Below are 144179 nucleotides of genomic sequence, written 5' to 3'. Positions count from 1 at the left end.
CAGGATTTTCTCTTTATAGAACAGTTGCAAACTCATTATCTCAGGTGACCCTCATAACAATCCTGTGACGTAGGCCAAATGTTATCTACATTTGACATGTGGGAAACTGAGGCTCAGAGAGGTGGAGTCACACTGGCCAAGATCAGATTGCCAGTAAGTGATAAAACCAGGATGGGGAAAACAGAGGGCTTATTTGGGGGGGGGGGGGTCTTGAGCTGGCTGACTCCTGTCTGTGAGCTGTAAGCTCTGCGGCTTGGAGACATCCCCCCAGAGAAACCTTCTACCCTCACTGCCAAGGTCCTAGGCCGGGAAGACAGGGGAGTCTCTCAGGCTCCCAGGCCTCTTCCCAGACTCCCTTACGGTACCACCCTCTGCCTTGGTTGATGACTATTTGAGCCAAAGCTGCCCTCAGAATCCTGGTGCCTCCGTCCTGGCCCCAAGGGCTAGTCTGTACCCCTTGCCCATATCCTAAGACCCTGAGAAAAAAACCTTAGCCATCTGTCTGGGTCCCCTCCCTGTAGGTCAGTGCTCCCCCCGCTGTGGACAGGCTCCTGTGATGATGGATCACTGGCCCCAACGCACATATTATTATGAAATGGGTTTATTACACTCTAAATCTCTCACTAATGTGCCGCTTTTTAATCCCTTCATCCACTCTCGGTCTCTCAGGCTCGGCCAGAGCTCTCTCCACCCAGGACTAGGTCTGAATGGCTTATTGGATGATTTCTGACTTGGGGGGACTCGGGCGGGGGCTGTTTAGAGGAGGGGGGGGAGGAAAGGGAGCCGTGCAGCCCTTGAGAGAAGTCCAGAGGCTTGTCTGGAGCCTTCTAACACGGGGCCTCCTTGGGCCCGAGTTCACCAAGGAACCCCGGCTGTCTGTCTGTCCACTGCTCATCTCCTCGATCTCTGTCTCTCTGACTCTCAGTGGCCGGCTGCCTCACTCCACCTCTGCCTCTTGGCTCTCATCACTTTCTCACGTCCTCTCAGCTCTCAGGCTCTCTGACTGTCTTGTTTTGTCTCTCTGTTTCCCCTGGAAGCCAGACTGCGGTCAGGGTGCTGGCGTCTAGTTCCCCCTGGGTGAGGAGGGCAACGATCCCCAAGTGTTCCATCCCCCTGCAGTCCCCCCCTTTCTGGAAATTCCTTTAAATCTGCTGGGTTTCTGTTCTCTTGAGTCACTTCTTCAGCCCAGCCCCACTTTCCAGCCACCGTCTTCTGATGTCCCCCTCTGGCTTTTCCCCTTGTATCCGGACTCCTCGTAGGCCCGGCTCTCAGGGCCACGCCCAAGTCCCTGCTGACACCCGCAGCCTCCTCCGCCTCCCCACCATGGCTGACACCTCAGCTCCCAGGCCTCCCCTTCCCTCCTCACTGTCGCTCTGGCCACCTCCCCGCTGGCCTTCTCCCTCCCTCGGTCTCTGTCTCTGTCTCTCCCAGTGTCTCTCCCTGAGCAGTCCCTCCCCGCTCTGACACACCAGCCGGTAAGGCAGCCAAGGCTTCCTGCTGTCAGCTGGGGAATAGATAAAGATAAATGATATTATGTTAAATTCCACTTAATGACAAATTTTTAATTTTCTGAACATGGTCATTTTCTGGCTAGTGAATCAAGTGGAGGGAGCTAATTACATGAAGATCTGAACAAAAATAACTCCTAATTTTCAAGGATAATGGAAGAGAAATGTTGGAGATTAATGGCACTATTTATCTTTTTTAAATTTCTATCTTTCTCTGTGATAGCCGTGCTCCCCAAGGAAAATATTCATAAAATGAAATTGAAGTCGTAACTTAATAGGTTATTAAAATTTTTGAGTGCATATCACTTTCCTTCCGCAGCACTGTAAATTTAAATTGAAGTTTGCGGCTCCCCGAGTCACCAGCGGAGTTTTTTTTATGATGGCACAATAGAGAGAAACATGCATCTTTGTCAGGAGGTATTTGCTAGTCTAATTTTATGGCAGGCCGGATTATCAGGCGGGAATGGCAGCGCCGGGGGAAGCTGACAGGCCCGCAGCCGGCAGCCATGTGTTTCCATTAGCGCCCCGAGCCGTCCGGGGCTTCTCTGGACTCTCATTTTCCACTTCAGTCTTTTATCTTGATTTAAAGTGAGGGCGCCCAATATTCAGGGCCTGTCATTTTTCTCTCTCACACACTCTCACGCGCTCTTCCTCTCGTCTCCCCTCCCACTTCCTCTGCCCCAGGGCCTGCTCCCTTTTCATCTCCGGCTCCCGCGAGGGCTCTGCGCCCCCCACCCGTCCTCAGCCGACCCTCTGGGCTGCACCCTGGGAGGAAGAGGAGAGAGGAGGCAGGCGAGGCCGGCGGGGCAGTTGTAAATTTGAGCGAAGCCTTCTCCCCGTGGGCCCATCAGAGGGACCCTCGAATGGGGACTGTGCGCGCGCGAGGCAGGGAGGGGGGCTCTCCGGGGCCGGCGCCCATCAGGCCTTCTAATTGAGTGTTAATGGAGTTGCGACGGGGAGGGGCGCAGCTGTTGGCTCCGGGGACCGAGGGCAGTGAGAACTGCGGCCAGCCCTGTCTCTGTTCCCAGGCCGGTCTCCGCCCTGACTTTGTCTCAGAACCATGCGCCCAGAGAGAGGGAAACTTACAAGGAGCTTGGATCAACTCACACATTTTAGAGATGGACAAACTGAGGCCCCGACACGGGGAGTGTCTTGTCCAAGCTCATTACGGCCGAGACAGAACAAAACCTTGGAGATCACAGACGCCCGATGAACACACTTCCTGCTGAACCGCGCCACGTCACCGCAGCCTCTTTCTGCTTTGTTGGATGGAAACCGACATCTCTGTGTCTGGAGCGCCCACCTGGCATTGTCCACTTTGTTACTGGCACCAGTTCCCCAAAGCGCGGGCCTTGAACCCCAAGGTCATTTACTCCTGTCCTCTCCTCAGCCCCACACCCGGGTCACTTACCAAGTCTTCTATCTCTTTCCTTGTACCTGTCCCCTCCCCTCCTCTTCACTTGGGTTCACCAGGTCTATTTGTTTTTGTGTCCCATAGTGACCTTCCCCGAAGACCCCCAGTCCCCAAATCTGCTCCTGCCCTTGCTCAGAAACCCACTGTGTCCTCCACCCTGTGCCTACAGGATTGAGTTCCACCTTCTCCTGCAAGCCTCCTAGCCCTGCATGACCATGGACTACTATTTCCCTTCCTTCTGTCCTCCCTCCCCCTTGCCCACCGTCTACCCACATAGGGGTGGCTCCAGCCAGGATGACACCTCTGCACCCTTTGTTCTTGGTGTCCCCGCTGGGGAAATCCTCTACTCTCCCAGCTCCATGCACTGTTCATGACCCACCTCAAGCCGCTCCCTTGCTGGGCTCCCCCAGGCCACACTGATCTCCCCTCTTCTCTGGCCTCCTTTAGCCTCACCATCCAGGATGGTCCACTGGGCATTTACCACCTGCTCACGCCCTGCTTGAAACTCACTGCACTTGCTTTGACATGTGCCCTGCCGGGCCAGGGACCCAAAATTCACTTCACCTACCTTAGTCCATAAATGCTGTCCTGGTTCACACATCCTATCCCATATGTCCTGAGGAGAGCAGCCAAGACCCCTGGATAAAACCTCAGACGGGAAGTCTACCTGCAGAAATTATGGCATATTGGAGCTGGAAGACACCAGAGACTCCAACGCTCTCATTTTATTGTTGGGGAAACTGAGGCGCAGCCAGAGGGGTGATGATGCCCAATGTTCTGCCATGAGTTCAGAAGAGAGTTGAGACACACATCCAGACTCACATGAGTCTCTGGGCTCATGTGTCAGTGCTCTTTCTACCTCGCCATTCTGCCTCTAGGGTTCAGATCATCACTGTTACTCAGTTATAAATTGGCAACAGTTCTTTATTCTCAGGGCCTTGGTTTCTCTATAGTGTAGAAAGGCAGGCCTAGACCATGGTGCCTTCCTCAGGGTGGGATCAGAGATGACTGGAGAACCCTGTGGCAATGGTAGGGCTTTTTTTTTTTTTTTTGATGTTTATTGATTTGTTTTTGAGAGAGAGAGAGAGAGCAAGTCGGTGAGGGGCAGGGAGAGAGAGAGAGAGAGGGAGAATCCCAAGCAGGCTCCACACTGTCAGCACAGAGCCCGATGCGGGGCTTGAACCCACAAACCGTGAGATTGTGACCTGAGCTGAACTCAAGAGTTGGATGCTACACCAGCTGAGCCACCCAGGCGCCCCAATGGCAGGACTTCTCAATGCCAGCATCTTCTTGCCCCTTCCGCCCTCCCCCACATCCCAAATTGCTCGGTTCCTGCCCCAGCCTCCCTGGCCTGACCACTTTCTGGACTGTGATCCCTCCTCCCCCCTCCCGCACCCCTGGCCCTCCATCGGGCTACCCACCATTGTACCCCATGTCACAGGCATGTTGCAGGCATGTTCAGGCATGTTTCGGGCATGGCCATTTCCACTTGGCTGCCTGTGCCACACAGGTCAGGTGGCGAGTGGCCCAGGCTGCCCCCACGCCGTGTTTAGCAGTGGAGCTGAGCGGAGGCGGTGCCTGGTTCCCCAGCCACAGTCTCTCGTTAGAAAGAAATTAAAAGCCACTCAATTTTGGCTAATATCCCTCTGAAGGCCTTTAACTCCACCTGTGACTAACCCATTCATAATCGCTCCGTTTTAGTGGCTCAGGCTGATGTAGCCTCAATTAATTTGGGAGGAGAGATAAACGGCCATTCCTCTTTGTCTCCCATCCCTTCCTCCCTTCCTGCCCTCTCTCCCGTCTCCCCCACAGCCTCTCTGTCTCTCTGCCTCCGGCTCAGTTTTTCTTTCTCCCTCTCTCCACTTCACCTCTCTCACCCGGATTGTGTGGGTCTGTGTCTGTCTTTCGAAATGTCTGTCTCTCCAACTCTTTTTGTGTCTCTTTCAAAGTCTGTCTTAGTTTTTTTTCTCTGTCTCTAGTTCCTTCTGTCTCTCACTCTTCCGGTCTCTTTCTTTTCCTTCATGCATTTCTTACTCTGTTTGGGCCTCTGCTCTTTTGTCTCTGTCCCTCTCTCCTGTGTGTTTTGGTCCCCTGCTTTAAGTCACTTAGACCCTTACTCACTCATCTTCGGAGTTACTCTCCTTGCCCACTAGGGTGTAGGTGTTTCTGGTGATGGGTTTTTTTTGGGGGGCGGGCTCTCCCCCCCACCCCAGCTCCGTCTCTGTTCTCTTCTGTCTCTTTGTCTCACCTGCTCTGTCTCCCGATCTCCTGTCTTTGGTTTCCTTTCATTCCCCACCCCCAGCCCCTCCTGTTTTATCCCTTGTAGAGCTTCCCTTCTTTCTCCCTGAGCCCCCCCCCTTGCTTCCTTTCCTGCCTTTTCTTTTATTCTGCTTCTGTCTCTTCATTTGTCCATTTCTGCTGTATCTCCCTGAGTTTTTCTCTCTTCCCTTCCTTTTTCTGTCACAGAAAGGACTCTTCTCTCACTCCCTCCCCCACGGCTCAAGCACCTTTTCTCCTGGTGCCTCAAACCCCCCTAGCCCAGGAGTCCTTTTGTCTTCCCCTCCCCTCTCGATTATTATTAATGATAAAAGCTCAAACATCACATCAGTAATTTCTGAGTGAGTTTTGCAGTGAAACTGGGGCCTTCGCAGCCCCTCCCGAGTCCCACAAATTTTACTTTTGTAATTTCACGCCTCTGGTTATCACCACGCTGCTCCGTCCCTCTCTGCCTCTCAGCTCCCCTCCCCTCCCCCCACCCCCCCGGAGAGAGCACTTAAACTTGTTTTCATTCCCTTATTCTTTATTTTTTTAATGTCCACTCTCTCCGGAGTCAGTAATGTTCTTCCTCTCTTTCCTCTCCCATTTTCTGTTAATTCTGCGCCATCTGCCTTAGCATCTGTTAAAAATAAAATTTCCCTCACACAATGAGAAGCTTCCCTGCTCCTCCCTCCCCCCCTGCAGCCCCCCAGGTTTGGTGCTGGGGCCGTCAGATGCCACTTCCTCTCCTGGGATCTCCCCCCCTCCCCCTAGTCCCTAGTCTGGTTTTCAGAGAAGAGACACAGCACTGGGTGAGCAGGCGGCGGGGAGGGAGGGGACTGCCCAGGGGGCCTGGAGCTGGAGGGGGCAGCTGCGAGGGAGCTAGAACTGGGGGGTGCAGAAGGTGGAACCAGGCTCCACCCACTTGCCTTCGGGACCTTGCCCAGGCTGGAGCTCTGAGCTGCTGAGACAGTGCACCTGCGCAGGTAGGTGACAACAGGTGGGGGAGAGGTTGGAGGAGAGAGCCCTTGCTCCCCAGGATAGGAGGTTGCTGATGAATCCATTTGCCTTTTCCAAAAGCTAATGCTGGGGTAAGAGGCTGGGCTGGTACTGGGAGTGAATATGGGAGATGGGAGAACAGCCCTTAAGTCCCAGGGGCTGGCCCCAGCTTGGACTGGACATGGTGTTAGATAAGGTGTCCTCAAGACTGGCCGTCAAGGGTCCCCTCCCCATGTCTGCTGGGGAACCGTGTCCCTGCTGCTCCGGGCTCAGCTGGGAGAAGATGGGGGAAGGGCGTCAATTGACCCCATGCCCTGAACACTTCAGGAGGCAGGAAACTCTTGGGTTGGAGCCAGCTTCCCAGTGGGTTTAAGAAGAGATTTAGTGTGTATATGTTTGTGAGCGCGCACTCACGTGTGTGTGTGTGTGTGTGTGTGTATGTGTGTGTATGCCTGCGAGATTATGGCTCCTTGTCTCCATTGATCTGTGTATGTGTGTCTAGGGAGTGTGAGTATATGCATTGGGTTTTGAGACAGATTTGTTTTTCTGGCTATATCTCTCAAGTGTGGGTGTATTCTATATGTTACTTTGAATGTGTAGCTATACTTCTGTACTTCTCTATGAGATGGTGTGTGATCGTGTGTGGTAGGGGGTGTGTTGTAACTGTGTATCTCTATGAATATTTGTGTAAATGGTGTCTTGCAAAAAAACTATCCTATCTATGTGACAGTGGTGTAACTGTTCATGTCTTATTACCTTGGTTTCTTTGTATGTGAAAGTTGTATGTGAAATACACATACTATGTGTATTTGTACATTAATATATCTCTCCTGTGAACTTAGGTATAACTGTTTCTGATTATGTATATGTAACCGTACGTGCTTATCCCCTTTCCCTTGTGACGAGGTGCTCTGGATGTGACCAATGGCTGGTAGGCACCTGTGTGCAGGCTGTATGCACATGTATGGCTGTCTCTGGTGATGTATGTGTGTGTGTGTGTGTGTGTGTGTGCTCATGGCGCTTCCTTTTCCTTAGTGCCATGCAACCATAGTAAGTGCCTGAGGTGGGCGTGGTTGTGCCAGACAGGGTGGGGCAAGGTATGCAGTTATGTTGGTGGGTCGAGTGAGGTCACCTGAGTTGAGGTCACAGGCAGGAATCTAAAGCGGCTCAGCAGCAGGAGAGTAAAAAGGCACAGGCTTTACTACTGAACTGTCCTGAGTTCAATTCCTAGATCTTCCCCTGATCAGAACGAGCTACTTAAACTCTGAGTCTCAGTTTCCACATCTGTAAAATGGGCATAATCATATCTATGGCACACAGTTGTTTTATGGATTAGGGACAAAAGATAAGCAACTGGCCTGGCACATGATACTAATAAAATAGTAGAAGTAATCGTCATCATAATAATAATAAACCACTCAGTGCTTACTATTCAGTATTTACTTTCTTTACTCTTCACATTAACTCTGTAAGGGTCCTTGGTGTTTCAGAGATGAGTAAACTGAAGCAGAGTATGAATAACCAAGATCAGACAGCTGGTAAAGGTGCCGTTTCTGCTCGCAAATGATAGTTTTATTTGGAAAGCAGGTGCTTCCTGCAACTACTGATAATATTATTCCTTAAATACGGAGGCGTATTAGACCGGGAGCACTTTGTTCCCCTTTACAGGGGCCCCCTTCTCAAGTCATCGTCCCCTTTCCTCCCCACTCCTCCGTTCCTCGCCCTGCAACCCAGCGGAGCTGATGGCTCCTGGGACTGTTTTGGGGGACTGGACAAAAGAGGCTGAGGAGGAGGAAATGCCCCACGCTCCTGGCGCCTCTTGCCAGCCTTGATCGACACCAAAGATTCCGTAATCTCTCTCTGCCCCGAGGGGAGCGGCAGCGTTTGCGAAACAGATTTTTACAAAATGTTTTGACCCTGCTCTCCCCTCCCTCCGCATCCCTGCCTGGCACAGTGTCACCTAATTAAATCAGCCTTCGCGGGCGTCTCCGTTCCCCGCTAATTGTGCCCTGGGCCGGCTTCAGGAGGCCGCTCTCCCCGCCCCCCACAACCTCCCCCCCCACCTTCCCCCCCCTCCGGCTACTACCAAAAACGGCGGGGGTTGGGGTAGGTGCCTGCTGGGGGCTGTGTCAGGGGCAGAGGTTCCCTAGGGGCCTCCCGTGGCGATTTCTGTGGTCCTCCCCCCTGGTTATTCTGCAACCCAGGAGACTGAGGCACCCTCTCTAGCCCCCACCCGGCCCGGCTTCCTGCTCAAGGACGGGGGCGCAGGTCTGAAATGACCCAGGGCCTGGGGGAGGCCAGCCCGAGCGTATCCGGTAATTGTCTCCGCCAGACGCGTTGCCGAAGCAGGCGGCTCGGAAAATCCCAGATTTCTTTCCCCTTCACCGGCTGCGCTGGGCCCGCCGGAAGCCGGGCGGCTTTATTTACAGATCCTCCCGCGAGCGCCGGCGGAGGCCTGGCTGGGAGGGCGCGCGGCCGCCACCTCTGTCCAAGGTGCTGAATGCGCACAGGGCTGGGCGGCTCTTCTGTGTTTGCCAGGATAATAACAATGACTAAAAATCATTACCAGGAGACTTTTAAGGTCAAGGGAGACCTTTGTTTTATCTGTCATGTCTGTTTTCTTCACTTTCCTTCTTTTTTAAACTTTTTCTTCTTGTAAAAATACAAGAATACATTCATGTATTACTTGTGCATTACTAAGTTTTTAATAATGTGATTTTTTTTCTTGATTTGGGACATTCTTCAGGACAAATGACCAAGGTTTTTCAAAGAGAATGCAGATTCATACATTTTAAAAAGAAAGAGAGAAGGAAATAACAAATACATTGTTGGGCAGGCCTTGTTTGTTTCTTTATTTGAATTAGCCAAATGTTAAAAAAAAAAGGTGGAAAATTTTAATATTGACTGGATATTTGATGATATTAGGGAATTATTGCCAATTTTTTTAGGTGTGATAATAACATTGTGATTAAATTTCTCTTAAAATTTTTTAATGTTTATTTATCATTTTTGAGAGAGAGACAGAGCTCGAGTGGGGGAGAGCAGAGAGAGAGGGACACACAGATTTTGAAGCAGGCTCCCGGCTCTGAGCTGTCAGCACACACCCCGATGCAGGGCTCGAACCCACGAACCGTGAGATCATGGCCTGAGCTGAAGTTGGATGCCCAACCGACTGAGCCACCCAGGTGCCCTATGATTACATTTCTAAAAAGTCTTTAGGGGCATCCGGGTAGCTCAGTCGGTTGGGCATCCAACTTCAGCTCAGGCCATGATCTCACGGTTTGTGAGTTCGAGCCCTTGTGGGGCTCTGTGCTGACAGCTCAGAGCCTGGAGCCTGCTTCAGATTCTGTGTGTCCTTCTCTGCCCCTCCCCTGCTCACACTCTGTCTCTCTCTCTCTCTCTCTCTCTCTCTCTCAGAAATAAATTTTTAAAAATATACAAAAAGTCTTTAACTTGTTTTTCTTAAAAAGAGCTGTTAAGTGACTTGCCCAAAGTTACTTGAAAGCCCCTTCTCTCAACCACTCTGATAGCCCATCCCTAGCAGATCTGAGCGTGTCTGTAGTTTGGTGTATTGATATGGCCTGCCTGCAAGTTTGTGTGTCTATCTGTGCTTGGGTTGATATGAGTGATGATATTGTAACTCTATGTGTGAGATTGTGAATGGCAAATTTTGAGTGCGCACTTTATACCAGATTTTCTATAATGATATCTTGCAGCATTTAAAATAACTCACAATATCCTGGGAGGGAGTAATTGTTATTCCAGTATTTCAGATGCAGGAACTAAGGCAGAGAAAATAATTTTCCTGTGGTCTTACAGTTAGTAAGGGATAGAACTGGAACCCAAGTATTTTGAAACTACTCCCCAATGTTCTTGGCAACTGCTTAAACCAGAGTGGCCTTTTTAGTGTGTGTAAGACTTGTGCCTGAACGTGACTTCATCTGATGAGTATGTACATAGCCACAGCAGGGCTCCTTTCGTGGGGTGGGAGGTGCAGGGAATTACAGATCAGGGAGGAAGGGAGGTCATTTTGAAATGAACTAATCAATGGGAATGGTCAGTCAGGTCTGCTGAAGATTTACAGGATGTGAAGAATTTACCTGGTGACAAAATAGATCTAAATTTGATTTTGAAATTAGAATCTTCCTCTTTATGATAAACCACCCATTGAGCATCTACCAAGTCCCAGTCTCTTTGTCTGTAAAGATGCTATATATTAAAACTATGTATATATAGTGCAGTGTCTGGGGCAGAGTAAGGATTTAATACAGAATAACCTTTGTTAAAAAGGAAAGAAGCGCAATATAGTGCATGGAGCCCAGAGTTGGAGTCAGAGCAGGGTACAATCTTGGTTCCAAAATCCACTACCTGAGTGATCTTAGGTAAGAAACTTAACCTCTCTGGGCCTCACTTCCTTCTTCTGTGATAGGGAGATGATCATAGTTAAAGAGATTGTAAAATTTAAATGAGATAATATAGAAAGTACTTGGCGTAGTAAGCACCCAGTTAGTTTGCACCAGGTGCTTTACATACATTCTCTCTGAAGCTTGTCACTACCCTACAAAGTACTTGACATTGCAACTCAGACTCTTTTATATTCCAAATTCATACCTGTTCCATTCCTCTGGCTGCCTGCCTCTTTAAGAGCTGTCTGTTTTATTTGAGGGTTTCTGAGAGTCAATAAAGGGGATTGGCATAGGAGACTGGAAGGGAGACTAAGAGGGAAGGACTTTGGCATAGAAGAGAGAGCACTAGTGTGGGAGTCATGAGATTGGAGTTGACACCTTAGATTTGCCATTAACTAATTGTGTGAACTTGGTCAAGTCACATTTTTCCTCTCAGGGTCTCAATTATCCTAGCAAAATAACGAAAGTAAATTGGATGCACTATGACATTATAAGATTCTCTCGGTAACTGTATGTGTTCAAGAGACTTGAGTAAGATGTGAAAGTATGACTGTGAATTCTGTGAGGCTCTAAGAGTGTATGAAAGGAAAGTGTTGGTGGGGGTGTAGGGTATGGAGTTGGGGCTGCAACAACATAAATGACAATGACTGGGAGGGACTTGTGACTACACTTCCTTCGGACAAAGTATGACAGTGTGAGATTGTGTAGGAGTGATTATTGGGTGACTGGGTGTGTTTATGTAAGTGGGTGCATGTAAGCATCAAATTCTATGAATGTATTGTATGCAAGGATGTGGGTGTAATGGTATGAAAATTATTATAGTCAAATTATGTGAGAATGTAAGTGTGATTGTAAGGGAATTATATGGGTTGTGGATTATATGTGAATGTGTGGATGCAGAAGTGATATACGTGAAAGAGAGAGAGACTGACCGTGGGCTGATAAGCAGAGAGGAGTGGCAGAGGGATCCATAAAATAGGCGCCACATGCAGGAAGGAGCGAGACTCATCACCCTCCCCACTTTCTTACCCTTCTAGAGCTCTCTGGAGTGATCTATGGCCAACTCAGACTTATTGATTTGGGATGATCTGTTCACTATTTCTACCACACAGAGATGCAGACACACAGTCTTTTCTCCTCAGCTCTGATGTCAGGAGCACCTTCTGAGGAGAGACTGGATTAACACTTGAAGTCCCACTATGGGCAAACCCTCTCCCTAACAAGCCCGGCCAGGAGATTTTAGAGATGGTGGCAAGATTGACAATGGGTGAATATCCTTGGTGGCAGGAAGGTTGAAGCATGCTTCATCCTTGTACTGAGGTGGCAGGAGAGAATTTGGTAGGAGGATAATCCTTTCTCAAGAATTTTCACGCTTCAGCTTATGAAGTAGAAAGCACATAGAGAATACACATAGACATACAGTCACACTTGTATGCAAGGCTTACCTAGACTTCATAATCCCACGCTCACCCTCCTACGCACACACAGTTTAGAAACTGGTCTAAAGAATCAGGGTTTTTGTTCTTGTTCTATCTTTGAAAAAAAGAGCTCGTTTATTTAAGTGAAGGGTAAAGGACTGATAATACCTTTTTTAGATGGGAATACAGAGTGGTACGACCTATTAAGAAGGCAGTTTGACAATGTGTGCCCAAATGTAAAATGTGTATTTTTTTAACCCAATACTTCTATTTCTAAGAATTTACCCCAAGGAGATAAGTGTGTAAGTGTGAATAGATGTGTCCACAAATATGTTCATCTCAGGGTGTCTAAAATAGTGCAAAACTGGAAACAATATAAATGCTTATCAATAGAAGACTGGCTTAGTACATAACACAGTGGAATATAATGCAACTATTACAACAATAGCTCTACATTAATTGAAACAGGATAGTATCTATGAGATTTTTAAAAAAGGAAAATGGCAGCTTACAGCATACGATACAGGGGTTGATTCCTGTTTATATCAAATTACACACCTGTGTCTGTGTTTATTTAGAGGCAGAAAGAATTGTCTGGTAGGATGGTCACTAAAATAACATCAGGGGTTGTTTCGCCTATGTGGGGGCTTTATTTTTGGCTTGCTTCTTTGTATTTTCTGTATAGTTCACAATTTTTTACAGTGGACATGTATCTTTTTTTAAGACAGAAAGGAAGGAAGGAAAGAAGGAAGGAGTGAAGGAAGGAAAGAAAGAAAGAAAAATGCTTTCTGTATGCCTTCTCTGTACAGCCTCTGTACTTAGTACAGAGGACACAGCAATGAATGAGGCACCGATCCCTTAAGGGACTGGCTAGGATTAAACCTCCATACATACCTTACATCTATGAACCCTGTCATCTTCCTCCATATGTCTGCTCCTTGCTTGATCTGTGTTCATTTGGGGGGAGCACAATGAGAAGATGTGGATTCCCTGGAGAGCCTGTGGGCTTGGCAGTAGAAGAAGGGAGATCACTGGACAACGCTGGAATAACTGTGGAGACACGTTTTGGAAAAGAGAGCCTGGGGCAGCCTCTGTCCTCGGTGTTCTCCCCTTAATAAGGGATCCTTATGTCCAGCCTGGATTTTTTTTTTCTTTCTTTGTCAAAATAATCCTGAAAGTGTCTGAAATCATTAAACTCTGGGGATGAACTTCTTGAGCCTTGGAGCTGCAAATAATTCTAGAGGCCAAGGATTTCACCACTTCCTACAATGGTCCCATTTCAGGGAGCTTCTGCTTAAACACCTCCAGAGCAAGAGATTCTCTCCCGCTTGAGGTAGGTTCTTCCATTTCCTGCAGCTTTAATGATTAGAAAGTTCCCTCTTAAGGAAAGAGCTCAAATCTGCCTCCTGGAAGGTATCTGTCCTTTGCCCCTGCAAAGGAGATATTCTTCACAAATTGTGGTGAAAGACAAAGTAGTGTCCACTGAGCGCCCTCGGGTCCAAGTGAGATGTGAGCCAGGATAGTGCAAAGAAACAAGTTGAAACCAACCCAGCCACTATGATTGTGCCCCCAGCTGTCACCATGCCAATATGTGGGCTCAGAAATTCCCACTGTGGGAAAAAAAAACTAAGCAAATCCCAGCAGTACTGGAGAGACAGTGTAACAGCAAAAGTTAATGGTGTCAAATCCCAGTGAAATAATTTATGAAGAAAGATGACATTGAGTTGGTCACCCATTGGGCTGGTCACCCATGGGGCTGGAGGCCCATACTAAAACAAAACAAAACAAAACAAAAGACAAACAAAAAGCCTTCCTAATTTCTAGAAGATATTGAAAGAGCCCTTTAAATTTGAAATCCTGTATAAAAGAAGGAGAAATACCTTATTTGACCTGATTTTACTCCACAAAAATAATAACAACCATGGACTGAGTTCAAGCCCCTTCCTTGGCATGTCCAGTAGACATGGTATAACCTGGGTCCTGGCAAACCTCTTGGGCCTCCCTTCTCGACCTCCCCCATCTTCCTCAAAGGCCATACACCAGAAGGTCATGTCCTCTCTCATCTCTGCTCTTCTGTACTTGCTGCCTTCTTTGCTTGGAATTCTATGTCCTACCTCCCTAAACTCGTCCTTTTGCCCAGACTCAATTCTTTTTGTTTTCTTTTTTCTTTTTGTAATTAACTAATTACTTAATTTTTAAATTTACATCAAAGTTAGCATATAGTGCAATAATGATTTCAGGAGTTCCAGTGATTCAGCCCCTGTGTACAACACCCAGTGCTCATCCAAATAAGTGTCTTCCTTAATGCCCCGTACCCATTAAGCTGATCCCTCCCACCCACGACCCCTCCAGCAACCCTCTGTTTGTTTTCTATATTTAAGGATCTCTTATGTTTTGTACCCCTCCCTGTTTTTATATGATTTTTCTTTCCTTCCCTTATGTTCATCTGTTTTGTATCTTAAAGCCCTCATATGACTGAAGTCATATGATATTTGTCTTTCTCTGACTAATTTCGCTTAGCAAAATACTGTCCAGTTCCATCCACGTAGTTGCAAATGGCGAGATTTCATTCTTTTTGATTGCCGAGTAATACTCCATTGTGTATATATACCACATCTTCTTTATCCATTCATCTATCGATGGACATTTGGGCTCTTTCCATGCTTTGGCTATTGTCGATAGCGCTGCTGTAAACATTGGGGTTCATATGCTCCTTTGAAACAGCACACCTGTACTCCTTGGATAAACACCTAGTAGTGCAATTGCTTGTTTGTAGGGTAGTTCTATTTTTAACTTTTTGAGGAACCTCCATCCTGTTTTCCAGAGTGGCTGTGCCAGTTTGCATTCCCACCAGCAGGGCAAAAGGCTTCCTCTTTCTCCACATCCTCACCAACATGTATTGTTGCCTGAGCTGTTAATTTTAACCATTCTAACTGGTGTGAGGTGGCCCAGACTCAATTCTTTCTGAAGCAAGCCTGTATCTGAGTTTGACTCCTTCCCGTTGGCCCAGACCATCTTAGGCTTTTCAGACTTGCATCCTGCACATGGCTTTGTGTTGATCAACTCATAGATCTTCCTCCTTCACTAGAACTGTGAGTTACTGAGGGTTGGGCCTATATCTTATTTTTTGTACCCCAAGCACCATCCCAATGCTGATACCTAGCAGATATGTAGAAAACAGTTGAATGAATGAAGAAATGTTTAAAAAGCGGGGGGGGGGGGGGTGGGGGGGGGTGGTGGTATACGACCTTTGTCAAAGGCAAATTCAGGCTCTTTTCAAAGAGAATGAATGATGGGATAGAGGGGGGAGGCATTCTACTTCATCCAGTCTCAATGCTAGGATGATTGTGTGGCCTCAGGCAGGTTACTGAATCCCTTTGAGCTTTGGCTTCCTTATTTGTGAAGTGGGGATACGTATCAGTATTGGCCCCCAGAGTTGTTAAGATAAATCAAAGGTAGCAGTTCGTGTGAAGTGCCTGATACGGTGCCTGCCACAGATTGAGTGCTATTACTATCCTTGTTATTTTTGCTGTTTGTAGCGGTCACAGGGGTAATTATCATTATTATGTAGTGGCTCATTTCTCCCACCTGGAAAACTCTGCCTTAAAGGCTCCAGATCAAATGTCACCTCCTTCAAGACACCTTCCCCAGGGTGCCTGGCTGGCTCAATCATTGGAGCATGCAACCCTCGATCTCATCTCTTGATCTCAGCATCATGAGTTCAAGCCCCATGTTGGGTGTGAAGCTTACTTAGAGGAAAGAAACCTTTCCTAAACACCCTGCAGAAGTAGATTCACTGCCTCCCCCTTGAACACGCAGCACTTTGTACATGTTTCTATTTCAGGACTCCTAGGGCACTGTCATCATTTGTAAATATCAGTCCCCTGACTGACCATGAGCTCCAGGGAGGCAAAGATAGTCTTGGTTTCCTTTGCCTCCAGCAGGTCTGACACGTGGGAGAGGGGTCAGAAATGCTGGGTGAATTTGGGGGAGAGCTCCTGGAAACCTGAAAATGTGTTGGAAATGAGTGGATACGTGGCCTTACTGATTACTCAAGGCTCTGCACCACAGATGGGGTTCTAAGGCCTAAAATACGATGCACTGGATGCTTACACCTCAATATGTTTACAGTTTTGTTTGTCTTAAGAAAGGAGGGAAGACACCGTCTGGAGATACCATTATCACAATGGGGAAAGGAGGTCCTCTCGGTCTTCTCCTCCCTCCTGCCCCCACACAGTCCCACCTCCATAGGACAGCGCTCAGTACTGCTAGTGCTCCGGCCCAGGCCTTCTCTAAGTCAAGTACACTTTTGCAGGGCCTGGCCTGAAGCCCTACTTCCACTTCCAGCCCAGCCCAGAGATGTTTATTTACCCAAGTGTGGCTTAACAGCGGTGAAATTAGGAGTGTTGGGAGAGAGGTGCCTCAAGTCACTGCGATTGGGGTCTGATTTCCCGTGCACTGGGGCATCCACTTGTGGCCTTGTGCGCAGGTATTTCCTTTACACACAGCAGGATGTAACTGTGTGTAAAGGATAACTAATGCAATAACTAACGCACAAGAGTAGCAGGGCTTCTTTCTTGTACTGCATTTAATGGTTTCTTAGATCACGTTTACATGGCCTCGTTGCTGCAACTAATCTTTAGGGAATGAGATGTGTGGGACAGATATTATTCCCATTTTACAAATGGGGAAACTGAGGCCAAGAGGACTTGCAGAGGGCCGTCCAGTTACTTGGTAGCAGATCTGAGAGGCACTGGGGCACTGCGCAAACCTCAGCGGTACAAGGGCACCCCCGCGGTTAAGCGTGCTGCCTGCGCACACCTGAGGGAGCTGTTCAGGAATGCACCTTGGCCCTCCAAGGAGGGACACCCGACTGTCTCAAGCCCTGCAATTCGTCTCTTTCTTATTACCCCGTGGGGCTGACCTCAGGCGGGTCTAGTAAGCCTGGGCCGGTCCGGCCAGCCGCGGGGCGGACGGGTGAGGGCAGGGAGAGAGGGATGGAGGCTTGCACCCACTCTCCCGGCCGCAAGACTGAGGCTCGGGCGGCGGGCGGCCGCCCCCTGCTGGACGGCGGGCGGCGGGCGCGGCACGGTCCGAGGGCCCGGCCCGGCCGCGGCGCGTCCTCGCTCCCAGGCCCGGCGGAGGCTCGGCGGCTCTCCCGGGCGCCCGCTCCCCCGCCGCCTCCCCCGCTCCCTCCACTTTGGGGATAATTTAACATGTTTCACACTAACTTTCCGTAATGGCCGCGGAGCCTTTAGAAATGCAGCCTCCCCGCTTTAGCAGCGGCCGCGCTAATGGTTATCTCGCAGCCGCGCCCCCGGCGATCCTGTCAGGAGTAAATAGAAGCTGACACAGTCATTTGCTTAAATCTTCTCCACACTTTTGCCGCATTTCCCTCCAGAGGATACCCCTGAAACAACAATTATTTGAAATGTCACGCGTTTCTGCCCCTGGGCTACCAACAAATGAACATTAAATCTATTAACAGCAAAAAAAATTAAATGTTTACTTTTCCGCGAAGGTGTGAGGGGCCGGAGTCAGGGAGCGGCCGAGGGAGAGGCAGCGACAGGGACAGAAACGCGGAGACCGAGACCGAGACCGAGGAGGAGCCGAGCGGTGAAACCGAGCACCGGGAGGAGGCCGGCCCAGAGACGCCGGGACGGACCGACCGAAAGTGCAGACAGACTCCGAGCAGGCAGAGGGGGACCCGCCGAAGGGAGGCTGCAGGGAGGGGGAGAAAGACGCCGAGCAGGACACGACACAGAGGTGGAGATAAAAAAAATACAGAGTCCAAGAGAGAAGGAAGGAGGGCCAAGACGGATGCCCATAAAATGAGAAATGAGAAAAAACAGAAAAGAAGCATCTCCCCCCCCCACCACGAGCCCCCAGTGCTGCCATCCTTCTATCTCTAAAAGCAAAATTAAAAAGCAGAACCCCCGGGGCCTTTCCCGGACGGGTGCAGGGGTGAGCAGGGGGTGCTCTGGGAACAGCACTTACTCTCTTGGGCCCTACCCTGCAGCCTGGTGTCCTCTGACTTTCAGGCAGCTTGCCTGGGCCTGGCCTCCGGGAGCAGGGCTCTGGCCTCCATTTTCCCCATCCCTGGTCCAGCAGAGGAACGGCTGGAAGCCTTGGAGGGCCTGCAGCTGGAGACCCTGGGGAGAGCAGGCACTGGGCAAAGCAGACAAGTCTCAGGGCCTGCTGCTGGTTTGACTCCCCGCAGAGACCCATGGCCTTCTGGGCCCATGCGGTGACTCCGTTTCCCTGCCCGTACAATGGGAAGCAGATTTCTAGACCTCCACTCCATAGGTCACCTGAGTGCCAGGCTGAAGTGTGCTAATGAGTGTAATGGCTCAGTTGTCTGCTGTGGGCCTGTGTGACGTTTGAGAGATGTCGTGCCTGGTCATGTGGAAGGATTTGGGGTGTGCGTGATCTTGTCTTTTGGCTCCCCCGAGGTCAGTGCCTCACTGTCGGAGACATCCGTGTCCACAGGGCACCTCCTGTGGGGAACAGCCCAAGGGAGGGGCAGGAAGCTGGTCATTGAGAACCACTCTTGCCTCTCCACCTCCAACCGGAGCCGGGGCTCCAGGAGGGCTAGTGAGGGCGGTAGGGGTCACACCGTATCCAGGCGGGTTGAGCAGTCCTTGGACAGGAAGGAGGACTGTTGGAGGAGTCAGTGGGACTGGGGGGGGGGGTGGAGGGTGGGGGAGGTGGGAATGCGGGAGGGGCTAGTGTGAGCCCTCTTCACCTCCTGATTCCCCCCAGCCTTGCATCTCCGGCCTTCCACAGAACGCGTGCCTGTGACATTTTCAGTGAAAATAAATGGGTCACATTTCATGGTGTGAGGTGAAGGCTCTCGGTTCTGGGCCGACTCAGCATGGCCAGGTACCTCTGGATTCTGGTTTCACCACTCTCCTGAGGACGCATGTCCAGACTGGGGCGGCACACCAGGGCCCTTCGTTAGCGTGTAACTAGGTGTGAACACCAGCTCCGCAATCATCTGCCTGCGCCAGTAACTCGTGCAGACACAGAAGCAAGGCTATGACTCTGCTCTCACACCGCTGCTTTCATTTGTACCTTTCTGGCCTCATATGAACCCACACCCTGAAATATACATTCAGGGCACACTCATGTGGACACACAGATGCTCACCTTCCATATTCAAACATAACCTTGCACACTCAGACACACATCCAAGGCGACTTCTTTCCCCTGTCCTCGACCCTGACAAAGTCCACCTCCAATCTTCTTACTCCAACGGAGAAAGGCAAAGGGTTTTGTCTGGCTAGGTCACTGAGGCTGTGTCCCTTGTCCAGATATAAAGTTGCGTATGTGGGCTTGTGTGTGTGAGTGACAAAGAAATTGTGCATGTATTTTTGTGTCTTTGAATGTGGACATGTTGCCGCATACAAGGAGACTCTGCGTGTGTGTGTGTGTGTGTGTGTGTCTGTTGGAGGGTTGTGTGCCCGCGTGGTTGTGTGTGACTGAAAGTGTGTGGTGGGGGGTGTGGGGGGGTGAGTGCTATTTAAATAAAAAAGAAAGGAAGTGAATCAGGGTCGTTTCCATTTTAATTGTAAAACAGATAAGCACTAAACACTTTGAAAAAGTAAATGACTTGAGAATAATTACTCTCTATTACCCAGCGTCCCAGGGGGGCAGTTGGAGGAGCCCAGATGGCTACAAAAATGGGATTTAGCAGAAAATTGAAGACATTATTCACCGTAACACATTATCAATTACCTTCATATCAATTACAATAACCTTACATTAGCGAGGGGCCCCGAGACCCTCAAGCCCTGAGACTGTGGAATCACTGCCGCCCCGTGGGGGAGGGGGTTGGGAGGAGGGGTAAGAGGATGGGAGGGACTGGGAGGGTCTTGCTTCCTTCTCTTTCCTAGAGATGCTGCCGGCTCAGGCCCTCACACCCCATTCCAGGTCTCCACTCCTAGAATTTTCCCCTGGTCCCAGCACACTGGGCTGGGGTGAATGGAAGATGATGAGTGGGAGCAGGAGGTGAGCTGAGGAGGTGAAGGGCTGAGAAGCTGCCAGGAGAGAGACACAGAGGCCAAGAGGTGGAGGTGATAAGAGGCTAAGGGGCGAGGGAAATAAAGGGATGGGGTGAAAATAGGGGGTGGTTGAGAAACCTGAGAGGCTCAGGAGATTGAAAATCGGAAGGGAAAAGGGGACCAAGGTGCTGAAAAGCCATCTAGACATTCCGCATTTATTCTGTGATCACTTCCTGGTCCATCCACCCCCGCCATCCCTTCCCCACTCCTCCTATGGATTTGGGGCTTTTCTAGGCTTTCTGTTCTCCCATCTCTCACTCCTGCCTCAGTTTCTGCATGCTTCCCTCCTTGCCCCAAAGTCTCTTAGATGAAGTGGGATGGGGACAGGGGCTGGGGGTGCTCAAGAGAATGGGGTTGTTGCACAAGGGATTCAAAACTCAAGGGAGGGGACACCTGGCTGGCTCGGTAGAGCATGCGACTCTTGATCTCAGGGTTGTGAATTCAAGCCCCAAGCTGGAAGTAGAGCTTACTTTTAAAAAAAAAAAGGGGGGTGCCTGGGTGGCTCAGTCGGTTAAGCGTCCAACTTCGGCTCAGGTCACGATCTCGCGGTATGTGAGTTCGAGCCCCGCGTCGGGCTCTGTGCTGACTGCTCAGAGCCTGGAGCCTGTTTCGGATTCTGTGTCTCCCTCTCTCTCTGACCCTCCCCCGGTTCATGCTCTGTCTCTCTCTGTCTCAAAAATAAATAAACGTTAAAAAAAATTAAAAAAAAAAAAAGCAAAACTGAAAGGAATGAGCCATAATCCCCCGCAGCAGGAAGCACACAAGTGAGACAAAGGGAAGAACTTTCTTGAGTAAGACTCAGTCTGAATCCAAGGGTCTCCACCAGCACTGTTGGGACCAAGGGTTGGGTATAGTCAGTGGGGAAAGAAAGGAGCCTAAAGACCCTACAAGGCCAGGGTCTGAGTCAGTCTGAGAATGAAGAGCACCACTGATTCCAGCCCTGACTTCTCCCTGCTCCTCCCACCTCTCCTTCACTGGCTTGGGGGGAACCAGCTAAGCCAAACTCTAGATCTGTCCTGCCCGGTATGGTAGCCACTAGCCACATATGGCCATTAAGCACTTGAAATGTGGCCAATCCCAATGGAGATGTGCTGTCGACAAACAATGTCCACCGATTTTTGGAGATTTAGTATTGAAAAATAATGTCAAGGGGCGCCTGGGTGGCTTGGTCGGTTAAGCGGCCGACTTCGGCTCAGGTCATGATCTCACGGTCTGTGAGTTCGAGCCCCGCGTCGGGCTCTGTGCTGACCGCTCAGAGCCTGGAGCCTGTTTCCGATTCTGTGTCTCCCTCTCTCTCTGCCCCTCCCCCGTTCATGCTCTGTCTCTCTCTGTCTCAAAAATAAATAAACGTTAAAAAAAAATAAAAAACAAAACAAAGAGAAAGTCTTTAAAAAAATAATGTCTAATGTCTCATTAACACTCTAAAAATACTGGCTACATGTTAAGACAATATTTTGGCTATATGGCTGTATAATACTATTAAATACTATAACACTATTAAATACTTATTTAAATGTTAAATGTTTAAATATCAATTTAAAATTTAATGAAATTAAAATGAAAATGAAGTCCATTGATTTCACCTGTTTCTTTTTACATTTAAAACATGTAGCCACTAGAAAATTTAAATTGCATTTGTGGTTCACATTATATTTCTATTGGACAGTGCTGGGCTAAAGCACCTGGGAAAGAAAGGGTTTGGGGAAGGGGAGAAAATTCTGGGTGTTCCTCCCCGGAATCACCTCATCCTCAGTAGGGTCCCTGTTTGTCCCAGAAGAAGGGGCCCCCTAAGGAACAGCCTGGAATTAGACACGGAATTAGAGCAGGAACTACAGGATCTGCCTTTTCCTTTTCATCTCCTGAAACCCACTCCCTCAACTCAGTCATCTGGACCCGGATACCTAAGAAAAGGAAGGCACATGAGGGGTCATGGTTTCCCTCATCCAGTCCATCTTCTCTAGTGCCTTTCCCGGTATGTGTACACATATCCTTTCTACCCTCACTGGCTCATTTATATGTTCACACATTCTCCCACAGCGTGTGCAAATATGCACATCTCTTACAAGCGCACACACACTCTCATTTGTACAATCTCGCATTTACACGGGATGCGTGCGTGCACTTGCACCCTCCCTGTGACATCTTCACGTGGGTACGCGTGCATTCACACACCTCACCCACGTAGACACGTGCAAGCCACTCCACACACACCGCAGGGCAAGGAGGGCAGGCTTGGGCAAAGTTGTCAACTTGATTCATGGTGTGTGTGTGTGGGGGGGTGTCCGGGGGAGTGAGAGCTAATACTGCCCCCCTCCCCCAGGCTGGACCCAGAGGACTAATTGCCAGTAATGAGCTAAAAGGAGCTCAGAGCTGGCCTCAGGCACCGGATGAAGATGTTTCCAGAGACCAGCCAGAATCTATCCTGCTGTTTTGTTGATAGAAAAATCCTTCTCCCCCGGTGTCCCCTCTCTGTCTCTGTCTCCCCTCCTGTGGCTCCCTCTGGTTCCCACAGTCTCTGAGGAGTCCAGCCATACCCCATCTCCTGGCTCTCCCACCGGCCTCTTCCCAAAGGTCCTATCCCATCAAGGCATTTGCCCTCTGTCCTGCTCTCTTGTCTACTACTTGATGGGGGCTTCCCAGAGTATCCACTGCTGAGCAGGAGGAAGATTCCCAGAGGCTCAGGAGGCTGGATCCAGGGTTGCAAGGAGGCTGATTGTAACTGGATCTAAGGAAAACCTTTCTCATAATAAGATCCGCCCAATAACGGGAGGGCCAGGGCTGTGCTCCCACCACTAGCACACTCAACAGTGCCACTGAGGGTGCTGTAGAAAAGGCTGCCCCACGGGAAGGGAAGTTGCACAGAATGACCCAGGAAGCCCTTCCTGGGATGAGCATCATAGTTGCTCGTGAATTATTAATACACTTATTCACCAGTATTAATTATTATAGCTACCATAGGTCAAGTGCCTATAAAATGCCAGGTACTTTACATTTTTAGCTATCTCCTCACAAACCCCCTGGACGGTAGACATTATCCTCATCTTACAGATGAGTAAACTGAGGCTCAAAGGGGTTAAGCCAGGTGCCAAGGTCACCTGGCTAGTCAGTTACAGCGCTGGGATTTGAATCAATTCCATCTGACTTTAACACCTACACGATTTCCACGAAAACTCATTCGTTCATTCTCTCAACAGGCATTCATTCACCAGAGATCCTATGATCTTGCAAGTAAAGACTAAAAGTAACAGTAGTCCTTAACTGAAAGGAACTGGGGGGAGCTGTGGTCATGGGGGCTAGTGTCTCTGTTTAGAAACAGACAGAAAAATCCTCACCGGAGACTCCTTCCACCATCCCCTGAGAGGTTGTTTGTGCCTGGTGTATACACCTGTGTAAGCAAGTCTGTGTGGGCAGGCGTTTCTTTTTTCTTTTTTAATTTTTTAATATTTATTTTTGAGAGAAAGACAGAGACAGAGACAGAGTGTGAGTTGGGGAGGGGCAGAGAGACAGGGAGACACGGAATCCAAAGCAGGCTCCAGGCTCTGAGCTGTCAGCACAGACCCCGATGCAGGTCTCGGACCCATGAACCACAAGATCATGACCTGGGCTGAAGCCGATGCTTAACCAACTGAGCCAACCAGGCGCCCTGTGAGCGGCATTTCTGTGTGTATATGAATCCTCCTGGGATGGCTCAAAGATGCGGCAGCGGCGGCGGGGCCCAGGGAGAGCTGGAGGGCACCATAGCCTGGTGCCACCCTTCAGAGAGAGTGGATAAGAATCTGTTTCTAGGGAAGCCCACTGGTGCTATTGGCCCAGCAGCGCCATTCAGTGAGGGCCAGGCCTGAGCCAGAGAGATCTGGGCAACAGCGGGATTTGAGGGCCCTTTATGCACACTTTGGCTCCCCTTTCTCCACGTCACTCCTACATTGGAACGGGGGCAGGGAGGCTGAGGGGAGGGAAGGAAGAAGAGACAAGGAGGGACAAGAGCTACGGTAGGACAGGGCAAGGGGGGCACCATGAGATCTGGAAGCAGTTTATGAGGCAAATATGTATAAAAGCTCTGCATTGCCTCCCTTGAGAAAGGAGCCTAAAATTGAAGTCTAATTATAACGAATGATTGTTAATGAGTTGTCTAAACATAATAGATGGAAAGAATTAAACGCCCAGAAGAAACAGGGCTTCATTAACACACAATAAAGAAACCACAAGTAGGGTGAACAGAGCCCTCCCTTGGTGTGAAAAACATCCCCTCTTTCCTCCATGGATGGGCCTTGGCAGGTGGGAGCAAGGCCGAGACCCCGTGCCTGGGAAGCTTGGAATCTTCAGGTGACCCCAAATGTAGAGGGAATGCATCTACAAAGGTGGACATTGCCTGGGCCCATGTCTGCTTGGGTATATACATGGATGTCCCCCGTAGTCCTGCTCATCTGCACCTCCGCCAGGAGTTTGGTCAAAGTAAGCTAGTGTGTGTGTTTCCAGGAGTGGACTCTGGCAGGTGGTTGCGTGTGGCAGCTCAGAAAGGCACACCCTTCCCAGTTGGGAGCAGCCTCTGGGCTTTGGTGGCCAGCCTCTTGCCCCTGCACCTCTTGTCTCCCAGGGAGGAAAGACAGCTGACAAAGGACACGTGCATCCAGGTACACACAGGTACAATCTGGAAGGTCGAGAGTCAGCCACACTCACCTGAGCTCAGAAGGCTGAAAGGAGGAAGGACATCAGAAATCATCTAGTCCAAACCAGGTTACCTAACACCGAGGGAAAGTGACAAGTCCAATGTAACACAGCCCAGAACTACATCTCCTCAAACTAGTCCGGGGTGCTCTAGCTCTTAGAACAGCCATCTTGTGAACGCATGGCTTGGAGCAAGGCCCTTCACACAATAAGAGAATGTTCTGCATACACACATATCACTGGGCCCCAGCCTCTTCTGGGTAAGGCCTGGAGGTTTAGGGTTTCCCGTGGAGGCAACAGGAGCTACATTTGTGTGGGGGAGAGGCCAGCCAATGCCAAGTGGCCCCAGGATGGCACAATGTGCAGGAGCTCACATGCATATGGGCTGTTGGAGGGCAAAGCATAAGAGCTGGAGAGAAGAGGGCTTTGATTGACAGGTTAATGAAGCGCTTTATGCTGGTGGTGTAACTGCTGAGGCAGGCTGTGAGCAGGCACGCGCACGCGTGCACACACACACACACGCACACACACATCCTGACACACAGGCAACACCCAGCCGGACAGGAGCAAGGCTGGCCAACCGCCAGTGTGGCCTCCCCACAACCAGAAGGATGCTCTCCCGGCACCTCTGCCCTTTACTTTACAGGGCTCTTGGAGGTTTGGTGCAGTCCTGCAGGCCATGCATGGATGAGGAGGTGGGGAAACCAGCGGGACCTGGGACCCCTAGTTCTCTGTGCTCAGTGTTGAGGTGACCTCACCCACAGACGGCGGAAGGGTAAGGCTAAGACTCCCTCCAGGACAGCCCAAACACCCAGGCAGTTTGCTTGGTGAGAGGGGGTTGGGATGGGCTTGGGACTTAAATTCTGGACGGACGTGCGGGTACTCAGCCTATCTTGCCTTGTCCCTCCCCAGACCAGCCTACCCTCCCCGCCACCTTCGCCCTTCCTTTGACCCCGCCCCCCTTGGAGCCAGCACTGATTGGCTGCCATGCAGGCAGTACCGGCCAACCAGCCCCCGCAGCGCCAAGAAAAGTTAATTTGGAGTTCTGGTCTCCTCCCAGGATGCATTTGGGCGGCCGCCCGTAATGAGATGCATAATTGCGGAGGCCTGCCAACAAAAGCAGGCTGGATTTAATTGAGTCAACGCATGGCCATTAATAATCTGACGGCAGTCGTCCCCCACCCCCACCCCTCCCCCACCCGCCATCATCCAGTGCTCTGCAGCCCCCACTGGGCTCACTGGGCTCCCATCCCGGGCTGGTCTGTTGGGGGGAAGCAGGTCTGACCATTCTCTAGCCTGCCCCAGTGCCGCAGAGGCTGAAGGGAGAACCCAAGCTCTCCTAGAATATCTCATGATAAATCTACCCACCCCTCCTCCAGCGTGACAACATACCTTGGACAACACCTGTCCCCCACCAGGCTCTCTCCCCATTTAGTCATTATGCAAATATATCCTGAGCTCCTACCATGTGCCAGGCACTGGGCTTTGACCTGAGAATACAGCAGCCAACACAGACATAGCCAGCCTCTTGGAGCTTAGTGTCACCATTCACCTGTCCCCCTCACACCCTTTTCATGTTCCTGACTCTCATAGCTGTCCCCACGTACCCACACCCATGCTTCATACCACACGTCAGCCCTCTTACACCTTCCCCACTTGCCTGCCCCCTACACCTGTCCTGGTGTCCTTTTCCCATCCCTGTCCCTTTTCTGTCTTATTCAGACTCCTAGACACGGTGTGCCCCTTTCCATAGTCCTGTCCCCAGCATCCATTCCCCCATACGTGTCCCAAATCTCCTGCCTGTTCTCATACACACTTCCCGTAAAGACCCCTGCCTACACCCCCCTGTCCCCCACGTCTGTTCCTCTCCTCTCACACCACCAACCGCTTTCAGCAACACTCATGACTGCCTCCCTCCTCCCCTTTCCCCTTTGTTCCCCCCTTCATCAGTCCACCTGTCTACCCTCACAAGCCCACAAGCCCTATCCAAACTCCCTTAATTGGTACATCTCCTAGAGCTCTTTTTACATCTGTAAAATGGGGGTAGTGTTGGTAAATGCCTGATGCAGTTGTTAAAATGATGATTTCATGAGATAATCCAGGCCAAGGGCACCTGGAAGCAATTCCTGGTGCTGCGTGTTGACTTCCTGTGCGGAAATAATCTGATACCACCCCCCCCCCCCCACACACACACACTGAGCTCTGGGCTGCCCAAGCTCCTGAGTGACCCCTGAGGATAAACTATTTTTAAATAAAATTAGCCTGGAGACGGTCTGGTCTAACCCCAATGGTTGAACCTCAAATGGTGGGAATCTAGGCAGAGTGACCAGCTTTTCATACCTCCTCTGGAAAGTGTGCTCTCACCTGTTCCACATACACCTGTTTATCCATTGTGCCCCCCCCCCGGGGTGGGGGGTGGAGCGCCCTGACATCTCTCAAAGTGGGTATGGGAGGGAATGGGGCACTGTTCTCCACCCACCCTCCTGCTTTCAGTACATCTCTTGTAGGGTGGCAAGAGATGGGTCTGACTTTGGAATGGGTGTGGGTAGAATCTCGGGGCCCTGGGAGGCCCAATTTCTTAGAAAAGAGGAGGATAGGGTTCCCTTTCCCACTTATTTCTCAGTTTCCGCTGTAAGGTCAGAGGAGGCAAAAGAAGGGAAAAGAGCCGCTGCTTTGGAGAGGAGGCGGTGCAGGGAGGGATACCCTTATTCCCACTGCTACCCCTCAACTTCCTTGGTGGTTAGGGGGGTGGAGTGTCTGGGAAGCTTTGAAAGGAAGATACCCTCCGCCCTCTGGCCCGGAGCCTGTCCTCCCAAAACCGGAGTCAGCCCGCGGGCTTCCCGGAGGAGGTGTCGGGGCCGCGCTCTGCTGGGGCCGACAGGCCGGCGCGCGCGGGCACGCGACTCCTCGGAGAATCCCCGTCACCGCCGAAATCGCCGAAATTGGCTGCAACTAGTAAAGATGCCAGGAATTTGCACCTTGCTCTGTGACCTAAAGCAAAAATGACATGAACATTGACAAATTTGACAAGGAAATTTGTGCAAAAAACAACTTCTATTTGGCTAGCCAAGCAGCAAATATGCCGGATGATACGCTTTATTAAGCAATCCATTTCTCAGCAATAGCGGCGCCATCTGCAAAGGTTACCGCGCATCAGGCTCGGCACAGAATTTCATCTGCGTCTGCAGTCGGGGCCGCACGCGGACACATTTTTCATGTACATGCGATTCCGGATGCAAATAGAATCCGTGATGAAGGAGGTGACCTTCTGGGCCGAGCCGCGCGCGCTAAAGTCACGCGCGGGCCCGCGGGGAGCGGGCGGGGCAGGCGAGTGCGAGGCTCCTTGCGGGGCTGGGGCTGAGGGTTGGAAGCGGGTGGGGTGTGGGAGGGGGCAGGGAGCAGGGCTCCGTGGAGGAGGAATCACGTATTGTAGCGCGTTGGGTCTGGAAGGGATTTAGGAGAGCATCGGCTCAAGCCTCTCATTTTTCACAGATGTGGAAACTGAGGCCCAGAACGGGGAAGGGCCTTGGCCAAGATCATACAACACGATGCTGGTAGGACTGGAGCTAGGTCCCGGTGCCCTGACTCCCAGTGCTGGCACTGAGGGCTCAGAGTGTAGAGAGTGGGAGTGTGCTTGGGTTCAGTCTGTCACCACTGCTAACTGCGAGACCTTGAGCAAGTTAATAAAGCTCTGTGTGCCTCCAGTGTCCTGTTCCGTAAAATGGAGATATGCTATTATCCATTTCATAGCCTTGTAATGCAGGAATGAGTTAGTATGCATAAAGTGCTTCCAACAGTCCCTTGCAGAGAGTAAGCTCTATAAAAACGTTTGTTGATTAAGTAAATTTGTGTTTTTATCTCTCCTGGGCTGATGGGGGGTAGGGGACAGGCGCAAAAGGGAAAGCTCCTGTGGAGGCAGAATGGGTGCAGATGGGGAGAAACACAACACCGTTGGGGCAGATGCCTCAGCCTCTCAGAGGGATGTCCTCTGCTCCCTTCTGTCCCTTCATCCCCTCTATCACCGCATTTTCCTGATCTTCCTCCCACCATACATGGAAATAAAGTGCATTTTCATTTCCCACTCTCAGTTCTGTTCAGTTCTCCAAATGCACTTGTGGTCCATCGGGACCCAAGGGTCTGTCTGTCTTGCAGGATCTTCTGTCATACTTGTGCTCCCAGTTATGTCATTCCTTTTGGCTTTCCATTGGGTGAAGGGTCACTTAGGGAGGAGCTATGCCTCTCACTAATGAAGCCACTCTAAGGAAGTCTGTCCCACCATGAGGGGCCTTGCTCCCACTCCACTGGTAACTTAATGCTTAGTCTCTGATTTGAGATAAAGCTCCCCCTCCCCCACTGGTCTATATTCTTCATCCCCATTTTTCTCCCCACATCCTGCATGTCCCCCCCCCCCCGCCAAACCAGTATTAATGCACTAATGGCACCTATAGAAATCATTGCCTAATGTTATTCCCCAGTGACCCCCCCAACCCCCACCACACAAAAACTGGACAAACCCTCTCTGTAGTTTTCTGAACCCTTCCCCCAAAACTCCCTTTGGGATGGATAGGTTCATTGCTCACCAGGTCTGTTTCCCTGTGCTTCTCTCTTTTTTTTTTTTAAGTTTTTTATTTTCACTGTAATCTCTGCACCCAGTGTGGGGCTCGAACTTACAGCCCCGAGATCAAGAGGAACATGCTCTACTGACTGAGCCAGCCAGGTGCCCTATCCCTGTGCTTCTCACAGTCTCACGACCACCACTATTCAGTTCTTAAACCCACAGTGGTCTCTCCAAAGGCGTATGGGAGAGGTTGGAATATGACAGACCTGGTCTCCAACCTAGGCTTTCCAATCTACCAATACTGTGACCTTGAGTTAATCACACAAACTCTGGAACCTCCATTTTATCATTTGTAAAATGGGGGATATTAATAGTAATAACCTCCTTAAGTTGTTGGATCCTGGGAGATAAAACATTCTTTCTTTCTTTCTTTCTTTCTTTCTTTCTTTCTTTCTTTCTTTCTCTTTCTTTCTTTCTTTCTTTCTTTCTTTCTTTCTTTCTTTCTTTCTTTCTTTCTCTCCCTCTCTCTCTCTCCCTTCCTTCCTTCCTTTCTCTCCCTCTCTCTCTGTCTTCCTTCCTTCCAAAGTAAGCTCTACGCTCAAGAGCCCAAGGTGGGGCCTGAACTCACCACCCTGAGATCAAGAGTTGCATGCTGTTACCTACTGAGCCAGCCAGGTGCCCCTAAAACATGTTAAATCAATCATTAAATAAATAAATGGTTTTCTTTTTTCCCTTTTGTACCCCATTTACCTTTGGGTTCCCCCACTCTTAGACACTACTCAATCTCTCCATTTCTTTGCCACCCCCCCAACCCCACCTTTTGGGGTATGTTTCTTTTAAAGGGCCAGGTTTTCAACTAAAAGAAAATCCAATCCAGGTAAGGACCTGGGGCTCAGAGCCTGGATTGTGGGGCAGAAATCAGAAGTCATGTTTGCTGGTTTCACTTTTACTGAGCACCCATAAAGTTCAAGTTGAACCCAGATCCCTGAGGGCTGTCTGAAGGGGCTCTCATTTACCCCTGCCTCCAAAGTAGCGGGTACAGGTTAGTCCTGTGAGAGGTGTTACTGGAGCGCCCCGCGTCCCTCCACGTACCCCTAAACCTGGCAGCCGAGGTCTTGCCTGGGTAAGAGATGATGGGGAAGAGAACCACCACAAAACACTCGCAAGGCTGGAGAGGCCCCGTCCTCGGCCTTCCCTCTCCTTTCTTCTCTTCATCTCCTCTCCTCACCCTCCTACATCACCCCGAACCCCGCCCTGAGGCGCGTCCACTCCGGAGAGTCCTTGACCGCCCGACGCAGCCTTTCCGAGGGTCGAAGGTCGGTGGGCCCGCCTTGCGGGGCTGGTGCAGGAGGAGGTGTCCCCGGTAGTGCAAAACGACCCCTCGGCAGAACCTCTCTGGGAAGACCTGACCCACCAGCCCCCGGAAGTTTCCGGCCCAGCCTAGAGGCCGAAGGGCGGGGCTTGGGGTGAGGGGCGGAGCCATTCCGGGCTCTGCCCACCCCTCCTTCCACAGCTCCGCCCCTCCCTTCACGGGCCTCGCAGGCCGGCCCGCCCCTTCCCCCGGCCCCGGCACGCTACAGTAATCCAGAATGTGTATTTCTGCAGATGATTAAATCAATACAATCCTGACAGGACTTGTTGGAACATGCTTCTTTATTTTGCGCAATTCCTTCCCCGCGTCGCCGGCATTTATCACCCGCTCGGCTGTCAGCGCCGAGATTGTGCGGGGCGAGGGCGGGGTGGGTGGGGGAGGGTCGCGCCGGCGAAGGGGGGGGCGGCCTCTTGGCTGGCGGAGCGACCCGCCACCACCCTACACTAACACAGACAAATAAACTTAGGGGTTGGACTCTGCCCCCACCCACACACTGCTCGCGCCAGTCTCCCTACATAGGGGTTGGTGGGGGCGGGGAACGGGGAGATTTGGGATAGGCCCTGGGCCGCGGACACTAGGGCGCAGGGCCGCACCCACACTCCTCTTCACAGACGGAGCCCCTCCTCGAGGTCTTAGCCCCGAAGGGTGATGCTCCCGTGAATCCTCTCACCCTCCTCTGACCTTGGTCCTGGCAGCTGGGAACCCTCGGTGGTGGGATGGGGGAGGGTGGGAATCAGGATCCGTGGCCCTGCCGCAGGCCGGGGGAGGAGGGGAGAGCAGGCTAGGAAGGAGGGAGGAGGAGGAAGAAGAGGAGGAGGAAGGAGGGGAGGAGGGGGAGGAAAACGAGGATGAGTAGGGCGAAGAAGGGCAGGAGGGAGAGGAGGGGAGGGAAAAGGAAGGTTGGAGGGTGAGGAAGAGGGGAAGGGAGGAGGACGGGGAGGAAGGCTCGGAGGCGGTGGCGGCCGGTGACAGGTGCCTCGCGGTGGCGGCCCTCGGCAGACGTGATTGCCGCCGTGGCTGCGCGCCGGAGCGTGACTTTACAACTAATCCTGTTTGTAAGTTATTATTTATCTTCAGGAAAGTTTGTCAAACTTGGGCTTTGATTTTTCGCCCTGATTTCCCTCTTGTGGCGCGCTCTCGCACGCGCTCCCATATAATTTATGACTGCCTCTGGTCCTGATGACAGATTATTAAAAGTAGAATTAGTTTTTCGCGCAGAATTTTTCCACTGGGAATTGGGAAGGCAGCGCTCTCCGCGGAAGGTCTCCGGCGAGGTCTCCATTACTAATAGAAGTTTTTTGATGGGGTGAGGAGACTAATGATTTGAATTTACTGTGGCAGCAGTCACGTGGGCGGGAAGGCATCAGCCGAAGAGACAAGAGGTTAACTTTCTCCCTGTGGAGAGGTTTATTGGATTGTTTAGCAGCAGAAGGATAATGTTTTTGTCATAGACTGCTGGTGCCGCGCTGCAGTGCGGTGGCCGCCAGCGCCGGGAGAGGGGAGAGGGGAGAGAGGGGGGAGAGGGGGAGCCAGGGAGACCGCGCGAGGCGGACGGACGGACGGACGGACGGACGCAGCCGGGGAGAGCCAGAGAGTTAGAGAGGGACCCACGCAGAGACACAGCGAGGCAGGGGACAGCGAGAGAGAGACAGGGGAGGACTCGAGGGCGACTGAGACGCAGAGTGACAGACAGAAAGACAAGAGCCCCAAGAAATACGACCGAGGGAAAGGGAGGCGGGTCGGAGAGAGAGAAGCAGGGGCAGAAACCCAGCGAGACGGGAAGCAAGGAGTGGCGGGAGGGGCGCTCGCAGCTCCCAGGGCTGGAGGGGCCGGGGGCCGGCGGGGGGAGAAGACCCAGGGGGAGGACGGGGTCCCGGGGGAGCGCCGTCCAGGCGAGGAGCTCGGGGCGGGGGCTGGGGGGCGGCGACAAGGGTGACCCGGGGCCAGGCCGCCCTCCGCCCGGGAGCGCGCTGGGGTACGGAGGAGGCGTGGGCCGCGCTGGCGCCCCCAGGCGGGCGGGGCGGGCCCGGCGGGGCCCGGCGGGGCCCGGGAGGGGGAGGGGGCGCGCGGCGACGGCGGCGGCGCGTTCACCTGGCCGTGCGCTCGGAACTTGTACTCCCAGCATGCCTCGACAACATGGGAACCGGAGGGGAGTCGCTGCGCAGCTGAGAGCCTCGGCTTAATCTTATGCACCATTAAGCACTCAGCAGCAAGCCCGTCCTGTTCATATACATCATCCACGCTTAATAAACATAATGATGACATAAGATGTAATTCTAGATGAATTTTCATTTTATAGGGAAATGGAGAATTCCTGTAGAAGGGAAAAAAAGTAAATTATCTGGGAAGTGCAAAATAAATGATGTTGCTCCCAGAGATGAATAGAGGTGTTAGAGAGAGAGAGAGAGGGAGAGAAGGAGGAAGGAGGGAGGGAGGGGAAGAGAGAGAGAGAGTGAGAGAGCAGAGACGGGGAGAGATAGAGTCACACAGAGAGAGACAGAGATCCGGACCGAGAAAGCCACGCGGGCATGGGGGTGGGGCGGCCTGCTGGAAGCGGGGGAGGGACGCGAAGAGACGCGGGCGGCGGGGGTCTGGGTGCGAGCTGTGGGGGGTCGGGCCGGCTTCAGTGGAGGGGCCGAGGCTGGGGGCGGCAGCGGCCCGGGCCGAGGCGAGGGTGACGGTGACGGACGGGGCCGGGCCGGGCGGCTCATTCATCAAGGGAAGGATCAGGGGCCCGCGGAGTCACTTACCGGCGGAAATTGAATTCTGATGAAAGCGCGGAGAGGCGAGGGCGGGGGAGCGAGGACCAGGCTCGGGCCGAGTTCCCAGACTTGCTAAGGGGAGGGGGAAGGGCCCACAGAGACCTTCCAGATTGAAGTCCACGCCTCCTTCCTGTCTGGAACCCACCCCGACCCCCCAACCCCCTGCCCCAGGCACCTAGCAGAGGCTGTCCAGCTCTGCTTGGGAAGGTGGTGGGGCCTGATGGTGTGCCTAGAAATGGAGCTGGAGCCCTCTTCCTGAGGATTTTGACTGCAAAGGCCTCCGGACTGGCCAGGGGATGTCTGCGGGGTTGAGGGAAGAGGTCACAGGGAAGGGAGTTCTGCGAGATAACTAGAAGGGCGGAAGAGAGGGGGCAAGAAGGGCTAATGGGGGTTTGGTGGCGGCTCTTCAATGAGAGTGGGTTAAATAGGGGATGGGGTGGGTAACAGAAGGACCAGGAGTGGCTAATGGAGGAAATCAGTGAGAGGGCTCTGCCGCTAAGGGGATATAGTGGAGGGTCTCCTGATAGGCCTGGGACATCCCTGATGGGAAGAATGGTAAGCTAATATGGAAGGCAGCCTGGGGAGAGGAGAAGTGGGGTTGTCATCCCATTAAGGGAAGTCTTCCCCTCTTAAGAGGGAAGCACCTTACTAATGAAAGTAGCAGCCTGGATAATACTGACAGGGTTTCCTGGGGGCAGGATGGGGTCGGTTCCATCCAGAGTTTCCCTCATGGGAACGAGGACCTCTCAGCTAGCAGAAAGCCCCTACCTGACCTCTTCTGCCCAGGGCATTGGAGCGAACAGTTTCTGCTGCCACAGAGAGAAAAACAAGATAAAGATGGGGGCCATGGACAACCGGGGCTGGTGTTCGACTGTGTTGGTTTAGGATGGGGAGAGGTGCTCCAACTACGAGCTCTATCCCCTGACACATGCACGCAAACCCATCCCAACTCCCCACACATCTTCTGCGGTCAACCATCAGCTCATTCACAAAGCCTTTATGAGTGGCTCCCTATCCTCACTCAGGGATGTTCAAAGCCTAGGGCTCAGAGAGCCCGGTCCCCAGGAGGCAAGGAGAAAGGGCAAAAATTTCATATTGCAGAGACAGAGAAATCATGCTTCAGGAACCAGTGGTGCTACTGTAGTAGGAGTCACGGTGGGGACCGGCGTGAACATTTTGGAGAAAATGGCATCAAATCTGTCTTTGATGATCCGTAGGACTCTACCAGGCAGGAATTGGGGTGGGGGTGAGGCTAGCGGTGGCGTGTGAGCAGAAGGAAGAGTGTGGACAAAAGTGGGGCAGTGGGGAAACATGGAGGAGGTTGGGGAAGTAGTTTCCCTACTTGCTTGGGTGGCCCTTAGGGGGCCTACTGAGGGGTGGGGAAGCATCATTGGGAGCCACGCAAGGCTAGAAAAGGAAGTTTGAGGGGAAAGGAATGTCCTCTTGAGAGGGGCTTGTTTTGCCTGGCAGCAGAAGGATTATAGACTTTATCCTTTGGGCAGTGGGGACCCACGGATGGTTTCTAAACTGTGGAAGAAGTCAGAGCTGTCCTTGGGGCTGATTACATCGATAGCAGAATGCAAAAGGGGAAAAGACAAGGTGGGGAAGTCGTGACCAGGAAGACACTTTGCCCCTGTGCCTGGAAGTCCCACCTCCTAAGGACAACAGGCAGGTGTGAGAGAAGCCCTCTCCGAGGGGGCCCCCTGACTCTTAACCAACTGACCCCTTTCTTCCCCTCCCTGAATTCCTTTCCCTTAGGATCTCACCTCTGAATGATCACCAGACCTTCAGCGGACAACTGAACCTCTTCCAGCCACCAGTTTCCCACAGCGATGTGTCGAGGAGAAGGTGGTGGTCTTAACGTCTGTGGATGTGAAGGTGATAGTATCGTTGTCGTCATGTCACTTATTTGTCTGTCCTGTTCAGGCTGGCTGGCAAGGTAAACTGGAAGAAGGTAGGCAGCAGAAGATGATTGAACTGGTGAGGGTGGTTATATCCACAGAGACCAGAACACAACCTCACACAGGGACACAATACCATTCTTTTGCCTCCAGAGCTTGAGCTCTCGGGATTCTAAAGCCTCAAGAGCCCTTGGTGGGGATTCCACGGGTCGCTGGGAGGCTCTGGTGGGTGGGACCACCTTTTCCTCTCAACACCACCTCACCCCCTTCCCAACTCTCTTCTAGCTGATCCAAATAAGGGCAATCTACAGCGCTGTTTTAGTCTCCAGGCCAAAGCGACCCTCTTGCAGGGGCCATGTGGCACTAGGAAGGGGTGGAGCTTTGAGAGCCTTGAGGGGTCCCCTGCCAGCCCATCCAGTAGCACCTTTGTTCAAGCGTCATACGGGAGCTAGCGCCGGAAGGTCAGTCGTCTCACTGGTCCCCACAGGGCCACACAGCACTATCACATATGGAGTGGAAGCAATGATTCCTCTGATCCTGGGGGGCCCCAGTGCAGCCAACTATGGGGCGGGTGCGGAGTTGACCATGTGCCTCTCAGAAAGTGGTGGGCCCTAGGCAACAAAGCTGAGCCTCCCTCTGGGCACCCAGAGACACTACACAAACACCCACATCTCCTCTCTCCCTTTAGCTACATCATTCGTATACCCATCCATCTCAGATACAACACGCCAAACACACAAAGCTAGATGCGTACACAGATCCACATACATACACGGGCAGGGCTGTATCCATAAACACACGTACTCATTTGTGTTTTGTTGATACATGGTGTGTTTGTGTGAATCATTGTGTCTCGGTGGTCACAGTGTATACTGTATATCACAGTTGCACAAGTATATAGATGACCATGTATATAAATGCTTATAGGAGTGCATTTACATATACATGAGCAAACCTCTTGCCCCAGTCCCTGTACCCTAGGGGTTCATTTAAAGAAGGGGGAGGCAAAGGAGAGCAAGAACCTGATAGGGGCAAGTAGGGGTGGGGAACATGGCGGGGGGAGCACTTGAAATTGTGAGCACTGCAGGGAGGCAATGAGCTGAAAACCGGCCCGGCTCCTGCCTGCCCCCCACCCCTCCACAGGCCCTCCCAGAAGGGCCCAGTGCTGCCGTCCCCTCACCTCCCTTGGAGCCCGACTTTTAATTTGGGCGGTGTAATTTTGGTGCGAACGGTTGGGCGCCTTTCGTTGGGAAATTGGGAGGAATGCAAACAAGATTTCACTTCATTAAACAGGGGCAAACAGTAGAGAAATTGCACTTACTTATGGAAATGACTTTTAAACATGCACAGCATTTACTGGCACTGCCCGCGCTGAAATTCTGCGAGGATTATACATGTGAATAATTCACCGCGGGCCAATTAGAGCTCACTCTGTCCCTAACCTCCACCAGCCCCCATCTCATCCCGTCTTGATTACGACCCAGCCTCCTTCCTTCTCCAGTTCTCCTTCTTTCCCTCTCCTTTTCAGTCTCTCACTTTCGAACCCATGCCGTGAGGCAGGTTGTCAGACGCATTTTAAGAGACACCTCAAACATGGCAATACACAGGTATCGTGACACCTCAAACATGTTCAGATACACAAGTGTGCAAAGCCACAGGATAAAACACTGCGATGCCTCAACACGGCAACACGTGGACACGTTCTGACAACCCAAACATGTTAATGCACTCAACAGTTGCGACAAACAGGCTTTGTAACACCTCACACGTGGCAATACATGTTGTGACAACTTAATCACGATAGTCCCAGGCACATAGTATAGCACTGCACCATAAATACAGATGCGTTACACATACATGGTGATATATAAGCATACATTGTGACAATTGAAACACAACGATTCACACAGACACACATTGTAACAATGTCAACATTTGATGACACGATGCTCCAATGTCCCGGCATCTGCATTGTGCCAACTCAGAGGGATACACACCCTGTTGTTAAAATGCGAATACATTGCCACACAAAGATAACCCATGACAATTCAAAGTTTGAGTCATACAAAGAGACACACAAGGATCATTCAAACCTGGAGATGTCCTCACAATTGGGGGACAATTAAAAGAAAAGTGAAATAATTACACGGATTGTGTAATATGTGATACACAGTGTATCAACTCAAAACCAATTATGCACAGTGATGCAGGGGCCACAGTGAGGACCTGATAACTCAAACCTGGCAACACATAGAGCCTTACCTTGCAACAATGCAAATACAATGATATACTCGTGGACGATTTAAACATAATGACTCGCGCTCTGCTCACTGAAACATGCTTGCTCACAAGAACACATGATGACAATTCAAGCATGGAAACACACACTGGGGCCATTCAGACACAGCAAGATAGATTTAGGCATACCTTATATCAACTCAGACACCCTCATACCACCCGGATACAGTGTGATGACATCCATATTTTGGCAACTCAACATGGTAAAAATCCCAACATATCAAGTATGCATTTACTCACATGTTGTGTGAAATAGAGCATAGGAACACACACTCGGTGACAGTTTGAACACGCTGACTCACGGACAGGGTGAGACACATCCATGGTATATGTCACACATGAAGACAGTGTGTTGGAACAAAATATTCTGGTGAGTCGATACAGAAATGAAAAACTGAAACAGTAAACATGAACATACTCTAATTCATGGACGTGCAAATAAGCCAATGACACATGAGTGACAGGGAAAAACACTTTAAGACACAATGACACATGACAGAGAAGTAGAAACACTTAAGCACAAGTATACTGCCACCATCACACCCTTATTGTTAGATATGCACTGACCCCTGGTCCTTCCGAGCCCCACTAAACCCCTGGTCACTCTATTCAATTAATAGTACGGAGGATGCCTCGGTAGGAATAGGCCTCTAGACTCTAAACATGAGGGTAGGGGTGAAAAGGAATAGAGAGAATTAAGACATCATCTGTAAACCCAAGACAGAACTTACATGGGAAAGGAAAATAGCATGAACACTGATTATGGTGACTCTTGACTATAGAGTGTGTGTCCTGTGCTCTTCACTAGAGCCCTTGAGGATTCATGTTGACGTCTCGGGGAACAGATCTCTTCTCTTCTTCCACTGCCCAGGGAAGAGGGACCCACCATTGCTCTGTCTCCCTCACACAGACAGGGCCCTGGGCCGGTCTGTGATGACCTTAGTGGTGAGTGGGGGCTGTGGAATAGGTGAGGGTCTGGGGGGAGCTGGTCCACACCTAGGACCTTGATGGAGCCTCCTGAGGTGTCCCTTTGCAGCTTGAACCAGCACTCAGAGTTTGGGGAACAGTTTCGTGGCTTGGGTGGTCTTTCCCTCTCACTTTGGCCCATCTCACTGCAGAATCACTTCTGCTAGTGTCATGATCTTCGCCCTGTTCCAGACAACATTGAAGGCAGGGCCACATAAACATCAGACAGAGCCTCACAGTAAAGAGGGACACTGTTGCAGCTAGGAGCTTCCTGGACCGCTTGGTTTGCTTTAGGAGTCGGTGAAGGTGTGCCATCATCAGGGAATGTGCCTCGTACGTTCACATGTCAGTATTAGTATGTGTTGGCCACGAGCATCAGCATGTGTTGGTATACCACTAGGAATCAATGTCTCTTGGGCCCAGGTGTGTCCGGGTGACATTTTAAATGTCCAGGTATTAAAGGGCTCACCTGACTGTTTGTGTATCTTCGTAGCCTTTACGTGGGTTTCTGGGAGCAACTGGGTCCAAGCTTGATTGTCTTGTATGTTTACACATACTGTTTGCATGGGGTGTTTGTGGCTGTGTTATCTTGGATACAAATGCATGTGTCAACGCAAGTGTATTGTCACCATGTTAAGGTTGTCATGATACGTGCCTGGGAGTAGATCGGCGGGTTTTTATTATCACGTGGTAGATGGTGCAGTTCTTTCCACCAGGACCTCAAGACCATTAAGAACAAAAAAGGCAATCATATTGCCTAGTGCCACAACAGGTCACCTTGCCATGGGGGCTGGGGGTGGAGACATTGACCTCTGAGAGGATCAAGCTGTATCAGGAGCCTTGGTCCGATGAGTGGCCAGCACTTTTTGGTCACTCCCATTTCACAGAAGGAGACATTGAGGACAAATGGTCAGCAAGGTCGTGCTGTGTGTGGATAGGGGAAAGGGAATACTAGAGCTGGAGGGGGGATCTCAGGGGGAAGGTGGAGGTTTTTGACCTGTCCACCCCTTTCCATCCATGACGGAGAGCACCTGGGCCACAGCTGCCTTCCTCTCCCCCAGTCCCAAGTCTCAGCCCACCCCCATCCTCCTCCCTCTCTTAGCTCCTCCCCACTTTCTCCCTTGCATGCTCTCTCTCTCTTCTCTCTTCTCTCTCTCTCTCTCCAACGGGCACATGTCAGAGAACATTATGTGCACCGAGGATTTGCATAATTCAAGAAGCATCAAATTAAATTTGCATAATTCCTTTGATTACACTTGTTATTAAATGTAAGTGACATTGATTTACAAAATGGCCCAATATAAGGTTAATAGCAAATGTCACCTTCCAACAGGGTGAGTGTGTGTGAGTGTGTGTGTGAGTGTGTGTGTGGCGGGGCAGGGGGATTGCAGGATGGACATGAGTCCTAACGTTTCTTTCCTGCCGGGCTCAGCCCCGCCCTGCCTCCTCCTCCCTATCCCTCCCCTCAGCTGCCCCAGGCCCCCAGGCTCCCCTCCCCAGGTTCTGCGTCCTGACAGGGGAACTGGCCTCTGAGTCCCTCTCTCCTTCCCCTTTCTTCCAGGGCAGGATCCAGTGAAGTTAGATTGGGGGGCAGAAGATGAAAGTCACAGGGGAGAGGGTCAAAGTTGCGGGCTTAATGGTTAGGGTGGTTAGGGATCAGAAGCTACGAAGTGTGGAATTTGCCCCCAGAGATATTTATGTCATAGGGCCAGTCACTACATGGGTATGGGGTAGCTTCCGATCTCAGTGGGACTGGGGTTGAGGACCCAGAACAGGATGGGAAGAGGGCCTCCTCTGACAACTGAAGGGCAGAGACAGAAGTACACATGGCAGGATGCAGGTGCTCCCATCCACACACACACATCTGTGTGTGCACATCCACACCCACACCCACACGACACAGATGTACTGCCTGTGGGTACCGGTGTGGGCATGCACATAGTCATGGGCATATACAGCCACATATGAACATGGAGGGACACCAGGAACCACATATGCTTATGCATTGTTACACGTTTGGCTACATAGATGACCAGTCACCAAAGCACAGGAAGGTGGAAACTCCCAAAGACACGGGAACGTACCTACACCATACCTACTTTCCAGTCATGAGAAAGAGAATCATGAGGAAGAGAAGGAGAATCATAAGGAAAGGTCCTTCCAAGATCCCTGCAGAGCTTCTCTGGAGCTGTCCTCCCCCAGATCTCCTTGCTGAAGGGTCCCTTCCCTCATCCTTAATCTGCCACAGAATGGGTGTGTGTGTGTGTGTGTGTGTGTGTGTGTGTGTGTGAGGGGCGGGGGCAGCCTCAACATTCATCCTCTCCCTGGGTGAGAATATCGACAAGGCAGTAACTAATCATTAAACCCACTGGCCCCTTTAAACAAGAAAGGAGAATTATGGGCAGAACCGTGGGGGGCAGAGACCCCCCATGGGCCCTCTGAAGGGGGAACCGGGCCCAGGACTGAGCTCCGAACACACCCGAGAGCTAAATCCAACCATTACTGCCTCAAGCAGAAACAAACTGGAAGCTCAAACCTGGGGGTGGGATGTACTCACAAAACCACGAGAACACACAACTGAATACAGGCACCCCCTTCACACAGGGACACACGCATGCACAAGGACCTACCAATGCATGCACCTGTGGACACCACAAGTACACGCAGAATAGCACAGAACACAGACACAGGTTACCTCCGTCACAGACTCATACGTTCCTGCAGTGTGATAATCAACATGGCCAAGAGTGAGAGTCCCGGGGTCACACAGATTTGGGTTCAAATCCTGCTCCTACCATTTCCTAGTGGAAATGGATAATAACAGTACCTACCTGTGAGGTACTATGAGTATCAAATGAGGTAAATGCCACGCAGAGTGCCTGGCACACAGTAGGTGCTTCACTGATCTTTGTTCGCGGTCCTTGTTATTCCCAACCATAAGTATTTACTGAGCCCCTGTGTATGTGCCAGACATGAATTCAGGCCTTAGCGATACTGTGATAAATGAGACCGAGCGTAGTAGGACTCCATATGGGCTAAGGGACTGAGGACAAGGCCCCGGTCCCCACCCCCCACCGAAGGCAGGTGCCACAGAAACCTCAACCAACAGGCTGGGCTGGGCGTTGTTTTCTCATCTGCCTGTGCTGTCCTTGTCCTCAATCCTCACAGAAGATTCTCCTGGCAAGAAGGATTACTCTCCCTTTTCGGGGGCCATCTCTCTTCTACCCCGTATCGAGTCATCTCCCCACTTGTGAACCCTGACGTGCCAACCTCTACCCTAGCTTCTTGGCTTTGTTGTTGTTATCGTTGCTGTTCTTTGTTTGTTTAAAGATTTTATTTTTAAGTAATCTCTACACCCAACGTGGGGCTCGAACTCACAACTCTGAGCTAAAAAGTTGCCTGCTCCGCCTCCTGAGCCAGCCAGGTGCCCCGTTTTTGTTTTTATTCTGTCTCTTGGAGCCCGACCAGGTCCACACAGCTGTGAGGAGTGCAAGAGCATATGCACACACGCACACACGCACACACGTACACACGTGCACCGACTCCTTCCCTTCTCAGGTTCTTTGCCCCCGAGTAGGCTCCCCTCACCTCCTGCCCTAACCAGGTGGGGACACTGCTGCTGGTCTCTTAATTAGCAAATCCACAGGCTCCTCTCAGTATTTCTTCTCTGCGACCTCTGCGTTTGGCAGAAGTTCCACCCCTCCTCCTTGAAACAGTCTCCTTTCTTGATTTCCATGACATTGCACCTTCCCACTGCCCCTCCTCCATCCCGGAACTTCCTTTGCTGGCCTCCTACCAGCTCCTCTGCCTTCTCCCATCCCCTAAGTGTGACAGGGCCCCACGGATTCAGCCCTCCCACCCCTTCTCTCCCCTCTCTGCATTTTCATAGGCTCTAGCAATTGCAACTTGACCCGTAATCGGTCTGGAAATAGATGCCCAATTTCTAACCCCCAAATTCCACCTACCGAATGACCAGCTTGAATTTCCACCTGCCTGCGTCAACTGGTATGTCGAATTCCCACGTGCAAAACTGAACACATCCATTTCTTTCACAAGCATTCGGCAAGCACTGAGTATGCCCAGACTCTGTGCCAGGCACTGAGGACACGAAGTGGAGGACACGGTTCCTGCCCTCCAAGAGTTTAGAGTTTACTGGACCACCCACCCCCCGCCCCCGGCTCATGCCTTCATCCTTCCACTGGTAGAGCCTTTTCTCTCCACTTCCTCATCCCTCCCCACCCCAGCAATGTCAGGTCCTAGAAAATCTTCATCCCCCATTGTCACTGGCCCAAATCAGATCGCCTTATTTCCTGTTTCCCGAGCAGTCTCCTCGCCACCTGTCTAGGATGTAGTCTGTGCTGGTCACCTCTATAAAAGCAGCCTATCCAAAGCACAGCTCTGACTGTGTCTGTTATGGGTTGATCGCTGTCCCTCCCCTCCAAGAAAAAAAATGTGTCCAAATAAATCCTAACCCCTTGTACATGTGAATGTGATCTTATTGGGACGTAACGCCATCTGGCCCATCTCTGACCGCCCCACACAGCTTAGCACACTGCCTGGCATACAGCTGGCCTGCCAGAAATATATTTCACATTGATGTGCTGTGTGCCATTTCCTTTCTTCAAGAAAATCAGCATTATACCCGTCAAGGGCATGGGTTTTTGGAGTCAAACAGACTTGGCTTTGGATCTGGGTTCTAGGCTAACCAGTCTGTGTCCCAAGTCTCAATTTACTCACCTGAAAAATGGGATGATAACAATTCTTACCTCACAGACTTGTGAAGATGAGAAGAACCCACCTACTGTAGTAGACATCCAGTACCAATGGCCAGGCTCCACTGAGCATCGTGGTTCTCTTCTTCTGGAAACCAACGTGTAGTCTCAGGGTCTTCTGACCCTATCCTATCCCCGGCCAGCGTCACCTGGTCCTAGACTATACACTTGACCTGTGGGGACCAATCAGGTCCCTCTTTGGGATCCTTCGCCCTGGAAGAGAGGAGAGTTGATCCTCCCCTTGTGGTGGGAGCTGCAGGTGAGAGTTCAGACACAGAGCATCCTGGTGTCCATCCAGGTCCCCTTCTGAGGGTTCCTGAGGTTCTGTACCAACTCCGCCCTTCCGGCTCTTTGGTTATTTGAACCTTGCTTTTATTACCTGGGGTGTCCACATCACTTCCCGTACATTCCCCTCTTCGCCTACACTGGTTCAAACTGGGTTTCTATCACCTGCAGCCCAGCAGGTCCTGACGGGCACAGCACATGAAGGGTCTGACACAGAGTAAGAACACAATCATTGCTACTTCCCTCCTCCAGGGAAGAGACTAGTGTAATTCCGAGTCCCAGAGAGGGTGTCCCAGAAAGGTACAGAACCTTCGTTCAATTTTCAGATTTTCACATCCGGGAGATGAGGGGGCAGCCTGGCTGGGGCCCCATGCTGAAAACCCTCAGCTTCAGCCCTCAGCTGAGTGTGGAATTCTAAAAATTTCATTCCTACCTGCTGATTACGAGCACAAATAATTAATTCATGAGCAAAAAACAAACAAGCTGAATGAAAACTTAAAGGCAGGGAGACACAAAACTAAGGAGGGAGCTTGGCGTTCATAAAGACAGAAGATTTTTAAAATTCTCGAGAGATGGTAAAGTTGGGTAGCAGCAGAACCACTCCAGATGATTTACAGCCGGGGATCGCGGGCAGGCAGGCCTGTGTGCGCATCATCTTGTCCCTGCCGCCCGCCCTCCACGGGGCTCTGCTCCAAGGGGGGCCCCGCTTGAGGAGAATGTGACCGGCCACAGACTCACCCGGATTTACACCAGAAAGTGGCCTTTGCCTGAAGGCACGTATTCCAAATAATTGCTTCTGAAGAAGGAAGTCGGCGGGGTTGCAGGCTACAGGGGAGTTTCACCTTTTACTCCGCACACTTCTGTATTGTTTACTCTTTCACTTTGGGCCCGGATTAACGGTTTACTTCACAAGTATTTAGGAAAGCGGGAACGTGGTTGCCGTGAGTGCTGTGCGCTCCTGGCTCCCCGTCCTCCTGCAGAGTCCTCCGTGGGGCTCTTGCTGAACCGAGAGTTTCCCTCCTTCTCCTTTTTCCTGCCGCAGCCCCGTGGGCTCATCTTCCTCGGGCGCAAACTACCCAGGCCCCGACATTTAGCTGAGAGGCTGCCTGCCGCTGCCGAGGCCCCAGGACCGAGGGGGGCGGGGCGGCTCCGTCTGCTTCCCATATGGGGACTTTGTCTGTCCCTGCCTGAGGGCCGCCCCCCTCCTGCCTCACATTGTCCCCTTGCTGTCGCCTGCTGGCCCAAGCCCTGGCCTGCCTCTTCCCTTTTCATTAGCCTCCTAGTGGCAGCCCCGGGCAGGACACAGGGGGCTGGGAGGGGGGCTGGGTTTGGCTTGTTCTTCTCCAGCCTTGGAGCCCCTGGCCAGCTCACCCTGGACTCTTCCCAGCGCAGAGTCTCAGCCTCGAGTGCACACATGGGGGTCGTAGAAGGAGCGCCAGGCCGCCAGGCCTCCTAATGTGCTGGTGACTCTGCTGGCGGCCCTGGCTCGGGCCCCGGAAGAGAAGCGAGGAGAAGGCCACAGCTGCCCCCCCATCTCCCTTGCAAAACACCCCCTCACTTTATGATTCCTGGCCCAATGGGAGTGAGGCTGGGAGCCCCCGCAGCCATTCAGGTCTGGAGCTGTCACACTGGGGGCAAATCTAGGGAGTGAGGTAAGGGGAGGGAATACTTCAGCAATGCTCTGACTCTGTGGGAGAAGGGTCACTGGGGTTTGTCGATAGCGGATAAATTCTCACAAAGCCTCTTTCTAGGTATTCAAGACAGATCACATAACTGGGTGTAGCGTCTAGGAGAGACCAAAAGACAAACATCCAATGGCTTCAGCCTCAGCCCCCAGCACCCTCAACCCGAAACCCTCACTCCAACAAGCCACACTCCACCCCTTCTCTCCCCAGATGGTGTTCGTCCAGACCTCTTCAGAGTTTTCTCCTCTATTCATCATTTGAGGCCCAGGTTGAGGTTCTTTTCTTCCAGAAGCTTCCCCCAGCCCTCCTCACCTCCTTACCCGCCCCCCCCCATGTGATTCAGTTGTCGAAGGGGGTCTGAGAATTTGCATGGCCAACAAGTTCCCGGATGATGCTGATGCTGTAGGTACAGGAGAACAGCTGACTTGAATCATTCCCTAGGCATGGGACTCTTACGGGGGGAGATGGGAAGGGTGAAGAGGGTTGAGAAGCCCGATACAAAGGCAGAGAAAGCCTCTTCGGTAAACACACTCACACACACACTCACGGCGCGTTGCGTAGTACAAAGATCACGGAACTTAAAGCCAAGAGACTTGGATTACCCACCGCCTGCCCGTTCGCAGGCTGCCAGGCTTTGTACAAACCTCTTGTAGCCTCAGTTTCCTCCTCTGTAAATAAGGATGATGATAATCCTGACTGCGAGTTTATTGGGTGGATCTAATAAGATTATTATGCCTGTGAAAGCGCTTTGTAAACTCTAGGAGCTAGGCAGGTATTAGCTTGCGAGGTTGTGAGATTTATTGTGTTTATCAGACCCGCAGTGTTTACTATGTGTCACACAGTGTTTTAAGTGCTTTATAAATATTAACTCATTTGTCCGTCACCATAATCCTATCAAGGAGGAACTTATTATTAGGATGATGATTCTCAGCTTATAGATGTGAAAACCGAGGTTGAGTAACTTGCTCCAAATCACGCAGCCAGCAAACGGCCGAGCTTGGGTTCGAACTGTGGCTCCTGAGTGCGCTGCTCACCCCCACTCTGTGCCACCTCTGCGTGTCGGCCTATATTTCTGTCAGTGTGTGCGCCTTTGCCTGCGTGTGTGTTATCTGAGTTTGCAAGAGGTTCTGCTTCCCATGAGTGGTTACGTGTGTGCGCCAAGTGTGTGCAACGTGATGATAAGAGTGACAGTGATGAGTTATTGCGCATTTACTCCTCTCTGCTGGGCACTGTGCTGACCAAAGCTATCGCCGAGTTCCTACCGTCCCACATGGTAGACCCTACTATTACTCCCATCTTCTGTTGAGGCATGCTGAGTGAGGTCAACTAACTTATCCAAGGTCACACGCCTCAAGACGAGCGGGGCAGGTAGATTTAAATGGACGCCTTCAGAGCCTTTACTCTTAACTCCTATGCTGCACTGAATGTGTCTCTATGATTGGTGTGGGGATGTGTATGTCAGGGTGTGTTTGCATGTACGTGTCTGTCTTTCTGTCCATCATTTGTCTGCTTCTTCTGCTGCCAATCCATCCATCCATCCATCCATCCATCCCTACTTATCTGTTATTGCCACCTGGGGTCATTGCCCAGGGTGGAATTTTCTGGAAACCAATGTATGGAGGCCTAGAGGAGAGGTAAGAGAGAGAGCTGTGGTCTCTTTCAGCTGGCTCAAAAAATACCCAGGTTCCTGTTATGTGTTCCTTTGACTCTAGAGTCCCTCTAAGGGACAAAGCCCTGCCGAGGTTTGCAGGGGGAGAGGTCTTACCTAAAAGGGTGGGTGCACCCCTTTTCTCATCGCCATCACCCCAGGCCAGTGGGCAGGCATTAGGCGGGCACAGAGGGGCCCTCATCACACTCCCCGAAGGCAAATAGGGACTGACCGTACATCTGTCTGTGTCAGTGCTCATTCAAGGGACCAGAATGTGCATTGGGTCCAAACTAGGTTGTCTCTTCAAGGGCGATTTGCTTCCTGTTTCTCCTTAACATTTACTAACTGGGGGGAGGGGGTGCTAAATCTGGTTTTAAACAGAGAGAAAGCTGAAAGGCAGAACTGAGGTAATGCTTCCAGGAAAGTGGGATTGGTGGAGAAAAGAATAGAAAGATTTGGGAGACGAGAAGGGAATAGACCAGTGTGACCAATAAGTTTTCTTGGTGGGGTGGGGACCACATTACCTGGATGTGATGGGGTAAGTATTATTTTCTATTTTGAAGAAAAATGTGTGATGTTTATACTGTCTCAGAACAAATAGGCCTGTGACTGATGGATAGTTTACCATTCATGTGGCTGGTTTCATGTACTTTTGACAGCTCAATCAGGATTCCAACGGTTACAAAAAATGATTTTCTTCTAGGAAGTCGTAGGAGGGGAGCACGTACCCTTCGCCCCCGCCCTGTGCCCACTCAGCGCCATAGTGCGGAATGGAGGAGAGACGTGGATGTATAGAGGAGCATGGGCATGGGCAGAGGCCCCCAGAGTCTTCCTGGGTTGGGCACATGGTGTCTCACTTCTTGGGGCTACGTTGAGACTCTGGTCGAACTGACGCCTGGAGGGCCATGCAGGAAGGCCCGTGAGCCTTCACTGTCTCCAGAACTGAGATTGGGAAGGGGCCGTGGAACGTGGAGGAAGAGAGGAGCCCTTCAGAAGCCCAGGAGAGTCAGACCCACATAAAGACTGGCCTTGAGGCCATGTGGAAGATTTGTGGCTCCTCCAACCTGAATGCAGCCTGTGACCAAACCACTGTCTCAGCTGTCTTCCTCCCTGGGCAAGAAGGGGACCATGAGGACAAGGAGAAGAGCTGTAGTGGTTCTCCTGGCCTCCAAGTGGTGGTGGGAAACGTGGCAGTGGCCAAAGCAGGAAGGTGGAAGGTAGAAGGCAGTATTTGGCCACGTGCATGTGCCCAGGGCCATTTTGGGTTTGGGTTCACCCACTTTCCACATATTTCAAAATTGAGCAGTCCAGACTGGCACCAGAGATCAGTTAGAGGCAGAGGAGGTGGCGAAGCTGAAAGCACAGAAAAACTCTAGCCGGGCGACAGGTCTGAGAGCCACCCAGAGCCAGCATCACTCATTTACCTGCCGCAGACCCGCCACCAGAGATGACTCCAAGCCTCTGGCCTACAGCTTGGAGGGGATTAGTGGGAGCTTCAAGGTGACTTCCAAGGAGGCAGTCTCCAGGCGTACCCGGTTCTGCCCCAAGCACACATGGGTCCCCCCAAAGAGCAAGGCTGTTCCTGAAGTTTTTTGTTTTCAACATCACTCACAACGCAAGCAGACTCTGGAGTCTGGCTACATGGGTTCAAATCCCTTCTTCTCCATTTACCAGCTATGTGACCTTGGGCAAGCCACTTAACTTCTCGGGGCCCAGCTTCATCATTTGCAAATGGGTACATATTAGAATAATCTCAAAGGCTGGCTGAGAGGGTTCAATTCACTCACTAAGTGATCATGTTACTGCACCTCTCTCTTTCTCATACTTACCTTTCCATTAATATCAACGATGTGTGAGGGATAATTTAACATAACTCTACTTTAAAATGTATACCAAGCACTGTAGTAGGTGTTGAGGATCCAGTAGAGGGTGACAAGTATGCTATTAGCTAGCATTTACCAAGCACCTACCCTATGCCAAAGTTCTAAATACGCGACATATATTACTTCACTCGCAAATGTTATTGTCTTCATGAAGCTAACAATTAAAAAAATTGTCTTAATTTTATTTATTTATTTATTTATTTATTTATTTTGAGGGAGAGGGTGCGTGTGCATGCACATGTATACGTGAGCAGAGGAGGGGCAGAGAGAGAGAGAGAGAGGGGGAGAGAGAGAATCCTAAGCAGTCTCCGTGTAGTCAGCACAGAGCCTGATGCAAGGCTCGATCTCACAGACCAAATTGTGAGGTCATGACCTGAGCCAAAATCAAGAGTTGGACGCTTAACCGACTGAGCCACACAAGCGCCCCACGATTTAAACATTTTTGAAGTTTTAAAACAAAAATGTATTAAAGTAATCACGACACCCAACATGGGGCTCAAACTCACAACCCCAAGATCAAGAGTTTCGTGCTCTTCCAACTGAGCCAGCCAGGTGCCCCCATGAAGCTACCAATTTACGTAATAATAAAATTGTATATTGACAACTTTACATGCGATAGATAATGTCACCCTCACAAGAACCCCATGAGGGAGATGTTGCTCTAGTTCCACAGATGAGGAGATCAAGATTGAGAAAGGTCTAGTGGATTGGAATTAATGGGACTTCGATTCAAATCCTGCTCTATGGCTCAAAGCCCATGGAGTCCCTACCACGCCATGCCACTACCTCTGCATTGCCAAATATTCCCAAATTCATTGTCGTGCCTGTAGAAATGCAGGTCTTCTGTCCAGAGTATGTGCTCCCATGTGGCTGGATGTCCGGGCCTGGAGGCAGTTCTACGGATGCTTATGATAATAAGTAGAGGGGGTCTGTGTAACTCTATTTCTGCTTCTCCTACCTGAAGGAAGACCATTTATGTGACGTTGAGGATTGTGCAGTTAAGCGCAGCCATGGTCTGATGATGGCTCAGTGAAACCATGCGTGTGGGTATGGCGGTACATCTGCTCAGCTGATTGTGGGTCCGTGTGGTTTGGTTTGCATTGGTTTGAGGGGCTCTTCTGATTCCCTCCTAAGAGGAAGGGAAAGAGGTGCTAGGAGCCGGGAGCTGGTGGCCTGCTACCCGGACCCGTCCGGTTGGGGGCATCTACTGTGCCTGGGCCTTGCCTGCTGGCTCCGGTGCCTGGTGCTGGGTTTCAGGCCAAAAGATGGAGAAGCTCATTTCCCCTTAAACACCGCAGATTAAAGGCCCGCAGTGGGCACGGGCGGGAGGGCGCCGTGTCGCTCACGTTACAAATCAATTCATTACCGGCACTCGCAGTCGCCTCCGATCTTCAAGGATCGGGGGTTTGATGAAGAGGGTTCATTTCAAGAAATAAACCTTTTAAATTAACCACGAGATGAGGGAAATTTCTTTATTTAAAAAATGCTCAGGCCCTGCTGGCTTTGTTTTCTCTCTCTTATTAGCGCCGTTATTAATAATCCCACCCTTTCTCTCCAGGGGATGGTCCACCCTGCCTGCGGAGGCAGAGTGAGCCAGTCAGACATGGGGACAGGCCCCCAGCCCTGGGCTCCTCCGGCCAGGCCTGTCTGCTCCATCAGGCCTCCAAGGTCCAAAAATGGACCCCACCCAGGCTCCTACACCCCAGATAGATTCTCAGGCAGATGGCCATGAACCTGCTGTGTGACCTTGGGCATGTCACCCGACCTCTTTTTTCTCAACAGCAAAATGAACATAGAATCACCACTTTCTACAACTGCACCTTAAAGTTAGGAGTTCAGGCCTCGCATGTTGTCAGTGAGAAATCGGACCCCGAGAGGCAAAATGAGTCATCCAAAGGCACACAAGATCTTCACAGCAGAGGTGGTTTTGACATCAGCCTAACTCTTGGTCTAGTTTTCTACCTGGAAACATGCGTTCGGATCTGGGATCTAAAAATCACAAAGCCCCTTGGTACACATGATCTCCCTGGATGTGTACTAGTAATTTGTCAGCTGTATCTTACCATCCCTGTTTTACAGATGAGGAGGTTGAGGGGCTCTGGGAATGTCCCAACCAGAGTTTCAACGGGAAACATAAGAAGTATACTCTGTTGGTTCATCTGAGGAGAGTTTAATAAAACAACTATTTACAAAAGTAGGGGCGAGGATTAGAAAAAGTGGAAGTAGTGATGCAGTGTCACAGGGCCGGTCACAGCGGGAAGCCATGACCAACCCGGGTGACCAGAACCAGGAGGGAGGGCCGCAGGGAGAGGCAGCAGCAGCCAGCACAGAAGGGATTCAAGGAGTAAACTCCAACTCCCTCTCATCTCTCGCTGGCGCCCCCTTTTGGTCAAACCCAAGGGAGCCTGCAGATGCAGATTGCAGGCCAGCCTCCCAAGTCCACAACAGGGTGGAGAAGGGTGGACACCCAGCATGGGGGCAGGAGAGGGGACTTGCCAGTAAATGGCAGAGGAGATGACCTCAGGTCTTCTTAGTCCAAAGCCACAGTCTTTTCCGCCACCCTGCTCTGCCCCAGCGATACCCGGCCCCTGTCTCAAACTTGTTTGGCACAACCCAAAGGAAAATGCTGGGCCTGGAGGTATAGCCAAGCATGAGGAATGGCTGTCCCTTCCTGTGGCCATTCTAGGAAGAACCAAATACTGGCATCATGTGATGGCAGGTGATACCATCTTGTCTCCCGTGGAGCTTGTTTGCATCGGAACAGGGGCCTTCCGGAAACCAAAGGCTTTCACCTAGCAGGGAAGTCCATGGGAAGATCTTGGGCTCCCTTCCACGGAACCACACTGCAAAGGTCTGCCCTAAGAGTCTGCGCACCACAGAGCTTGCACAGGGGTCAGTAGAGTAGATGCCATACACGCACATGTACACACACAAACACACACTGGCAAAGAGAAAATTGGGGCCCACGTATGACATCACCCACCACTTCTTTTGGGGCTTACTCCCCACTGATGTAGGATGTGTTAGGGCATCCCAGGGAAACCCAGATTAGAGCCCCGCTTTCCTTGTCACTTTGCAAAAAATGAAAGCGAGGCTGACAGATTAAGGTTGTAGGGAAAATCGAGACAATGGGACCTGGAGGGATGTAGAGCTCAGAGCTCTGGAGCACTGAGTGACTGGAGGACATCAGGGAATCTGGGAGGAGGGAGAGGGGGCTGGATAAGGTGGGGCACAACCACATTGTTTAACCCCTACTTTCCAGGTCCCATCCAACTGGTATTTACAGAGCCATTTCTACGGTGGGGCTCTGTCTTTCTCCTTAGAATGGGGGCTTCCCAAGGCCAAGATCATGTTTTTCACGACTAGGCATGTTTGGGGGTGGGGCTTAACTCATCCTCTGTGTGGCCTCCTAAATGCAGCCCAGAGCTCCGATCTTAGGTGGGAGTTTCAGCTCAGCAAGACTTCCCCATCGAGAAATACAAACCCAGGCACACTCACCCTTTCCCAGCCCCCTGCCACCTGCACCCCTGCAGACTGGGAGAAGGAAGGAGAGGAGGAGAAAAAGGCCTTCCCAGTCTAGGCGTTAGACCTGCCCAGGTGTGTGGGGGGGACCAGCTCACCATCTCATTAATGTGGAATTGTTTTTAGGTTAATAATCTTGCGTTAATTTTCCCTTAAAATATTGTCTTTGACCGTTAAATGCTCACACTGTTATAAAAAGAACGTAATAAATGATCTTGAAGCAAATTCTCCTGCCAAATGTCATAATTTATTTGCATAATTAGCTCTTAATTTTAATTCAATATGCAAATCCATGCTTCCTTTCCATTGCAGCCGCCTGTTTCCCAGCCGGGCGGCCATGAATTTACTGTGTAGCTCTCTCCACGGCTGTCAGAGGCGGGGGTGGGGAGGCAGGCGCCTTCTGGGGCTGGTGCCTGCGGGAGGGGTTCAGACACACAGACTCAGATGGACAGGCCCATGGGCCCCTGCCACCTAGGTGCAAACACCCACAGATGGACCTGTGTGGACGCCAGCATTCCAACATGTGGATGGACACGTGTACAGATGCACTGACACATTAACACATATCACAGGCAGAGCCCCAGAGGTGAAGGCATATGAGCCCAGACTCGTAGGCTGACACATTAAGAAATCCATGGGCGCCCACTGAGACACATTACACAGGTAGAAACACTGCCATGCAAGAACACATGAACACAGACTCCCATGAAGTCCCCTGGCTTCGTGGGCCTAGACGCATGCGCTGACATTCAGAGACTTGGGCGCAATCTGATATATACCTGCAAATGCAAACACCCAGAGACACGGCGCGCCAGCGAGCAGAAGTTCATGGGCATAGACAACGCTCACAATCGAGAGACCCACGGGCCTACACGCAGATGTGCAGAGCCATGCTTGGTGAGGCCCACACAGTTGTGAGACCACAAATCTTTATGTGCACACGCATAACAAGTCGCACTCTCAGAGACAGAAATTTGACAACCCCACAGAAAAGCCGAGATGTGATGTGGACACCCCTGCACATATAGGATTTGGCCTTCGAGTCTCCATGGCAGGATTTTTGAGACACTGTAGGGCTTGTGGAAAGAGCACCAAGCTTAGGGTCAAGAGACCACATTCTAGTACCAGTGCCACCTCCCAGTTGTTGGGAGACCCTAAGCAAGTCATGTTACTTTTTAAAAATAACAGCTTTATCAAGATATAATTCTCATATCATGCAATTCATCTATCTAAAGTGTTCAAGTCAATGGTTTTTAGTAGATCTACAGGGTCGTGCAACCATCACCGTAAGCCATTTAAGATTTTTTGGAAAATGTTTCTTTATTTTTGAGACAGAGACAGAGAGAGAGAGAGTGGAGGGGCAAAGAGAGAGGGAGACAGGATCTGAAGCAGCAGAGCCCAACGTGGGGCTGAAACCCACAAAACCACGAGACTGTGACCCGAGCCGAAGTGAGACGCTTAATCAAACCAGCACTGCTCACTGTGAGACATTTTAGGACATTTGAACCATCTCCCCCCAACCCCATACCCATTGGCAGTCTCTCCTCTTCCCCCAATACTCCCCACCCCCAGATCTAAGCAACTCTTAATCTATTTTCTTTTTCTGTATATTTGCTGACTCTGGACACGTTGTGTAAAGGAACTAAAAGAATGCATGGTGTTTGGTGTTTTTTGGTGATTGGCTTCTTTTACTTAACATAGAGTCTTCAATATTCACCCATGTTGTAACATGAATCAGTACTTCATTACTTTTCATGACCAAATAATATCCCATTGTATGGATATACTACATTTTATTTACATATTCACCAGTTGATGGACATTTGGGTTCTTTGCACTTTTGGGCCATTATGAAAAATACTGCTCCAACCATTGTTGTACAAGTTTTTGTGTAGGCCCACGTTTTCATTTCTCTTGAGGAGAACTTCATCTTCCCAGAGTTTGGCTCTCCCACCTATAAAATGAGAGGGAATTCATTCCATTAGAATCGCAAGGCTGTCCAGGTGTACTTGTTTATGATTAATACGGAGTTCTCCAGCTGAGACTATGGTTCTCCTCATGTAACCAGACCCACACACACTCACACACACAATTACCAACACAGCCATCAGACACATAACATAGCCACAAAGGCACAGGTGCACCCAAGGCAGCCTAGACCCCCTCAGGGACTTGGTCCCGAGTTTGGGGCCTAGAGAAAAAAACAGAAATGCAGTCAGAGAGATTGTGATAGCCACAGGGAACATTGTCCTGACTCAAGGAGGGTCCTTTCACGGTGAAGGGGGTAAAGTATGGCACTGGGGAGGAAGGGGTTTAGCCAACATGATGGGCGAAAAGGCAGGGTGAAAGGGTGAGGTTAGCGATGGGTGACTGAGTGAGGATCCACTCTGAAGACCAGGACACTTGGGTGCCACTTCCCCAGCTGTTTCTGCCTTCTCCTTTCCCCACCCATGTTACCCTTTGTCTCCTTGTTCCTTCTCCCAGAGGTAACATGACTCTTCCCCCCTCCCCAACAAGCTAAGGAGACAAAGGGGATCCTTTTCCAGCATAATTAAGCTTCAAAGTCAGCAGCTCCTCCCAGGAAACTGATCAGGTTTGCCCTGAGAGAGCCCTTTAGTGCGGGAGGGATGGCGAAGGGAGGGGAGACAGGGACAGACAGACAAGACCAGGAGACAGGAAAGTGAACTCGGACACCACTGAGCTGACACTGATTCTTATGACCTTGCACTGCCTGTCAGGAAAGTTTGATCTTTAATTCTCCTTCTTAGGAGAGGGATTTATGGAGTTGTGACCCGATTAGCTACAGACCCCAAAACACTGTCTCCCCACAATCACAGAAGTCCTGGGTATGGATGAGTGAAAATGTCTGAGTGTGCGTGTATCCATGTGTGGATGCCCACTGATATTATGGACGTGTGTTTATGGAGCTGTTGTGTATCAGTGTGTAAGTGTGTGAGCGCCTGTCTGTCCCCAACCCTCTCGGCCCCCACCCCCACCCATGCCCCCTGCAGAAGGCTCACTGTGCGGCCTCAGCGGAGTTTCTAACCTGGAGTGATCGCTTTCCTGATTTGCCACTTTAGTACTCTTGTTAATGAATTTTTAATCTTCTTAATGACATTAAACACGGAAAGTAATTAAGGAAAACAAGTTTGAAACTGCTGACTTCAACCCTTTATTCACAACTATTTAATGTAGAATTAATTTGATTTTGCCCATTATTCAAATGAACGCGCTACCTTCTCCTCGGCCCCAGGCCTGTCCCCTTGCCCCCTCCCCACATGCCCAGGGACCCCCTCTCTCGCCGCCACCCAGTTATCACTGACCCTAGTGGGTGATGGTTTCCGTGTGACATGTCTGTGCTTGGGGCCTGGGTGTGAGGCCTGAGCCCAACTCCTGGAGGGTAAGGATCAAAGAACGGCTTCTCTGGGTTGGGAGACAGCACAAGGAAGGTGGGGGTGGGGCTGAAGATCTGAGGCTGGAATGATGCAGACTCTTCCATCTCGGATTTCCCACCTAGATGCTCATCATCAGCCCTAGGTCCCACCTATGCACTCAAATCCTTGGTTGTTGGGGACATTCAGATCACAGGGATTTGGTATTAGACTATTTAAATCTATAGACCTCAAGATAGGCAGGTATCTGGAGGCTCAAATGCTGAGGTCCCATGAAGTCCAATTTCAGACCATTTTTCAAAATTTCACTTTTATAATTTCAGAGAAAGAAGCTTCTCTCCCTAAACCCTGAGCCTTGGGCCATTATCTGGGTAAGGCTAAAATGGGCAGGTCATAGCTGTTTGAAACTGGTCCTGGGTGGAGAAACCAGGCCCCAAGCAGTCAGCCAGTCCAAGCTTAAGTGGGTTTTGGCCTCCACCTTCTGGAAGGGGTCTTTTCTTTCTTTCTTTTATTTTTTTAAAATGTTTATTTTTTGAGAAGTGGGGGGAGGGGCAGAGAAAGAGGGAGACACAGAATCCAAAGCAGGCTCCAGGTTCTAAGCTGTCAGCACAGAGCCCGATGCGGCGCTTGAACTCACGAACTGTGAAATCGTGACCTGAGCCGAAGTCAGCCAACTGAGCCACCCAGGCGCCCCCTGGAAGGGATCTTTAAGGGGACTCTGACCCTTGGATGAGAGGAAAGACAGGGTCCATATGAGCCCTGGGGGCACTCAGGTCCTGGGCCTCAATGTCCTCACAGTTGGGGGTAGCTGGGCTAAGGCTATAGTAGGTCACCCGCAGCCTCCTGACTCCTGCCCCCAAAAGGCCACCTCCTTTACCCTTGGGTCCCAGATATTGTTTTGTGTGTGTGTCATACCTGTATAGTGGTGAGAAAGGAAGGTTTGGGGTGGACACGACCCTAGGAGGCAGCTGAGGGAGGGGGAAATCTCAGCATGTGCCCTCAGGCAGATATGCCATAAATCCTGGCTCTGGACCTCCTCTGGACTTTGGATAAGCTCTGACCTCTCCTCTCCTCCTTTCTGAAGTGGGGAGACCGACTCTTACCTCAAGTTGTTACAAAGATTAAGTGAGATGTCATGGTGACCTTACCATTAGCTCCTGGCAGTTCCAAAAACATGCCAGAGAAGGAAAACTGAGGGGTTCAGGGGCTAGGGACCAAAAGAGGGTCTTAGGAAGCCATGGATTTGCCCAGATATACTGAGGGTAGAGAGGGGAGCTAGCATCTGGGAGCTTCCTCCCTTTTATCCCTTCAACAACACTGGAATTTTTCCTTGGCTTCATTCCCCTGAGTTATATCACCAAGAGGGGTTTTCTCTCTTCCCCCCTCTCCCTTACCCCTTCCTCTTGCCTCTTCTCTCCAAACAAGCCTCCCCCAAGCCACTCCACTCATCTCAGCTCCTGGGAGCAACCAGTCCTCCCACCCCCACCCCCCCCCCCCCGCCCCCCATCACTGCACTGAGCCATGACTGGGCCTGAGCTGAGGCGGGAGTCTCGCGCCCCTTCCTCCCATTCCAGGGACTTTATGGGCTGAGACGCTGCCGGCTTGCTCACTTCTCCCTCTCTCCTGCGTCTCTCTCCATCATTCTCCATGTTTCTTTCCCCCTCTTTCTTTCTTCCCTTGCCGTGGCCGGCCTTTCTCTCATCTGTCTGTCTCTCCCTATCTCTGTGTGTTTCCACCTCTCTCAGTTCTCTTTCTTCAGAGACCAGGGATTCTAGAACATTTCCAGCTACAATTGTCCAGGGCACACTCTCAAGAAGGGAAAGCTGACAGGGGGTACTGGGAGGACCCCACCTCAAGTGTGCCCCACTTCCCCTTCTTGCTGACATCCTACGAAGGACCAGGAGGAAGAGGACCCGATCAATGTAGCACACTCACACCACCCTCCCACACCTCCTCCCTACCCCGACCCTCTCACACTCAAAACCCTCTCACAAAGACCCACACTCTCTCTCACACCCACACGACAAACTTGCACCTCACTCACACACAGACACAAGTGTGAGCAGGCACAGATACACATGGACGCAGATGCACACTCGCACACAGAGCCCCCCCCCCCCCCACAGATGCGTATGCGCACACACATACACACGCAGAGATCCCACAGGCGCCCAAAAGCACAGGGCAATGATTAATGTCCCCTCAGAAAAAGAAATTATATCGAATAAATTAAACTACTGTGGCAGCAAATTGAAAAATAAGGATGTAAATGAGGTTTGAATACTTAATATCGAAGACAAGGGGGGGGAACAAAAAGGGATCGCTGGGTCCCCTGAGAGGGGAGAGGATGTTCCCTCCTGCTCCCCAGTTCAAATCTGGCTCCTGTCCAGAGACCTCAGAGCTGGGGGCTGGGGTAGTATGGGGCTTCAGTCAGCACTGGGGACCCTCTCTTTGGTGGCCATGGCAGAGAGTCCCAGAGCCCCTAGAAAGACTCAGAGAGGGAGGATGAGGAAGAGGTGAGCATGTCATATCTCACCTGGTAGCATGTCATATCTCACCCCTGACAGACCCCAACACACAAGTGGGTACTTGCTTCCAGACCCAACACATGCTCCTTTGAAGGTCCACCCTGGCTTACTTGAGCTCACGACTCATCTCCGCCCAGATCCCCACACACCTCAAGACACCCAAACACATTTGATCACATATGCTTGCTCAGCCCTCAACTCAACGTCAAAGCTGCACGCATTCTCCGAACTCGCCTGCCTCATCGCCACCCCCAATATGTCCTAAACCTGCTTCGCACCCTGACTACACCACAGGCATTCTTCCCCCCCAAAAGCCCACTGCCCACTGGGCACAGTCCTACCCACACCAAACACCCCAAACACACATCTGCACATACATGGGTTCACACACACAAACATAAACTCTTTCCTTGGAGCACATCGTGACATACTCCTGTCTCACACACACACACACACACACACACACACACACACACACGGATGGTAATACCATCCTTGAGCCCCAACCCCTCAGAAATTGTGGGAAGGAGACAGGCAGGGTTGGAAGAGCCTTCTCTTGCTCCCTAGGCTTTAAGGGAGTCCTCCGTATACACACACACACACACACACACACACCCACACACCCTGGAGCACTTCCAGCCAGCCTCCATCTTTCCATTTCTCTCTGCCTCCCTCTCTGGCGCTGTCTCAGTTTCCCTCACTTTGCCTGTCAAGTGCTTTTTCCCTGTCGCCTTTGTCTCGGACACCCCAATATGTCCTGCCCCCCTCCTCCCCGTCGGTCGCCAGGCCCTGAGCCGCCACCCGCACCCCCACCCTGCGGCACCCCCGCCCCTCCCCCTCCTCCGCGGCTCTCGCTGTCGTCTCTGTTCATATATATTTAGTATTTATTTACAAGGCTGGGTTTTTTCCCTGGGCGGGAAGCCAGCCGTGCACAGAAATCCTTAAGATGCTATAAAGCTGGTGAGGTATAAAATGGAAAGTGGTTAGTGCGCTGTTTGGAGATATCTCACCGGCGGCCGGGGGCCCGCGCCGCCCAGCCGCCCGCTGTAAATCTCCCGGAGTTTAGCGCGCTTGTTTGTATCAGGCCGCGAGGGGAGGGACCGGCCGCCAGGGCGGGGGGCCGGCGGGAGGGGGCGCCCCCCAGCGCCGGGGACCCCTCGGGAGAGGGCGCTCCCTCTTGCAATGGAGGTGCGTGAAGGGGGGCTGGGAAGCCGCCTTTTGGGAAACAGAGGCTCCTCGGCTGTGCCTCTTCTGAACTGCGCCTAATCTCCCAGGGGGACGGAGAGAAAACGTGGGACCCAGAGCTCCCCCCACCCCGCCCCAACCCCCGCGCGCGCGGGACGGAGACCCCACAATACCCCCCACCACCTGTGAGCCTCCTCCCCAGGAGCTTCACTTCCCCGCCCCTTCGCCGCCGCCGAGGGCCTGTGGTCTGTGGTCTGGGGAAGGAGCAGATGACACCGCCCCCCCGCCGCCCCCCCCTCGCCCTCTGCCAGGAAGAGTTTGGGGCAGGGGACCAAGGGGACCAAGGTTCCTCCCTGCAGAGCTAGGGCCTCTCACACTTTATTTCACTCCCCTGAGCAGCAGTTGCCTCTCCCTTGCAGGGTCCTGATAGCTCCTACCCCAAGGGCTGAAGGGAAGATGAAATGAGTCAATGAAGCTGAAGGATTTAGCACCGTGCCTGGTACATAGTAGATGCTCAGTGAATGCCGACTGTGTGATTTGTGCCAATCTGCCCAGCACTTTGTTCATCCGTGTGTTTAGCTAGTTGCTCATTTACTCATTTATTTTGTCAACTATTCACAGCACCCATCCACCCATCCATTCAGCAGCTTCAAGCTGTGTGGTTCTGGCCTCTGTGGTGGAGAATTCTGCAGAAGGCAACAGACCTCCCAGGGAAGCTCCAGTTGGGATGGGGCACTAAGATCTACACCAAGAGGGTAAAAGAGCCACTTCTGGATTAAGTAGCATTTCAGGGCAGCTTGGAGGAAAGGGCTCACCCCACCCATCAGCATGACATCCCTGTCCGCAGTCCCTGGTGGAGCCCTTTGACTTCCTGTGGCCTGAAAGTCCCAGGAGGAGTGAAGGAGCAACTAGACTGTGAACCTCCAGAGGGCAGGCCTCACCCCCCACCCGTCCCGCCCCAACCCCAGCAGAGCCTGGAGCCAGCTCTCAAGAGCTGTCAGTAAGTGCCCTTTGATTGATGAGTTGGGAAGGCTGAACTCTGCCACACTCCTCTCTCTCTTTAGAGCGGTGACACACCTGTCATATAACCTGCACACACATGTCCCAGCTCACCTGGCCACATGTCAGGAGGGCCAGGAGTAATGACAGGGAAATTTTAGGTGGTCACTGCCCAGAAATGGAGGCTCAGAAGAGCCAAGTCTGTGTCACACAGTCATGTCCAAGCCAGTCTTTCTGTATTGGTTCATTCATTCCATCATTCATTCACTCATTCATTTATTTATTCAACAGGCGTTTACTGAGCCTCCTGGGCCAGGGGCTGAGGACGATTCAAATGAACGTTACTTAGGCCGGGCTCTCAAGAGGTTTATAGTCCAGGACAGCTGTAGGGCAAACATTCTAGTAATGACTATTGGGAAAATAAGAGCCAAGAAAGCTGTAGAGGACTAGAAGTTTCACAGGGAAGAGAAACCACTGCTGGTGGTGGTGGTGAACAACAACAACAACAACAACAACAACAACAACACCACCAGCAGGCACCTTGCTAAGCAATTTATAGGGAGTATTCAGAAGATGGCTTTACTTGAATCAGGTCTTGCAGAAAATTAGGATATTGATGGGCAGAGATAAGCTGGGTGTTGGGCAGTGATACCATCCCAGAAGGACAGCATCGCAGGCAGAAGAGGAGAATGGACCAGCCCACAGAGGTGGGAAGTTGCTGGGTGGGGAGTGTGCAAGGGAACCACTCAGAGTCCAATTTGGCTGGCAAGTATGAGCATGAAGGAGAGTAATGGGAAGTCTTGGAGAGAGGGGGAGGAAGGGGCCAGGTCACAAGGGGCCATGAATATAGGAGTCAGGAGTTTGTACTTTATTTAGTATGCAGTGGGGAACCATTGAAGGTTTGAGCAGGAGAGTGGCACGATCAGAGCTGTGCTTTAGGAAAATGAATCTGGCAGCAGTGTGTAGAACAATCGGAGACATGGAACTCAGAGGCAGAGAGCCCCGCTGGGAGAAAGAAGCCACACTTGGAGACTTGGTGCATGGCTTGCACTCAACAGGGTTTGTTGGTTGAAGTGAAGAGGCTTGGGAGAGCTGTGATAAGGGCCTTCCTGGAGACGGTGGTGATGGCGAGGCAAAGATGGGTACCAAAGAAATAAGGAAGCATCTCTGAATTTGTACCCTAATTGAAAGTAGAGATGAGGACGGCAGAGGACTAGGGGCTCCAAGGCTTCTGTGAGGGTAAGTGGGTGGGCAACAGGGCTACCAACAAAGTGGGAGTCACATGCTGTTGCTGGCTTTAGGAGAGGCATGCAGGCTGCTTTTTGAATATGAGCCTTGCGCTGCCTGGGTTGTGGGCTCGGATCTCAAGAGAAGCTTGGGGGTTAGAGATCAGTGCTCCCATTACCTGCTCGGGGGTGACAGCTGCAAGTTCCCAAGTGACTGAGATCTCCTGAGAGACTGGAGAGAACAGTGGAGACTTTGCACTGTGGCTACATTTGGGAGAGACTGTAGGGGAAGAAAGAGACAGAGAAGGAGGGTTAGAGACGCGGGGGGAGAGTGCAGTGGACAAGGCAGCCAGGAGATGGGTAGTTCTCCTCGAGTGACTGGTATTCCAAGGCTTCCCAGGGGATGGGGCCTGAGAATCAGAAGTGGGCCTGGTGGTCAAGAGGTTGGACGGGAGGCCGGGAGCAACCTTGTCGGGGGAGAAGTGAGGCTGGAGGGTGCTCCTGGGAGCAAGGGCTACTCCGGGGCACAGCATGCAGGGTAGTCTATCACCTGCCCACTGCTCACACCAAGCCCCCAGATTTGAGGTTTCACCAGAGGCCCTCTTGTCCCTCTCCTGGATGGAGCAAAGGTGGGAGTCAATGGGCAGGAAAGTGGGAGCCACTGGGACCGAATGCCCCCTGACTTGGGATTCCTGAGACCCTTAGATCTCAGCATACTCAGGGCTTTCTAAGGTTCATGCTGTTTACTTGGCTACAAACCACACAGCCACGCTCTTCTTTTTGATGTAGGTAACACCCTCGTCGGGTCATCCCCTGGACAGGGTTGACCACCCTCTTCCTTGGCACTAGAGCGCACTCTGTTCCACAGCTGGCTACCTCTATCTTGGGCCATACCCCAGCACCTGGGCCAGCGATGCCCAGGTCCCCCAGCATCCCCGGAACCGTGGGGTTTAGGAAGTAGAGGGGACAGGACCCAGAACCTCATTCCCATTTAGGAGGAGCAAAGCATGGGAGGTGGTGTGGGCCCCCACCCTCCCGGAGGGGACCCGCAGTCCTAAATGCCCCCGCGCCTTCTCCATATTGTGGGAAAAGCTGCTGCATCCATCACTGTCAGGCGCCGAGTTTGAATAAATTTGAATGCACTGAGCCGTGGGCTGCAGTTTCTATAATATCACTTTCCAGTTTGAATATTTCACTTACTTTTTTTTTTTTGAATTTCTTTTTATCCAACAGTTTCTCCTCCTTTTCATCTCCCCCCACTGCAGCCGAGCTCTGGATGTAGAGAGAGGACAGTGCCTTGAGGGTGTCTGAGATGGGAAGAGACTAGGCCTTTAGTAGCTTTGGCATCTCTGTCCTCCCGCCCGCCACCCTCACCCAACACATGTGCTCCCTGGGCCAGGAGCTTCATCTCCCCACTATTTGTATAGATGGAGAAACAGTAGTTGGAGCATGAGCCACCCTTGAACTCCCACCCTTCTCTATGGGCAGACCAAGTGTGCCAGCGTTCTGCTTCTTCCCTATAGGGACCTTAACCCCTCACCTACTGACCCTCCATCATATGCGGGTGTGTGTGTGTGTGCATGTGCGTGTGCGCGCGCACACACACACACACACACACACACTCCCTCAGATATATTAACTTGTACCTAAACGCTAATGGCAGCTTGCAATTTCCCACTAGGAAGCTTGCTCCTAAGTCCCTCCGGCCACTGTCCTGCCTTCCCCTATAAATGAGGACCCCTGGCTATGGATTCCTTCTCCATCTCCCTGTATCTCTTCACTCTCCATCCATCAGTGTGGTGTCAGTACAGCCATGCCTCCGGATAGGGGCTGCTGGGAGGGAGAAAGGAATAGAGTCCTGGCAATGCATTCCAGAGAACCGTCTCCCAACAAGCCCCATGATTTGCTGGACTATGGTTAGTGCCATCCCCACTCCTTGCCCACAGCTCAGGGACCAGGAAGAACTGAGGTGCAAGGAGGGAAAGAGACCATCCTCAAATAAAATGAGTCAGGATTGCATTCAAGCTTGGGTCCAGATAGGGATGGGGAAGTGAGCAGATTGAGAAGGGTATTCTGGGGACCCTCTGAGTCTGTATTTTTCTATGGCAGCATCTGGTCACACTGCCCCTTGGACCATACATAAGGTACCCTGGCTACATAGATAATCTCAAGAGGGCAGTGACCATCCAGGAGGCCCAGTGATACTGACATCAATGAGGACATTCTGCTTTATGGGGCACACTAAGTGGCTAGAGGGCCACTGAGTGCCCCAACCATCTAAAAAGGACCCACATTGGCCATCTCCCATGGAAACATTATTCATAGAGCACATGCTCCTCTTTCCTGCCAGAAATGGCACTTCCTTTGGCTACTAATAGTCCCCCAACTATGCCTACATCTGTCACATAGTAGGTATGTATTGGGGGTTATGTATGAAGGGAAGCAGGAAGCAGAAAGCTTCCGTGAATCTCTGACTTCTGGAGGCAATACACAGCTCCCCACTCTGTGCCTGGTCCTGTGTGCTTATAGTTAGTGGAAAAGGCAGGATACAGGGAAGAAATGGTCATACTTTGGGAGCACAAGATGTGATTGGGGAGGTGAAATTATCATTCAGAGTAATACTTATTTCTACTTTACATTTTGCTATGCTCAAAAAGGGTTTGAGCAGATTTAGGACACACACACACACACACACACACACACACACACACACCCCAAAACAGTTTAGAAAAAGAGAGAGGACAACTGGAAATCATCTGAAGGCAGGAGAAAGATAAATGGAGCGGGGTCTTGTGGGAGGAGTGTCGGCAGTCAGCGCGGCCATCGCCAGATGGGGGCCTGTGTTGTAATTGTCCACCTCTCGAGGAGCTCACCTGTGTGGGTTCAGGTAGTCAGGGAAGGCTTTCTGGAGGAGGTGGAACCAGTCCAGGGACTCGACAGATGGCAGAACAAGCCGGATTGGTGGTCCAGCGGCAGGACTGGAGGGAGGAAAGTTGGAGACCAGGAGCTGAACGTGTGGCAAGTGTTGGTCAGGGAGGGGTTAGCAATGGGAGCAGTGAGTTTGAGGGACAGTGAGCAGGTGGCAGAGATACAATATGTCCAGGGGACAGTAAAGAGAGGAGAGTCGCTGTGAGCCATTGATAGGAGGTGGGGTGGTCAGTGTACTGAGAGCATTTAGGAGGTACCCCAGACTAGCTTGGCCTCACCTCAATATTTCCTAATTCTAATACAAGCCTCTCAGGCCCCTCTTCCTGCAGCCCCTCTCTCCACCCCCATGAGCTGAAACTCAGCACCCAGCAAAGACAGCCCTCACCAATGGAGGGTTGGCTATACCAAACAGCCCCCCCTCCCCAGAAGGAGGCACAGATCCCTACGAGGGCGGAAGCCTGAGCCTCCCCTCCCCCAGTGTGCCTGGGCTGGCCCCGTGGCGGGAGGGGTGCGGTGTGAAGGGAGAGGCTCTCCTGCCGCACCATGACAGATGATTGACTCGAAACAATATCTAAGGCGATCAGGATAAAGTGCTGGCCATTTCAAGGCTCAGCAGAATTCAGATTCTAATTAGACTTCTCACCACATTCCAAATAAAAATGGTTCCCCTGGTATCCTCTTTGCCTATCAGGTGTCTCTCCCTGATCGCTGGAACAAAACGCATAAAGAAAGTGATTAAAGCCATAACAAAGGCATAAAATTGGAATTATCGCTGCCACCACATCTGGGAGCATGGAGTGTCACCACACCGCCCCCTCCTCCCCAAACCTGCACACACACAGAGATGCTGTCCCACCCCGGCTCCTGGCTGGGCACCCTGCAATGATAGCCATCAGATAGGTGAGGAGCTGGGGGGAGGAGTGTTCAGGGGAAGGGGTGGAACTGGGAGGTGGCGGGGGGGGGGGGTCCAAGGAGCCAGAGACTGGAGATTAGGAGGGAGTAAAGTGGGCAAATGAAGGGCTCCAGGCCTGGGGAGCAAGGAGTGAGTGGTCCAAGGAGTGAGGGATGGGCAGACAATGGTCACTGTTTCAAGTGTCTAAATATTTGCCAGTAGAGAGGGCCCTTGGGGCTCTTGCCTTAATGACCTCACCACCCCCAGGACATATACGCTCATGTGCACACATTGTAATCAGGGCTCACAATGCGCTATCAATTGTTTCATGCCTTGCACATGTTGTCCATCTCTGTTGGGAGATACCTCAAGTCCCCCAGCTGACCCACTGCCCAAGCCACTGGACCCAGTGCTGGTTTCCAGTTCTCTTTCCCCACCTGCGTCCAACAGAGGGCACCCACCTATAGAGACTACTAAGTCCCCATTGGTCCCTAGCATGTGTGTGCACAACCAGTATGCAATCCAGAGACCCCAGTCCCCTGCACTGCACATTTGCACACATGCACACACGCACACGTGTACCATGTCTATAACAATACCCTCACACAGTACACCACATTCTGGGAATTTAGCAAAGGCCCCCATCTCTTTGGGGCCCTGGCCTCTCTAGCTCTTCTGCCTCCCCTCCTGCAGCCCCTGTCTGCCCCTCACAGCTAGCCTGGTACCTGGTATGGGGCAGCCTTGTTCCCTGCGTGGGGTGGGTAGGCAGGCGGGAGGTCCAGAGGAGGGTGAGGGAGTGGGAGCGGGGCTCTGAGCGGGGACGATATAAAATTAAAAGGTAAAAAGCAGGAACGCAAATGGAGGGTGCTTTCAGCTTTCACATTATTAATGACTCTTCAAAAAATCGGCGAGTTTTCCAATCTTCTCTGAGAAGCGCTTGAAGGAGCTCACAGATGAAACTGACCTTCAAAATGTTCTTTGGTCTTTAGTTAAGAAATTCGCTCGCCATTATGGCATCATTAGGGAAACAAGGATAAAATTACTCCATGGTTAATGACCTATAGTATCTCCCCACCAAAATTTGTTTCAGATCTAATAAAACTGTGCTTAACACACTCGGATGAGTTATGAGGACTGTTCTGCAGGGTATTAAAATGTGGAAAATAGATTTTCCGAAGCTGGGGGGACTGGACTTTTTGAATCAGATAGCAGAATGGAATTTTCTGGGCAATAAATTCTTCCATGTCTCAATTTCATCTCGCGCTCTCTCTCTCCTGCCTGCCTCTGCCCCTCTCTCTCTCCCTCACTCTCTCTCTCCCCCACTCTCTCTCTGTCTCCCTCTCTCTGTCTTTCATCTTTTCCTAAAATACTGAAGCAACACAGAAACCTTTCCAATTTGAAGCCTACATAAACTTTGAAAAAAGCAGAGTGACAAAGGCCGTCTGTGTGTGGTCGTGGGAGCCTGCGTATGCATGCACACGTATGTTTGTGGCTCCTGCCTGCCACACAAGAGTGGAAGCAACTCTCTCCATCACTTCACCCAGTGCCTCTCTACACACCCAAGGTGGGACTGACACCCCCCATTTCTCTATTGCCGGCCAAGCTGCCAGATCTCGCCCTCTGCACCGAAATCACAGGGCACGCCCAAGCTAATAACCCTTCCTAGTATCTCCCCCATCCGCCCCCGCCCAGGGCCACCATACACACCAATGCCAGGAGTCAGCCTATGAGAACACACCTGCCCTGTCCACCCCAAACTTCTCGGGGATGGGAGGGGGGCTGCACTGGCCTTGCAGAGCTGCCCTGTTTTGCACACGTGCGTGCACATCAGCACATGCTAGCCTTCTTGGTGAGGCACACCCAGATGCCCCAGCCAGCCAGGCTGGAGGCTGAGACCCGAGCCCCGGCCCAAGCACTGGCCGAAGGTTTTCGGGGGCTGGAGACTGCCGCGGAGAGAGGTGGCTGGCGAGGTAATGGCATTTTGCTCTCTTTAAACTTTAATCTTTCCTATTAATTCCCTGCAACTGGAGAATGTGTGAGAGTTAATGTTCCGTGAACGTGTTTCGCACTCGGCAGTCTCTTCGAGCTAATTACCTTCAGGTGCTAAATGGAGGGAAATTGCAATCCATTTGGATGTGAAAAAATTTCGCCTTCCCGTCCCCTGTGAGACATCCTTTTTCCTGAGTGCTGCAGAAAGAATGCTCTCTGGGTGGGAGTTTTTTTCCTAATGTTTTTTTTCTTCGGCCCCTTCCCCCGCCCCCTTTCTCCAAGAGTCTGGGTTTTGCAGGACGGTGCTGGTTGGAGACTGGAGGAGACCTGGGCCTTGGCACAAGGTCCAAGTCTGGGGTGGAGGCCAGGTGGGGAGGGACTTACAAGCAGGGGAGATGCCCAGCCTGAGAATCCAGCCCTTGCCCCTTAGAGGCCTTGGAGTGGAAGTGTATTTACACGCTTAATAACACGCTTATTACCAGTGTTTCTCAGCTGCTAGGTTTTGAATACAGATATAATAGAATTTTACAAGCCACATAAAAGCTGTCCTTCTCCTGGACCCTGAACTGGGGTGTCTGGCAGGGCGGAGGACAGGGAATGGCAAATGGAGATGAGGAAGGGGCTTGAGGAAGGAGAGGATGGAAATGGATCAGAGAACTGGACAGAGAAGAGAGGAGAATGGTGTGGGAGGGAGATGGGCAGGGGGGTTGAGGGGAAGATGGGTAGGAGCTCTGTCTCCATCCCAGAGAACTGGCACCAAGGAGAAAGGCATGAAGGCCAGGAAGGTCAGCTCCCGAAGCCTCTTAGGTCTTGGCACAGCACACTCACCTTAGTGACACGCCCATCCCTCCAGCCCCATCCTTGACCTCTGATCTCAGACCTCAACCTCATCCAAGCCTCACAAAAAGAGACATCTAATTTTACCTCCTCCCTCTGCCTTGGATCCAACCTATAGTCTTTACAAATCCCGTTTCTTAACCTAGGTTGGGGCAGGGAGCTGTCCAGGTGTAATATGTTGCTTCCACCCAACAGGGAACAGTCTGGTTTAAGACACACAAGACAGAGCCCCTCACCCCCTAAGTAAATAGCACTCCATTTGAAAGAGGGTTTGGCCCCCCATGATGGCCTGGGGTTTTACCCTCCACTTGGAATTCTTTCTCTGGTCTCAACCTGTGTACTACTTGTGAGGGAACAACCATTCTAACACTGAAGAGCCTTCTTTGGGAGAATATACTGGGAAAATATTGGAGTGGCTTGGGTTTACTTATTTGTTAAAAGTTTATTCTGAAGGGTTTCAAATATAAATGTACATAGATACATAGATAGGTAGATAGATAGATTTAAATGTTTATTCATTTATTTAGAGAGAAAGCATGGTGCACGGGCGGGGGAGGGGCAGAGAGAGAGAGAGAGAGAGAGAGAGAGAGGGAGAGAGAGAATCCCTCTGCTATCAGCGCAGAGCCTGATGTGGAGTTCAAACTCAGGAACCATGAGATCATGACCTGAGGCAAAATCAAGAGTGAGATGCTCACCCAGTTGAGCCACCCAGACGTCCCTTAAAAGATCTTTCTACCTATCAACTAGTTTCAATAATTATCAACATAGGACCAATCTTATTTCTTCTATCTGCCAGGACTATTTGGACACAGACATCAAATCACCTCACCTGTCGATGATTTAACATGCATTTCTAACAGTTAAGGACACTTTTAGCATTACCTCAATAGCATTATCTCACTTAAATAAAAATTAACTATAATTCCTTACTCTCATCAAATATCTATTCAGTTCTATACACTACATTTTCTTTTTAAGTTTTTGAAAATTTCTTTTAAAAAATTTATTAATGTTTATTTTGTTTTTGAAAGAGGTGGGGGAGGGGCAGAGAGAGAGGACAGACAGAATCCCAAGCAGCCTCTGCACTATCAGCACAGAGCCTGTCACGGGTGAGATCATGACCTAAGCAGAGATCAAGAGCTTGATACTCAACCATCTGAGCCACGCAGGCACTCCTAGGCTATACTTTCTTTCCTCTTCTTGCAACTTATTTATTGAAGAAACTGTGGGCCATTTGTCCTATGGAATTTCCTTCATTCTGGATTTTGCTGATAGCACCCCTGTGGTATCATTTAACATGTTTCTCTGTCCCTTTAAAATGGTAGATTCCAGAGTTGCTTGGCTTCAGATTTGATTTTTTGGCTAGAATATTTTACAGTTGCTGTGAACTTCCTATTGCATCACGTCAGGACCACATAATTCCTCGTCGTTTTTCTTTTTAAATATCAAGATTAATCAGTGGGCTCAGTTGCTGTCAGCTGGATCTATCCATTATAAAGTTCACGTTCAGCTTTTTTCCCTCCATCAGCTTTTCACTTAATGGTTTTAACAGCCATTTACTATCATTGACTAGATCCATTCTTTCATTAGGTGTTGTTGTATTTGTTTTGAAACTGCTTCTATTCTTCCAGCTTTTTATTTTGACAAATTTAAAACTGTACAGCAAAGTTCACTGTTGCAATGAATGCTCATACACTCTGATACAGATGAACAATTTGTAACTATTTCCACATTTGGTTTAACTCTCCCTTTCTTGTTCTAAAACACTTGTGTGTTAGTTGCTGACATAAATGACACTTCATCCCTAAATACTTCAGATATCTTTTAAGAACAAGGACATTCGTCTGTACTGCACAGTGTAATGATCACTTTCAGGAAATTTAACATTTGCCTGATAGATGAGTTCATATTCAAAACCCTTCTATTCTCCCAGTAATGTTCTTTATAACTGCCCCTCCCTCATCCCAATGTAAGATCTTTCATTGTATTTGTCTTTTTAATCTCCTTTATTCTGGAATAGTTCTCCAAGGTTTTTGTTTTTGTTTTTGTTTTTTGTCTTTTATGAGTTTTGAAAAGTCCAGGCAGCAGATTGTCCCTCAATTTGGATTTATCTAATGGTTTCCTCATGGTTAAATTCAGGCTAAACATTTTGGGCAGGAATACCATGTAGGTGATGTTTCCTTCTCAGTGCATCATATCAACAGGCATATGATATCAATTTCTCTCATTATTTGTGATGATACGTTTGATCATTTTTAAGGTAGCATCATTCAAGATTCTCCATTGTAAAGGTGTCCTTTGCCCTCTCTGAGTAATACATTATGATGTGGGTAGGGGCAGGATTTGAGACTGTGAATATCCTGTCCTCTAAATATTTTTGACCCAGGGATTTTAGCATCCATTGATTATCTTGCTCGAATCAATTAATTATACCTATAGTAGTTATAAGATGGTGAATTTTCTTTTTAAAAAATTTTTAAAATAATTTTTTAAAGTTTATTTATTGAGAGAGAGACAGAGACAGAGAGAGCGCAAGCAGGCTCCACACTGTCTATGCAGAGTCCTATGAGGGGACTGAACCCATGAACCGCGAGATCATGACCTGAGCCAAAGTTAAGAGTCAGATGCTTAACTGACTAAGCCACCCAGGCGCCCCTGGGTTCTAAGTTGACAGTTATTTTCCTTCAGAATTTTGAGGCTATAATTATTTATCTTCTGGTTTCCATTGCTCCTAATGAGAAGCCTGTTGCCTGATTGTCATTATGCTGCTAGCTTGTAAGATTTTTCTCTTAGATATTCTGCAGAGTCACTAAAGGTTTTAGGTGTAAATCTCTTTTTATTTATTCTGCTTGGGAATCCAGTTGTGTTCCTTCTTACTGAGAACTTTTTTTTTTTTTTTTTTTTTTGCATTCAATACCAGTCAATTTGCCACCATTGAATCTTTATATTTCTTCTCTCTCTTTTCTCTCTGCTCTCTTCTTCTGGAATTTCTAATATCTCTATTGTACCTTCTCATTTTATTTCTCATGTCTTAACTTCTTCATATTTTCCATGACCGTAACTCTGTGAGAGGCATTTTGGGTACTTTCCAATTCGCTTTCCAATTTACTAATTCCTTCTTCAGCAGTGTTATCAACTGCTTAACCACTCCATTGAGTTGTTTTTATTTCAATATTTTATTTCTAGAAATTATTTTTTAATGCTTATTTATTTTGAGAGAGAGAGAGTGCAAGCAGGGGGGGAGCAGAGAGAGAGGGAGGAGAGAGAATCCAAAGCAGGCTCTGTGCTGTGAGCATGGAGCCCTATGTGGGGCTCAATCTAATAACCATGAAATCATGACCAAAGCCAAAACCAAGAGTTGGAGGCTTAACTGACTGAAGCACCAAGGCACCCCTGCTATGAGCATTTAAAGTATACAGCCAGTCTGTTCAGCTTTTGCCATTGTTCATCTGAATTTTGTTATTCGTGGATAACATATTCTTCAATCACCTTCAAGGATAAGTCATCATCTATAAGACCTATGTTGCTCAAAATGCAGGTTGCAATCCATTAGTGGGTCATGAAATCAATTTAATGAAATAAAATAGAAAATAAAATACCAAGGTACATCACATATGTAAGTATAGGTACTGCTTACTGAAATTTTGTTTCAGAGGGATGTGTGTATGTGTATATGCTGGGTCATCATGCAAAATATATTTCAGCCCGTGATTCAGGGTAGACATGTTTGAAGGTCACTGATTTAGACCTTTCTCTGAGACCCTACTCAACCTACTACCCACTTTTGGCAGGCCCACCTTCAAGAGCAAAGATTAATTGCAAGAAGATAAGCCTTAGGAAAACTCAAGGCCTATCTTCTCCATATAAAGTACTTAGAGTACAACATCATACCCTAGGGAGGAGGGCAGATCTCACAAGTTTCTATACTGCCCTGAATTAGAAGCCCCACAAATGGTCAAGGATACCCAGTGAATCACAGATATTCCCTGTGCTCCAGGACTCTGTACTTCAGCCTAATATCAACTCTCTGGGAAGGCCTTTCAGCTGATGTTTAGCAGGACTTTGAGACTCTTAAGTGCTGTTTCTCCAGGGTCTTGACCCCTAGACAGCTGCTTGAATGTGGCTCTCAAGGCCACCATAAAATAGCCACCTGGGAGAACACCTAGGCAATTACTCCCCTGCACTTAGCTCCCAGGGGAATTATCATCTGCGGAAGTCCCCTACACAGTATAGAAAGTACAAGTGCCAGCTGTAAAGTCTTTACTTTGAGCATCAGCACTTCTTCCTCCGCTGTACCATCCTGAATGTCTGAAAATCACACAAGGATTCAACCCATTTCATTTACAATGAACCCTGGTATGAAGGGATTTTAGCCTCATTTAGCTTCCACATTCAGTATATCCCAAGGTTCCAAAATAAAAGAAAGAGTCATCTCTAAAAAATCAAACTGATATCCATTGAGCTCCTACTAAGTATCAGACATTTACACCTTTTGAATGATCTCATTTAATCTTTATAGTAACTCTATGAGGTTACCCAAATAACTTTAGGGTCAGAGAGGTTAAGTAACTTGCTAGAGGTCACCTAGCTAGTAAATGGTTGCTGCAGTGGAATTTGAACTTCAGTTTGGCAGGCTCTTGACCACTATTCCCACTCTACAGCCCTTCAGTAAAAGGCCTCTCTGCCAACAAGGACATAGATTCTAAGGCCAACTCATGCAGAGCCAGTGCTTTCTCTGCATGACTGGCCTAAGAAGTAAAATGACCAGGATGTGGATGCCTTCTCCCTGGCTAGCTCCCTGGACAGGTTGCTTACATCTCTGAGCCTCAGATTCCATCCACGCTAATACGTGGACTATCTCCGTCAGGAGGCTGCTACAAGGAAGACATAAAATAATGACATGAAAGCATTTTGTAAAGCATAATATCCTATGCCAACGAAATACTCTAAAAAGCCATACAATTAATTAGCTGAATGTGTCTGCATTTTCCCTGTTGGATTGGGAGCCCTTTCATTGGCTCCCATTGCTCTTAGAATAAAACCCAAAATGCCTACTTGACCAGCGAGGCCTGTACACTATAGCCCTTTGTTTCCTCCCCCTTTCTCAAGTGTTCCAAATTTACTGACTTCTCTGTTCCTATCTCAGGGCCTTTGAACATGCTATTTTCTCTGCCTGATATATTTCTCACCTCTACCCACAACCTCTACTCCCCACCCCCACTTTGCCTAACTAACTGTTCATCCTGTTAAATGGCAGATAAATTTCCTTGGGGCAGCCTTACATGACTAGGCAAGGTCATTCTATTACACACTCTCATTGCATACCCTGTGCCTTTCTTCCACAGCACTTTGGAACACATTTACTTTACGTGCATAGTGAGGGTGGCCATTAGTGATTGAATATGTGTCTTTCCCATTGGAAGGGAAGCTTGATGAGAGCAAAGACCATATACATTTCACAAGTCCTGTATCCCCAGCACCTGGAAGAGCACTACACTTGGCACAAAGTAAAGCCTCCACAGATATTTGAACACATTTTAAATATCAATAAATGCGAGCAGAGACTGCTTTACTCATTTTATCACTGATTAGATGTCCACAGAAATCTGTTATGCTTCAACTCCTTTAGACTGGCATTTCTGAACATGGGGTTGTCCATAGGATAGAAATAGGTGTTATACAACAGAAAGGATTTTAGGGTCAAATAATTTGAGAAACAGGTTAAACAGATTAAAAGGATTTTAACTTTTTTTTTCCTAACTATAAGACTTCTTAGATCCATGCTTGGGTCCTTGAGAGATGCCAGTGCAAAGCAGAGTCCCCAGCCCAACCATGATGCACACACGGTATGAAGGAGAAATAAACCTTCCTTGCCTTAAACCACTGGATGGGGGTTGTTACAGCCACAAACTTAGTCTACCTTGACTAAGAATACATTGTCCATATATAGTATTTTTGATATTGGAAAATCTATAGATAGGAGGCCAGAAGGTTTCTGGGAACCTAGATGGGTCCACTGAGGAGGTGGGTGACCAGGTGACCTCATTTACTAGAGTCATTCTGCCCCACACATGACCAGGGAGACAAAACTATCATCATACAGCAGATGAAAGTTGATTGGTAGTAGGTCAGGCTTTCAAACCAGAAGGCATTTAATCATTGATTGATTAATAAGCTAACTAAACAACATTCATTGGGCACCTACCATATGACAAATACTGTTAGGTGCTAGTACACACCAGTGAAAAAGATATAGGTTCTCAGGGCTCAGAGCCCAGGGTGGAAGACATACAAGTAAACAGTCAATTCCAGTATGGTGTTTAAGAGCTAAAAAGGCACCCAACACAGAGAGAAGGCTCCCAAAGCAGATGTGGGATTGGAGGAGCTTCTTGGAGGAGATGACATCTAAGCTATGATCCAGAGGATAATTTTAAAAGTAGCCACATAAGAAAGGATAGAAGAGCATTCCAAGCAGAGAGAACAAGTTGCTGGAGGTGAAGAATCTGCTCCAGGTTATGGAAGGGACCCAGCAGGAGACAGTGAAGCACCAGGGAGCATAGTGCCTTCTCTAAGGTACGAGGTACAGGAGTGACCAGACCCAGATATCAGCTGGGAACCTGAGTGAGGAAGAAAAGTAGCATAAATCTCAGCCAGTAGGTATGATTCAGGTAACAGGATTTAACAGGGCAGGGGCCAATGGAGCCGAGAATGGGAGCAGGGCCTCTTCTTCTAAGGATAAGAGTCACCCAGGAAGCAGGAGAATTGGGGATGGATAGGAGCAAGGAGGGAGGAGGGACTGAAATCCAACATAGGAGGAGCCAGACCTTGACTGTTTTCCTTACCAGGAGACCAGGACCCCTGCAGTTAGGCAGCTCTGAGGCACAGAGGTGTACAGCTGGTCAGAGGACAGATGATCAGAGAGGGTGGCTAAGAAGGAGGTTTGGGGAAGACCTGAGGCCCCCCAGCTCCAGCCATGGTGCTGCCTGAGTCCATCATGCTCCACTCAGGACTGGGGTGAGAAATTGAAATGGGGAGGTGTTTGGCCCATGAGCCTTGGCAGCCAAGCTGTTCTGTGGTTCAGCTGCTAGTATGTTTGGGGTCATGAGTTCAGGCACTGAGAGTGTAGCTTTGTTGTTTTCCTTTCATTTTATAATTAAGTTTAAAGATTCCAGCCAGATTCAACTGAAAGAAAAGGAGCCAGGATTGAATTAAAGGGAGGTCAATGTTAATGGTGTTCAGAAGTCTGGAACAGATACAGGAAACAGGACCTACATGTTCCAGTACCAGGTCTAGGTTTCCTCCATCACTCTCTGTGGGCCTCCTCCCCACTACCAACCCCTCCAAGAACATCCAACCCTCTCCTTAGGAACCTCTCTCATTTGCTTTTCAAGGGACACTTTCTCAACTGTAGGAAAATGTCTCCCAACTCTCAGCCTTTCCCTGTCCCCTGCATACTTGCCTGCATTCCTTTGTTCATCCACAAGACAAATACTAGAAATAACATAGTACAGTGTATAAAGGCATGGATTTTGGAATTGGACAGAAACTCAGCTCTACTACCTAATTGCTATGAGAACTTGGAAGAACTTCATTGAGCTTCAGTTTCCTTATCTATAAAATGGGGGTGGTAATACTTTCTTCAGGTAATGATTAATTGAGATATGTATAGAAGCATTTAGTGCGATGCCTGGCACTTATTACGCACTCAGTAAGTGTTAGTTATTATTACTGATACTATTAAAATAGAACTTTAAACAACCTGTACTTACCTGGCTCACTGGCTTAAGCGACACCATCAATTCTTTTGTAAAACATACTGACTTATACTCATGGCTCATCAAACCTTCATGGCTAGGATGCAGTGCACTTGCGCTCCCCCATTTGGTTGAATTGCATGCTTACCAAGAGTCATTTGTTTTTAACTCAGCCTGTTTATGCCAGCTGTGCATATTATTCTTATTATATAATTTAACTAAATGTTACATAAACCAATAAAATATGAGTACTAAACTAATGTTGCTGTTTAGAAAGATTCTGTAACAGCAAGTTGCTTAAAAATTTTATCAAATTATGTATTAGTGAGACAACTGAAAAAGAAGGGGAAAATCATTAAAAAATCTAGCATTCTGCATTCAGATAGCTTCTCAAATACTTTCCGGTTTCCAACCCATGTTAAAGAAATCAAAACTGAAAAAGGCAATCAGTGCATTCTGGGTGCTCATGCAAGAGAGATGCTGGTGAAATGCCAATCAGTACACCCCCACACAAAAGAAGGTCTTGGCCCTACAGCTAAAAATTAGAGTAGATAGTCTTTTATTTGTTTTAATCTAAAAACAAAACATTTAGGGTATGGAGAGGCAAGTTGAGAGGTGATCTCAGCCCTCAAGAAATATACAGTATAGAGAGGGAAGACAGAAAAGTAAGTTGTTGATCACAGTAGATTATAATGAAGGTTAATGGAGCAGAGGGAGGGGATACCTAACTTGGACAACAGTGCAGAGGCTACCTGGAGGAGGTGGCTCTTGAGCTTGCTCTGTCCTTCCTCACATCTGTCCCTCAACTCCTTTCAAATCTTTCTGCAACATAAAAAGCTGGGACTTGCCCTCCAGCTTTGCCTGATGGCTCCCTTATTCAGGTCCCAGTATCGACAGAATCACAAAGAATGTTAGAGGGGACATGGCTACCCTCCCTGACAATAAGAACCCCAAGGATCTTAGGGATTTGTCATACGTGCATTTATTAAGACCTTCTGGGGGCGCCTGGGTGGCGCAGTCGGTTAAGCGTCCGACTTCAGCCAGGTCACGATCTCGCGGTCCGTGAGTTCGAGCCCCGCGTCAGGCTCTGGGCTGATGGCTCAGAGCCTGGAGCCTGTTTCCGATTCTGTGTCTCCCTCTCTCTCTGCCCCTCCCCCGTTCATGCTCTGTCTCTCTCTGTCCCAAAAATAAATAAACGTTGAAAAAAAAAAAAAAGACCTTCTGTGTTCTGTATATATTTTCAGCTATGCTCCATCTCCCAGGGTGAGGTCTATAAAGAGCTTGTACAAAACTCTTTTAAAAAAGTAACGTTTTTATTTTAAGATAATTCACATGCAATTGTAGGAAATAATAGAATACTCTTTTTTTTTTTAATTTTTTTTCAACGTTTTTTATTTATTTTTGGGACAGAGAGACAGAGCATGAACGGGGGAGGGGCAGAGAGAGAGGGAGACACAGAATCCGAAACAGGCTCCAGGCTCTAAGCCATCAGCCCAGAGCCCGACGCGGGGCTCGAACTCATGGACCGCGAAATCGTGACCTGGCTGAAGTCGGACGCCTAACCGACTGCGCCACCCAGGCGCCCCAATAATAGAATACTCTTTACCCAGTTCTGACCAATGATAATATCTTACAAAACTATACCACAGTATCACAACCAGGATATTGACATTGATATAGGAAAGCTACAAGACATTTCTATCACCACAGGGATCTTTCATGTTGCCCTTTTATGGCCATACCCATTTCCCTCCAGCCCCTCACTCCTTCCTTAACCCCTGGCAACCACCAATCTTTTCTCCAATTAAATGATTTCATTATTTCAAGAATATATAAATGGAATCATAGAGTATATATGGGGATTTCGGGATTGGCTTTTTTTTTTTTTTTAACTCAACATAATTCTCTGGAGAGTTATCCAGGTTGTGGTGTATATCAGTAGCTCACTCCTTTTTATTGCTAAGTATTATTCTATAGTGTGAATGTACCACAATTATTTCCCCATTGAAGAGCATTCTCCCATTGAAGGGCATCTGGGTTTGTTTCCAGTTTGGGGTTATTGTGAATAGAGCTGCTATGAACAATGGTGTACAGGTATTGTGTGGATATAAGTTATCATTTCTCTGGGATATATGCCTACATGTACAATTGCGGCAGGTCATATGAAAAGTGTACATTTAGTTTTTTTAAGTAACTGCCAAACTATTTTCTAGAGTGACTATACCATTTTACATTTCCACCAGCTATGTATCATTTCTCTGCACTTTGCCAGCATTTGGTATTGCTTTTTTTAAAAGCCATTTTGAGACATATATAATGATCTCTCATTTTGGTCTTGTTTTTGCATTACTTTTTTTTTTCAAGTAGGCGTCATGCCCAGCGTGGAGCCCAACACAGAGCCTAATGCAGGGCTTGAACTCATGATTGTGAGATCAAGACCTGAGCTGAGATCAAGAGTTGGACACTTCACCAACTGAGCCACCCAGGTGCCCCTGGTTTTGCATTACTTTGAATATCTTTTCATGTGATTATTTGCCATATGTATATCTTCTTCAGTGAAATGTCTCTCTTCATGTTTTTAGCCCCATTGTCTAATTGAATTGCTTGTTTGTTTGTTTTTACTGTTGAGTTTTAAGAGTTCCTTACATGTTCTATAAACAAATCATTTGTTGGGTATGTGGTTTGCAAATATTTTACTCCAGTTTGTAGTTTGTCTTTTCATCTTAACAGAGTCTTTCACAGAGCTAAAGTCTTAAATTTTTATAGAGTCCAATTTATCAATTTTTCCTTGTATGGATCATACTTTTGGTGTCAAGTCTAAGAACTCTTTGCTTAGTCGTAGATCCTGACAATTTCCTCCTATGTTCTTTTCTAAATGTTTTATAATTTTATATTTTACACTTGAGTCTATAATTCATTTTGAATTAATCTTTGTATAAGGTGTGAGACTTAGTTCAAGGTTCTTTTTTTGTTTTTGTTTTTCTTTTTTAACGTATGGATACCCACTTGCTCTAGCATCATTTGTTGAAAAGACTATCTTTCCAGTGTGCCTGGGTGGTTCAGTTGGTTAAACATCTGACTCTTGATTTCAGCTCAGGTCATGATCTCATGGTTATGAGATCTAGTCCCATGTCAGGCTCTGCAGAGCCTGGGGCCTGCTTAGGATTCTCTCTCTCCCTTTCTCTCTGCACGCCCCCCCACCTCTTTCTCTCTCTCAAAATAAACATTTTTTTAGGAAGAATATCTTTCTTCCATTGAATTGTTTTTGCACCATAAGTTGGGCATATTTGTGTGGTCTACTTCTGGATTCTTTATTCTGTTCCATTGATCTATGTGTCCATACCTCTATCAATACCATATAGTTTTGGTTATTCTTTTAATATAATTTATTGTCAAGTTAGCTAACACACCGTGTGCTCTTGGCTTAAGGAGTAGATTCCCATGATTCCTCGTTTACATACAACACCTAGTGCTCATCCCAAGTGCCCTCCTCAATGCCCACCACACATTTTCCCCTACCCCAACCCCCCCCAGTAACCCTCAGTTTGTTCTCTGTATTTAAGAGTCTCTTATGGTTTGCCTCTCTCTCTGTTTGAAACTATTTTTCCCTTTCCCTTCCTCCATGGTCTTCTGTTAAGTGTGGAGGTTCCTCAAAAAATTAAAAATAGAATTACCCTACAACCCAGCAATAGCACTACTAGGAATTTATCCAAAGGATACAGGATGCTGATTTATAGGGGCACATGTACCCCAAAGTTTATAGCAACACTATCAACAATAGCCAAATTATGGAAAGAGCCAAAATGTCCATCTACTGATGAGTGGATAAAGAAGATGTGGTTTATATATACAATGGACTACTACTTGGCAATGAGAAAGAATGAAATATTGCCATTTGCAACAAGATGGATGGAACTAGAGGGTATTATGCTAAGTAAAATAAGTCAGTCAGAGAAAGACAGATATCATATGTTTTCACTCATATGTGGAAGTTGACAAACTTAATAGTTTTGGTTATTGTAGCTACATAATAAAACTTGAAATTCCACAGATGCACTCCTCCCACTTTATTCTTCTTTTTCAAAATGTTTTAGCTATTTTAGCTCCTCTGCCTATTCATACAACTTTAGAATAATCTTGCCTATATTTACCAAAACAAAAACAAAAACAAAAAACCACCATCTTGCCGGGATTTTCATAAGAATTGTGTTAAACCTATATATCAATTTGAGAACGGACATCTTTAGTCTTCCAACTTGTGAATATGGTTTGTCTCTCCATTAAAAAATATTTTTAAATTTCTTTCATCAGCACTTTGTAGTTTCAGGATACCATTCCTGCCCACATTTTGTTAGATTTATACCTGAGTATTTCACTTTATTTTTGAGCAATTATAAATGGTATTTTAGGGGCACCTGGGTGGCTCAGTCAGTTGAGCATCTGACTCTTGATTTTGGCTTAGGTCATGATCCTAGGATCATGGGATCAAGCCCTCATCAGGCTCCATGCTGAGCGTGGGACCTGCTGAAGGTTCTCTCTCTCACTCCCCCTCTTTCCCCCCACCCCCGCTCTCTCTCTCACTCTCTCTCCCTCCCTCCCTCTCAGCACCTAGGTGGCTCAGTCAGTTAAGTGTCTAACTTTGGCTCAGGTCATGATCTCGCAGTTTGAGCTCCACATCAGGCTCTGTGTTGACAGCTCAGAGCTGGAGCCTGTTTCAGTTTCTGTGTGTGTCTCTCTCTGTGGCCCTCCCCTGCTCATGATCTTTCTCTCAAAAATAAATAAAAAAACATTAAAATTTTTTTATTTTAAATAAAAAATGATTCTCTCTCTCCCTCTGCCCCTCTCCCCCACTCTAAGTAAATAAATAAGTAAATGAATAAATAAATTTGTATTTTTAGTTTCAGTGTCCATATATGCATTGCTAGTATATAGAAATACAATTGATTTTTGTAGAATTTATCTTGTATTCTTCAACTTTGGTAAACTCATGCATTAGTTCTAAAAGGTTTTTGTTTTTTGTTTTTTGTGAGGTCGTTTGCTTTTTTTGTTTTTTAACATTTCTTGGGATTTCCTAAGTAGACAGCAATGTCTTCCTTTCTGATATGTATAGCTCTTATTTCCTTTTCTTGCCTTATTGCGGTAGCTAGAACTTCACGCACTACACTGAATTGGTGGCGAGAGTGAACATCTTTGTCTTGTTCCTGGTCTTAGGGTAAAACATTCAGTCTTTCACCACTTATTGTAATTTTACCTCTAGGATTTTTAAGAATGCTCTTTATCAAATTGAGAAAGTTCCCCTCTATTCCTATTTTTCAGAGTTGTTTTTTTTTTTTTTTGGTTCCCCTCCCTCTCTCCTATTTTTCAGAGTTTTTATCATGAATGGGTGTTGAATTTTGTCAAATATTTTTTCTGCATCAACCAATATGTTCATGTGATTGTCCTTTAGCCTGTGCATAGAGTAGAATGCATTGATTAGTTTTTAATTAATTGAACCAGACTTTCATGACTAGAATAAACACCAGTTGGTCATAGTGTATAATTATTTTCACATATTGCTGGATTTAGTTTGCTAGTATTTTCTTAAGGATTTTTGCATCTATATTCATGAGGAATATTGGTGTGTAGTTTTCTCTTTTTGGTACTGTCTTTGTCTAGTGATATCCAAATAATATTAGCTTCATAAAATTAATTGGGAAGGGTTACTTCCTTTCCCATTTTCTGGAAGAGAATGTGTAGCTCTGCTCTTCTTTTTTCTTTAAATATTTGGTAGAATTCTCTAGTAAAACTGTCTGGGCCTGGATATATCCTTTATAGGAATTTAAAAATGATTAATTCCACTTCCTTGTTAGAAAATTATTAAAATGATCAATTTCATATTGTGTGAGTTGTGGTAGTTTGTGTTTTTCAGTGTGTTTAAGGTTGTTCATACTATTCACTTATCCAGTTGATGTTTGCAGGGCCTGTAGTGATATTGCCTGTTTCACTCCTGAAATTGGTAATTTGTATCTTCTCTCTTTTTCCTTTGTTGGTCTTGCTAAAGGCTTATCAATTGTATTGATACTTTCAAAGAACCAAATCTTTGTTTCATGGATTTTTCTCTATTTTTCTGTTTAAAAATTATTGATTTCTTCTTTTCTCTTTATTATTTTCTTCTTCTGCATGCTTTGTGTTTATTTTGCTTTTCTTTTTCTAAATACCTGATGTAGGAGTTTGTAATGTCAAGACTTTTCCTATTTTCTGATGCAAGACTTTAGTGTATACATTTTCCTGTCAGCACTGCTTTAACTGTGGCCCACAAATTTTGATATGTTGTATTTTCACTCAGTTCAATTTATTTTTAAAAATTTCCCTTGAGACTCCCTTTGACTCATGGATTATTTACAAGTGTGTTGTTTTGCTTCCGAGTGCCTGAAGAGTTTATTGTTATTTTTATGTTACAAATTCTTTTAAAAAATTGTAGTCAATGAATGTACCATGTATTATTTCAGTTCTTTTAAATTTGTTGAGGTTTGTCTTATGGCTCAGGATATGGTCTATCTTGGTGTATGTCCCATGTACACTTGAAAATAATATGCATTCTGCTGTTGTTGGAGTGTTATGTACATGTCAATCAGATCCTGTTGGTTGATGGTGGTATTTAGTTCTATCTAGTTATTCTATCAGTTATTGAGAGGGGGTGTTGAAATCTTCAAGTATAATTGTGTATTTGTCTGTTTCTCCTTTCAGTTCTATCAGGTTTTGAGTTACATATTTTGCAGTTCTGTTGCTTGGTGCTACAGTGCTACACAAGTAGAACTGTATATCTTCTTGATGAGTTGATCTTTTAATCATTATATCATATCCCTCTCTGTCTCTAGTAATTTTATTTACTCTGAAGTCTGCTTTATCTGCTACTAATATGGCATATGGACTGATACACATATGGAATTCTTCTTTGTTTTGATTAATGTTTTCATGATATATCTTTTTCCACCTTTTGCTTTCTCCACCCCTCCACACACTCTCACTTGCTCTCTGTTTCTCTCTATATATTTGTGTGTGTGTGTGTGTGTGTGTGTGTATAGATACACACATATACATATATACATATGTATATACATATACATATACATACACACACATATGTATTTAGGTCATGATTTTTAATCATTCTGCCAATGTGTCTTCTAATTTGTGTATTTATACCATTTACAGTTAATGTAATTATTGATCTATTAGAGTCTGATCTCTTATTTTTTGTTTTCTATTTGTTCTGTTTTTCATTTCCATTTTCTTTTCCCTGCCTTTTTGTGGTTACTGGAACACTTTTTAGAATTCTGCTTTAAATTTGTTTTAATGTTTATTTATTTATTTTTGAGAGATAGAGAAACACAAGTGGGGGAAGGGGCAGAGATAGAGGGAAACACAGAATCCAAAGCAGGGTCTGAGAGCTCAGAGCCTGACACAGGTCTTGAACCCACAAACTGTAAGATCATGACCTGAGCTGAAGTCAGATGCCCAACTGACTGAGCCACCCATGCACCCTTTGGATTCTGCTTTTAGACTTTTGATCTTGGAGTCATGAGTTCAAGTCCCACACTAAATGTCAGCTTTAAAAAGAAAGGAATTCTGTTTTTATTTCTCTATAGTGTTTTTGAGTGTAACTCTTTTTTTAAATGGCATCTTTAGGTATTACATTAAATATGCAAAACTATCACAGTCTACAAGTGTCATCATTTTACTAGCTTCAGTGAAGTGTAGACCTTTTATCTCATTTTACATCCCTTTATCTTCACCCATTTATAATATAATCATGTAAAACATTTCCGTTATATGCATATGTAATTTTTGTTTCAACAGTCAAACATAAATTACAAAACTCAAGAAGAGAAGGAAAATCTACTGTGTTTATGCATATTTTTGCTTACCATGTTTTTTATTCCTTTCTGGTGTTTCAAGGTTTCTTCTTTTATCAATTCCTTTGTGTTTAGAGAATTTTCTTTAGCCATTCTTTTAGGGTAAGTCTGCTAGTAACACATTATCTTAGTTTTCCTTTATCTGCTGATGTCTTGCTTTTCCTTTCATTTCTGAAGGATATTTTCACTGGATAGTCTGGATTCAGGGTTTTTTTCTTTTAGCACTTGAAAAAGTTGTACCATTTCTTTCTTGCCTTCATGGTTTCTGATGAAAAACCCACTGCATTTGAATTGGGTTCTCCTCCAGGTAAGGTGTCATTTCTCTCTCATTACTTTCAAGAGTTTTGTCTTCAGTGTTTAGAATTTTGACTATAATGTGTCTTGGTGTGAGCTTCTTTAGGTTTATCCTGTTTGGAATTCACTCAACTACTTGAATCTGTATGTTTACATCTTTTGCCAAATTCTGGAGAGTTTCTGCCATCTTTGAATGCTTGTTCAGTCCTACTCTCTATTCTCCTTCTGAGACTCCAATGACAAAAATGTTAGATCTTTTGTTATAGTCCTACAGTTTATTTTTGGTATTTTTTTTTCTCTTTGTTGTTCAGATTGGGTAACTTCTACTGTTTTATCTTCCTCTGTTCTTCTCTATTCTGCTTTCAAGCCCATTCATTGAGGTCTTTAGTTCTGTTATGATATTTTAAAATTCTAAAATTTCTTTTGGTTCTTTATATTTCTATTTCTTTGCTAAGACTTTCTATTTCTGCTAAGACTTTCTATATCTTTGCTAAGACTTTTTGTTTTTCATTTGTTTCAAGTGTGTTCATAATTGTTCATTAAAGCATTTTTTGTGATGTTGTTTTAAAATCTTGTTCTGATAATTCTAACATTTTTGACAACTCAGTGTTGGCATCTATTTCTTTCTTTTTTTTTTTTTTTCATTCAGTTTGAGATCTTCCTTGTTCTTGGTATGATAAGTGATTTTTTTATTGAAACTGGGAATTTGGGGTATTATAAGACTCTTGGTTTTATTTAAACCTCTGTTTTAGCTGGCTTCCACTGGCACTCCTCTAGCAGAGGCATAGGGAGAACATTTCATTGTTAGTGCAAGGTTGGGTAGAAATCCAGGTTCCCCACTTGGCCTTTCTCCTTATTACTGCTGGGTGGAGGTAAAATCTCCACCTCTCCACTAGGCCTTCTCTGATACCTCCCTGGCTGAGAGGGGTTAGGAGTGCTTTGTTACTGCTATCCACATAGCTTTCATTGACACCATGGAAGGAATGAAAGTCCTTAAACTGTACTAGGCCTCCTCCAACACCACTCCAAAGTAAAGGAGGGTCACCTCATAACTGCTGGGTGGCAGTTGAAGTCCAGGATCCTCATGTGATCTCCACTGACACGTGGGGTGGGGTGGGGAGCTTGTTACCTCTGGCAAGTACAAGTGTTCACACTCTCTACTTGGCCTTCTCTGACACCATCCTGCCAGTGGTTGGAATGCCTCATTACAGCCTACTTAGAAGTCTAGGCTCAGCACTCATCTTTGCTGGCATGGGTGAGAGTGGGGCCACAGATTTTTTTCTGTGGAATTTGGCTGAAGTAGATCAGTTATTGTCTAAAAGCTGTCTCACTTAGTTGCCCTTTTCCTGCTTGTTTGACTAGAGAGAGCAGCTTTCATTAGGATTTTTTTGGTATGTGTGTGCTTATTGGTGTTTCTGGGTTGCCAGCTTCCTCAGCTCCACGTCTAAGATAGATGAGGTGGGACAAAAAGAAAACTCAGAGAACTTAATATGTTGTTCCTTGGATTCCAAGGTCCCTAGCTGATCTGCCTTCTTCTCTCCACCTTTCAGACTCTTATGTTTGCTTTATGTATAACATCCAAGAATTTTAGTTGTGCTTATTGGAAAGAATAAAGGAAAGTATGTCTATTCCACCTATTCTATGCTATCTTTCTAGGATAGAACTTCTTTGATGATTTTGAAACCAACCCACTTGCTGGGTCTTCAGGACCCAGGTACTGTGTAGGCACTTCAGGGGGAGCATAATATATAGATTATAGCTCCTGTATGCCAGGACCTCACCATTTGGTGAGACAGACAGCCACGTCTCATATAGTCTGGCTCATTGTTAACAGCATGGCTTAGAATCAGGACTGAGTCCCAATTCCAGCTCTGCTACATCCAAGCTCTGTGACCCTGGGTAAGTGAGTTAACCTCTCTGATACTGTCTTTTCACTTGTAAAACAGGGGAAAGGGGTGCCTGAGGGGCTCAGCCAGTTGAGCGTCCAACTCTTGATATCAACTCAGGTCTTGTTCTCAGTGTTATGAGTTCAAGCCCCACATTACGCTCCGTGCTGGGCACAGAGCCTACTTAAAAAAAAAAAAAAGAAAGAAAGAAAAAAGAAAACAAAAACAGGGGAAATATTAGCACCAATATCATAGGCTGTTGATGGATTAAATTAAATAAAATAGTGCATGTATATCATTTTGCAGGATGTCATCACATAGAAAATGCTTAGTAAATATTAGTTGTTGCTGTTGTTGCTGCTGCTCTTGTTGTTGTTACAAGGCAGGGTGGGCTAGGTATAATAATTTGTTATTATAGCCTAGTCCTTAGCCTTAGTCCTTTCCAGACAGAGCAGCTCTTTTGGTTTACTCTGTGCCCACTGCCTCTCTCTTCTTATCAACTGTGGGAATCTTTTTAACTTCATGTGGTCTCTTTGAAAGTGTTGAGATGGGTGTTGCACATGATGACGGGGGAGCAGATGTTTACTATTTGTTTTCACTCATTCATTCCCTTATTTATTCATGAATTCCTTCAGCAAATCTTTGTTGAACAATAACCCTGTGGTTGGCAACATGAAGGAACTTACAATCCCGCACGAGAGGCATCTAAGTAATGATAATTTGGGGCAGACTCTATGTGCCAAGAAAGATATGATCAGAATACCCTGAGAGCTCGGAAGACAGAGAAATCATATTTGGATAGAAGAACAGGGAGGAATTCATAAGAAGAGTGCATCTGAACTTGACTTCAATACGTAAACATGGAGGAAGTGCATGAGATGAGCATAGGAAAAGAGAAAAGAAGGTACAAGTTGTCCTTAGAAAACAGAAAATAGTATGGTTTGGCTAGAACATAATGTATTTGTGTGGGGGGGGGGCGGTGGATAGAGTCAGAGGTGGCTAATTATTTGGAGAGCTTTGAATATCGGGTGTATCAGTCAGGGTTAGGGTTGACTGCAAGCACCCAAATTACATTAGCTTAAACACATAAAGGTTTATTTTTCTCTAACTAAAATAACTTCAGAGTTTGGTGATCTGGGGTTGGTTTGGCAGCTCTACTGTCATCAGAGACCCAGGCTCCTTATATCCTTAGCAAGTGCTTCCATCTTTCAAGTTGTGTCATGGTCCAAGATTGCTGCTGGAGCTCCAGCATTCCAGACATGGAGAGAAAGGAAGGGAAGAGAGGCAATCTACCCAGCTATCTGCCTTCTTTATGGAACCTTTATGGAACCTTCAGGAAGTGGCACCCAACAACCTGTATTAATATCTTATTGGCCTGAACTTAGTCACATGGCCATTTATCTGTGAGAGAAAAACATACCATTTATCTGCTGAGAAAAATAAACTGAAACTTCTGGGCAGATTTCTCCTCTGGATAAGATATAAGTTCTATTACTAAAGATGAAAGTATACAAAGTAGACAACTGGAAGTCTCTTACTAAACCCTTACATCAGAGTAAAGAGTTTAGATGTAATTAATCTGGCAGTGAGAGCCCCGTGGGGGATTGTTTAACAGGAGACTGGCACAATCCAAGCTGCTGACTAGAAAGATTAGCCTGGAACTGTGAAGACTATATTGTAGTAGAAAGAAACTAGAGGCAGAGAGATTAGTAAGTAGGTGATTTCACTGGTCAAGCAGGAAAGGGATGAAGATATGAGATGGAAAGTGAAGGGGACAGAGGGGACACATATTTCAGGAGTATATTATTAGAGTGGCGGCTGATTGGATGTGATTCTGTGGATTGATTTTGCAATGGGAAACTCAGTCACTTGACCAATAGACATGGAATTGGATGATGGGGCCATTTTTGGAAAGAGGAAAATCTGAGGAAGAGTTTATTTGGGTCCAGGTGATGATTTTAGTTTGAAACAAGAGATTTAGGCAGAACACTTATGCCAGTGGTTCTCAAAATGTGTGCCCCAAACAGCATAGGCATCACCTGGGAACTTATTAGAAATGCAAATTCTGGGACCACATGCCAGACCTACAGAATCACAAACCGTAGGGTTGGGGCCTAACTATCTGTTAGTACAGTAACACATACGGTATTTTTATATACTAGCAATAAACTATAGGAAATAACATTTTAAAACATGCCATTTACAACAACATCAAAAAATATTAAACACTTGTTGAGATTAATTTGACCAAAGATATGCAAGACTCATACTCTGAAAACTAAACAACACTGCTGAGAGAAATTAAAGAAAACCCAAGTAAACAAAGAAATATTATGCCCATGCATTGGAAAATGCAATATTGTTAAGATGTCAATACTCCCCAAATTGATCTATAGATTAAATGCAATATCAAAATCCCAGCAGGCTGTTTATTTTTAGACACTGACAAATGAATTCTAAAATGCATCTGGAAATACAATAGAATAGCCAAAACAATTTTGAAAAAGAACAAAGTTGAAAGGCTTACACTACCTGATTTTAAGACTTATAAAGATGCAGCAATATAGCATGGTGCTGGTATAAATATAGACAACAGTTCAGTGGAGCAGAATACAGAGTCCAGAAATAAACCCATGCATAAATGATCAATTGATTTTTGAAAAAAGTACCATGGCAATTCAATGGGGAAAGGAGAATCTTTTCAACGAATGATGCTGGAATAATTGAATAGCCATATGCAAGAAGAAAAAAAAAAGAACCTCAATTCTTACCTCACACCATATACAAAAATTAACTTGAAAAGGATCATAGACCTAATACGAGAGCTAAAACCATAAAACTTCTATAAGAAAACACAGAGAAAATCTTAGTGACCTTGGGTTTGGCAAAGATTTCTAAATATGACCGTAAAAGTGCAAAGTATTTAAAAAAAAAAAAATCAAGGGGCGCCTGGCTGGCTGAGTCTGAAGAGTATGCAACTCTTGATCTCAGGGTCACAAGTTCAAGTCCCACATTGAGTGTAGAGATTACTTTAAGTAAGTAAGTAAATAAATAAATAAGTAAAATAACAAATTTGACTTCAAGTTAAAAATGTTTGCTCTTCAAAAGATATTGTTTAACAAACGAAAAAGTAAGTCATATACTGGGAGAAATTATTTGCAAAGCAAATATCTAACAAAGCACATCTGTCCTGGAATAAATAAAGAACACTTACAGCTCAATAGTAAAAAGACAACCATCTCATTTTCAAAATAAGCAAAAGATTTGAACAAACACTAAACCCGAGAAGATATTTGGATAGCAAATAAGCACCCTGAAAAGCTGCTCAACATCATGTTATTAAGGAAATACAAATTAAAACCACTACATTACATACCCTCGACATACCCACATACCCACTGGAATGGCTAAGATTTTTTTTAATAAGATTTTTTAAATGTTTATTTATTTTTGAGAGAGAGAGAGAGAGAGAGAGAGAGACAGAGTGTGAGTGGGGGAGGGGCAGAGAGAGACGGAGACAGAATCTGAAGCAGGCTCCAGGCTCTGAGCTGTCAGCACCGAGCACAACGTGGGGCTTGAACTCACGAACCGGGAGATCATGACCTGAGCTGAAGTTGGATGCTTAATGGACTGAGCCACCCAGATGCCCCTGGAATGGCTAAGATTAAAAAGGCTGGGGGGAGACTGATCATACCAGATACTGGCAAAGATATAGAGCAGTTGGAATTCTCATACACTGCTGGTGGCTGTGTATAATAGTACAACCAATCTGAAAAACTATCTGGCAGTTCCTTAAAAAGTTAAATATACATTTACCATATGACCTAGCCATTCTACTTTCAAGAGAAATAAGATCACAAAGATTTTTATGCAAATATTCTTGGTACCTTTATTTGTAATAGCCCCAAACTGGAAACTCAAATGTCCATTAACCAGTGAATGGAGAAACAAACTATTGTTGGGGCGCCTGGGTGGCGCAGTCGGTTAAGCGTCCGACTTCAGCCAGGTCACGATCTCGCGGTCCGTGAGTTCGAGCCCCGCGTCGGGCTCTGGGCTGATGGCTCAGAGCCTGGAGCCTGTTTCCGATTCTGTGTCTCCCTCTCTCTCTGCCCCTCCCCGTTCATGCTCTGTCTCTCTCTGTCCCAAAAATAAATAAACGTTGAAAAAAAAAAAATTAAAAAAAAAAAAAACAAAAAAAACAAACTATTGTATATTTATATGATGGACTACTACTCAGTAATAAAAAGGAATGAGCTATTGATACATGCAACAACATGGATGAATCTCAAAATAATTATGCTAAGTGAAACAAGTCAGAAACAATAGAGTACATTTTTGTGATTCCATTTACATAAAATTCTAGGAAATGCAAACTAATCTGTAGTGACACAAACAAGTTAAAGTTTACCTGGGGGTGGGAGAGGAGGTTGAGGGGAGGGAAAGAGGGATTATAAAAGAAACAAGGAGACTTTGGGGGGTAGGATATGTTCATTATCTTGATTGCGGTGGTTTCATGATGGTATTCATGTCAAAACTTATCAAATTATTCACTTTAAATATGTGCAGTTTATTATATGTCAATTATACCTTGTATAATGCTGTAAAAAATATTCTTTGGCTCCACCCCAAGCCTACTGAATCTGAAACTATCCAAGTGGGGCCCAGCAACCCATTTTTAAACAAATACTCCAGGTGATTCCGATGCACAACAAAATCTGAGACCACTGATTTAGGTGACAAACTCCCAGCAGGTGGTTGAAATAAGGCTTTGGACTGGAGTACAGATTTCAGAGTGACCTGCTTAGAGGTCAGAGCTGAAGTTATAACATGAGGGGGTTTAGAGAGGAAAGAAACAGAAAGCAAGAGGTGAGACTAGAGAATACCTACCCCCAGGAGACAGAGGAAAAAGAGGAGCAGGTGACAGAAGGAAAAAGGGATCTGAGGTTCAGGGGAGGAACATAACAGATGCCAAGGAAGACATTTTAAGATATGAGGTGATCAACAATGCTGATACTAACGTGGCATTTCCATAAATGGTGTCCAGTTTCCAAATCCTTTTCATGCATGTTAGTGTGTTAACCGTGCCAGGGCTGGGCAGAGACATTGATGATGTTATACCTGGTCGGCAGCACTGTCTACGGGAGAGAGCCCAGGATTTGGACCTGGACAAACCTGGATAGAATCTAGCTCCTTTGCCTACTCGTGTGTACATTTGGTCAAATTTCTTGAACTGAATTTCCATTTTCCTATTTTCAAAATGGGATAATTCTACCCACTAAGAAGGTAGAATATTTGTGGTATTTTGACTTACAAAGTTGTGTGTTTCTTTACACTTTTCACCTTCACCTCATAACTCCTCACCTTACAGATAAAGAAACTGAGGTCCAGAGTGGGTACATGATGTACTCCAGGTCACAGGGCTGGTAAATATTCCATTCTGGAACCATATTCTTGACTTGTAACCCACGGACCACTGGCTAGGTGTGTAGATGGGCCTCAGGAGCCTGTGAAACTGCCGAAATCATGTGCACACTGGATAGGAGTTCCTGACATGTGTTTTTCCTGGAGCAAGTGTTCATTATTTACGTTGGCATCTCTATGGGGTCCAGGATCAAAAATGGTTAAGAACTTCTGCTCAAAGGTCAGTTGTATTTAGGGACACCTGGCTGACTCAGTCAGTAGTGCATGTGACTCTTGATCTTGGAGTGATGAGTTCAAGCCCCACACTGGGAGTAGAGTTCACTTAAATTTTAAAAAGTCAGTTGTATTTATTTTTCCCTAAGTGCCTTGATTCACACCCCGTAGTTCTCAGCCATCCCTTCTCCCACCACATATCTTCTTCCAGAACATAGTTTCGCTACTTCCTTGCTAACTGACCAGTCTGCAAACCAGGAAACTTGCATGGTCTCATCTCAGATCGTTTATTCATAAGCACTTGCTGATCACCTGCAGATCCAATTGGCACCATCTCTGGTTCCGGGAAGGACCCAAACATGGATGAGGATCCCACCACGAAGGAGCTTACAATCTGGTAGGGGAGGCAGGCAGGGATAGAGAGAACCACGATACCTACAGACAGTCTGTGATGAGAAACATGAGAGAAGGGGCACAAGCAAAGGTCTGGAAAGATTGCATTTGGACTGGCTCGGCCCTGACCCCTGGCAATCTCTCTATCTACATGTTTGTCCATTCAGAGTTGTACAACCCTCAGCTTCATCTTTATGCTTCAAGCCGTCACAACTTGCCTTCCACCCACCACTTTGATGAAATGCTGTCCTCAAGTTCAACAACCAGAAACCCCTTGTCCTCTTCAATAGACTCTGCCACTTTTATCTTTGTTGCTGTCTCTGAGCTGTGACACTGAGCTGTGTTGGCTGAGGCCCTTTTGGGTCTCCTTCCTCCTGGGCTTTCATGACAGCAGCATCTCCTTGTCCTCGCCCCACCCTGTTTCTCTGGGATCTCTTTTATCTTCCATCTCACACTCGTCAGTTCCACCTGCAGCCAACTCTTCCCTTTATTTACTCACTAGGTGGCTTAATCCAGGCCCATGGGTCCACTGACCTTTACACAAACGATCCCCACACATTTTTTCCCATCCAGCCTTTCTCAGAGCTCAGTTCTGAATAACTGACTAGCACCTCCAGCTGGATTCCTCAAGAATCTTAATTTCAACACCTCCCGCACACCAAATCCGTTTGTGTGCTCCCAGAAGTAGTCACCCAAACCAGAAGCCTGGGAGTCACTGTGAATGCCATCTTTTTCATCACCTCTTTCATCCACACCATCACTAAATCCTGTGAATTTGGCCTCTTAAAAGCTTTTATATATTTATATTTTTTAATTTAATTTTGTTTTTTAGAAAGAGAGAGAATGCAAGCAGGGGAGAGGAGCAGACAGGGGGGAGAGGGAGAGGGAGCAAGAGACAGTGAGAGAGAGAGAGAGGGAGAGAGAGAGAGAGAGGGAATGAATGAATGAATGAATCGCAAGCAGGCTCCACACTCAGTGCAGAGCCCATACGGGGCTTGATCCCACGATCCTGGGATCATGACCGGAGCCAAAATCAAGAGTCTGATGTTCAATCAACTGAGCTACCCAGGCGCCCCGCCTCTTAAAAACTTTTAAACTGGCCTCTTCTTTCCCACCTCTGCTGCATCTGTCTTAGCTATGCCCTCACCATAGGTTTCTTGAATACCTGCAGAAGCTGTCACAATGCAGCTTCCACTGGTCTCCACCCAGCCCAGGCTGGCCTGTAGTTCATCTTCCCTGAGGCTTGCCACATGCCAGCCTCACCCCCACCGTCTCACATCATCCTTACAACTCTAACCAGCAGGCACAATTATTATCCCCATCTTACAGACAAGGGACTTGAGGCACAGAGAAGTTAAGTCACTTGTTAGTAACACAGCTAGTAAAGGACAGTGCCAAGATTATTCTAAAATGCAAACAAATCTTAATTAGAATCACACATTGCCCTAAAATCCTTAAGGGTTCCCCATCCTCTTAATACAAAAACTCAAATTCTTTAGCATAGCAATGCAGACCTTCAGATCTGAGCTCTGCCTACTTCTACATCAGCATTGCCTTTGGGTTTTAGCGGTACTATTCTATATACCAGAAACTCCCCTTTTCCCTACACACCCCCTTCCTAGTTTTTTCCCCCTACTTATTCTCCTAAAGGCTCGTGTATTGTCCCATACAGGAAGGCTTTCTTGAGTGCCTCACCCTTCCCAGTTGGGTAGGCACCCATGATGGACAGTGTCATGCACCATCCAGATCCCCTTCAATGAGGAACTTACCCTAGTTGCTGGGAGTGCTATCAGACAGTCCCGTTAGCTCCTGCTGGAGAATGGCCTCAGCTGAAGACAGCTGCCTAGCCCAAGGTCATGACTGCTTCTTAGGGCTACCCACCCTCTGACTATCAATGTGGGGGCATAAGAGCTGAGCCCTCTGGCCTCAAGTTTGGAAAAAGTTGAAGGGCCATTCCAGTTTGAGTGCCACAAAAGGTCGGCTCTGTCTAATCCTGATTCCTTCCTCTTCTCCCACGGGTTTTGATCCCTAGAGCTTCCTGACAGCACCTTGCACATTAATCTTGATTTCAGAATCTGCTTCTTGGAGAAGCTTTTAGTGCTTATGACTCAACTAGGCTCTGAGCTCCCTGAGGATTCAGTGATCTGAGGCTGGGGCACTACAGGAGAAAGGCAGCAGTCCCCATGAACCTCAGCCCCAGTGGTGCAGCTCTTTGAATGTGGGGCAGTAAGTGACAAACCCTCTGTCTCCATTGATCCACCTGGTCATGGCTTCTTAACCAGATAATTCATTTCCAGGTAGCCCTGGACTTCCTGGCCCCAGGTGGGCCATTAATTTGGTGACTCCTGCTGTCCTCCAGCACTCCCCTGACCAGTGCCCCCCAGAAACCCCCAAACCATACTGTGAAGCCCGAGCATTGATTTCAGAAGGCACAAAGCGGGGATATACGGCAACAAGGGTATAGTACTCTGTCATATACTGTGACCACTATGAAAATGGATTACTTGTACTTAAATTGCTCCCAGCCAAGATAATGTAGACCCTCACAGCACCAGCACTCTCAGACCTCACATCCTTGAGTACAAACTTCAATTCCTAGTCTGATCCTCAAAGCAAAGAAACAGCATGGTGTTTTGGAAAAGGCACAGCTTTGGAGTCAAGTAAATCTGAATTCAACTCCTGAGTCTTCTCTGTGTTGGTGGTGAGACCTTGGGCAAGTCACATCAGCTACCTAAAGCTTCATTTTCCTGTCCATGGAACAGATGCAGTGATGACCCCTTCTAAAAAGGATTTGTTTTGTTTTGTTTTGTTTTGTTTTGTTTTTAAATTGAGATGCCACATATAAGACCCTCTGCACACAGGGGCCACTCAGTACCCAACAGTTCTCTTCCTCTAAACTTGATAATCCGGAATCCTCAGAGCCAAAGCATAATAGAATAATAACTATTACATCTATAGTACTGACTATATGCTAGGCACTATTCTAAGCACCCTACTATACCAACTCAATTCTTTCAACAATTCTGTGAGGTGGGTACCATTATTAACCTCATTTTGCAGATGAGGAAATGAGACAGAGAAGATAAGTAATTTGCCCGAGATCATACAGCTAGGAAGAGGTGGAGCCAGAATTAGAACCCAGGTAGCCTGGCTCCAGATCTGTGCCCTGGGGGTGGGAGGAACATACTCAGCACACAGTAAGTCCTCAAGGAAGCTTGTTGATGTTAAGGAAGAAGCAGGGAGGTAGGACAGCAAGGGGGAGGAAGAAAGAATCACTGTCTGGGCAAAGTAATGAGGAAGGGTGAGGAAACAGGTAACCCAAAGGATATACCAGGGCCTGCTTGGACAGAGTGGAACCGAGAATATGAAAGGTCTTGGGGATGAACTGTTCATAAGCCTGGAGGAGCCTGGGCTCTGACCAGAGCCCAGGTAGAAAGCACAAGATATGACAGTGGAACTTCTTGGTGTTTGTGTCAACATTTGTAGTTGGAGGTCAGTGTGTACATAAACAAGGGCATATTTGGTGCATGTGGGTCTGAGTTGGGAAGGGGAAACCAGGGAAGGTTTCCTGGAACAGATAACATCTAAGTACAGCTTTAAAAGTAGTGGAATGCGGGGACACCTGGGTAGCCCAATCGGTTAAGCGTCTGACTTAGGCTCGGGTCATAATGTCACTACATCGGGCTCTGTGCTGACAGAGCCCCTCTCTCTCTGCCCCTCCCCTCTTCTCTCTCTCAAAATAAATAAATAAATGAACTTAAAAAAAAAAAAAAAGAAGTGGAATGTGGTTTGTAGAGAAGCAGGAAACTGCAGGCCTGTCAAGGAAGGTGACCCATCTTGAAAGACCTGTAGGGGTGGGAGTGGAGTTGGAAGGGGTAAATTGGGGCCTATAGTGGAGAACTCTGAATGCCATGCTGAGTCATCTTCAACAATGGGCATTTGCTCAGAGTAATGCTTCCGAAAGAATAACTAGGCAGCAGGAGATGAAGGGCAACAATGAGGAGGGAGGCTCTAACAGTCAGGAGGAATACCCCAAGGGCCACCAACTGCCTGCATCTGTGTGAAGTCATCTCTACCACTCCCCTGGTCCCCAGACGGACTAGTTATCCCTTCTTTTCTTTCTTCCTTTCTCCCTCCCTCCCTCTCCTCCCTTCCTTCCATCCACCCCCCCCCCATCTACAGCTGTTCAGTCATTCATTTGATAAATAAATTGCTATTGAGCACTTACTGTATGCTTAGCTCTGTGCTAGTCTGGGGATATTAAAGGTGGCTAAGATGTGATTCCTATCCTCAAGGAACTTGTGACCTGCAACTTACCATGAAGAGTGATAAGGAAACCAATTTCACCATACAGTGGGTGAGGGCTGATATGGTATTCTATACACATGGCCATGGGAACACCCAATCAGAGTGCGTCAGGGAAGACTTTCTGGAGGTGTCTGTGGTCTCTTTGTCTACATATGTCTCTGCCAGTCCTCCCATTTATCCCACCATGCTCCAGTCCATATTTCATTTGTCTAATTCACCTCTGTCCATTTGTCTATTTACTTCATACCCACCTACAAACCATCTTGCCTATCTCTGTGTCAGTTTGAAGAATCTGTTTATTGTCTAACTGTTGGTCTCTTGGTCATCTAGCTGTATGTCTTTCTATTGGTTAGTCTCTCCACTTAGGTATCTCTTCAATTCTCCAGTATTTGTCTCATTTGTCAGTTGATTTGTGTAGCAATTAAGATGCATTTGGCTGCAAGTAACAGATGGCCCTACCAAAAGCGGCTTAAATGATAAGAAACATATCATCTCGCATAACAAGAAGTTTGGGCGCAGGGAGGTTCCTAGATTAATGTCACTCAGTGGTATCATTGAACACCCAGATTCTTTTCACATCTCTGCCATCCTTGTCATGTCAGCTTTTGATTCTGGAGGAACCTCAAGGTTTTAAAAAAGGCTGCAGCTGCTCAGCACGTTGCATTTTAATACAGTGAATTCCAAGATCCAATAGGAGAAAAGAGGGCATTTCTCTTCCCTGGACCCTTTTATAAGTGAGATAAAATTTCTCCAAAGTCTCCTTAAGAGACCTCTTCCCACATTTCAGTGTTTCAGAATTATAACATGTCATTCCTAAATCAATCCCCAGCAAGTTGAAAGGAATTACCATGATTTTCCTGGACTGAGATTCACCTCTGGGACAAGGGAGGGGTTCAACCCCTCCCCTGCAAAGCACTTGGTCTCTAAACACCAAACAAAAGCACGGGTTCTATTAGCAAGGAAGGAAGATGGGATATGGGGCATGGCTACAGGCCCATTCTGTATTCTGAGCTATACATCCATCTTCTCTGTGCAATCAGATGTCCATCTATCTGTCTATCGACTGGTCTGCCTGTCTGTTGGTCTGTCAGTCACTCCTAGAGATCGTCTGCCTGCCTGACTATTCACGTCAGTCTGTGTGCCTACCTGTACGTCTATTTATCCGCGTCTCTATTTGTCTTTTGGTCTGTCTATAAATAAATCTATTAATCAGTTTGTGTGTTCAGTCAGTATGTCTATCTGTCTCTGTTCATCCATCCATCTTGAGTTTCTGCCCACTATTGCCGTTCTATCCCTCACCTGTCCCATATTTAACAAACGGATAGCTCGTTTCCTTTTTTCACCATGGAATGGTCTGAAACTCTTGAAATCATCATTCTGAACAAAGCACACACCTCAGGACCAGAGTTTTTCATCCTACCACCCCATGGTGCACAATATCCCCTCTTCCCAGGTCCTTCCCAGAGGCTGGATTGTTCATGACGTCTACCACTGGTAGTCAGGCCCTCCCTAAGCTATCTGAGCTCCCAGAGTGATTCTGTTCATTCATCATTCTTGAATGAATATATACTGGGTACTTACTACATGCCGAGCCCTTTCTTAGGTGATGGGCATACAAGGGGAATACATAGTTCCTGCCCCTTCTGGGCTTACAGTCTATGCATAGACATGCCCACACAGCCTCACTTACATAGGCTTATATACCACAATAGATGCTCCCATGTGTGTGTACACATAGTTCTCAAATATACATTTACAGACATACACAGCCACATTCTGGCTCTGTCAGCCTCTGCAAACATTTGTTGAGCCGAATACATGTATGGCACTTAAATTGGTACTGTTGAAAAGCACATCTTTCTTTCAAAGGCACACACGTACACACACTTACAGAGTTTACCGCCTTGGGACCCCAATAGCAGGGCACAGGAAAGTGGCACAGGTTCTTATTTCCAATCCTCACCTAGTCTGGACTCCCGGCATGACCTTGAGTCATCACTTCTTGACCATATGGTGTCCCCGTGCACAAAAGGGGCAATGCCTGGCCCAGAGACGACCAAACCCCTCTCGTTCTCTGAACTGCTCTACTCATGCTCCTCTGTGGCATAAAAGTTGCTTCCAGTCTCTCACTGGAAATACGTCTCTGTCCTTCCCCCTCTTTCAGTCTGTCTGGCTCTCTGTCTCCAGAGGGTCACCCTGACAGTGCTCCTGCTTTTGTGTTTCCCTTTAGAGTGCGACAGTGTCTGGGGATGGGTCTCTGTCTTTGTGTGATGTTTGTGTACTAGGGTGTTCAAGTTCATGTGTGAGTATACATTTGAACTGCTGTGTATTCCTATGTGTGTCTGCTGTGGGTCTCTGTGTGTTTTTATCCAAGTGTGTATGTGTGTACACACTCACATACATACACACACAGGCGCGCACTTGGCTCCCCTAATATGCTGAACGGGCCATTACGCCTCTTGCATGTGGGGCTGGGGGTGGATGGGGAGGGGGGACAGAGGGAGGCAGCAGGATTCTGTAAGAACATTAAATCCCAAATAAAGTAGAAAATATTTTTTAAAATTACCGACTTCCCGTTTTCTCCGAAATGGAGTGAAACGAGGCTGGTCCCGAGGCGGGGGCTCCGCGGGGCCAGCCACTGGAAAGGGGCAGCGCTTTATTTTTTATTTTTGTAATAAGAGGAACTGAATTAGAAAAAACGGGGAAGGAAGAGCAGAGTCAGATTGTTAAAGGATTCAATGAGCTGTGGCCAATGTATTCGAAAGGTGCTTAAGGCAGCAGAGCCGCTCACCAAACACACACTCGCATGCACGCACACACACACACACACCAAGGCACCACATACCGCCATCACACTCACACGACCAAGACAAAGGCACATTCAACCACATTCACATTGGGACACACACTCAGAGACGCACACAGGGTGCACAGACCCACTAAACCCACCCCACATAACCCCCCCACATAGCCAGCACACTCTCCAAGACACAAACATCTATCTCAGGTGCCAGGGCAACTCAGATACACCTCGAGACACAAAATCAGACACACACAACGATACAGACGCCCACAGACAAACACATGCATTCATGGTCACACAGAGACACTGACCACTCTTGGATCCACACAGATATTTTCACATATTTTGCTTATAAGGACCCAACATGCATCTAACACCTGTGTGTTCACTCTTGCAACAAACTCATCATAAACAGAGTTCACGCTTACTACTCTCACCCAGACACCCACTATAACTGATACACACAGACATCCAGGCCCCTAGACACACCCACACCATCACACACAGTCACCCAACACGCCCCACATGCAATTATTAACAATGATACCACACGTTTATAAAGAGATTTACAGTTGACCATTTATTTCAGTCCATTTAAGCCCAACAATCATCCTGTGGAACAGGTACCCTCATCCCTACTTCAGAGATGAAGGGACGAAGCTCAGGGAGGATAAATGACCTATCCAAAGCCACACACCAGCAACAGGCCACACCAGGAAGCAAGCCTCCTGTTTGAAGATTTCAATTCCCATAAGCAGAGCGCTGAACACACACACACACACACACACACACACACACACACACACACACAGAGTCCTGCTCACATACTCTCATGACCTCAGCCTTCTTCTCATCTGTTTAGGCAGGTTCGCATGCTTACTCTGACAGTAGTCACCTACGTGCGGGCACACAGTCTCAGTCACCCCTTTCATTCCCTCTCTGTTTTCTGCTTCTCTATTTGCTTCCTAGTCCTGCCTCCCTGGATAGTTGGAGGTCAGGCACACTGAGGGGACAGAGGAGGCATGGGACTCTTGCTCTCAGCTACACCTAGAACCGCATTCCTCCCACCCCACCTCCTGGCTGCCCCAGCCCCTCCTCCAGGGCCTGGGAAAGGTGAGCTCCAGCTTCCCTCACCCCACTCCTCCCACACGTTCTGAGGGGACATTAAAAAGTGCTGACAGGGCAGGGGAGAGGCCACCTGCCTGCCCGCCAGTCGGACCACTTTCATCTCAGCCGCCTCCTGCCAAAACCACCCGCCCTGGCCTGCCCTCTCCCAGGTCCTGCTTTATTAATCTGGCCCTGTCTGGCCAGCCAGGCCTGCCCAGGCGCCCTCCTCTCCCCTCTGCCTCCAGCTCCAGCCAGCGGGGGAGGCTCCACTCCCTGCACCAATCATCCCAGAGGCTGTGGAGAGCGCCTCCAACAGTCTCAGGAAGCTAGATTTACTGCAGGAGACAAGGTCTCCCAAGCTGCACTCCCAGACACACAGACACATCACAGTCTTACATTCACATCACACAGCCACACACAGAACCATCCACAACGTCAGCCACACCTGCTGTTATTACATCAAGTTAGACAAAACACCCAAAATGATAGGCACACATAATGACACCTAGAGGAGCCTTACATGGTTACGCACGGTGGCCGTCATTTTGAGCATATGGCCAACACATTTACACACAGCCCTCATGCATAATGACACAATGCACCAACATCACACACAAAGACACACTATCACTCATCATGTTGGTTGCCCATAGTGACAAGTGAACAGTACCTGCCTCATAGCAGCACTTAATAACTTCATATTTATTGAATGAATAAATGATACAGTAGCAACACACTCACACACCAAATGCACATGTACACCTTACAGCTGAAATGTGTATGCCACAAAAAGTGGAAACTAGACCTGCTGAGAACACCCCAAGCAGCATGTGACTGAAGTCAGAAAAACAGACAGGAGATGGAATGAAAGGAAGTCAGTTGAGACAGGGTTGGGGACAGGGCATTCAGTTACCTTTTACAACTGGAGACATCTTTTCGAAACAATCTAATCCTCGAATAAAGCCCCAGCACTCTTTAACAGCCCTTGTTGGTATACAGAGCCGGCCGCCTGTCTGCCCACATTCCCGCCTCCCACACTACACTCTAGCCTTGCTTGTTCCCCCACCAACTTCGCTCCCTCTGGCCACAGGGCTTTGCATATGCTGCTCCCTCCACCTGGAACACTTCAGTTCTCTATTCTCCCAGTTTACTTTTAGCTCTGGCCTCCAGGTTACTTTCTAACTAGGTTAAATCTCACATGCTACTACAGACTGAATGTCTGTGTCCCCCCCAAATTCATATGTTGAAACCTAATCCCCAATGTCATAGTATTTGGAGGTGGGGCCTTTGAGAAGTGATTAGGTCATGAAGGTAGAGCCCTCATGAATGGGATTAGTGTCCCTATAAAAGGGACTCGAGAGCTCCTCTCTCCTTTCACCAAGTGAGGACACAGTGAGAATGATCATCCCATGATCCAGGAATTGTGTCCTCACCACACATCAAGTCTGCTAGTACCTTGATCTTAGATTTCCCAGCCTCCGGAACCGAGAGAAATAAATTTCTGTTGTTTATGAGCCACCCAGTCTATGGTATATTTGTTCGAGCAGCTCAAATGGACTGATAACCACTTCCAAGTCCTCCTTTTCACACTGTTGATCTTCTTCGTGGTACTTGCCACAGATGTAGTTTTTCTACCCCTGGCACTACACTGAAAGCCCTATGAGGGCAGACAGTGACTGCTTTTGCTTCCATTCACTACCAGGACTGGTACCTAATAGTCCAGAGGGCCTGTGTACTCAGTGCACAGTTGGTGCTCAATAAACATCTGCTAAGTAAATGAATGATCAACACAGAACATAAAACACTAGAGAGACAGCTCAGCTAGAAGTTAACAAGTCCTAGAATGCTAGAACTGGGAGGGATCTGAGAAAATCCTGAGTTTTTGTTCTTGTTGTGTGACCATGGGCAAGTCCCTTCATCTCTTTGGGCCGTTTTTTCACCTATAAATTAAGGCATCAGACTTTCAAAATGTGTTCTGTGGGACTCTAGGGGTTCTCAGGAGCATCCAAAGCTGCTGTGGGCAAAGGCTGGGGCAAGGGTGAGCAAGTTTGCTGATAAAAGCCACTTCTACTTTTAGCTGTGTGTATGTTTTTTCAGAATTGAAGAATCTAAAGTTTAAAATATTCTTTGAGGGGCACCTGGGTGGCTCAGTCGGTTGAGTGTCTGACTTGGTTTCGACTCAGGTCATGATCTCACAGTCTGTGAGTTCAAGCCCTGTGTTGGGCTCTGCACTGACAGTGTGAAGTCTGATTGGAATTCTCTCTCTCCCTCTCTCTGCCTCTCCCCCATTTGCTCTGTCAATATAAACAAATAAGCTTTAAAAAATATATTCTTTAAAATTTCTGTACTAGGTGATCTCTAGCTCCATTCTAGAATATCACAATGCAACAGAACCAAAATGGTTCCAAAACAGTAAGATACCAGAGCACATGCTGCAAAGTTACCTAAGTGGAACCCCACCTGCAGAATCAACAGAGGAAAAGACCAATAAGAATTGAATGAGCCCAATTGGAGGAGGAATCCTAGAGAAGAGAGTTTTCAACACTTTGTGCTGATTTCTAACTCTGGTGACAGACTCAGACACCAGAGAGCTGATGAGGGAGGGATCAGGGCACCACTTCCCAGAAGGACAGGTGATCAACTTGACCGTCAATAAAGGGCAAGTCTGGCCTGAATGGGAGTAGCAGAAGATTATGGGGGAAGGGGGAGCAGAGTGCAGGGTGGTCTACAAGCTTCCTGAAAAACCCACACGCGTTGGGGTTTTCCAAATAGGAAAAAACTCTATGGTCAGGTCACCTAATGGGAGCAAACTGTATCCTGGGGAAGGGAAGACTGAAGGCGCAGGAAATCACTGAGCCTGGAGGGCTGGGTAGGAAAGCCAGATGAATCAGAATAGTTACGGGACATGGGCTCCCTGTTCTTTTCTGTGTTTCTTGAGGAAGAACAGAGGAAATAGCCTAAACTGGGGGTTGGGGAGTGTGCAGAGAAAGGCCAGAGGATTGAGTCTGGAAAAATCCATTACTTTGTACCTAAGTTGAGGATAGTTACTTGGGAACCCCTTAGGTCATAGAGGAACCTCCTTTCTGGTTTCTTCCCCTCCATCAGCCTCACCACTGCCTCTCTCAAATACACCCTCTTAACCTGCCTTCAGAACCCCAGTTCTGCCCCTCTCTTCTTGAACTCCAAAACCTCCAACTCACCAGCCACCTTCACCTACCACCCCCTTTCCTCAGTGGCTCCATTGCCTGACTCTGCCCTCCACCCTGCTGCTGTCTTGAAGTCACTTGCTCTGAAAGCAGTCAGACCCTGGGCCTTTTCTCTGTGGAGCCTGGCACTAGTGAGGCCTCCAGGAAGCTCTTGGCCTCCTAGTGTCCTGGCCTCTCTCCCAGCAGTTCTTCCTCCCTTATGTGCAGAGAGGGCCAGGCTATCTGAAGATTGTAGCACTTCACATCCTCTCCCATGACCAATGTATCCGCAAGTAGGACTTCAAATTCAACCAGCAACCCCATAGGAATGGCCCTCAATAGATGTGGATTACTGACTCCCAAATCTGTACTTCAGTCCTGACTTCGAACAGTGTCTCTGGCTCCTCACATCTCTCTCCTGACTCCCTATCACCTTAAATCCACCATAATCACCATGTCCCAAACACCAGACGTGGGTCCCAAACCAGCCCACCTCTCCCAGAATTCCTTCCCAGATCAGTGCCTGCCAGATCCAGCCCCAGCCACTCTCCATTTATGCATCTTCATGCTGGGAGTTTCCTTAGTGTTTCCACTTACTCCAACCCCAAACTCTGTCCAGCTCATGGCTGTTTCTTGCCAATGTTTGGCCTCAATCCCCTAACGAGTCTCCAGACTCTCCCTAACCTCTTCCCTGGCTGCATGAGTATCTTCCTAAATATAACCTGCCCCTCACCCAGAACCCCACAGCTCTCCACCTCTCCGGCTCGGTGTCCAGACCTCTTAGCCTGGCCTTAAGGGGTTTGGCCCCAGCCTACCTTTGCAGACCTCTCCACCTTCCCCTCTAGGGAGACTTGCTTCCACCAGGGTCTGATCCTTCCCAGGCCCCTACATATCTCTAAGTTCATTCCAAACGTCTGGCACTTGCTCAAGCTGCTCCAATCTCTGGCACTGCTACTCTTCTGAGTTAAACCTCAAAGCATCCTTCCCAGATGGGTTTCTCCTGAATGTTCTCAAGTGGGGTGTGACTGACCACTGTTAACACTCCTGGGTCCTGCCTACCAAAACGCCAAAACCCAATAGCTCCTCCAGGCCACTCTGGTAACAAAAATGTCCCTGGTTGAGAACCACTGGCTGGATCCTATTCTTTTACCTTCCCCCACTACCTGACCCTCTCTAAATGACCTGTGCCCCAGGACCTTCCTTCACTTTCCTCAAAGTCTTCAGTTTCTGTTGAGAAGCAGTAAGGGACAAAGACAACAATAAAATAATACCAATTAATGGCATCCCCTTAAGTAGCACTCTCTATGTGGAAAGTGAGGAGAGAAATCAAGTAACTTATCCAAGGTCACCTACCTGGTAAGCAGCTAATAAAAAGGCATAGCAGAAAATAGACACTCAAGTCAGAAAAAATCTTTCAAATACTAATTCTGCCACCAACCGGCTATGTGACCTTGGCCAAGCTACTTTCCCTCTCTGAACTTCATTTGTGAAATGGTAATAATAATAGCACCTAATTCATGGGGGGGGGGTGCTTGTGAGGATTAAATTCACTTATATAGAACAGTGTTTAGTACAAAGCAATGCTCCCTTTATGCATCTCCTTACATTTTTCTCTCCACTCAGAATCCATCTCAGACACTTAAAAGGAGTAACAGTAACTCCTCACATTTGAATCCAGGCCCTTGACCCCCACATTGTATGGCTGCCACTGTTCCATCAAGCCCCCATAGGTCAGGATCTGACAGCTGTCCCTCTGTTCCCCTAGCAAGGTCCCTCACTGCCCTCACGGTGTCCTGGCCTCTAGGCATCTGACACAGTTGTAATATGGTTACACTGTGACTGGCTTGCTCCATCCTGCTCCCAAAGGCACAGCTTCAGACCCTGCCCAAGACAAACCCCAGCCCAGCCCCACTGTGTCCTGGCACCAATGGGCATTATGTTAGACGTTAGACTACTCCTTTGATTCCACCATTGCCTTCTATGTTCCTCCAGCCCAGCCCCACCCCAGGCACCTTTACTTGAATAAGTTGACCTCAATCATGACTATTTTTAGATCAAAGCCTGGGTCCAAGTGGAGTTCCTCACCTCACCCCTTTCTTCAGATCTGAGGCTTTGACCTTTTAGGCTGTTTCCATGTCTTTCCTTTCCCTTCTATAACTGGTTCTTCCCGGTGTTGTCTTTCTAGTGACGCCAGTCTCTTCCTCTCCAATGGCTTCTTCTCCTCTGTCCACAAATCTGTTTCTCTACCTCTAACAAAGCTTCACTGTAGCTTTTCAAAATGGACTGCCTCCAGTCCTCCATGTATTTTTCAAAGGATAGCCTATATAGTCTACCTTGCTGCCCGTATCTCTTCTCCACCAACTCACTTTGGCCCCTACCATTCTGCTGACTTCTTAATCACCGACTCTAATGACCTTCCTTACCCCCACCTCCTATTCCAAACTCTTCAGAGTTCAAGCCTGTGATCACCCCATGTCTGCCTCTACTCTCTTGGTTAAATTTTTGATGCCCTGGGAAGTGCTTCTTTGGCATGTTCACACCTGTCCCTGTAGCCCTCTTCTATCTCCTTGGGTACTCTCATTTGATTCTTTAGACTCGATCCTCAGTGTCCCTACAATGAGCCCAATCCAGTTCCTTTCCTCTGGCCTCCAGCCTCATACCTCCTGCTGCACCCAGACCTTCCTGCCCTTCTCACTCTGCCCAGCAGTGATCAGTAACCTCTAACCAAGTGGCCTCTTTATTGTCCCCCAAACCTTAGATGGATCCAGGCCTCTGTAGCTGTGCTCCTCTGTGGCAGAACATGTCCCACCCTCTAATCCAGTATTTTTTTTTTCATAAAATTATAGAAGAAAAATAACTAAAAATAAATCCTACCCATTTTAAAGTGCAGCCTAGCCACCCTGCTCTAGGGAACCTTCTTTTGTAGGTGTTCATCCCCCTCTGACCTAGGTGTTTACTGGCAGAACCCACAACCCTACTCTACTGAGTCTCCCTTTTCACTGTGAGTCTCATCTCCCACGTCAGCTTCTGGGGTCCCCAGAAGCTTAGAAAGCAGAGTGTCCGCAACAGGTGTCTATCCCTCAGGACCAAGCTGAGGGAGACTGCATCAGATGGTATCTAAGTTCTCTTCCAGCTCCAGTGTTCAAGGATTTGAATTTGAGGATTCTTTCTAGAATGTTCCTCTGGGAAGGTCTTCAGAGTTTCCGGAAGGTGTTTTCAGTTGGCAGACATCCACATGCTCGCGAGCTGCTGACAAGAGTGCCCCCTTTTGGGGAGTTGAGCCCCAAGAGAAATTACACAGGTCAAATGTTATTGTGTGTGTAGGCAGAGGAGATGAGTGTGTCCTGGGGACTGACTCCTTTCAAGTCAGTCATGAAATCCAGAAAGGAACTTTTGAAAATCTCATTGCATAAGCTAACCTTCTCCTACACACACACACACACACACACACACACACACACACACACCCGTATGCCCTCTGGGGGCAAGAAAGTTCCCCCAGAAGCTCTTAAGGAGCATCCTCCTCCCCTCTTACTCCAAAAAAAAAAAAAAAAAAAGTTAGAAGGCTGAGCTCAATGCCTCATCACAAATCACAAAGCATGGCTGCCCCCACGGGGCTTCACTGAGCATCGCAGTCTCCATCATTATGTCTTCTTGGCCCCATCATGATAGAACAAACCTCAATCTCCAGTCCTCCAAGAAAACGTCAATGTACTCCACCTCAACCTCTCAGCTTCTTCCCCTCCCAGTACACTCTAACCCCATTCCCTTCAACACATTACACCCAGTGCTCCAATACACCAACACCCCATCAAGTGGCTCCCAGCCCTAGTGCCAGCACACCAATTCCTCTATAGCCCTCAGTATACCCAATCTTCTCAGTTCTCAAACATCCATTTTGAGCTTTAATATCATATCCCCATCTCCAGACCCATCTTCCTTCTCCATCAAGGCTACAGTTATCTGGAGAGCAAGCCTGTGTACTCTTGTGAGCCCAGCCCGATGATCCTCATTGTCCCTCCTACAGGCTCCAAGAACTAATGCATATTAACTAGGTCACCTTCCGTGTCCTAGGTCAATTTCTCAAAATGTGGTCAGAGAACCATGAACATCAGAATCACCTGGGGAACTGGCTAGAAAAACAGGTTCCTGGGCTCCATCCAGAACTACTAAATGACTGGTGGTGGGGTCAGAAATCACATTTACAATCTTGTCTGATGATTCCTACACCAGTTCAGAATCATTGCCCTAGATGCCTCATTCAATCTTAACAACTCCATGAACTTGGCATTGTTATTCTACTTCAGTTAAGGAACCCGACATATAAAGCTTAGGTAAGTTGGTGACAGTAACACAGCCAGTCACTATGGGGGATTTGGGTTCACCCCTGATCCCACTGTGATGGAGTCCTTAGTGTCCCAGGAACCCTCCTGTCATAGAAGCAGCCCTCTGCAGCTTGTGCTCCGTGCCAGGGCAGACAAGAGGTCATGTGCGGAGTAGCTCACGTTGGAGTATGTGGCCGTAATAGGAGCCACATCTGGATCCCACACGTTTGTGCCACGGGCAAGCTTTTCCTCACCTCAGTCGTCTTCTTGGCCACACAGAAGTCCCAAGTCAAACACGACTAAGCTGAGTGCCCCCCGTGGGCTCCCCATAGTGGGGAGTGCGGAAAGTGCAGGTGCAGCTGCAGCCAGGCCACCCACTCCGCTCTCGCCATTGGCTCAGGATCCATGTGGAGCGAGGGCGCCACGTTGTGACCAAAATGGGGACTGCACATCCCGGGGGCGAATGATGAAAGGAGGTGCTGGAGATGCAAATGTGCAGCTTCCTTCCCACTTCACTACCCCATTTCCTACTTACTCCCGTGCTGATCCCCATTCTAGACCCCATCGAAGTAACCCTTAGTCCTCCGACTAAGAAAGGCCTGTGATGAGACTCACAGGCCAGTGTCTGTGGGTACCCACAGGATGGGAGGAAAGCAGACTCCCAGATTTTTTCCCAACCTCCAGAGAAGTGCTCAAGATACACTTTGTATCTTTGTTTGGGTTCTGATTATACACCCCTGCTCTTCATCCCAGAAGCTCAGCACCCGAGTTTCTTGAAAGTTTCTGGCAGTAGTCAGGCCCACGGCCATGCTGGCTGCTTGTCAAAATATTCTCATTTGTCACTGACCTCCTTTAGAAAAGAGGACCCAGTATTCCAGAGGTGGCCTGACAATCTGAGAAAGCAGTGGAGTGATGGCCTTCCTTGATCTGGTTGCTTTTTGGTTAATGCAATTCGTGACTGTATTAGAGGTTTTAGCAGTCACATCACATGGTTGACTCCTATTGAGTTTGCAGTCAACTAACCACCCCCCCCCACCAGGTCTTTCTTCATGAACTGCTGTCAAGCTGGGCCCGCCCCCCGCCCAGTACTTATGTCATTGATTTTGTTTTAACCTAAGTGCAGGACTCTACATTTATCCCTGTTAAATTTAATCTTGTTGGTTCCAGCCCAGTGTTCCAGCCTGTTGAAATCATTTTGAATCCTGACTCTCTCATGCAAAGTATTAGCTGCCCCTCCCAGCTCTATCACCTGCAAACTTGATGAACCTGCTGCCTTGGTCAGTTGTCAATAAAAATGTCAGACAGGACACAGGCCCAGACTGATCCCTACAGCATGCTGCTGGAGACTTCCCTCTGGCCTAGGAGGACATGGATCCATTGATCAGCCCTCACTGGGTCCGGCTCTTCACCAAGCAACATGACCATTTGGTTCAGATGTTTCTGCTATGTCTACAGATACTGTGAGAGGCTATCAGCTGCACTGGTGGAAATTTCTCTTGCCCCAGGCTGTGACCCCAATATCATGACTATGCCCTCTTTCCAAAGTATATAGTGCTATTTATTTAATTGTAACATTAGGAGATTACAGGCCCCCAGTGGTGCTCCCTCCTGTATCTCTTGTCTCTGCAGATATTTCTGAGCTTCAGGATCTCCCTGAGTTTAAGCAACTATTGCCATTTCCTATCTTATCACCCTGTGCCTTCTGAGACCCTATCCTCACACCTAAGTTCTCTCCTGTCTTCTCTTCTGCCTTCACATATATGAAGTAGCCTCCCTCCTCTAAAAAGCTACTAGTTGCCTCCCTAAACTATGGTTGGCCTCTGCCTCTTTCTCTTGAAAATCCAAAACTCACCTCTCATATCTCCTGAACTGTCAGTAATCTTCCATACCTCAGGCTAGAGAGAGCAGGTATAATCTAAAGCAGAGAACCCGGGGGGGGGGGGGGAGAGGAGGAGGAACCCTCACTCACCAAACCAAAGTGAGGCTGTGGTCAAATTATAAAGGTGATCAGGAAATTCACAAGAACTGAGACATGATTTAAGTGCCTAGGCAAAACGTCTGGGCAAGAAAAGACCTGGAACTGGTCTGGTCATAGAAAAGAGCAGCAAAACAGGGAAGTCTGAGCCTGGAAATTTCTCACATATTTCCTAGAGGGGCTGAATCCCGTCCTGGGACCAATCCAGGTGGGAAGACAGCCTAGCTGGAGTGCAGACAAGAACAGAGAGGAGGTTGGGGCCTGCACTTTTCCTGAGCCCTTACCCAAGGCTATGAACCAGATGTTGGAAACCTCAGAACCTCTAGTTCAGGGGTCACACGCTTAAAAATCTATGGGGCCAGACAGGTCACAGAAATGAGACAAACTAGGGATAAACCAGACAAACCAGAGACACAGTGACTATAGCAAACTGGAAGGAACACCCCCAAAAGAGTGGCGGCTACTCGGCTCCAGCCAATTGTCCTATAAATTTTATTGTCATATCTTTTGATTTTCCAGACAGGCCAAAATCTGGCTTTTTAGATGGAAACTGATTTTAAATGCTAATTAAAAAAACTTTAAAAAAACATGTATTTCTGATTTGACCCATGTTGGCCATATTAACTGCTGCCAGTTACCTGGTACTTGGAGAGGCTAAAGACTTGGCTTTGTGGTAATACTACATTCCCTGAGTTTTCTGATATCCATATGGGTGACTTTTGTGTAGAGAATATTAGTTTTAAGATATTAGTTTTAAAAGGTATATTCAACTTTCAGAGTTACATAAACCTTAGTTCTGCTTATAAAACAAAGGAGTTTGGTTTAATGGAAGGTTAATGTATTTGATTTCCTCAAGTACTTCATTTATCTGACTGAAATAAACCTTCCCAAGTACTTATTATGTCTCCAATAAATTAAGTTTATAAATATAGCAAATCTTAAATCATTTAAAATGTTCCAAAACTATATAGAAACTTAGCAAGATTTCAACATAAGATTCAAGCCTAAATAAATTACTCAACACTCTTTAATACAAATGGCACAGGGGCACCTCTGTAGCTCAGTCGTTAAGCATCTGACTATGGATTTCGGCTCAGGTCACAATCTTGCGATTGTGAGATGGAGCCCTGCGACAGGCTCTGTGCCAAATGCTCGGAGGCTGCTTGTGATTCTTTCTCTCCCACTCTCTTTGCCCCTCCCCTGCTGGCCTGCTCTCTCTCAAAATAAATAAACTTAAAAAAATATATATATAGATTCCTTAAAAGCAAATGTAGTAATGCTGTGGCTTTGATGTTCTTAATTAAACACTACTGTCCTTCATTCTAAGTCCTCCAGTGCTAAAAGATGCGTGCCTACCTATCAAAGAGGCAACTGATGCTGCCCCATATAGTTTTGAGGTCACCTTCTCAGATGGCTGAAGGTATAAACCAGAAACTCTGGTTGGACCAGTGACTGAATTGTAAGATGGGACCCAGAAAGTCCTACTTGTAGCCTCTGGAAAGCCCTACCAAAGGACCTCCATTATTTAAAGAGGTGGCCACTCAAATCATCCCTGAGTTCTATGCTCTTCAGTACCTAACTGCATTTTCTCATAGAAGACCAGAACCCCAACTGGGCTACCATATACCCTGGTTGGGGTAATGCATATCCTTGGCTCTAAAAACATCTAGAAGTCTTTCCATCTTGAGGCAGCTGGCTGGTTCACTCAGTAGAGCATGTGACTCTTGATCTCAGGGTTGTGAGTTCAAGCCCCACGTTGGTCATAAAGATTACTTAAACAACAACATGTCTTTCCATCTTGAGGATAACTGCTTTCTTTTTATATTCTTCCTTTCTGAGAGGACCACAACTCTTACAGGTATTAAAATGATAGCTGGTTGAAGGCAAGACATCTTCATAACTTTGACTTTTAGTCACTATTCCTAAGGTTCTCCTGGCAGAACTCTGGTCTTCTCACCCTTAGTTCACTCTGTCCTCCACTCCATACAGCCTCTGCTCGAATGGCTTTCCCTCTAGCAGTCAGCACCCACCTTTTTTTTTTTTTAGTATGTTTTAATATTTATTTTGAGGGAGAGAGAGACAGACTGTGAGCAGGGAGGGGCAGAAAGAGAGGGAGACACAGAATCCGAAGAAGGCTCCAGGCTGCCAGCTATCAGCAAAGAGCCTGATGCGGGGATCGAACTCACAAACTGCAAGATCATGACCTGAGCCGAAGTCAGACACTTAACCGACTGAGCCAACCAAGCGCCCCAGCACCCACCTTCTTTCTTGAAATTCTCACCTCTCAACGTCACCCTTTGTTCACCCACCCCTGTACCAACTCAATAATGAGAGTCCCTGTACTGCACCCCCAACACTGTGGGATTGTGCCCCCTTCTCCACAATTCTTCCCTTGCCTTTTTCTTGCCTTAAAGGGCAACTGATCTCACCCTAGAAATCTGGTATTACTTGTTCCTATTAAGGTATGGATAACTGAGACCCTTTTATGCTGGGTAAACTGAAGCTTTCTTGTCTAAGGGGAAAAGAAGTGAAAGAAAGGGAACAAACATTTACTGGGCACTTACTAGATAGGCACTAGGCAGTGAGGCAGCTCATTCATTCCCAACAGCCACATGAAGAGGCCTGTTAAGAAACCAAAACTCAGAGATGGTAAGTTATCTGACCATCTCAATGCTGGGAATGGTAAAACCAAGATTCAAACCGAGTCCATGCCAACTCCAAAACTGCCCTTTCTCACCACACTGCTTTTTCTTCTTTAATCAAAATCCTTCCTAGTCAAACATTGGCAGGATGAAAGAACAGTGTACTGGTGGGAAACGCTGCTTTACTACTTCCTCCTGAAAACGTGGGAGGCTCTAATCTGTGAACTGTTGCAATTCTGTAACTCATCCATTCTGGAAACGTTCTCCTAGACCCTCACCCTAACAACCACCCAACAGCAAACACATAGTACTCTGTTTAGACGGCATTTTCATGTAAACTGTCCCATCTATACTGTAAGCAAGGTAGTAGCAGTATTAGCCAATTTTAAATATGAAGACTGAAGCATAGACACAAACATGCCCAAAGTCAACCAGCCTGTGAAAAGTACATCTACATGTAGGTTCACTGCCCTTGAATCTTGTTTTCTTTTCACTCAGCCAGTGTCCTCCACAGACACTCTCCTGTCCCATTTCCTCTCTCCTTCTGGGAATTAGGTGGTAAACTAGAGCTTAGGTCTCTGCTTCTGTTCCCCAAGACCCCATCCTGGCAAAACCACCTTTGTCCCCAGCCCTTCCTCTCACAGACATTCAGGCTCTTCCAAAGTTTTATGATCTTCTCCATTTTGCTCTTCCACCAAGCCATCTCCTGTGAGATTCTGCTTCAGGCATGGTATCCTGAGTCAGTAGGATCCAAAAGGCCCTGCTGCCAGCAGTTTCCTTCTCTCCAAATACTAATTGAACACTGTTCAAAGACACTCGGGTCTTCATAATAAACCACTTCCTAAGTGCCCACACTGAACTGGGTATTTTTACAACATTCCCACGTACTCGTGTAACAATATTGCAAGCCATGTGCTATTTCCCAGCCCTCACAGGTGAAGCAGCCAAGACCAAGAACCCTCAACTCACCTAAGGATGGAAGCGGGAAGCAGCAAATAGGGATTTCAAACCCGGGAGGCACATCTAATGCCTCTATTCTTATTAAGACATCACACAAGGGGCGCCTGGGTGGCGCAGTCGGTTAAGCGTCCGACTTCAGCCAGGTCACGATCTCACTGTCCGTGAGTTCAAGCCCCGCGTCGGGCTCTGGGCTGATGGCTCAGAGCCTGGAGCCTGTTTCCGATTCTGTGTCTCCCTCTCTCTCTGCCCCTCCCCCGTTCATGCTCTGTCTCTCTCTGTCCCAAAAATAAATAAACGTTGAAAAAAAAAAAAAAAAAGACATCACACAAACCCTTGTGAGATCAAGGACTACACACTGACTATAAAGTGGGTAGGATGTTGCTCAAACACCACTGTCAAAAGCTATTTGAAAACTTAGAGGGAACCTTAAAGTCCATGGTCCTGCTGCCTTTCAACTAGTATGGTGGCCTCTGCATCAATCTCCTTGCCTCAAAGTCCCTGCCTGTTATGCCTCCAGCTTGCACACACCTTCAGTGCCTCTTACCCCTTGGCAGCAGTTCTGACGTTTTCTACTGTCACTGCCATTGTTTTAATATTATAGAAGAGAGATTCTGGAAGACCATTTCCCAGTGATGGTGGTGTGATAGGGTCCTGTGAATCAGGTCACCGAGAAGGGGCAGGGACTCATAACATAAGCAGGAAAGTTCATATCTCTGCTCTGCTCATGAGTTGACAACTAGACTTACCCTGAGACTGGAAGCAGGACCTGTTGGAAAGCTAGATGAGGAAGAGGTGAAGCCTTTGAAAGACAGAAGGGCTGAGGCTTGCTATCAAATAGTCACTCTGCTAAGCCTTTCTTTACAAACCGTATTTCATACAGCCTTGACAATGTAGTAGTTATCCCCATATATATAAAGGAGTTACAAGCAGTCTGTCATTTTGCCCAAGGTCATATAGAATGACAGATCTAGGATTCAAAGTCAGGTATGCAGAGCCCTCATTCTCAATCACTACCCTATGTTGCATTATACACTTTATATTGGAGCGGTAATAAAAACCTAGCCCAGATATAGCTTACATTTTGGGTTAAGGAGTAGAGCTGCCCTTAAGGACCAAAGAGAAGGCTAGAAGTGAAGAGGTGAATGCAAAGCGACTACAGAATGGCCTATAGTCCAGGAATGACTTGGCACAAGCTAGAGAGGGGTCTTCTTCACCCATGGGGCTGGGGACCAAGGTTAGAGGCAAGAGGTTGTGTGTGGCTACAGAGGGGGCACTACAGAGAGGCTCAGCTCATAGTGGGGAGGAAGGGAGTGGCTCAAAGTGGGAGACAAAACCTAAGAAATCAGGAGGATGTCAGTGTGGAAGAAGCTGAGAATTCCAGGCAGCCAGAATATACCTCGGGCTGACTTCTGAGTATCCAGCATCTCTTCCAAGTAGGGTGGCAGAGTGGCTCCAGAGGCCAGAATGCAGACAGATTTCTGAGAAAGAGGACGGTGGAAAGGTTACAAGGGAGCAAGTCCAATCCATCTGTACTCCAGGACAAACTTGGGCCAGCCACCAAAATGATTTCCAAAGATTTCTGTGGCTAACCAAAGGGTTTCTTCTTTTAGGGTCCATCACCTGGCTCCTTTCTAGGTGTTATTAACAGAACCCTTAAACATGGAGGAGCAGAGGGTTTGTTTGGGAACTGGGAGAGAAGCCAGAGAAGAAACTGGCTACTCCCCAACCTCTGGTTAACTTCTAGATATCGGCTTAGCCTGTGTTACTTCCTGCAGGAAGCCTGCTGTGAACACCTAGCTTCTCCTTTGCACATCTGTAATGTTAACTGCCTGGTTGGTGCCCCCACTGAACTGAGAGCACACAGGCACAAACTAGCACCGGGTCTGGAATAGAAATGCTCCAGGGCACTCCACAAATGGTAGCTGTTAAGATTCTAGTCTGATATTTTTCTGGATTCTCTTCTAAAAGCCACTCTACCCCAGAGCTATCTTAATACACATATAATTTAAATACAGTGAAGGGCATGGAATAAAACTGAACCAAGGAGGTCGGACTTGACTGCTTTGGTGTCTCACAGTAGGAAACTGGCAAGAGCTTCTACAGGGGTGATGGAAACTCTTTCAGATGCCCTCACTCCTCACATAGCGTAAGGAGAGCTCATACCTGATGACTTCTCACCCTGGCCTTGGGCTGGTGTTGAGAGTGGTAAAGTCTGGCTGTCTAGACAGAAGGCATCAGGCATTTCCCTGTTTCCCTCCTTCTAGGACAGGTTTGGGTACCAAAGCCCTTCTGTCTGCCTGCGACTCGATGTGGGTGTCTCCAGGGCATGTTCCTTGTTCTTTCCTATGGTTTTCTTGAGAGAGGAAAAAAAAAAAAAAAATCACTGGAAATCTGCTCACAAATCACTGAAATAAAGTTTCTGAATAAGTCACATAATAAACGTAACCACCACCACCACAGCCATTTATTAAGTGCTTGCCAGGTACGTGCTAAAGCTTTACAAACATCGTTTCAGTTAATCCAACAACCCTGAGGTAGATATTTTCAACACTCCCCCTCGCCCCCCACACATATTATTGTAATTGAGGAAACTGAGGCTCAGAGAGGTAAAGTCAATCAACAAGGTCAAACCTGGCTGATAAGTGGCAAAGCTAGAAATCTGAACCAGAACCAAACACATCTGACTCCAAAATCCATGCTTTAAAACACTATGCTAGGTTGCTTCTATTGGAAGGTAAGGACACATGCCCCTTCCCAAAATACTACCGAAAACCCAGACTTCGGGTGGGGAAGAAGGCAAGGCCTAGTTTTTTTCACTTCTTTAATCAGTTTTTGTGCCTAAACACTTGGAGGAGTGGAAAGACAATCTGGGTAAGCTGACCACTGGTCCCTCACCTGCTATCCCAGCTTCCGTGGCTTGTCTCATCTAAGACCTTCGCTCCAGACACAAAACTACTCAACATGCTGTTTCCGTCCCAGCAAGCGCTGAAATGCGAAGATCAGCCAAACTTGGTGACTCAGAGCATCGCCAAAGACACCACAGACCAGGAGACATCCACAAGATGACCACAATCCCTGAACTGCTTGCTGGACCATAAGGCACACAGATGCATTCAGATGGAAACACAAAACTCTGCTTCTTCCACCCTGGCTTGCCAGGCCTGGCCCCACTCCTGGGGATTCTCCTACCCAATCCCTCCTCATGATTCTCCGTTATCCAAGACTCTGGGTGCCCTCCCCTCACCCATCTTTGGAGGCACCACTGGCCATAGATCCTCAGGCCTCACGGTTGCTAGTGTCTAAGGCCTCGTCCCCTAAAAACGCACCAAAAGTGCTCAGTCTCCACTAAGGACCCCAAGACCTGTGAGGATTAAACAGACGGCTGAAGACTAGCAGAAGAGCCACCAGAGTTAGAAAAGCTAAACAGGCTACACAGAACAAACAAAGGAATGCTACGTGGGCAGAGTAGGCACAGAACAAACAGACTAACTGCAGGTCAGAAGAGAAGATGACTTAAACATGCTCAGGGCTGATCCCAGGGAGAGGGATCCTAGAGAAACTCTATCCCAACACTTGCAGCCATGGACGTGGCTTTTGAAGAAAGGGCAACGCCCGTTCAGGAAAAAGGCTCTTGGTGGAGACTGGACAGAGGGAGGCTGAGTAGGAGAAACTGGAGGAGCCCTGAAAAGGGAAACTGGAACATCTCTTCAATGCAGGAAGCTTGAGAGGACACCAGAGAAGTCAGCAGGGACTGGAGAACGAGCACCGAAGGTCCCGGGGAAGGACAAGAACAGGCTTGAAAGGCCAGGGCCCCTGGAACCCCATGAGCCACTTCTCAGTGCACCCCGGCATCCATCCTATTTGGGTAAAACTAGTCACTGAGGGCCATTCCCTGCAGCCCTACTAAACTCTGCATCCGATCTGGAAGGGTAGAAGCCACAGAGGTAGGGAACTTATCAAGGAAGAGAAACAGTCCTGTCCGCGAAGTTCACATTCTGACAGGAGACAAGGAACCACCCTTTTCCCCAATCGTGGAGGGAGCTTCTAATCTAAGGAACCCACCACATACAAGTCACAAAACTGAGGAACAAATACCAACTAGTGCAAATTAATACAGTCCCTGAAGTTTGAAGACAGAGGAAGAATGAACACAGGTACCACAGAGACCTGGGAAGATCCAGGTTGGGAATCTCCACACCTTACAACTCAGCCCACTGGAGGTGATCTCATTACCTGTTCATGTATCTGGGTGGGGCCTCAGTGCCCTCCACGCAACTACTACGGCTGAACTGACTGGGAAGAATCAACATTACTCCCTGGGGAGCCCAGAGGTTTGCTCTCTACTGATCTTCCTCATCTCTCAACAATCTCTCATCTTGTCCTCACAGGGCGCACGATTCATGGCTTCATAACCGCTGGCTGTTTCATGTGGTTTCCCCTCCAACTAAGTAGAAGCTCCTACAGGATAAAAACTAGGTTTTCTCCACACCCTGTAGTGTTAGAATATAACAAATACTTGTCACAAGAAGGGTATCTGGGGTGTTGAATTAAAAAATTTTTCCACAAACAGCAAGCATGTCACAACTATTCTGTCGTTATCCTTTGCCCTACCACTTGCAATTGACACCCATCTCTCTCTCTCTGATGGCTCGTGCCTATACGTGTCCATTCCTGTATCCACCTCAGGCTGGGGACTGGGCCCACCTAGCCTGTCAAGAAATATCAGCTCAGTCGGCTTGTGGAAACAAGGAAAGGGTACGTGGCCCAAGAGTCTCTGGTGGGGGCAGAGGGAGGGCCTCCCCACACTGGGCTGGCCCACCGATAAGGATCCTTCCCCTCTCTGTCTCCTAACAGATTCAGATTAATGATCGCTCATTCCTAATTGTCAAATTTCTTTTCCTTCATCCTGTGTCTAATCACCAGTGACAGAAACCATTACGCAAATGAGAGCAGACGACTTCCCCCAACTGTTCGCGTTGGTAAAAACCTTGTAATTTAGAGCTCTGATTTGTACGGGAAGCTGGTCTCCCCCAGGCATCCTGGGCATCTGCTCAACTGATGCCCAGAACAGCCCCCCCTCCCTCCCCCGAACTCCAACCCCCCAACAAATATTTGACTTCACAAAAGAGTAGTTTCCTGTGTACCTGCTGGTATAAAAATGGGAGCCTGCAATATGGCTGACCTCCATTCAGGCCCAAAGGCCCACCTTCCCTTGGTGTGTCTGCCTCTACACTGCTGGCCAGCACAGGAGTAAGCAACAGAGCAGGTAAGTTTCCTCAGCTGCAAGTAGAATTTGAGCCCGAACAGCCCTAATCTAGGTAAGTGAGGGAAGGAGCCTAGATCTCTTCCTTGGGGGAAAGGGAAGCAGCAGAACATGAATCAATGTTCTTAGTTATTATCTAGAACTGAATCTTCAATCTCATAGGTGCAGACGTGTGCTGGGAGAAATTACGGGGCCCATTCAAGGACACACAAATAATGCACTAGGGTCTAGAACTCCATTTCCCCACAGCTCCTCCCAGCACTCTGCACTCAGAACAGGGCTTCCCAGTAGTTTTCCCAAGAGGTCTTTAGCTGGAGCCCAGAAGAGCTTTTACCCTGAGCTGTATCTCATGCATCCTCTTGGGCACTGCACAGCGGGGTGAGATCCGAGGATGGCTTGTAGTGCAGAGGAGGAGGAAAGGTAGGAGAACCAACAATTTGGTGGAAAGGGAGCAGGGGGTTTGCAGCCAAATAGCACTAGGTTTAAATCCTTACTGCCATTAATCACTGAAACTGCTCTGAACCCATCTCTTTAGCTGTGAAATGAGAATACCCACCTTGCAGGATAGTGAGGAACAAGATAAGAGCACTAGGCAGGTGTCTAACTATCAGGGTCACTATTATATTATCCATGGATCAGGACCAATCCTATAAAGGATCCTCCCCCTTGGTAGCCTTAGGTCAGACCTGTGTCAGCACAGCACCCAGCAAGGACCAGCTGAGTGGCACATGCCTCCTGCCGTACGTCACCCTCATCTTTGAGGGCTGAGCCAGGAATGCAGCAGACCTGCTAAGGAGAATGAAAATAATCTTTCAAAGTTTGACTGTGGTCAAGTTTATCATCTGTCTGCCTTATTTTCTTTGCTGTGCTCCTCTTTCCCAAAAGAGATAGAGGGATGGAGATCACTGCAATCATATTTTCCAGCATTGGCTATATTTGAAAGAACTACACTTGAGAAGGTACCGTGTTTGCGCACCCACGCTGCATCAGAGAACCCCAGAATGGGGCACTACAAATAGACGCCCCTCCCCAAAATACATACACAGATGCACACACACATACACACACCCTCTCAGTCCATCAGTGCGCTGTAACTGTAAACTGAGCTTCGGGACTTAGAGCCACAGCTCAGACACTGAAAGTAAACCTTTGGCAAAAAAAAAAGGGGGGGGGGATAAAATCAGTTTTCCAACTCCAGCTCCTCTTTCCTTCCAGGAAGAAGGGGCATGGAGATGGGACTGGAGGTGAGAAGACACAGGGCCACCACACTGCCCAATTCCCGGGGCCCCAGTTCCACTGAGTCATGTGACTGATGGCCCTTCAAGTGGTGCAGTGCCCAGCTATAAGCTGCGGCCCTGACACGGGTTCCCACAAGTAACAATGAACAGGAAAAAAAAAAAATTCCACTTCTGTGCTCCATTGGTTGCCCTGACTTTCAAGAGTGTTTGTGGAACATTACAGTGGGGTCTGGCAGAGGCGCTGGCTTTAAGAGGCAAGGCTACATTTTTGTCCTTGCCCTGAGGTGGATGACAGTGGCAAGTTAGCTGCCTAAGCTTGACCCCATTTCATCTACTCAGGCAGGAAGGACTGCAGAAGAGGACGTGGCCTGGGGAGTGAGGGTCACAGGGCCTGGACGCTCTAGCCAGTCAGCCTCAGGCAGTTTGCAGTGAGACCCGAAGAGTGTCCAATGGCTAAAACTAAGTGTAAAAGCTTTAGGCTAGGTCAGGCGGTACTTCCCTGGGGCTCACACTGTCTGTCCCACTGGACAAGGTTAAGCAGTGGAGAAACCTGGTAAGCAAAGAGGCAGGCCAGTGTGGACACACACGCGCATGCACACACACACCACACACACATCCACAGAGGCTTATACCCCTAGAACCTAGAGAAGCCACTACAGGAGGACTCCCTTGGTACTCAGCACAGGGAGCCAAGAGCTGGTGCTGAAAGAGAGAAGCTGTATGTGTCTGCAATTTGGAACTTATACATAATCCTTGGTTCTCGTATCCCAAGGCTGTTTTCTATGTATGGCTTGAGCTTAAAGGTCCGAGTCAGAACCTTGTCTAATTCTCTCACAGGAAGCCTACCTAGGCTCATAGAGGCAAACCTCCCTCTCACTTTCCCCACGAAGAGTCCCGGTGGCCATTCCCACCCAGCCTAGAGCCTGACTCTGCGAAAACTGGAAGGAGGCAGACTGACCTGATGGTCAGGAGAGCTCTGGCCCTGCAGCCCAGGTGTGGTGGGCGTCCAAGACCATCTCCTCTCTCTCAGGCTGAGGCACTGAGGTTGCAGGAGACAGGGCTGAGAGCCAGCAGCGCCATCCTGACCCCGGAGAAAGCAAGAAACAGATACATACATGCGTGTGCATGCACACACACGCACACACATCCTGAGGGTGACAGACTGACACACACAGATGTGATGACAACCAGAAGCTGGGACTCCACACACTGAATGCAGGACCTTAGGGGGCAGAGAGGGAAGATGCTGGGGCACAGAGGCAAGGGCAAGAAGTCCCTCCAAATGGGAGTGGAGTGCCAACCACCCTGCCTTGCCCCAAACACCTGCCTCCAGGGCCATGGCAAGAGTCCAGTCCATTAAGTGCAGCGTGCAATACTAGCGCCTGGAGTCTCCTGTCCTCATCAATGAAGCGGTGTGGACGGGCTAGCAGTCACCTGGCAGGAGGCCTCGACTCCTGGCAGGCTAGTTGTATCGACCCTTGATCATTGTGTTCAACAAGGGCCCCACCTGTGAAGAGACATGAGGAGCCAGTCAGAACTGCCTGTCCCCTGGCCCTGGAACCAGACGTGGTGTGTCTGGAGGCATTCGATGTCCAGCCAAGGGCAGGGACAAGGCTTTCAATCTTTAAAACCCTCTAACCTACTCTCTTCCTGGAAAATATTCCAGGACATGGTCCCCTCCTCTGGGTCCATCTTGTAATACTTTCCCTCTCACAATACCTTATAGGCAGCACCAAACTGACAGGTCAGAGGAGCCACCCAAGAGTGCCTGCATGTTTCTTAAATGTGATTTAAGAAGGTTAAATGCCTCTGTATCCTGAAACGGTCACCTGCAATTGGGGCTGGTGCCACCTCCCAATCCCACAGGTCCTCTGCATGCTGAGGCTATCCACAGGAAGAAGGCAAGAGCATTACAAATACCTCCCCTGGGTACCCAATGGGCCACTGGCACACCTGTGTGGGAAGCAGGTCTCAACATTACCTAGAGCAGCCTTGGCACAGCTGGGAGAATGTGAGGAGATGCTTTACTGCTCACTTTCCGTTCCAGAAGAATCCCCTCAGGGGTCCCCAGCTGGCACACAAGCCCCACGGGGAACATTACCACTAGCATGGAACAGATTATAATTGATCCACCAGTCAAGCCCAGCTCTCACCAGAAAACAAAGATTTTCTGAACATACCCATAACCTCTATGGAGAGAAAGGACACCACACACTGAAACAGAGGAGCTATGGAGAACGTGACACCAATCCTGACTTTTCTTGGTCACTCTGCCCACTGGGCCACAGGAGTGCCACCTTGGGGCAGCCACATACCTCTTGTGGGTTCCCCAAGGCCTCTCCAAGCATCTTCTCAATGTTTCTCATTATGGCCACTTTCTGATGGGCTTTGAGAGGATATTCAATTCTCTTAGGGGTGGGGGCCCCCTGCAAAGGAAGCAGCAGCTCAGGAAATGCCTTTAGCAGCAGGCTTCAGTGTAACCCACCGTTCTAGAAGCTTCTTCCCTTTTAAGAAGCCCAGTTCAATCCCATCCCTCTTCATCTCCCCAAAGACCTGGGAGTCAATTGCAGAGATAGCGAACCTCCCCACCCTGCCCCCAAATCATTTATTACACCTACCTCACCCCAATCCCATCTAGGGGGAAAAAACCCATATTCACCTTATACCAGAAGTTCACAGTGATGGTAATCCCCCCATTTAGTAATGACTCTATGTGATGCCACCTGCAAGAAAATAAACATGCTCCTATTTGCCACCAATATTCTTTAGAGAGAGGAATGGAAAAAAGTGGTAAATTCCAGCTAGGGCAAATAACAAGGACGTTATCGTTACACTTATTCTGTGAAACACACCCGGGACCAGAGGCAGTGGTGTTCAGTCTCCAAATACAAAAGAGCCAAGAACAGTGTCTCCAGCCTCAAGCCTCTGGGATCTCTTTTGACCTGAGGAATTGTCATCTTGTCCTAGAGACAGGGAGGGTTGTCATTTCCTCCATGTTCAGTACGCTCACATCTGGATATGCCAACCTTCCTGTAGATCAAAGAAGACCAATCCTGCCACAACTCAGAAGGGACAAGATACAGTTTTCCAGGGAATGGGAAAGAAAGCTCCCAAGAAGCCCCCAGTCCTAGCCCCCTCCTCACCAGTACATTGGGATGTAAAGAACATCACCAGGGCCAACCACTGTTTCATAACCAACCACGTTCTGGAAATTGGGGAACCTCTCGTAGTCAGGATTGTCAAAGTCCACCTGAGAGGTTCAAGAGAAAGAAAAAAAAAAAAAAATCAGTCAATCACCAAATCTTTATTATTAACTATGATGTACTAGTTTGGTAGTCAAAAAAAAAAAAAAAAAAAAAAGATGGCTTTAAGAAAAAAAGATGTGTTTAGAATTCATACCTGACGGAAGATATCATACAAACATTAAACACATTCTCTCTCTCTCTCAAAAAACAATGTTATGACAGGCCATGCTCAAAGATTAAGTAATAAAGAATCCTGGGCCTCAGTGCTCCTGAGATTAGAAGCCAATCACCACAGTTTGCAAGTCAGAAAACCTACTCATGGCCTGCCAATATGAGGAATTAAGGATGCATCCTTCAACCAGACCTTCTGAAACTTTCTCCCACACACACGTTCTAGCCAGCAAAAACTCCTACATTAAGTAGCTAGGCAGTTTTCTCAAGAAAGGAGAGGACCTCTCTGGCTGGCCATAAAATCAACCATATACTTCAAATGCCACCTTGAATTAATTCTGCCTTAGTGTATACATGCTCCATCTATTCTTTTGTAACTGGGACCTCATCTGTTATTTATTCTTTGCACAATCCTTGGGAGCTGAGGGGTCCTCTGCAGAGCATGAAGGTTAGAAAACACTCCCCAGGTCAGCCTGGGTGGGCCAAGACAGTCGCCCTCTGACATGCTGAGAGTTCATGTGCATCGTCAAAGATTTGTTCTCTCATCTCTACCTGAGGGATCCGCTTCTGTGCACTCTACCAAAGGACAATATCAGTAAGTGATATATCTCAATTCTATTCACCCTTCTCCTTATCAAAAAGAACAAGCATCCACGACAACAGAAAACAATTATTAAACCCAGTGGAGACATACACATTCAAACAGGGTAACCAGAGTCCACAGCATCAGTGATGGAGTTTGCCCTCCAGAATTGCAACAGGACTGTTTATCCTTATATACATTTGGGATCACCACAGGGGCCTGGATGATGTGAACTATACTGTAAAATTATCCTGAGTTTATCCACGGGGAAGGGGAAAAACATGCCAACCTTGTATCCCAAAGGAGTCCTATACCCTCCTCAGACCACACAAGCTCACCTGGCTCTGTCTGTCACATGGGTGATGAACAGGATATGGGTACAGGCATTCAAACTGATCCGGAGGGAATAAAATGCATCGCTTGTAGCCTTTTATCTGGGCAAAGAAGTTCTGCTGCTCATCATAGTGAGCAGGTGTCACATTTCCTGTGGGAGGAAAGACAGGTCTTATTCAGAGCATTGGCTCTACTGCATAGGCTGAAACACAAGGCCCAATGCTGGAGAAACCCAGTCTGCCCTCTCAGCTAAGGGTTCCCAATCAAAATTTCAAGCAGAATCAGGGAGACTGCAATTACAACTCTCAGCAAATTAGGTGTTGCACTTTCAGTGGGTAGTAAGTTGTTTAGAAACCATCACTGGCTAAGAGTTCACCATAAACTGGAGCAAAGCAAACTTTCATAAATGATGCTTCTGTCCTTACTAGAAGCAGCAGCGCATCAAGATAATACTCACAAGTCTGGCAAAGTAATATACTGTGCATACTAGTACCTTTCTTGACTATGGTAAGAATTCAAGAGTAGCAAACTAAGAGTTAGAAACAACCGAAATGACTGGCATCAACAACACACACATATGACTTCTTTGATGGGATTAACCGGTCATTCCAAGTTGTATGAGTATGTATTTGCCTGGAGTAGCTCTTCTGGAGCGCAAAGATTCTCAATCTTTGCTCCCACTTCAACACATCTACGGGATGCAACACTTCTTAGAGCTAACAGTGGGGCTGTTAATTCTCATAAAGGAATCGGGAGAGTATATCGGATTCCTGAAGAGTGTTGTATAATTTTTATAAGGCTAATAACTTTATTTTATTTTATTTTTTATACTTACTTTGGAGAAACAGAGTGAGACAAAGTGTGAGCAGGGGAGGGACAGAGAGGAGAAACAGAGAGGAGACACAGAATCTGAAACAGGCTCCAGGCTCTGAGCAAGCAGTCAGCACAGAGCCTGCTGCGGGGTTCGAACCCACAAACTGTGAGATCATGACCTGAGCCGAAGTCAGACGCTCAACCGACTGAGCCACCCAGGCGCCCCTAAGGCTAATAATTTTAAATGCCAACTTGTGGCACTGGGTGGCTCAGTTGGTTGAGTGTCCAACTTCAGCTCAGGTCACAATCTCACATTTTTTGGGTTTGAGCCCCACATCGGGCTCTGCGCTGACACCTCAGAGCCTGGAGCCTGTTTCAGATTCTGTGTCTCCCTCTCTCTCTGTTCCTCCCTCACTTGTGCGTGCACGCTCTCTCTCTCTCTCTCTCTCTCCCAAAAAATAAAAATAAAAAATAATAAAATAAAATAAAATAAAATAAAATGCCACCTTGAATTACTTCTGCCTTAGTGTATACATGCTCCATCTATTCTTTTGTAACTGGGACCTCATCTGTTGTTTATTCTTTGCACAATCCTTGGGAGCTGAGGGGTCCTCTGCAGAGCATGAAGGTTAGAAAACACTCCCCAGGTCAGCCTGGGTGGGCCAAGACAGTCGCCCTCTGACATGCTGAGAGTTCATGTGCATCGTCAAAGATTTGTTCTCTCATCTCTACCTGAGGGATCCGCTTCTGTGCACTCTACCAAAGGACAAGAAGGCAGCAGCAAAACTCCTAGTTAAGTAAACTACAACTGGCTCCTGCCAGGTCAGTCAAGAGTTGCTTTCAAAGGGGCAGGTTAAGGATACAATCCATAAGCTGCAATGCTAGAAATCTTTATTAATACTGGCAGCAAAAAATCCAAAACTGAAGAAAGGACAATCAAAGGAGGAGAAGAGACTTCAGAGCCCAGTGGTGAAGGACAACAAATAATTACTTCCTTGTTCAATACAAATTATTCACCATTTACTAAATACCTACTATGGGCCTGGCCTTCAGCTAGTGCCAGAAATAAAAATAAGAATGAGACAACGACCCCAGCCAGTAAGCAGCTCTCCTTCTTCTGACTGGAGTTCAAAGGCTTCTCCTTTTATTCAAATGAATAAGAAAATAAAAGAACGTATTCACATATTTGCTTGTGTATGCATAAAATCAGCTAGCAGGATACACAAGCAACTAATAACATTAGTTATTCCAGATGTCTCCAGGGAGCAACACAAGAGGCTGGGAAACAGGAGTGGAATAGAAATTTATCATTACACACCTGTTTATACCTTTTGAATTTAATTCCATAAATATATTAACATTCAAAAGATAAGGTTCAATTTATATTGAAAAAATAAGCTTGCCTCTTCTACTGGGATAAAAATCTTCTGAATATAGACAGATCAAATAGAGAACAGCAACCTTTTCAAGAAGATCCCTAATATCTGAATGTACACACTCGTGAAGCAACTGAGGAAGGGAAAAGAACTCATTTTCTTTTTCCAGTGCATGAAACAAGCTTACTTGCTTAACATACATCATCTCATTGAATCTTTAGAGTTATTTATAAAATATTATCATGTTCCTTTTACAGGTAAGAAAGCTGAAGTTTAAGAAAGTTAAGTGACTCGTTCAAAGTCATAAAGCAAATGACTGGTGAAGACAGGCCTTGAAATCAGGTTTGTACAACTCTAAGCTATGCTGCTTTCTGAAAGATTTCTTACCTTCCATGCCAATGAGCAGCAGGTTGGATGTCAGCTGTCCCCAGCCACGCTTTCCCTGTTGTTTATTAATCCAGTTCCAGTTAAAACCCAAGAAGTCCATGACAATCTTCCTGCCCACGGTGTCATTGAGCGTTTGCTGCAGATACAACCTATGTTCCCCGAGAAGAAGATCCCATTAGTGCACGTACACAGTCTCTTGGCATGGCCTCTCCACACCTGGAAATCCAAATCCACACCTGCACCTCCCACAGAACAGCTGCAGTCATGCAAATCTTAACCAAAACAGATTCTCTGAAAACTAAATCCTTGCCTATCCTTCTCTGAGCTCTGTTCAACACCAAACTTATATTTCAAAGAAGTGATTCTTTTTTTTTAAATAAGCTCTATGCCCAATGTGAGGCTTGAATTCACAAGAGTTGCGTGCTCTACCAACTGAGCCAGCCAGGAGCCCTTAAGAAGTGATTCTCAACCCTTGGTGGGTCACAGCATAAATCTAAGAATCTAAGGAAGGTTTCCATAAAAATGCACATACACACAGAATTGCATAGATTCCTCAAAGCCTACTCATAGAGTCTAGAATGATTAATCAGCCTTGTTCCACAGACTCTCTGGGCCTGAGACATCCTCTTTGGCCCTGGATGGCCATTATGGTAAATCGTATTACTGTTCACCAAGAGCTAGTTTCCTCCCCGTGGGAGAGTTAATTCTTCTGTACCCCTCTTGAAGCCAAGCTTGCTTATTTAACTTACTCTGACCAACTAAATGTCCGCAAAAATGACTTGTGTTGCTTCCAAACTGTAATCTGAAGAACGAGCATACACTACCACCACATCCCTTTCTCTCTGCTCAACAACTACAAGGTTTCAGATAGTAGCTGCTGGGGCAATCTGGGTCCCAAACTGAAAAAAAAAGACGTAAGAGCAGAACCTCGACATGAAGTGTGGATGGAAATGCAGCATGACTATTGTTGTTATAAAGCTAAATAAACCTTTGCTGTTTCAAGTCATTGACTCTGGCTTGAACCCTAGTTTATCTTAACTAACTGAGCCACCTCTCTGTAGTAGCCTTCTACAGCTGAAGGCCTCATCAGGTTTCTACAGACCCAGGGCTCCTAATACACTGTGGAAGATCAGAAGTTACTTAAGGGATACGAAAACCCAGACACACTTGATCAAGCCCCACAAGAAATATTAATAAAGGGGCAAACATGAAGACAAAATGCAAAAGCCCCATCCTAGTCCTGAGACCACTACTTCAAAAGGCACATTGGTAGGGGCGCCTGGGTGGCGCAGTCGGTTAAACGTCCGACTTCAGCCAGGTCACGATCTCGCGGTCCGTGAGTTCGAGCCCCGCGTCGGGCTCTGGGCTGATGGCTCAGAGTCTGGAGCCTGTTTCCGATTCTGTGTCTCCCTCTCTCTCTGCCCCTCCCCCGTTCATGCTCTGTCTCTCTCTGTCTCAAAAATAAATAAACGTTAAAAAAAAAAAAAAAAAAGGCACATTGGGTGCCTGGGTGGCTCAGTGGATTAAGCGTCCAACTCGGTTTTGGCTCAGGACATGAGCTACATGTCGGGCTCTGTGCTGCTTAGGATTCTCACTCCTCCTCTCTCACTGCCCCTCCCCCCGCCACTCTCTGTCTCTGTCTCTCAAAATAAATAAACTTAAAAAAAAAAAAAGGCTCAAAGGTTTCTCAGTGCCTAGAACCAGGATGTTTAAGACAATATTAACTAGAAATCTTGACAAGTTGTAAACACTAGTGATCTTTTGGGGGACAAGGAACCCTCAAGACTCGAATGTAACCTTCAGACTCTCTCCAGAGATTATAAAATATATATTCATATAGAAATTTTGCCAAGTAACTTTGAAAGAGGCAGAACACTCACCAAATGTGAATCCAAGCAATTCCTATTATAGCTGAACAGTAAATGGTCAAAAGAGCTCAAAGAGGAATCTCAGAATTCCTAGAACCTTAACAACCCGTACAATTACACAATGGAGTTGATTGGTGATAAAGTCAGCTGGTATGGCAGAACTTGCACAAAGAAAGAAATTTTCCTTGAATCACCCATAAAGTACAGACTACACTCATAGCTTATACTTAGGCAAACTGCTTCCCCTAAGGGAAGTAAGAAACTTAAAGTGTCTAATTTTAAAAATTTGAATTAGGGGCACCTAGGTGGCTCAGTCGGTTATAAGCACCTGACTCTTGGTTTCGGCTCAGGTCACGATCTCACGGTTCCTCCGTATGAGCCCCGCGCTGGGCTCTGCACTGAGAGCAAGGAGCCTGCTTGGGATTCTCACTCTCTCTCTGCCCCTCCCCAGCATGTGTGCACATGTGTCTAATTTCAAGCTCCTTCCAGTACAAATGTTCATTTAGTGGAATTACACTCCAGCACCACTTAAACACCCTCTCTCCAAACGTTGGGGTATGTGTGGATGTATGCACACACATGTACATGCTATGTTAAATCTGAAGAAACTAATGTACAAGATGATTCAGGTACAGCCGCCTTTGTAAGACATAAAGAACAGATCAATCATGGTTGAGATCTTGGAAACTCTTTTTGGTTAAAGTTCTATCATTAAGATAACTGCAAAGTATCAGGAAGCCAAAAAAAAAAAAAAAAAGATATTTTGAATCCATTCACTCAGCCATATGCTGCTAACAGAGAGTCAGGAAAAGAATTGAGGCAGGAGACTAAAGAGAAACCCAGAGCTGGATACCAAGTGTGCAACAGAGATGATCATTCACCATGACATACTCAGTGACAACAATTCCTAGAAACAATGTTATAGCATGGAACTGAATTCTGTCTGGGACCTACCTCAGAGACTGTCTTCGTTTCGCATATTAGAATAAGAGGAGAAAGAGTCACTTCTGTGTGTGTCTTGTGTTTGCTATCTCTAGTACAATATGAAAATCTGTATCAACCCCTCCCCCATTGAATCTGATCTTCCCTAATCTAGTGGATCCTGGTATCCTTCACCCCAGAATCATGAAAATCTATAAAACGTTCCAGTTTCAACAGTCCCCAGCCAGCCCAATATTTTAGGACACAGAATACAAACTGGCAATCTCAGGGCTAAATCCAATTGAGTTGTTTTTGCTTGTCCCAACCCCCCTCCCCCCCCCCCCCCCCGGCAGCATTTTTAATAATTTGAATTAGGGGCACCTAGGTGGCTCAGTCAGTTATAAGCACCTGACTCTTGGTTTTGGCTCAGGTCATGATCTCACGGTTCCTGCATTTGAGCCCCGTGCTGGGCTCTGCACTGACAGCACGGAGCCTGCTTGGGATTCTCTCACTCTCTCTGGCCACCCCCAGCATGTGTGCACACACGCTCTTTCTTTCTCTCCAAAAATAAACTTAATAAAAAAAATTTAACATAAAAACATATACAAAAAACAAAAATGTGAATTAGTTGCCCACATTTAAAAGTCAAAAAAAACCAAACATTTAAGTAAAAATCTTGATTTCTGGCTTTTCTTGAAAAATGAGAGTATCTGGCAAACCCTGAAACTGCACTCCCAAATAGAAACAAGAGTCAAGTAATGACTTCTCACTATGAACAGGGCATATGGATTCAACTTCACTGTAGTTTTCTTTTCTTTTTTTTTTTTTTTACTGTAGTTTTCATCTAAACAATTTCACTCGCTTTGTTCACCTATCTGACCCTTCCAGGCAACTCTCCCACTTGTAAAGACGACGAAGAAGTTCAGAGTTCCAATTCAAATCTAATAAATTCTCTCATCTCTCAAGCTAGAGAACTCGTCCAACTCCTCTATATGCTCAAGCAGCTACAAGAAAGGAAAATGGATGCCCCAGATTCAGTGGGAAATCATGATCTGGGAACTTACCTCTCTTCCCCTCCTTGCTGCTGTATATCCTGCAGTTTCTCAACAAACTCATGAAATTTCATTTCCTCCCTGTTGGACTTGGGCTTAAAGTTCTGGAAATTAGCCATCTTCTTCTCATCGTAGTACAAAAACTTGTGGGTGCTGGCACTGTACACAGAGAAGTCTCCGTTGCCAATGTTCTCCTGCAGATATTCAAGGTCCCATTTCAGAGCAGGATACACAAGATTTGTGTCTGTCAGCACCACAGGCTCCTAAGTGGAAAAACCAAGTGAAAAAAAAACAAATGAAGTCATCCCAAGAATTTGGTGCATTGTTGTCTCATGACTCCAAAAACTTTCCCACTTCAAAATAATTTCTACTGTGAACAAGCGCGAACCCCTTAAGGCCCATGTCTCCTCGCCTCCCTCTCCATCTTCCCTTAGGTCCTAGGCGACAGCCCAGCCAGTCCCCCACATCCATCACCATTCACCTTTGACCTCTCTTCTCAACCTGGTCCCTTCCCCCTCCCCCTTCGGGCGGGGCCCCGCCCCCTACCTCATTCTCGATAAGTTCCTCCGCCCGGGGGTCGCTCTGACTCAGACGCGGGATGGGCCGGGTCGGGAAGCTATAATTGCGCAGTTGGGACTCATCCCAGGCTGGGCCGGGGGCTTCAGCTTCTTCCCGGGGTTCTCCAGAGCCCGAGGCCACGGCCTCCGCTGCTGTCGCCGCCATCTCCTTCGCTACAGACTGCCCCACCGGAACCGGAAGCTCCGCCTATTCCGGATAAACTACAACGGAAACCATAGAGATGACTTCGAGAGAGAGCGGTACGGAGACACAAAGGAAGCGGAACCGGGGCCTGGGGAGAGCTCCTCCTAATGGTGACCTACAGCTCTACACACTAAGCTCCGCCCCTGAAGACTTGGGGCCCAGAGGTTAGACCTACTGAATAGGGGTGATCACCTGGTTACTCAATCCACAAAATATTATTTCTTCTTCAGTGTGCCCAAGTCTACACAAGAAGCAGAGAAGGAGGCCAATTTAATGGGGCTTTAAACTTTACAGTCATGGATGGAGAGAGAAGCCAACCCTTGACCTAAGGAAGTCAGAAGGGAAAGGCAGATTGATAGATGTTGGGCAAAGTTTGCTCTGAAGGCCTAAACGAAAGATATATGGCAAGTGGAGAGACAGCCCAAGCAGGGGAGGGGCAGAGAGGAAGGGGAACAGAGGATCTGAAGCGGGCTCTGTGCTGACAGCAAAGAGCCTCATGCAGGGCTCGAACTCATGAACCATGAGATCATGACCTGAGCCAAAACCAAGAGTTGGACGCTTAACTGACTGAGCCACCCAGGCGCCCATTTATTTATTTTTAAGAGAGAAAAAGAGAGAACAGGGGAGAGGCAGAGAGAGAGGTAGAGAGAGAATCCCAAGCAGGTTCTGCACTTACAATGTGGAGCCTGACGTGGGGCTCAGTCTCACAATAGTGATATCATGACCTGAGCTAAAATCGAGTTGAACGCTTAACTAGCTGAGCCACCCAGGTGCCCCATTGAAAGATGTTTCTGCCACAGAACCAAGATTATTACTAATGGCCAACCATGAGCGTCTCACATTTTCCAACAATTTGTATTGGTTATAAAAGGCCTTCTCAATGACTTCTATTGCTTATTTAGACAGTTTTTATGGCCAATTCTGGGAGGCCAAATTCTAAGATGGATCCAAAGATTTCTATCCCATCGTGTACGTGCCCTATAAGTTTTATAAGAGAAGATCTTATGAATATGGTAGGGTATCATTCCTTCAATGAGGTTATGTTATATAGCAAAAATGTAATTAAGGTTCCTAATCAGTTCGCTGTGAGTTCATCAAAAGGGAGACTGACCCTGGGTGGGCCTGACTCAATAACTCTAACTCTTCCAATCTGGGTCTAGAGGGCAGTGACAGAAGCTGGAAAGATTTGAAGCCAAAGAAGTTCTCTCCTGTTGGATTTGAAGGAGTAAACTCCTTGTGGCAGAGAATGGCAGGTAGGCTCTAGAAGCTGAAAAAGTCTCCTGGTTGACAGCCAGCAAGACAGCAGGGACCTTAGTCCTGCAACTGTAAGGAACTGAATTCTGCCAACAACCACTGAGCTTGGAAAAAAACACAGAGCTTCAGATGAGGACAACAGCCCCCACAAATACCTTAAGTTCAACTTGGTGAGACCCTGAGCTGAGACCCAGCTAAACTGTGTCTGGACTTCTGACTCATAGAAAATGTGACATAATTAATTGGTGTTGTTTAGGGCTGCTACTAAGTTTATGGTAATTTGTTATGCAGCAATAAAAAACTAATACACTAGCTTAACTATGTAATTATGCTGCATAGTAACTATGCTACACCAAACTGATAATGGGGTTACCTCTGTGGAGGGTTTGGGGTTGTGGGTGCCAACCAAGACCCTAGTTTTATCTGCATATTTGTATTTTTACAAGAGTATATTGAATATGTAAACTTGGGAATTAAAAATAAATTAGAATAAGAAGATTCAAATTACTAAAATCAAGAATGAAAGAAGGGTCATTACTACTGACTTCACAAAAATTAAAAGGAGTGCAAGGGAATACTATATACAATTGTATGCCAAAAAATTAGATAACCTACGTGAAATAGACAAATTCATAGAAAGGCACATACTATCATAACTGATTTAAGAAGAAATAGAAAATCTGAATAGACTTACAACAAGTAAAGAGATTAAAATAGGAATAAAAAATATTCCACAAAGAAAAGCCCAGGACTAAATGGATTCACTGATAAATCCTACCAAACATTTTAAAAAGTATTAACACTACTCTTTCACAAACTCTTCCAAAAAATAGGGGAACACTCCCCAACTATGAGGAAAGTATCCTGATACCTAAATGAGGCAAAGATATCACAAGAAGAAAGAACTATAGACCAATATCCCTTATGAATATAGATGCAAAAATCCCCAACAAAACACTAGGAAGCCAAATCCAGCATTATATCAAAAAGGATTAAATACCATGACCAAGTAGGATTTATTCCAGGGATGCAATGTTGGTTCAACATCTGAAAATTAACTGTATTAATAGAAGAAAAAAAAAATCACATGATCATCTCAATAGACAGAGAAAGCTTTTGACAAATTCCAACACCTTCCAGGATAAAAAAAAAAAAAAGGTCTGAAAGGACACCATCAAGAAAGTAGAAAGACAATGCATAGAATGGGAGAAAATATTTACAAATCATATAGCTGATAAGTGACTTGTCTCTAGAATTCGTAGAGAATTCTTACAACTTAGCAATAAAAAGTCAACCCAATTAAGAAATGGGTGAAAGACTTGAATAGACACTTCTCCAAAGATATACTATGGCCAATAAGCACATGAAAAGGTGCTCAATATCTGTAGTCATCAGGGGAATGCAAATCAAAAACCACAATGAAATACCATTCCTGGCCACTAGAATGGCTATAATAAAAAAGACAGTAACAAATGTTGGTGAGAATGTGGAAAAATTGGAACCCTTACATGCTGCTAGTGGGAATGTAAAGTGGTACAGCTTCTTTGAAAAAGAGTTTTGCAGTTCTGCAGAAAGCTAAACAGAGTTATCCTATGATCCAGAAATTCTTTTTTTTTTTTTTTAATCCAGCCATTCTACTGCTAGGTATATAGCAAAGAGAATTGAAAACATACATCCACACAAAAACTTGTACAGGAATGTTCACAGCAGCATAATTCACAATAATCTCAAAGTGAAAATAACCCCAATGTTTATCAACTGACCACTGTATAAACAAAAGGTTGTGTATCCATATGTTATTTGGCCATAAAAAGGAATGGAGAACTGACACATGCTACAACATGGACAAACCTTGAAAACATTACACTATGTGAAGTAAGTCAGACACAAAAGGTTACATATTGCATGATACCATTTATATGAAATGTACAGAATAGGCAAATCCATCCAGACAGACAGCAGACTAGTGTTGCCAGAGGGTGGGGGAATACACTATCAGGGACAGGGTTTCTCTTGGGGGTAATGAAAATGATTTAGAATTAGTGCTGATGATTGCTCAACTTTGCAAATATACCAAAAATCACTTTATTGTTACACTTTAAAACAATTTTTTTTAACATTCATTTATTATTGAGAGACAGAGTGTGAGCAGGGGAGGGGCAGAGAGAGAGGGAGACACATAATCCGAAGCAGGCTCCAGGCTCTGAGCTGTCAGCACAGAGCCCGACGCAGGGTGTCATGAGATCATGACCTGAGCCAAAGTCAGACGCTTAACCGACTGAGCCAGCCAGGCGCCCCTATTGTACACTTCAAAGGGATGACTTTTATGTTATATGAATTATATCATGATAAAAATAATTAAATAAATCAGAACAGCTCTGTTTCTGGACCCAATTAGATCAGGGCTTGCTTTGAATGAATGCAGGAATTGTACAATTATTTTGAACATCAACTAGAGATGCTCATTTACAAGAGGGCAAGTTGCTATGAAGTAGTCCTCCCCCAATTTTATATGTCAAATAGTTCATATAATTTTTATTGCTGTAATATATATTTGAGAATGTCTATAATAATAGATTCTGCTCCAAAACAGTGATCATACCAGAACTTGCTGGAGATATGTGCACATTTATATTGCGTAAATTATGCAAATCCCACTTATGTGAAAGTGAAAACATATTCACATGCAAACATGATAATATCCCCCATTCTTCTGTTAAGCGAGTGTTTGTAACTGTGGTCCGTCCTGCTTGAAATCTATTTAATACAAGTCCTAGCCGATCTGAGGTTTTAGCCAGTCTGGGAAGAGCTGTTTCTGGTGCTAGGATTCGTTTTACATTTGTTGGATTGAGGTGACTGGGACATTCAAGTGTAAACACGAAGTAAAACTGAGGAGCGAATTTGGGGCCGATTTGTGTGTTGCACCATGCCTGTACGTGAAGATCGAACAATTTGCAGAACAGAACAAGAACAAGGAAGACCAAGGGCTGAATTTGAGGAATAATCACTTTTGGGGATGAAAGGAGGACGTGTCAGTGAAGGAGAGGAAAAGGGCAAGCAGAGAAGAAATTAAGGCGGACTCATCTTACGTGTACTACTCCTGGAGGGGCGGGGCGGGTAGGTTAGCTATCCACATGAGATGCTCGGGTTGAGTCCCCATTATCCTTGTAAGCGTCTGAGTCCCCTGACGGAGAAAGGGACACAATAATATGAAATATCAAAGTAGTGACTTAATTCATTTTCTCTCCTTCTAGCTTTCTGTCTCTATCCATTCGGTCATCTTCCCTGTGGCTTCCCAACACAGTTTAAGCCCCGCCCTTGTTGAACCCTTAAGACTTTCCTTCACTGCAGGCTTCCCTCGTCGCGTTTGACCCGGCTCAGCCGCCGTGACAAAGCCTTTGCGCATGTGCAGAGTGAAACTGGAGGAAGGTGAAGATGGCGGCGGCCAGGGCGCGGGTCCTGGGAGTCCGATGGCTGCAAAGGGCAGCCCGGACCGTGGTGCCGTTGGGTGCACGGACAGGTTCGCCAAAACGGGCGAGGCCTCAATGTGGGAAGGGGATGCCTGAGGTTTGGTGTGTCGAGAGTTGGGGGGGGTGGGTATCGCGGATACTGCAGTGGCCGTGTCCGGCGAGGGGGCGGAGGTATATCCACAGAGAAAGGGGTCAAGTCTCACCTGGTCCTTTGAAGCCCGGGCCGCCGCAGCCTCCTCAGCTTGAAGCCTTCGGGGCGGCAGGAGGGACCAGGTCTTTTCTGACCCGCCCCTTTCTGCTCTCCAGCTTCGCACATTACCAAGGACATGCTCCCGGGGCCCTATCCCAAGACCCCAGAAGAACGGGCCGCCGCCGCCAAGAAGTATAATATGCGAGTAGAAGACTACCAACCGTACCCTGATGATGGCATGGGGTGAGATGCAGAGTCTGCTGGCAGCCGGGTAGTGATGGGAGATGGCCAGCTCCGTTGCGTGGCTCCACTCTGACCATTTTCCCTGAACCTTCTCGTGATCCCTCAGAGTCAGTGGTGTGGGTGCTTTTCTCGGTGGAGGGAGGTGGGAGGTGATGGGTGAGCAGCTGCAGCCTAGAGGACTTCAATTTTCTCCTTGGCTCAGGCTGTTTCCTCAAATGAGGAAGCCGGGATTTTAATAGCTCCCTCGAGGACCCCTGAATAGCAGGAACTTTCCTTGGCTTCATCCAGAGCGCAAGGTTTCATTTAGATTGAGCATCTGCTGGGCTCAGGTGCTGTCATGCAGACACGTGATCAGGCTGGAGCTGGACTCCTGTCTTGAGAGCCGTATTTGTAGATGGAGTACTCTATATTCGTGTGTATATCTTTCTTGTAAAAAATACCTTTGCTATTAGGGCTGTGGAAATTGTAGTCACTGTCAAGCGGATTAAGCAGCCAACTCCCCTACGCCAATCCACCCCCCCCCCTTTAAATAACATCCCCATGGTTAATTATCTGGAGCGATTACCATCACCCTCATTTTCTTTCCTAGCATCGCTCTTTCAATAGTGGTTTTAGCAGCTCCTATTCTTCTTCTTGTTTTCCAATCATTTTCTGTGACACATGACTAGTTGTCATCATTTCCTATGCCTCTTATTTTGTTGCGGACAAGAGTAGCATTGGTAGCAGTCTGTATAAGCTGAAACTGGATTTGTTGGGGGAAAACCCAGCTTAGCAGGAAATCCCATGAGGTGTTTGAGACATGGAGATGTATGCTAACTTGGTGGTTGGGAGCACAGTTGCCATGAAGAGAAAGCTTTTCTAATCTGAACCCCTTTTGTTTGTATTCCAATTAGCTGGGTGACCTTGGGTTCAGACTAAACTACAGTTTTATTTTCTGTCTAATGAGGGAATCAGAGTGATTGATTGCTAAATTCCCTTCCAGCTCTGACATTATAACATTGCATGACTTTTTGTTGTTTTTGAAAGAGGGGGACAAGCATATATGTTATAATGTTGCAGAGTTTGACATAGGGGTGTCTGGGTGGCTCAGTCGTTGAGTCTGACTCTTGGTTTCTGCTCAGATCATGATCTCACGGTTTGTGGGTTCAAGCCCACACTGGGATGGGGGAGGAGGGGGAATTTGGCTTGGGATATTCTCTCCCTCCCTCCCTCTCTCTCTGCCTCTCCTTCACTTGTGCACTCTCAAATAAATAAACTTTAAAAAGGTAAAACCAGAGTTTGACATGAAGTTTTACTTACACTTTGGACTTTTGTGGTTAGTTCTGTGCTTAGTGACTATAAATTGAGATACTGATTTGAAAGTGGTTTCCTCTGTCCTTAGGTGAAGCAATTTTTTCTGTCACTTGGGTTCTTATCTCTAACATGAGGGGACTTTGAGTTTTCTGAGTGAGGCTGCTCAGAGCCCCTTCCAGAAGTTTTTCTGTCTCTCCAGATATGGGGACTACCCAAAGCTCCCTGACCGCTCACAGCAGGAGAGGGATCCATGGTATGACTGGGACCACCAAGACCTGAGGTTGAACTGGGGTGAGCCGGTGAGAAATCCATATCCCATTTGACCTTCCTTCCTTCTCCCTAAATCTTCCGGAGGATTCTTTCTTTAGTCTAAATGGCACTTTGCTGTCTAAATAACATTAAGGCTTTCTGCCCAAGGAAGCAAGGTCCAGTGATCTGAGATCTGAGGTTCCATGTGTGGTACATGGAATGGGACTTCTGGAAATAATCAGAACTATGTACTTTGAAAATTGTGAACTTCCATGATTGAGCTGTCTTTAGTCAGCAGAACCTAGAGCTAAGCCAGCACCTAGTCCTATATGCTAGAGTAGCTCACACTTGATTCTCAGAGTATTGTCCTGAGGCAATAGAATGCTTTTATTGAACTTTATATCAGGCTCTGATCACCCTTTTGCAGACTGCCTGCCATTTGCAGGAAGAGCAGTATGTGGTATTTATCTGCTTTTCTGCCTCAGATGCACTGGGACCTTGACATGTATATCAGGAACCGTGTGGACACATCCCCTACACCTGTTTCCTGGAATCTCATGTGTAAGCACCTCTTCGGCTTCGTGGCCTTCATGCTGTTCATGTTTTGGGTTGGGGAGACTTACCCCACCTACCAGCCTGTGGTGAGTATCTGAGAAGTGTCCCCGTAGGCACATTTGCTTAGCCCTGTTTCCTGAGGGAGTGAAGTCTGTAGAGTAGGGATCCAGCCAAGACCAAGCCTGTCTTCCTGGTAAGGCCTGTGGAGGGCCTGACTCATTGGCCTGGCACCAGAGTCAGAGCACTGCTCCATGCACACATCTTGGATCAGCCTAAGAGAGAAGAAACGGTTTAGGACTAGGTGAGGAATGAGAATGGGGAAGTCAACTTGTCTTCTATAAATGTTTATTTTGAGAGAGCAACGAATAAATTTCTTTATTTATATTGAGGGAGGGATAGAGAGAGAGGAGGGAGGGAATCCCAAGCAGGCTCTGTGCTGCCCAACCGACACAGGGCTCGATCTCACAAACCATGAGATCATGACGTGAGCCAAAACCAAGAGTCAGACACTCAATTGACTGAGCCACCCAGGCGCCTCTCAACTAGTCTTCTAGAGTTGCCATTTGGGGGCTGTACTCACTAATTATGTTTTAGCAAGTGATCTTTCAAGGTAGAGTCAAGGAATCTAGAGCTGAAACCTATCTTCTGCTGGAGGCATGAAGGGCAGTTCCCTTAGGGTACTGGAAGCAATTAAATATTTACTACAAGCATGGACCATTTTATTTTGGAGAGTGTAAAGGACACAGAAAATATGCTGTCTAGCTTTATGGGAGTTTAATTTGGATAAGCAAATGGTGAGCAACATTTGAACAGAGATATAGGAATTTGGCAGTTTTAGTGTATATATGTAAATAGTGAATGTGTGAAGACGTGTGAGATGCTGTTAAAAAGAAGGATGGTGCTAAATACTAAAAATATGTATAGACTTTGGATGGTGGGGAGAAGTTGGAGAGAACATTTGGGGCAGGACAAAATAGAATGAAGAGGAGAGTGAGTTAGCTGGAATGGAATAGGCATATAAAATATTCCTAGAATAACCAGCTGTATTGGTTACTTAGAGAGCTAAAAATTCAGATTCCTGGAGAGCCTAATTCAGTAGCTCCATGGTGGGGTTCTAAAATCAATATTTAACAAGTTCCCAGGTTATTCTGATGATTTCAGAAATTAGGTATGGAAATTGCCATGTTAAAAAAATATCGTGAGGCGAGCTGATCAGTTAGGTTGGGATGCTTTTATTGCATGGCTAGGGATTTGGGCTTTGTGGCATAGTAAGACATCAGTGGCATTAATAGTAAGACTAGTGGCATAGTAAGACATTAATTCAACAAATATTTATGAAGACCCTACTATGTTCCACATACAGATTGGGCTAGGGGTTGGGGACCCAGTGATGACCTGGACTTCCTCTAGTCAGCACCGAACTGTGTTGGGTTTTTGAACAGAAAAATGACATGATCTAATGAAGGCTAGGAGTTTAGGATGATTGATCTGGGAGTAGTCTACAGGGTAGATTGTCCGGGAAGGAACTGAAAGCAGGAAGACTGTCGTGTTTGCAGTTGGCTGCTCGGTGCTACCTCTGCAGAGATCATCGATGTCCTGATGGTAGCTGGCGTGTCTGTGTGCACTGACACGAGCCTTCCTACCAAGCCCCAGGGGCTCCAGGCTGGAGAGTGCACGTAGGGCTGGTGTGAGCACTAACTTCTCTTCAGGAGAGCAAGAAACACAGTGTGGCTCTTCCATTTTTCAGTTCTGTAAGCACATCACCCTTTTCTCCTCCCCTTGAGCTGTGTTCCCTGACAGCTGTTTGTTGGTAAAGCCAGCAGCCCCTAAAGCACGTCCCAGCCGTGTCTCCTCTGTGCTTTCCCCCACCGCTGCTCCTGCACGCCTCATTTGCTAGGCCACTTTAGTGGTGGAACCATTAGAGGCTGAGTGACTTAAAGGAGATTGAGTCTGTCTCGACCCCAGGAGAGAGTGGGATGGATGGATGCATCGTCTCATTTAGAAAGCACTCTCCCTTCCTCCCTCCTTCCTTTTCTCTCTCTCCCTCTCTCTCCCCCGACACACTCTCACTCTCTCTCTCTCTCTCTCTCTCACACACACACACACACAGTGTAGGCACCACCTCTTTTACAATCTAGGCTTTCTGTCTGCCTTGGGCTGAGTAGGGAAGAGGAGCAGTGTTCCTGCTGTTCTAGCCCAGCTGGCTCCGACCAGAGGCCACCTCATACCCATTTACCATGTGTGATTGTTAACTCAGAGTGGGGTGTAGCCAGGTATTGGCTGGATGTATGCTATCTTGCTGACCTGTGTTTTTTCCTCAGGGGCCAAAGCAGTATCCTTACAACAATCTGTACCTGGAAAGAGGCGGCGATCCCACCAAAGAGCCTGAGCCGGTGGTTCATTATGAGATCTGAGACGGCTTCATCGGCTTTGTGTCCCCTGACTTCCTCATTTCTAGAGATTTAACCTTAATGAAATCCCTAATAAAACGAAGTGCTGTGGTATCTGTGCCTCATTTCCCCAGGAATAGCCACTGCCGTGAGGACCTCATCCTTTTCCTTTCCTTTTTTTCTGCCTGCTATCTGTTCCCACCCCCTACCCACTCTGAGATTAGAAAGATGGGAGGGTAGGGGGAGTTAAGCACAAGAAAATGGTACTTTGTTAATTTTGCTGGGGCTGTGAAGGTATTTGAGGGTTTCAGTTGTGCAGTAGGTGGTAAGGGTAGCTTCTTTGCCCATTTACAGGGTTGAAGAAAAAGGAAGATATGTTCCTGACTTCCCAAGTTGGAATAAGATATATTTTCCATAAGAAACCTTTTTATAGCGGTTAGGGTTTTTGTTTTGTTTTTGGTTTTGGTTTTTTTTTTTTGGAAAAAGTGCACTTAAAAAAAATTTTTTTAAGCCTATTTATTTATTTTGAGAGAGACAGAGACAGCATGAGTGGGGGAAGGGCAGCTAGAGAGGGAGAGAGAGAATCCCAAGCAGGCTCTGTGCTGCTAGCACAGAGCCCGATGTGGGGCTCAAACCCACGAAGCCATGAGATCATGACCTGAGTCAAAACCAAGACTGAGCCACCCAGGCGCCCCTAAAAAGTACACTTTAACATGTTTCAAGTATGTTATAGGATAAATAGGTGTTTTTGAACTCACCTGAGGCTGTGACTGTCTCTAATGTCATTTCTGTTGTAAGAGTACACACAAGTATTCCTTGTTCCAAAGCAACTTCTGAATCCTACATTTATGAATTAGAGGGTAGTTCAGTGAGTTATTCTGAACCTATGCATGGCTTTTGCTATGGTTTTTGAGGGGTCTATCTCGATGCATCTGTTAAGTGAAACAACTCATTTTCTTTTTGTCCCTTTGGAGACATTTTCTTAAAATTACACTGCCTGAAAACCTGTCCCATAGGGAAAAAAAAAAAAAAACACTTTCAATATGACCTATGAAAGCAAGTCCATCCAAGTTACCAGACCTTTAGTGGTTGTCCAGGAAGTGAAAGAGGGATTTGTTTTTAATAGTTTTTTTAAATGTTTATTTTTGAGAGAGAGCAGAAGCAGGGGAGGAGCAGAGAGAGGGAGACTGTATTCAAAGCAGGCACCAGGCTCTGAGCTGTCCGTGCAGAGCCCAACACGGGGTTTGAACTCCCGAACTTCAAGATCATGACCTGAGCCGAAGTTGGATGCTTAACTGATGGAGCCATCCAGGCACCCCTAAAGAGACTTTTATGAGACCAGAGGATGGGTACTTATAATAAAATGCCACTACTTGAGGGTTTCCACTGGCTTTTTATCTGTCTTCATTCTCTGTCCTCTGTTGCCTTTGGTAATATGTGTAACAAATGTCTGTGTGTCTAATATATATATCAGACATTGATAGGCCCTGGGGCTATAAAATTGAACAGGACAAAAATAGTTGCCTTCAAGTATAGAAGCTAAGACTGGGAGTTACAAAACAAAGTGAAAAGAATTAAGACCTAAGTTGAGAGAAAAGAGTGCACCTTTTTTTTTTTTTTTTTTTTTTTTAATTCTGACCTGCTTGTAGCTGTGACCCGCTTTTGGTTAAAATTTTTTGGAGTGTCCCCATCAGTGACGCTTTTGCCTCATTCCCTAGTTTGAGGTGTTGTCTAAGGTTCAGTTTTCCACCCTATTTACTTGCCCTCGGGTTTCATCCACTGTTGAGGTGCCTAACATGTTCAAGAAATACTTAGTACGCACAAAGAGTGGGCAGGCACAGACAATACCCTAAATTGTCTAACATCTGGACTTCAAAACCTTCTAATCCCCACAAAAAGGAAATCTAGACTTGTATCACAGTGACTTGAGGCTCCATTGTAAAATAATGGAACTGACTCACCATCTTTGGAGGCAAAAATACAGTGGAGTTTCTGCATTAAGCCAAAGTTTTGAATCAAATAACTTAGGTCTAAGATCTTCAACTGCTGGTAGAATATTTTTGTTTGGAAATGCCATAATTCCCTCAGTCAACATAAAAAATCCATCTGATTTTTTCACCTCCCTCTTCAGCTCTTTAACTTCATCACTCACAAGAGCCTGTCCAGTTTTCCTTTACAATCATTGCTACTATATTAATCCAGGCTTTCATCACCTGGTACCTGGACTGTTCTATTAGTCTTCTAATTTGAGTCCCTGCCTTCAGCTCTGGTCTCTCTCTAAAGGGATCCATATTGCTTGTCTTAAAATACAATTTTCAGGGGCACCTGGGTGGCTCAGTCCGTTAGGCGGGGACTTCAGCTCAGGTCATGATCTCGCGGTCTGTGGATTTGAGCCCCGCCTCGGCTCTGGGCTGGCAGCTCAGAGCCTGGAGCCTGCTTCGGATTCTGTGTCTCCCTCTGTCTCTGCCCCTCCCCTGCTTGCTGTCTCTTTCTCGCATAATAAACATTAAACACACACACACACACACACACACACATACACACACAATATTCATCTTATTGCATCCCTACCCATAATTTTAACTAACCCCCAATTACCTGCAGAGTTGGATTGGTATTCCCAATCTGTTTCCCGCCTCTTTAATTCATGGTGTGGGAAATGCCAGCGTGCCTACTAGCCAGTTGGGCCCTTCCTCCTTTCTGAGACACCACCTATCTTGCCGCTGCAAGGTATGACACCCGTCTTGCGTCCCTGAAATACTCCAGGAAGCCCCTGGTCTACAGTACCTAGGCCTCTGCATGCCTATAGCCCTTAATTCGTTCAGCCAACAGCTTTTCGGCATCAGTTGGTGGGCTGCAGTGCGTCACCGCTGTTTATGGCCTCGATTGCTATTTACCTTTTCAATTAGGATTCCACTGAGAGCTTCTGGAACTAGTTAGTACCAGGTCTTCACCATCATAACAAATAATGAATTAGTATCTTCCCTTTTCAGGGGCTGTTCCCC

The 144179-nt window shown here is 47.4% G+C and overlaps 2 protein-coding genes and 1 long non-coding RNA gene across 4 annotated transcripts; 1 reads left to right on the top strand and 2 right to left on the bottom strand.

The window, feature by feature from the left end:
• Window positions 1-53975: 53975 nt before the first annotated feature.
• HIF1AN (hypoxia inducible factor 1 subunit alpha inhibitor) lies at window positions 53976-131531 on the bottom strand. 2 transcript variants are annotated; one of them, XM_047073312.1, is made up of 8 exons: window positions 131315-131519; window positions 130781-131031; window positions 126928-127076; window positions 124357-124502; window positions 123163-123269; window positions 122679-122742; window positions 122335-122445; window positions 119696-121526 (listed from the first exon to the last, which is right to left on the bottom strand). In XM_047073312.1, the coding sequence occupies exons 1-8, from the start codon at window positions 131489-131491 to the stop codon at window positions 121482-121484; spliced, it is 1050 nt and encodes a 349-aa protein (XP_046929268.1). In that variant the 5' UTR covers window positions 131492-131519; the 3' UTR covers window positions 119696-121481. The 2 variants fall into 2 exon arrangements, with proteins under 2 accessions (XP_046929269.1, XP_046929268.1); XM_047073313.1 differs by lacking the exons at window positions 119696-121526; window positions 122335-122445; window positions 122679-122742; window positions 123163-123269 and adding an exon at window positions 53976-54335 and having other exon boundaries at window positions 131315-131531.
• On the bottom strand, window positions 114177-118604 carry LOC124507066 (uncharacterized). Its single transcript, XR_006960928.1, has 2 exons — window positions 115682-118604; window positions 114177-114996 (listed from the first exon to the last, which is right to left on the bottom strand). It is a non-coding gene; the product is annotated as an uncharacterized LOC124507066 (long non-coding RNA).
• Window positions 131532-136188: 4657 nt separating the features above from the next.
• On the top strand, window positions 136189-141288 carry NDUFB8 (NADH:ubiquinone oxidoreductase subunit B8). Its single transcript, XM_047073311.1, has 5 exons — window positions 136189-136304; window positions 136561-136687; window positions 138180-138279; window positions 138715-138870; window positions 141106-141288. Exons 1-5 carry the CDS (start codon window positions 136220-136222, stop codon window positions 141196-141198), a joined length of 561 nt encoding a protein of 186 aa, XP_046929267.1. The 5' UTR covers window positions 136189-136219; the 3' UTR covers window positions 141199-141288.
• The last annotated feature ends 2891 nt before the right edge of the window (window positions 141289-144179 follow it).

Source organism: Lynx rufus, unplaced genomic scaffold, assembly GCF_022079265.1.
Source record: "Lynx rufus isolate CCGP_SWC_20201006 ecotype Redwood Valley unplaced genomic scaffold, mLynRuf1.p SCAF_11, whole genome shotgun sequence".
NCBI classification, from domain to species: domain Eukaryota; kingdom Metazoa; phylum Chordata; class Mammalia; order Carnivora; family Felidae; genus Lynx; species Lynx rufus.
This window is presented reverse-complemented; position numbering and strand designations above follow the sequence as displayed.

Excerpts from the sequence above, each read along its gene's own strand:
- HIF1AN (XM_047073312.1), bottom strand. The coding sequence starts at position 131,491 with ATGGCGGCGACAGCAGCGGAGGCCGTGGCCTCGGGCTCTGGAGAACCC. Across the intron at positions 131,032-131,314 it reads AGGAACTTATCGAGAATGAG|GAGCCTGTGGTGCTGACAGA; the intron begins GTAGGGGGCGGG and ends TTTTCCACTTAG. Across the intron at positions 124,503-126,927 it reads GCTGCTCATTGGCATGGAAG|GAAATGTGACACCTGCTCAC; the intron begins GTAAGAAATCTT and ends TTCCTCCCACAG.
- NDUFB8 (XM_047073311.1), top strand. The coding sequence starts at position 136,220 with ATGGCGGCGGCCAGGGCGCGGGTCCTGGGAGTCCGATGGCTGCAAAGG. Across the intron at positions 136,688-138,179 it reads TACCCTGATGATGGCATGGG|ATATGGGGACTACCCAAAGC; the intron begins GTGAGATGCAGA and ends CTGTCTCTCCAG. Across the intron at positions 138,871-141,105 it reads ACCCCACCTACCAGCCTGTG|GGGCCAAAGCAGTATCCTTA; the intron begins GTGAGTATCTGA and ends TTTTTTCCTCAG.